Source organism: Hydra viridissima, unplaced genomic scaffold, assembly GCF_058129835.1.
Source record: "Hydra viridissima isolate aposymbiotic clone 2 unplaced genomic scaffold, HvirCarnegie_v1 scaffold_4, whole genome shotgun sequence".
Lineage (NCBI taxonomy): Eukaryota > Metazoa > Cnidaria > Hydrozoa > Anthoathecata > Hydridae > Hydra > Hydra viridissima.
Genome location: NW_028324303.1, coordinates 705,847 through 831,180, shown reverse-complemented (window position 1 = coordinate 831,180; position 125,334 = coordinate 705,847). Strand labels below are relative to the sequence as shown.

Sequence of the window (125,334 nt, the reverse complement as noted above, 5' to 3'; positions counted from 1 at the left end):
AAAATATTGAAAAAACGTTTAGGAGCTAAAAAATATAGTCGTAGAAATTATATTTTCTCTATAGAATAAAGATAAACATTTTTATAGTTAGGGTGGCATTGACATCAATATAAACACAAATAATTTTACGGAAGGACTGATGATAAATTGACTAACAAAAGCGATTAAAAAATTGGAGGCAACATAAAAAACTATACATATATATTTTATTATTATTATTATTATTATTATTATTATTATTATTATTATTATTATTATTATTATTATTATTATTATTATTATTATTATTATTATTATTATTATTATTATTATTATTATTATTATTATTATTATTATTATTATTATTATTATTATTATTATTATTATTGTTGTTGTTGTTGTTGTTGTTATTATTATTATCATTATCCGAAACTAACGTGGTTATTCGAAAAAACCCCGTAAAGTAAAAGATATAAGAAATTATAAAAAAACACGAAATGTGAATGTTTGTTATACTAGGTCTACATTAAACTAAAGGCGACATATTCAAGCACATTTTTTCAGACCAACTTTTTTTTTACTGATGTTTTTTTCACAACCCATTGTATTTAAAATCCGTTTATTTAAAGATAGAGATTAGGTCGACACAAAGCTTTTAAACTTTTTACAACGTGTTGACTTAAACTGCATATTTACTTTCGAGTAAGTTGCAGGTAAGTTCACACTTACATGAATAAAATTTTAAATCTATGTTTGTTTTTTTTCCCTTAAACTGCATATATAGTTTTGAATGTTTAAAATTGCATGTAAAGTTTTCAAACCACAAATTTGTTAGCTGACTTTAAATACGATGTAAAAAAAATAAACCAAACTTAAAGAACCAAACCAAACAAATCTAAATGTAAAGTGTAATTCAGTATGGTATAGGAAAGTGCATAAAGTGCAAAAAAACTTGCATAGGTTTCAGTTGAACAGTATAATATTAAGTAGGCACTACATAATCATTATCTTAAAGTCGATAGCGAGAGGGATAGTCTCGAATAATGTTCCATTGTTTACAGCCATTAGATAATCGGTAACGAATCTCAGTTCTCGTCTGGTATCAATACAATACCTTACAGTTTCGAAAAAAAAATCTTCTTTTAGAAATCGAGTTTTAAAAACATCTTTAATCTGGGACTTGAACAAAAGTAACGGTAAGTAAAGGTTAAGTTAACTAAACCCAGTGTTTTTACGACTTTGAAATTATTCGACTTTCGACTAAATTGATTAATATATCTTTCAAAGTCGAACAAAATTGACAAATACATTTTTAAAATTAACTAAGTCGACTAAAAGTCAATTTAGCCGAAATATTTAAAAAAAATTTTATTATAATTATATACTTTAAAGTTACTTGGCAATTTATTTTTTAAATGCTATAACACGAATAGAACTTTAAGAGATAAAACAAAAATCCTAGGTGGTATGTAATACTGTTACAATAACACATGCTGTTGTTATATCAAGAGCATTTTCTTTGTTCAATTTTAATTCATCTTAATCTCCTGGATGAATTAAAATTGAATAAACAAACAAACTGAAACATTAATTACAGTCACATTTTAAATCATTTTTCACAACCTTTAAAACAAAAAATGAACAAAAAATTTACTTAACAAAAAACAGTGGCATGATAGGTGGGAGCAGATGATAGGTGGGAGCAGATGAGGCTGAATCTCTTTTGGGATGTCAGATTTATAAAACATTTTCGCATCTTTAATTGAGTGCAATAACATTTTACTTAACATTTTGTTTTTAAAAGCATCAACTGGTTATTATGATGAGAAAAAGGAAACATTAATGAAATGGTACTACATACAGTAAGCTAAGAATTAAGTTTATGTGATACTGCAAATTAGGCTCAACTTTCAGATATGTTGTTTGAATTAAAAAAACTTCTATGAATTTTAATCTCACGCATGACTCAATATCTATAAATAATTTATCTTTACAAAATAAACTACTTATTAGGATATCTCTTTACTAATTGGTCAGCATCATAACAATATTAAAGATTGTTAAAGATAAATCAAGTGAAAAAATAGAAATAAGGATATTAGGATAATTATTCGACTTATACCCCATTCACACCAAAAATAAAACTTGTTTTAATCGTGGTTATTTAAACTACTCAGCGTAGTTAAGGCGAGTCAGTATAATTTTATCCGAGAATTCCAACAAAATTACTAACTTTGACAACCTATAACTTAAGTTTTGAATGAGATGAAATAAATTTGAATTCAATATTTTTTATGAAAACTATATCTGTTTATGTTTAAAAAAAAAAAAAAAAAAAAAAAAAAAAAAAGAATGTGTGACAGTATTTTGGGTTTTTGCAAAGTGTATATTTGAGGTATTTTGCAATTTTGCTCTGTCGGTTTGCATCAAATTGACTTAAATGAAATTACAAAATATCCTTAATTTGAACATGATTATAGATCAAAAGAACTAGAACATTTGTAAAGTGTTTAAAGCTGATAATTTTATAAAAAACATGTTATTTTTACTCAAAATTACTATGTTACCCACTTATTAAGTAAAAGTACTCAAAAAAATGAGATGCTAGGAGTTGTAGCTCTTTTTCTTCTATTTCCTAAATGAATTTTCTATTGTTTAAATGTCTTTGCAATAATTAAGATATTTCCAGCACCAAGCAAGGTTTAAATTAAAAAATAGAGTCCAAGAACATGAGATTTCACAGGTCTGGAAATTATAGCTATGCGCAAATAAACGTGTTTTTGCAATAAAATTAGGCACCGTCGATTCGATTCGTAAAATCCGCAAAAAGCCAATCCGACTTATTTTGCGGATTAAAACAGTCAGTTCGTAAAAATTTTTCGGATTAATAATCCGAAAACTAATTTACGAACCACTAGCAAATTTTTTTTTTGCGGATTCACTTTGTTGTTCGGATTAATAATCCGAAAAATTTTTACGAATCAATTTAACTTTAATTCGCTTAGCGAATTATACGAATCACAATTTGTTCGCGTCACCATTAAATGGTGTGGTCCAAACAAATTTCATTTTTATTATGTGCGCGTCCTATAAATAGTGGATTTCTTTTTTATTTTCAATCAGTCCTATTTGGAAATCTTAACCTACAACAATTCGTTCAACAGATCAAGTCTACTATTCTTCACTTACATTTATTACGGAAAGCCATTATTATATTATTTTTATTTAAAAGTTAAGAATATTTCAAACTGAATTTTTGCGGTTTTTTTGTTTTTTTTTTGGATCGAATTCCTTTGCGAATTATTTCGCTTTGCGGATTGCTTCAATTAGTGGATTGGCCCGATAAAATTTAAATTGTTATATTTCTTTTACTTAAATATTAACAGAAATAAAAATAGAAATAGAGATAAAAACTAGTTTGAAAAGTTGTTACGTTCATTTCAACAATTAAGGCAAATAACCTTTAAATAATTATTTCTTTTATTGAAAGCTTTATGCATGCCTCAAAATTATCACTTTTTGTTAAGACAAATATAAAGGAAAAACTCAAATAATCTGATTTATTCCATTTTTATGTTATTTCATTTTTTTTCTTCTTTTCAGATGCCTAAGCTATCTAATATTTGAGAACTCTTCAACAAGGTGAAGGAAAACAAGGCAAAATGTAAGGCCTGTGTCAAGCCAAAAACCGAGGTGTCATTAGAGCTTGCTCACTAATTCAATGAAGATCTTAACAAAAGATTCAAAGGGGAGCTGATGAATATTGAATTTTTTATAGCTCTTTTTTTAAATCCTAACAGGAAGGGCATGTGCTTTGTGGGTGAGGGGAGAAAATTTAAAGCAGTCAAAACTGCAGTAAAGAAAGCGATGGAAGAACTGTCAAAAAAAGAAATTTTGGCTAGCCAAAGCCCTTCAATGTTGGATGATGAAGATGATGAATACTTTGATTTCACTGAACAACTGAGGAAGAATGTGTCTGGTGCAGGTTAAGCAACTCAGTAAAATTCAAGACATTGTGTGGCCAGGAAATGAATTTGGAAAATGATTAACTTTCAGTGTGATTTTGACTTTTTTTATTTCTTAACAAGGAAATCATTTCGTTTCATTGTATATTTGAATATTATAAATAAATAAAAATGAATCTTATTTCAAAAGCATTTTTTATTCTGAATCCGTATAAATCCGTAAAAATAATATCGATTCGATACTTTTGGATCGGATTGCAATTCGAAAAATATTTTTCGAATTGCAATCCTATCCGAAAGTATCGAATCGGATTGCAATCCGAAAAAATAATCCGAAAAAATTATAACGAATTTTTCTCCGATACATTTTTTTCGGATCAAATCAATCCGTAAGTAATTTGAACCGTTTAGCAAAGATAATTCGGTGCATAATCCGCAAACCGATAAACAGTAACGGATCGGCGGTCTCTAAATAAAATATCTAATGGTTTATTGCAGACCAGATATTGACCGGAAATATCTCGATTGTTCAAACTAATAATCGACTGACGGTAGTTTTTTGAAAAGCACCTTAACTACGCTGAGTAATGACGCATTTTTCCGTTCACATTAGGCCGGGTGAATAAAAATGAGCAATTGCTTTTACTCAGTAATTGGCCAGCTTTACGCGAATAAAAACTGGAACTTTTCTTAAGTTTTTATTCACGTAAAATTGAGCAAATACTAAGTAAATTGCTTACCTTTACGTGAATAAAAATAAGAGGAAAACTGCTGAAGTTTTTATTCACGTAAAGTTGACCAATTACTGAGTAAAAGCAATTGCTCATTTTTATTCACCCGGCCTATAGCTTTTTAAAACCTTATTTCAAGTTGATGAGTTTAAAAAACGGTAGCTAAATAAGACAAAATCGCAAGGTTGTTTTATTTGAAAACGTATTGTTTGGAGGACGAGAGGTTTTATAAATCTCCGTGAAAAAAAAGTTGTAAAGAAAAATTGAGAATAATTAATAAATCATTTCTATACGTAATAAATTAACATCCTCTCTTTTTATCTCTCTTAAGTCATACATGATACATTTAAGCATATATTTATGTGTACTATTAGTATGATTTGTGTTTAAATAACAGCTTTTTCGTCGATATCTTCAATAATCGATATCTCTTCATTTCGTAAATTTTCCATTTTCTTTTTGTTTTTAAAAAATACTTCGATGCAGACGTGACCGAAGTATTATATAAAAGAATATTTACTTGAGTTTTCAAGTTTAAATTTTATTCGGTTTCGTAAAATTAAACCTGATCTATTCTGGTGTTACAAGGATAATAATTAAAAAATATTTAAACTGAACACCTTTTTAAAAGCGAGTGTTATAAAAACTCGGTTTTGTTAGTGTAAATGGAGTGTAAGTCAACTTTTAGTCGATTAGCAGGAAACCCAATGTTGATTAAATTGACTATTCGATTTTTCAAAGTTGACTAATTTTGACAGTCGACTTTTGGTCGATTTAATGGAAGTTGATAACAACACAAAGTGGTATTAGCAATACGCTGATAATTTAAATATATAAGAAATTTTACAATTATTTTGTAAATATGTTTACGGGATTTATTTACTTGTATAACTATTCAATTAAATTCTGAAATTTTTTAAACTGCCGAACATTTTATAAAGTAGTTGATAAGTTAGATAGCAAGCAATAAGAGTAAATGTCCTTGTTAATGCAAAGCTCGCAGTAAGGTAACTTAATTATCTTAATTATGATAATTATGATAAGATTTCAACAAAAAAAAAATTCATACGAAAGAAACGAAATTATTTTGTTGTTGTTGTATTGAAATTCTTGTGATGATTAGTTACGGTAAGATATTTATTTTCCTGTATTCTTAATTAATCTGTACTTTGTTAACAAAGCTCTTGCTTTTTTTTTTTTAAGTAGTATTGTAATCTGGGCATTGATCTTACGACGGATGACTAAGAAAAAGCAGTTTTGTAAACAAAAAAATAAACGTCATTTCGATGAATTCTATGAAAAATCAATTAAGTTGAAATTGGCATCTTTTTTTATAAATAACAGTCGTTTGCAAATAGAACTTCATTAAAATTGGCTCAAGCATGCGCAGAAAGTGTTTTTAAATTCCGAAAACTGAAAATCTATAAGGAAGCAAAATCCAAACATGGCTGATTTCAAACGAAAAAATCTCTGCAATACAAGTTTAAAAATCTATAATTTTTACAAGCCTGAAATACTATCTCTTATGAAATAACTTCTGAAGATAAATTTACTGTATTTCACAGGATTACGGAAACTCTCCGTCAAATACTATGGTAAAAATAAAAGCACCGACACTACGCAGACTTTAAGCCAGCGAAAAACTCTTAACTTATGCTATCCTGTTTCAATTATGATTTTTTTTAATTTAAAGTAAAAAAATTAGTTTTTCTTCCTGCTCCAGTTGTTTTTGCTTGGATTTAATCCGAAACAGAATGAGAAAAATCTCGCGCATTCTCAATGAATTTTGTATAAAAATGATTTTTTTTCTCTATGAATAAAACAACACTTCGGGATTGTCATCCTTCATTAACTTTAAACATCCATTTTTCTTGCCCATCATAACAGGAGCACCGTCTGCAGTACAAGATATAATATTTTTAATTTGTATTTGTGCTTCAAATAAATAATTTTTCAGTGAGTTTTATATATCAACGGCAGAAGTAGCAGTTTCCAATGATTCACAGGACAAAGTGTCTTCAGTGAATCATTGGAAATTTGCCTGACTGTCTCTTACAGTTGACTCATCCATCTGTATTGAGAATTTTTCAACAAAATGGGTTTCAACATTTTTAGCCATCTCATCTATTCTTCTACTAACAGTGTTAATGCTAAGTGGCATTGCTTTAACATCTTGGTCATCTTTGCCCAGAATTGTTTTTAGAAAACATGATGTTGCTGGTTTGATTAACTCCTCCTCGATGCTAGGATTTTTTCCTCATTTTGATAGTTATATAGAAATTTCATAGCTAGCTTCAAGAGTACGAGTTTGAATAGCGGTTACATAATTGATCCAAACTATAACTTACATAATTGGCCCAAACTATAACTTACATAAGGTTTAATTTGCAATATCGGTTTTTGTTTGCAATTTTATAATTGCCCCCTCAAAATTATTATTCCCAATGTGGGGCGCACGCCCCACGTTGGGAATTACTGCTTTAATGTAAGAACCCTTAGTAAAGACTAAAGTTCTTTTTTTCCCTATTTTTAGTTAAAATTTTTTCAAGACATCAAGTTTTTTTTGGAGTACTTCTTTGATCTTGGTCTTTTATAAGTTCTTAGTTCCTTACTTTCTCTTTTATGAATTCTATATAGATTCAGATAAATTGTGTGTTTAAATGAACGAAGCCAGAAATCACTTTTTTTTTTTTATCAAAAAGCTTTTTGTATATTTTAGTTTTACATCACGCAATAAATAAAAAAAAGTTTATTTTTTTTTTGTGGCTGGGTTAGTTTCAAAGAATACTTTCATACGTTAAGTATGATAAGCTATGCTAAATCTTTCTCTATATCTCCATCAGACTTGATTACAGCGGCGCACAGTGAGTCAGAAAGGTGAAAAAACGGTAAAAATTAAAACCATTAAATGTAAACATATGATGCATCAATAGTAGTATTTCTAGTTCAGAAAATTTAAAATTGTAATTAGAAATAAAATTTAATTGTACTTAAGACGCGTATTGCAAGCGCGTACGAGTCTTAGTGTCATTTACGCGAGTAAATAATTTAATTAAAAAATTTGGATTCCTCAATCCCAAATACCATATAGTACCATGTATGCTCTATATACTACGTGTTTTACAAATAAAACTTAAGTATATCTAAGGCGCGTGCTACTCACGCGTATGCTTTTCAGAGTCTTTTACGCGCGCAAAGATTAACTTAAGTTAAAAAATTTCTTAAACCAAAACGCACACAAAATCTTTTTTAAAAAAAAGATTTTGATTCAAAAAACCGAAATACTGTATTATCTTATCTTACTATTCTATGACCAAAACAAAAAAATGAAAAAACTACTAGCAAAAAAGCTTTATTTTGTTATAACACCATTAAATAAGACAAAAGATCAGGGAGAAGTGATTTCCCATTTTCAGACTTGTGGTTTTTATAACAAATCCCGTTAATGAAAATAATATTTTCATGGATTGCTCGATTCATTTCAGCTTTAAGATGTTCATCTTCATTTCTGATCAACTCCTTCGTTTCGTTTAAATATTAGAGATGTAGGGGTCAACAATAATGTGTGCTAGAGGGGTTCTTATTCAACCATACTGTTTCCTTCATGATGATTTAGGTGAAACAATAAATTTCTGAAAAAGACTTTGCTTGTTGACTTGGTCCTCGCCAATACTTGCAACAGTATACTTTTATTTACAGACACTTTGGAGACACCATCAAAAACCCCGTCTAAAGTGAAGTACAGCAAATATTCTTATAGTGTCTTGACATTCAGTAAAAGTTAGTATCCTTGTCAGAGTATGATTAAACATATTCATAAACATAGGAGTTGAAGCAGATATTTCTGTCAGAATTACACTCAGGATAACGTTTCTTTCTTTCATTCTTAATATCATGATGTAAAGGATAAATATCTGCATTCAGGCGCGGATCCACCTGTACGCTAATGAAGCTGAAACTTCAGGGCCCCGGCAAAAAGAAGGCCCGAACACTTTCAATTTTATATCAAGTATAATTCTAAAAAATTTAAAAAAAATTAAAGAAATTGAAAATAAGAAAAAAAAAAGTTTTTTTATTTATTTTCTGATGTACAAGATTTTTTTATTCCCTTCGTGCGATTTGACACGGAGATTTTTCGAGAGTTATTGAAATTATAGATTTCTATAAGAATTAATTTTCTCATTAGAATTATTTGTAAAAAAAATGCGTAAAAATTTAGAAGAAAAAATGAACGAGTTCGAAAAAAAAGCTAAAAATTTGAGTGAAGATATTACAGGAAATGATGATGATTTAAACAAGCGGCGAAAGACACACATTTTTAATGGCAAGGACAAGTTTCGGGAAGAGGAGGTGTAAAATGTCCTTTTTGATTGTTTAGCAAACGAATTATCGAAAAGAGAAAGAGTATACAAAGAAATAAATAAGAAATATAAATTTCTTTTGAATATAGGAAAAAAAGGTCATTCTTATATAGAAATGGAAAGCATTTATTTTGTCATTTCATTCTACAATAATGACATAGATGCTGGACTAATAAATGAATGTACACAATTTAGGGAATATCTTCAAATTACAAATAAAGAAAAATAAACAAAATGTTCCAGTATGCTTAAATTAATATACGAGAGAAATTTGATAGGCGTTTTTCCAAATTTATATACCGCATTAAAGATATTTCTAACTTTACCAATAACCAGTTGTGAGGCCGAAAAAGCATTTTCAAAAGTAACATTTATTAAAAATAAATATCGCACCACAATACTGGAAGTCAGACTTAATTATCTTTCAATTTTATCAATTGAAAATGACTTAACAAAATCAGTATCTTATGATGAGGTAATGAGAGAATTTGAAAATAAAAAATGCCGCAAACAAAAAATTTAAATTTTATTATGTTTATTGTTATTTTTATGAATTAAAATGAATTTATATTTTTTCCAAAGTTTATTTGTGTTTCATTACGTTTTACTTATATTTTGGTAATAAGCTTTTGGGGTCCAAAAATTCACTTAGCTTCAGGCCCCACAAATGGTCAATCCGCGTCTGTCTGCATTCTCTATTATGGATAAATTTCTCATGATTTGATACTGTTAATCAGAAAGATCACACTGAATTTAAAGTTCAAGGTATTTTCAATCTTCATTTTTATTTGAAAACTAACCATTCATGCTTTTAACTTTGTCAGGATTGGCTGCATTTTTTATGATGAAATTAAAGTCTTTCTTCGTAGGATCTCCAGAGGCTTTTCTTATTGAAGCTAATGCCAATGCTTCAGCAGGATTCAGCCTACTCGGTAACCTTAAACAAGATAAAGTTTAGTATTTAACTGAGTAAACTACTTTTTGAGGTCCGAATAAAATTTATTTATTACTACCTTTGATCTTATGCTTCTCTTAGTTAGACCTTCGCTGTCCTTGTTCATTCTACCTACATCTGCCGCAGTCTTTTCTGTTGACTTTAAAAAAGTAAATGTGGAACACTTTTTTAAGATCTTAGGAATAACAATCTAAAATCAAACGTCAAGTTCAAAAATATTGTTTATAGTTACCAAATATCTTAAACATGCGCCTTAAAATCAAAATTGGAACTATATTTATCCGTATCAACCTTAAAAGAGTGACACTAAAACGAGTATTTTGTGTACGAGTTTGGCTATAAAAATAAATAAAATAACGTCTCAGGAAAAGGTGTAAAAATTGGTGAATCCTTAAAAATTAACCAAAAAGGAAATAATTCCAGTTTTCTGGTGGTATAAGTTACATTTACTTCTTTATTTAATTATAACTTAATTTATTAGTTCCAAGCAATTTTTTTTTTGTTATGGGTATTTCGCCAGTTTTTTTCAATTTTGACTAACTGTGCGGCACCCCCACATTAAAATTCTGATTTATAAATTTCCTTACGTATCTTTTTAATTTTTTAAAAAATTTCAACTGGTTTGAAAAAGTTTATGAAAAGTTATGCTTTGTAAACTGCAAAAATTTTTAAAGAAATGTTCACTTACGGAGGTAATTTATGTATAGAGAAAGCTAACTTTCAATTCCAGGATAATACCTGCTTATGTATAGACATCTATGCCTAAACATGACACGCTCCAACTTCTATGAGTATACTGCTAAATTAAACTTGCCATTTCGTCCCATTTCCCAGTGGTTTTTCCTGCGGGTATCCGTAGTTGTAAGACAATCAAAACATGAAAGTGTAAATGATCTGACGAATGAAAAAAATAATGTTCACACGAGAAAAAAAAAAATTTTCTTGCAGAAACATTTCCGTTATAAATAAATTTAATTAAAATTTATCATCACATTGTCGAGTACATTGAATGAAGATTGGGGGAAACAACAACTATCAAGAAAGTATTATTTATGAATGTCTACTTAAATAAATTTTATTTTTCGAAAAGGTTTCGAGAGAAAAAAAATATTTTAAGAAGATAATTAGTAAAATTACTGCTTAAGTTTTAAGATACAAAAATCATAAGCTTCATACAAAACTTCATTTTTAAAAAAAAAAATCCGAATTTTCAATATTTCTAACTACTGAAAAAATTAAACATAAGAGGATTTGCCATTTATTTAACAAAAGTCGTTGGTAAATTTAAACGTACAAAAATTATATGATGGTTTAGTATAAGTTATCATATAATTAAATTAAAAAGTTACAAAAGTTATCATATAGTAAAATTATCATAAAACTCCTCAGAGTCCCATCAAAAATTTTACCATTTTTAAGTCTCTAATAAGCTTTAAGGCTTCTTGAAGAACTGTCAATTAAGAGTCACAATTCATATGATAAGTCACAAGCCTGATAACATCATTGGAGTAGCACAACATTCCTTCCTAAAGAAATGCGAGAGAAAGTTGCTGGTATAGTTTTCTTTTGCTTGTTAATTGTACGCTTTCATCAAACAAATCCCCCCTCCTTCAGCCTTAAAATGAATAGTTCAGTTAAACAAAGATCTTTGATGAGGTTATTGAGTTCTTCCTGGTTTGGATAGTGAGCATTTCTGCCGGCTACCAATTCATCATAATCATAGTCTTCTTCACTGCCTTATGTAACTTTTAAACAGCTGCTTTTTCCTTCTTTCTTCTAGGTTCATTCCTACAACTCCATTGCTGAAGTTGTAGGTACAGGAAGATCTACACTATTTTGTACTGGTGCAATAGAAGGTGGAATGTCTGTAAAGAAAATAGATACTGATAATATATTTCTTCCGATTCTGCATTTGGAAAGGTTCCTCCAAAAAAAAAGTAGTTGAAGATTGGTTCTCTCCAAATCCTAGGAGCAGCAAACTTTATGGATCTCTTTTCCCCTCTACGCTCTCTTCCAGGATGAGAAGAACAAATTTATTCGTTTCTAATAAGTTTTTTTTTTATGATGTACCTATTTTAGATTATTCTGTTAAAACAATATAAACTTGTTTTTAACTTCTAAGGATTTCCTGAAGTTCTCATAAAAAAAGTGAGGTGTCCAGGTCTTGTGTTGGTTTCCTACTAGTATTCCAATATATGCTTTGTAAGCTTCAAAAATTTTTTTAGATATTGTCACTGAGTACCCCTTTGCTCTTGTCTTGATGAGCTGACCATATAAGTAGCAGAATGTATCTGGAGAACGATTTCAGCCTCTTGATGCTATCTCACTTCTTTCGATCAAATAATTTCTGATAAATTTATATTGCTATTTTCTATTGTTTTCACTTATTTTCTCTTATTTTTTAAAAGATATTTTTGTCATGAAATCTTTCTTAAGATTCTTAGCTTACCTGAAAATCAGCAGTGCCTTGTGTTGCCTCAGGAAAAAGCCAAATTTTTAAGTTGTTCATCCTGACCACAAAAGCGAAGTTTGGGGACCGAAACTGTTTTCATTCGTGTTCTTTAATTAAAATTAGCTTGGAAATTATCGTTTTAAGCCAAGAACAAAAAAAAAGTAAAATTTTGTTAACAGCGAGGACTTAATTGACCAAGACGAAAATGACAAAATCGCAATCAAAAAATAAAGATTTTCTTACTCTCAAGTTTTTTGAAGCATATCCTTTTACTTTAATGTTTTTCTTACAACTAGCTTTTAAAATTATAAAATAGTCAAATGTATGTTGGCATTTGCTCTTTTTCTTTCCTAAGAGCTGGAAAGCCACGCTGAACAAACATAGCCTACAGAATTCTTATAGCTTCGAAGAGCTTATATGAACAAGTCTGGATCAAATCTGTTTTTATTAGAAAATAAAAACAATAAGGGTGTGCGTTTGCTTCAAACGATTACAAATTTAACGAGAATAGCAAACGAGCAATTACGATAAAATCGTTTAAAATGCGTCTGCCAAGTTTTGGACTTTAATCGCGATTGTTCGAATCAAACGATCAAAAATTTGTTAAGTTTTTATAATTCGAGTTTTAGCAAACGAGGATTTTTAAGGAACTTTACCGAACTTGACAAACTTATGTGATTTTTCCAAAGTTATAGCGAAGTTTAGCGAGCAACAACGGAACTTTCCGAATTTTAACGAACTTTTTTGCTTTTATTCCTGTGAAACTTTCATAACTTGTTTTTATTTTTTTCTTAAACCTGATTTCAATAAACCTTTTCCAGAACCGTGAGTGTCAATCAGTTATTACTAAGGCTACAAATACCTTTAGTTATAACTATAACCATTATTTAATTGCTGTTAACTTTGTAACTAGTAAAAACTAGTAATTAACTGGTAAAAACTGGTAATTGTAACAAAGTTAGCAGTTTGATAATTTAAACTGCTATGTAATTAATTTTTATGATTTTTTCCAAAAAGAGTTTTGAGTTTTAACAACTTTTGAAAAAATGAAAAGCTAAGCTCCAGTCAAAAATGTTTAGTTTACAAATTTAAGTTGGAAAAACTTTTTTGATGACTGCTAAACATACCATGCCTCTAGTGTAACTTTTATATGAAGTTTGAAGACAATTTTAATGTTGCTCAGATGAAGCTACAACTCAACTGCCAATAATAGGTCCAGCTGTAAATCCTCGTCCGGTTGATTCTGGAACTCAACCTAGACCAACTGGCCCAACTGGCCCAACTGGCCCAACTGGCCCAACTGGCCCAACTGGCCCAACTGGCCTAACTGGCTCGGCTCTACGCCAATCTTTGGTGAAGTTAAAAAACACTTCACGTCGCCACCATTCAAGTAAATTCTTATGAGAACTTAAAGCTTTCTACTGAATTAAATCTTCTTCATGATGCCAAGCTTTCTAATTTAAAGTTATTGAATAATAAATTGACAAAAAGTAAATATATTTCATTTGAAACATTATCAATTTTAGTTAAATAAAATTTAGATTGCTACTGCTCGTTAAAGTTCAAAATTTTTTTTATTAGTTTGTTTAATAATCCGTTAAAGCTCGTTTGCGATCGAAATCGTTCGAAAAAGATTTTGACGTCAAAAGTATCCGTTCGCGATCGTTTGGAATGAAATTTCTGAAACGAAAAATATGATCGGAAGAATTTGAAAAAAAAAACGTAGCAAACGCAGACTCTTAAAAAACAACAGTTGCTAGTTGTCGATCAGCTTGAAATTAATCGTCGGTCTTTTCGTTCACTCAAGAAAAAAGCTCGATGGAATTACAATCTACCGACAAAATCGATCAAACAACGGCAAGCGAAAGCAGTAAGACCACGGCAACTGACAAAAGAATAATGGTAGTAACAGCGTGATTAATGTTGATAGGAACACGATTTTTATACATTTTCAAAATTAAGAATTAGAGCTTTGCCAAAACCAAAATTTTGACCAATACCGATACTGACAGTTATTTTCCGATACTGACACTGATACTTTAACCGGTTCTCTCAAAGAAAAAACATGGAATATTTTTTTATTTTAAAATTTCTATATTTAAAAAATAGGTTGAAGAGACAAAATCTAATATTTTTGATTTCTCATATTATAGTTCAGAAACATTAACATTTCACCATGAGCTCCTGTTAAGCTATTTCTCTTTGCAGTGTATACATTTCCACCAATACTAAAAAGTCTTTCACTCTCCACAGAAGACGGTGGGCAGCTTAAATACTTTAAAGCAAGGTTTGCTAATAGAGGCATTTTGGTTTTCTGCGATTTCCACCACAACAAAGAATTACTTTCTTTGTAAATAAGGTCTTCATTTGAATAGAGTTGAAATTTGGGTAAAGCTACAGTTAAGCGGCCTGATAAATTTACATTTTCGCTTTTTGCGCTCTCGTTCGCGGAGATTAAAATCATTGAATAGTAGATAAAACCAAAGTAGATAAATTTCAAAGTAGTTTTTTTAGTTTTTTTTTTTTTTTTGAATTTGGAACTGTGTAATTTTTATATAACATTTTCTATTGTTATTATGTGATTTTTGTGATATTGTTTTTACTTTGTTACTTTAATATGTTATGCGTAGATTTATTTTTGATTATTTATTTACTAAAGTTATTTGTAATAGTTAAAGAATATAAGTTTAAATGATAATTGTTCATGCTGATGTGTTTTTAAGAGACATGTGGCTATGAAAATAGCCGTATTATAATAGCAAGTGTTTACCTGACAATTTTTTAGGTTTTATAGAAATTTAAGATATAGTAATTTAAAATCAAGCGCGCTGTACTATTTTTATTCCACTTCTTCTAAACTTTATTTAATTCCACTTCTAAAATTTATTTCTTTTTTGAAATCACTCATGCGTGCATACTATTGTTCTAATTAAATGCATTCAAACTCTCCACCGTATTTTTAAAAGCGAAAATTTAAATTTATTTTAGGCCGCTTAACTGTAGCTTTACCGAAATTTGTTTAACAAAGTTTCATTTGAAATTGAAGTTTGTGGTTGACCGATTTGTTTAGAATTAAATCCTAGAAGTTCTTCAAAGCAATTGTCAAAATCCATTTCTACTATATCTTTGTATTCATTTAGTACTGTACCATTATTTGCATAAGGTAAGTATGGGTATTAAGGCCCACCTTTGTCGAATGCGCGGTAAAGAAATGCTGATTTTTTTTTGCTGCCAGTGATAAAACCAGATAACTCTAATATTTTAATGTCGAAAAAAAGTTTCACTATTTATTTTTTCCCTAACTTTGGATTAGTGGGCCTTATTACCCGCCGGCCCTTAATACCCATACTTACCTTATTCTGAGTCAATAATTTCAATGTCACAAGCTGTAGACTGTGATCATTTTCTGTAACTTTGATGATTTTTATGTTTTCATGGGTTTTAATAAGTTGAATGGTTATGTTCTCAATACTTGTTTTAGCAGCTGAGAAGCTGTTTTCATTTTTGAACATTTTTAATTTGAATCTGGGATCAACAAATGTTGACAAGATGATGTTATAGTTATTAGTATATTGTTTGAATCTATTCTCCATTGAATTAGATCAGTTAGTGAACTCTCCAGGTTAATTAACTTGTCATCAATTGAAGCTTTATTAATGAAATTTTTCAAAAACTGTATCTGTGACAATAGAATTTCTTTCACTCAAGTGAACTGCTGTTTTGTGGAAATCTTTTAGCAAAACACAAAATTGTCCAACAATCATCCACTTGTTTGCATTTAATGAAGGAAGCTTACCATTTTCAAGTGCATATATGGTTAGAGGTTTCCTTTGTTCATAAATTCGTTCTAACATATGATAGGTACTATTCCACCTTTTGGAACATTTTGAATAAGTTTGTGCTTAGGGACGTTGTTTGCTTCTAGAAGAGCTTTAAGTTTATGGCAGGCTTGAGGAGGATGGCTGAAATCCCCAACAATTGAATGGGAGTTTGCAATGACATTCTTGACTACTGTTTATTCAAAAATACACTCATTAGTTACTAGTTGCAGTGTGTTTAAAAAACAAGGCATACTATCATATGGGCTATCTTTAATAGCCTTAAAAATATTTACACCATTATCTCTAGATATTAAATGAATTTTTGAAGGTAATATTTTAAATTCAGCCATAATATCTTCAATCAATTCAGCAATATTTGCTGCTGTATGCCTCTTAGGAAATGGAGCTACGCTAAGTACATCAGTTTTCCGATTAAATGTGTTGTCTAAACGGTGACCTGTCAGGCTCATGAAGCTTTCATTTGAACTACGGTCCATATATCAGAAGTAACGCTTATGAACTCAGGATTGTGTAATGTAAATTTCACCTTATCCATTACTGTTGAGTGAATTGATGGTTATACTGTATCGGTAAAATATTTACGGCTGGGAATAACAGAATTTGTTTTTAATTTTTTCATCAAACTGTTGAAACCTAAATCTTCAACTATGGATAATAGCTGATTAGCCGATGCAATCATCTCTGCAATTAAGTTTTGAATCTCTTGTGATGCAGTTCTGTTTATATCCCAAATTTTCTTCAAATCTAAAGTGTCTTGCAATGTTTTCTGAGTTAATTGTACTTCACATATATCTGTAAACAAAAATGCAAAAAATGTTAGTATGATGTTCATACTATAAACACAGGAAAACATAGACACTCATTAACAAGTATTCACCTGTAATAGAACTTGTTGAAGCGTTGCCACATATTTTAATTTTCTTGCTTGATAAGTGAGAAAAAAAGAAACCAAAAACAGAATTTCTCTTTTCTCTCTGTGATTCTTTTTTTAATTTCCTCTTTGAGCTGTTATTCTAACTTTTCTTTAAGGTGTTTAATCATGTTGGTGATGTTCCCTTCTCCAGCTTTCCCTCCTCTAGAAATCATCTTATCATATAGCTTGCATTTAACTTTTGATAAGCCACATGAATTTTTTAAGAAAAACTTCCGTACTTTTATTCATCAATGAGGTTATTAATTTGATAATTAATATTTATCGAATAGCTGAAAGTGAAAATAAAATGATAAAATTAAAAATACATCTTAAAAAATTGTAACAAAACAAAATTCATAATAAATTTGAATTCAGCAAAAAACTTTGAAATAAATTAGTTAAACAAAGGAATTTGAAAATTTACTTTTAGTTATTTTTATTGTGTTTAATAACAACAATTTAAAATAATTGTTTGATTTTAAATTAATGAAAATTTATAATAAAAGTTATTATGAAAAATTTATTGAAAAAGAGTTTTTTATTTATTAAATTATACAAAACTGTTTTTCAAGAGTTGATCCCTCATTGGTGTAATGATTGATGCAAAATGCATTTATAAAAAATAAGTTAAACAAGTCAGAAATTTAACAGGAAATGGGCATTTTATTAGAATAATAAAAAGTGCATTTTTCATTACAATCCAGAAGTAAGGAATTAACGCCTTATAAATAGTTTGGGTTGTGATTTTTTTATTGTATAACTATATTATCAGTTTTTGTTTCCTTTCAAAGGATATATTTGACAATAAAAAGGACTCCTTTGTATTATCAAATGTAAATTATAATTTTTTTCTCGCATTTTCAATATACATGTTAAAAAAAGATAAATAAATAACTGATTGATTATTGAATATGGATATCATGTAATGAAATTAAAAATTTAAAAAAATGTTAACAATATGTTGCTTCAATATTTCATTTTAACAAAAGTTTATATATTGTCTTCTTGGAAATGTACGTAATTATTTAATTTGATGTTACATTTTTATAGAATCGGTTTTATTTCGCCGATACCATGGCGCTACTTATTACAGGCCTTCCCGTCGCGAATCCGTATTTTTAACTGGGGGCGGACCACTGATCTCAAAATATAACTGGATCAATGATATATTAAAAATAACTAGATGTCTAACTTTCGCGTATTTTTTGAAGCAAAAATCGGCCATTATGGGGGGCAAATTTAACAAATCAAAAGCTTCGTATTTGTTTTGTTTTGATAAATAGCGTAAAGATTTTGCCCCCCATAATGGCCGATTTTTGCTTCACTTTTTCTTATACCGATTTACGGCAGTTAGACATCTAGTTATTCTTAATATATCATTGAACTGGATAACGTATTCAATTGCCTTTTTCAAAAAAAATGGAAGCCTAAATTGGCCTCCCAAGATGGCGGCGATCGGAGCTCATAGCGGTGATCGATGTACATTTTATAAGGCTTTTTACAGAAATATTAAAGAAAATAAATAGAGTTTTGAAAGAAAAACTAGCCTATGAAGTAAAGTTTTAATGACTTTAAAGAAATGAAATGATTTCTAAAAAAATCAGACAACTAAAGTAATTATTTTGATACTAAGGTACAAAATATTCGATATACCTTTTAAGTGCAATTTACGATTAAACAATATTTATGCATAATCTATGTACTTAGTTCTTATTTACCCAATGCAGTGTGCTAGAAGGTTGATAACATGACTGTATGGTAAGCGGCAGTGGTGTCTACTTACAATTTTGACAAATTTTATATTTTCAATTTTTGTAGCAAGATACCAGATATGTACATGCTGCATGAACTATTAGCTGAGTGCTGTGAGTACACACAACTCAGGGGTTCCTTCTAGGATTATTTAATACATATATGTAATTAATGGATATAGTATTTAATAAAAATATTAAGTACAAAATATTATTTTTTAATATATGTTATTTTACTTATATATTATTCTTTGTAATATTTCAGCTCTCAATAATTGAGTCAATTGTTTTTAACTTGTTATTCAAAACAAATCATTAAGGGAATGTTTTGATAACATACAAAATGTATGTTATCAAACATTATCAACATTATGTATCTTATCAAAAAATTTATGATACGTAAATTTACAATAAACCATCTGCATTAAATGTTGGAATGCATTAGTACTTTCTTATCATTTCGAACAAACCAGTTTTTTAAAATTCAAAGACAGGTTTAATTAAACCAACTAAAAGTGTTGCTATCATATGCAAAGAAACTGAAAGATGTTTCCAAAGGTTGCTTGCCTCAATAAATGGCAACCTTCCAAATGAAATAGGAATTCAAAATGCCATTTCTAGAGCTGTTTTGAGATCAGTTGATTACTCAAAAATATTTAATGAACAAACTTCTCATATGTTTGACTCTATAGCTATAACTGATAACCATTAATTTGCACTGATTAAACTTATTTCAGAAAACTATGCAAAAATATATCTTTATCACCTGGGTAAAAAACAAACTGCCAAAATAACTGGAAAAAAGCTTAGGAAGCAATAAACAAAACTTATCCTATTCAAAAACCAATCAAAAATATTTTTATGATATATGATATGATATGATATGATACATATATATATATATATATATATATATATATATATATATATATATATATATATATATATATATATATAAACTCTATATATATATATAAACTCTAGAAGGAACCTCTGAGTTGTGTGTAATCACAGTGCTCAGCTAATAGTTCATGCAGCATTTATAATTTTTTAGTGCCTATCTGATGAACTAATGCCTAAAAAACTATTTATCTGAAAAATAAAATCAGCTGCCTACCATGCTGTTGTGTTATTAACCTTCTAGCACACAGCATTGGGTAGTTAAGAACTAAAAGGTACATAAATTATATAACAAATGCTAACCGTTTGAAACTTGAGATTTCTACACAAGCATACAAATACTTTTTCTTTACTTTTATTAAACAAACTAAATTTAAGCAAATTAAAATTAAAATTTGTACTTAGTTTTACTCAGAATTTTTATTTTATTATATTTTTTCTAAAAAACGAAAAACAGAAAGTTAATATAGAGCAACTTATTGTAAGAATGTGTTTTCTTAAGTAATGTTTGAAATTTATGTGAATATGTAATATTCCGTTATTTTTATGAAAAAAATCTTATGTTAAACAAAAAAACTAGATTTTTACTAGAAAACTATATATTTATCAATATTTGAGCTCAAGATATAAAACTTGATTATTATCAGTTTCTTAATTTTCATATCACCATTCCTTAATTCCGCCGCCATCTTGCGAGGCCAAAACTGGCTTCTAAAATTTTTTTGGTATACGCTATCCAGTTATAATTTGAGATCAGTGGGGCGGACAATCTTACAGAAAATATAAAAAAATGGCTGAAAAAATATGCGACCTACATTATTTTCAGTTAATTTATTAAATTTAAAAGGAACTGTTCCAATGTTTATTAAATATCATAAAATTTTAATAAACAAAAAAAAATAATGAAAAACAATATTTTTCAGAATAATGAATGAATTTTATTTAAAAACGAAATCACAAAAGAAAAATAAACAACCTTTTAAATAATGCAAAAAAAGCTATTAAAATAATCATCAAATATTAGAAACTGTTATAAAAAATGTACATAGTAAAATTTTTTGATGCTTTACAGATAATTTTAAATCCTTTAAGGTGGCTACCCACTATTTAAAAAAAATATTGATAGAATCGCTTTTTTACCTCACACTTAAACATTTTAGTAGCATTGGAATCAAAACAGATAAAAAAAATACAAATTTTTCATATTTTCAACATTACGTCATTAATTATGTGCATAATTAACTTAAAACAGCGTATTTTTCAACAAGGATAACTGCCAAATTTTTCAAATTAAGTCAAACTTTTCAAAAACATTGTTTGTTCTATGAACTATGTGCTGAGTCAAAAAAAAAATTATATATTTTTTTTAACGCTCTGGAATTTGCAATTTAGTGTAATGCTTAAATTAAATACCAAAATAGCCCAAGTTACCCAAATTTTTATTTGAATAGTATACCAAAGTGTTAATATTTTTAACTCAGCACATTTACCTAACTACATTTTATCTCTGTAAAAAATTTCAAAGAAAAATATTAAACCAAACTAAAGATATCTTTGTTAGAAGATAGAAAATTTTAAACTGTCGCTAAGGCTGTTGCTATGGAATTTTTTAAAATTTTAGAAGTTTGCCCCTTTTTAAAAAACAAAATTAGGGTAAGTTATAAAACTTTTATACCATTGTTGTACGTTATTTATTGTTTATAGAGGTTAAAACTTCCACAAATAAGAAAAAAAAAAATTTCACTTTTTTTTTATTTTTTCAGATTTTAATAGTGGGTAGCCACCTTAATGCAGGTTCCTTAGAGGACTTATGTGAAATAAACAAATAATAGTTTTTAAGAAATATGTTTGACCTTATAACACCACGTTTCTTTAGCATTTTCAAGTTATAAATATCTGATATCATCATAAATATATTGCACAACAACTTTCTGCTTGTCTTTTTTTTCTCAACTTCAAAAATAATGTAACAAAAAAAACCCCACTGAACACAGCAATCCAGAGGTACCCTCAATCCACCTCTGTCCATAGTTTTTATGTAGTCTCCATACAACTGAAAATAAAATGCAGTGTCAGTCAACAATTCATTTTCACTGACATCATCTTTTCTTGTAACATAGCCTGCAATATAAAACAGAGCCATTTTTGTACTCAGTGGCAAAGATGCTTCTAGTTCAGGCAATTGATTAATTATATTACAAGATTCTTCACTTCTAAAATAGCCACATTTTTGACAAATGCTCAATATCAGTAGTGTAATCTGAAACATCAACTTTTAATTCCAATAACAGTTTAGCTTTTTCAATATTTAATTTTTCAACAACATTTTGAACAGTTATAAAATATGTTCCGCCTGAATCTTGTCTAAACTTACTGAATGCTTTTTCATTATAATCTGTTTAGAACTCTCCTAACATAACATAAATGAAATTGCTTTTTAATAAATGTTTACACATCTCTACTAACCCATAACAAGTATGCCAAATTGAAGTACCTGTATCTCTAGTTAGGGATTTTATTATACGCCCTTGTTTACCACTCATATCTCCGAAATCAAGTAAACATAGCAAATTTATGTCTACTTCCGAAATAACTCTTTTACGAGAATCTAAAAATCGATTATCATGGCAGAGAAGAAGAGACTTTACATAAACCTCATCTACCAATATTATACAATTCCTCTGATTCTCCTCTATATTTGAAAATACAGTGCTGATAAAATTAATATCTGAAACATTCTTCGTCCTAGATGTAATTTTTGTCAGTGTTTTTACACTTGGAAGTTTAAAATCTTTTCTTAACTGATTGTGTAGACATTGATATGTTGAAAAATAAGAATACAATCTGATGATTGTTTCTATATTATAAATTTTATTACCTACTCCTGATGCTTTCATAGATGCAATATGATCTTGTAATATCAATCTTTGATGATCAACTTCAATGTTGTTCAAATAGAGAATTGTTTCTTCCACTTTTGGCGCCACTCAACTTTCTCACTCTCTGTAAAATTTAGAAAATATAACCTTCAAACCGTTTTTTTTAATAAAAAAAACCAGCGTACGATACAATAATAATTATTCATCAATTTATCTACATTCTCACATTCTACGTTCAACCTTTATTTGAAATCTTCCATTAATTTCATTTCGTTATGACACTTTAGTTATAATACTTTAAAATAATAATTAAAAGGCTGATGGAAACCAGGTCTGTTTATTGCGCAATGTAACGGTAATTAATTTTCGCTAAAAATGAAACACTGATCTCTATAATAACTGGATAGCGCATCTCTAATATCAAAATTGACACCAAAATCGCCATATTGGAAAGCCCCAGAACGCTGAAAACTGATACTGTGTATTTAAAGCGATTAGTCGAAAAACAGTACTTAAAGCTTACGGGATTTAAATTTTTGGGGCTTTCCATTATGGCGATTTTGGCGTCAAAAATTTGAAGTTTTGCTCGGAGTTAAGCTATCCAGTTATTATAGAGATCAGTGAAATGAAAGCGTTTTGAAAAAAAAAAAGGCGAATATTAGGGTTTTTAGTGGGATTTTTTGCAACTTTGACTTCGAATTAGAGCACTTTCCGTTAATTTTCAGGTCCATGTTTTTATATTTTTCTGAATCAGCATAAAATTCTCTATCATAATCAATCATAAAATTTGGGGGGGGGGGGGGGAGAAAGTCGAGTAGCGCCCCACTTTTGACCAACAATCAAGAGTGGTAATAAAGAACTAAAGCAATGAACAACAGCATGAAAACTTTCAAATTTAAAATTGCTTGAGATAAGAACAGCAAACATAGGTATGTAGTTAACATAAAAGGAATTTGATTGGATGTGCAAAACTTCATTTATAACAAAGTTGTTACAGGACAAACAAGTTTATGATTTTTAATATCTTCACATAAAGAAATGAACGTAAACAAATCACTTTTTAAATATTGTGACAACTCATCACACTTTTCATTTCTGATAGAAGACATCACTTTAGTAGTGGACCTTGGTTTTAAAGGTTGAGTTAGTATAACACTTGATGGAATATTAAGAAAAATTGAAGGAAGTTCGATTGGTCTATCTTTCCCATGGACAAGAGCTTTTAAAAAAATTTTCTGGAAAATGTCTTTCATAGACAACAGTATCTGGCTTATTTGGAAAATTAGTTCTTGGAATTGATTTTATCCAACGATTTCGTTCTTCTTCATTCGAGGAAAGCCTATAAACTCGTACTTTATTTTTAGTGTCATAGTTTCCTCTACATCCAGGAATACAGCACCTTTTAACCATTTTGAGACTACCAACTGCGCTCAAATCGAAATTATAAGACTAAACTTTCCGTTACATTGTCCACCCCTAGTCAAAAATACGGATTCGCGACGGGAAGGCCTGTAATAAGTATCGCCTTGGACGATACCGAATCTGATACCCATCAAAAACAGTGAAACTGCCGGTACTTGATTCGATACGATAATTCGGCACAGCTCTATTAAAAAAACTAAAAAAAAATTTTTTTCAAAGATATGTCACTAGCTGCCATTTGCAATTGAACGAAATCAGGAAGAAAAAGGCATTTTGAAGGTCAAACTAAGTTTCATTGAAAAGCGAACTAAAAAAGTACTAAGAAAATTCATTTGTGTCAAAAGTTTGTGCCCAGATTTTCTGACTGTCATTTTTAAACTTCCAAATTAAAAAAAAAACTGGTATTAGAAACAACTAGTAGGCGATTTTCATCGATCTACCTTTTGCAGCAACTCCTATGTAGTAATGAAAAGATTTGTTAGCATGTTCATCTGGCGCAAGTGACTTCACAAGATGTTATTTTTATCATAATAGTATTTGTGATGCAATATCTTCATCTTATAATAATATTTAAACAAATTTTTCTGGAGCAGTTGCATATTTGAATGTGTGACGTTGACATTAGAGTCTGTGACATCACGAGATTTTGAAAATATCACTAAAAACATTACATTGATTTTTCAAGATTTATTTTTTCAAACTTTTACAAATTTACAGTGCCAATGTATTTAATGCCGTATTTTATGACATAAAATGTAGTGAGGCTTATGTAACAAAAAAAACATTTTGCCACCCTAATACATTGCTATTACTGCTTTATATTATATACATATATTTTTAATACAATTTATTTTCGTTACAAATATGGTTTAAATAAGTTAACTTCTTAAATACTTCAATATGCATGTTAAAGACGGAGTTGCTTAAAGGGTCGCATGACTGAAAACGGGTTTAACTGGAGGTATCGCAGGAAGTATGTTTCTTCTGTCTGTTCCAAATATCTTCTTTCATGCTTTTCTTCAATATGTGCAGCTGTTTGAGTATGACAAACATGCTTTTGTGATGACCGTATTTTTTAGTCAAAGTGTCATAGCCTTGAATATAGTCGTCACGAGTCTTCTCAAGAGCTTCGCATGTGCACTCGGAAAATTTCTAGAAAAACAAAACGATGCAATTCCTTTTATTTCAACGCAAGTCAAAAAATGAAACGAAAAATGTGCTCAAGCGCGTACCTGTACAACACTTTTAACTTGATTGACGAGACCTTTGACATTATGGTATATATTTAACAGAGTCGATTGAACGATAATGTCTGACTCAGAGTTCCTTACAAGGTGTATTTCGTCAACAAACTTATCCAACAAATCTCGATATTGTTGAAGGGCCAAAAAATCCTGTGTGAATAAAAAGAAAGAAAAATCATTTATCCGACGAAGCATGGTTCGTATCGTGGTTCTTAAAAACAACAAGATTTTTCCATAATGGACTCCTCATTTGGAATCGTCATTTATTTGTTGTTAGCTAGTATGTTCTTATGATGACGCAATAAATCACTTACTAAATAAATATGGTTTTTTGCAAGAAACTCAAACTTACCGACTTAGGGTCAATCTTCGGGCTTTTAACAAAACTTTCAGAAATGTCGTAAGAACAAGCCGATTCGTTTATGGACAGTTTCTGTTCAGATAATGATATGTTTTTTTCCTATAATGATTTAAGATATAATGATTTAAGAGCTTTAACGTTTAAAAAAGTTGTTTTCTTTCAAGAAACGAAAATAAAAATCTTTACAGAACTTACCAACAAGCACTTCAGATTTTGCATTAGCGACCATTGGTATCTATCCACGGGTAGGTTATCTGTTAAACTGTAAAACTCCTTAAAAGCCTCAATGCAAGCTTTTGGTCGTTTCAGTAGGTTTGTAAAAAGCTTATCCGAAGATTCTGATGGAAAGAAACCATCTTTACTATTCTCCAACATGACCGTGTTCTTTCCAATCAAAATCATAAGAGTGACTTAAATAAAAATCACCAATGTATTTGTAGTCAACTAAAGCAAAGTGCATTATGAAATTACTTTTCAGCCAAATAACTAAAAACTCATTAATGAACTTTCTTACCGAAAAACATCTTCGCCAGATTCAGCACTTTTAGATCTGTGTTTGTGTTGCAAACTGTATAACTGTAGTTTTTTTCTTACGCTCATTTTTATAAGCTTCTCGACGGTTATTACCTCGTAGATCTTCCCGATGGAATTTTTTTTTTCTGAGGGGTATTTCACGAAGAAACTAATTTTTGATTTCGGTACGCTTGCGCTTTCGAACGCTGTTTCAAACAACCAATTAACAAATTCGTTGAACCAAATCTATCATAAATTTAATAATTAACAATAGCTGGTTTCTACTGCGGCAAATAAAGTTCTTTTAAAAATCGATTTATTTTGAGCATCATTTAAATGTTAAGAAAAAAACCATTCATAATTCTTAGAAGTCGATGAAAAACGTTTTCTAAGAATTTTGTAAACTACTCGCGAGGTTAGAATTATTTTGTTCTATCTCCCATTTTAAATGTTGGGAGAAAGTGAATTATTAATTTTAGTAAACAATGATTACTTTAAAAATAGATTTTAATTTTTTAAATTTTTTTTAAAAATTTTGTTTAAACATAGATTATTTTAAGCATAAGTTATAACTTTTTTAAAAATTAAAGCTATAATTTCAAATAAATTTTACTTTTAAAAAAAAAATCAAAAATTTTCTCCCAACGTTTAAACTTGGAGAAAGAACAAAATAATTCTAACCTCGCGTAATGTAAATTTAATGTGAAACATAACAACTTTATTTTGATGGGGAATGCTGAACGGATACTTTCGGTTTCGGGATAGATTTCTGCCGAAGTTTCGGCCAAACCGAAACCGAAATTTCTCTTTCGGCAACATTGAACTTGTTCGGTTTCGGCCGAAATTTCGGTTCAAGGTGTTGAACCGTAATAAACCAAGATTTTGATTAAGAGAATTTTTTAAATTTCGACAACTTGTTTTTAGTGAGAGATCGTGATGACTGTTTTTAGTGAGAGATCGTGATTCTAATTAAACTGATCTTTTAGTGTTTTTGGAACATGATCAGTTTTTGATTAAAACAGCTGCAGTAATTTTAATTAAATCCACATTACATAATTGATTCAAGTTTTGCTCTCAAATCATTTTTTAAGTGAACTTCAAATATTCAAATGCCTTCATATGTTCTACTTTTTATTCAACTACGTTATAAATTGATCGTTTAGGTACCATGAGTCCGTTAGGTCACTACAAAAACAAATCCATTTCACTTTCCCAATATTTCCTTAATCGAACAAATTTGAATTATAAACAAACGTCACAGGAATGGGGGTTTGTGAATACCCCTATTCCTATGACGTTTGTTTTTCAATATGACTGCCATCTCTTACTGAGCAACGCCTAATATTCGAGCCTTTAGATTTTCAAGCGTTAAAAATGGTCCGGGCGCATACAGCAACAGCTTTTGATTGCTCTAGAACCAAAAAATTGCAAATCAGTAAATCTGGTAAACGCGGCGGACAGAACTGTAGGAAAAAACGGCTATTTAGCACAATCGTTTGTAACGGTCGCTGTTAGAAGTTGTTGCACATTTCCCTTTATGTTCTGTGGAGTGCCATCATGTTTGTATATTATTGATGCGCGTTTTCGATGGGCCTACAAGTTTGGAACCACATGGTGCTCTAACATAGAAGGTAGCTGTCACCATAAATAACTCCGCTTTCGATGAGAAATGGTGATATATAAGGAAAAGCGGGTTCTGGCGCATTGACCCATTCCCTATACTTAAGGATGCATAAAAAAATGGCGAACACTTCATATCATGACAAAACCAATACAGTCGTCTTTAAAAATCAAGAAGAAGTATAAAAATAATCATGTTATTTGTATACCAGTTCTTCAAGATGTTAATTCCTTGTTTTGTAGTGACCGATGGCAAGGGTGTGAATTCCATCATCTAAGATAATTCTTTTGTCGTCGTTAGCGCTGAGTGCGACTTTGTTAATTTCTTCGGTGTAGATATTGTGAAGATGAGATCTGAAAACGTTCATGGTTGCAAGCTTTTCTTGTTTACCCTGCAAGCAGTCATAGTAGTCTTGATGAGTAATCTTATTTTTGACAACGTTCTTTTTGACCCCTTTGCATTTTTTCTGCTCTTTATCTTCATCTTCTTTTTCTTCAGGGATGTAGTAAGAGTAGAGTTTCGGTCGAAGTCCAACAAATTCAACAATGATCTTACCACCAGCTTCATCTTTAAACATTCCAAGAACCTTACCGTTTTCTCCAATGTAGAATCCAAAAAATTCAACGGCTTTATGATTTTTAGGAAAGTTGCTCGTGTCAAATTTAGCTTTAACATCGTTATTAATGTCTTGATAAAAATCTTCTGTTTCTATTTCATAAAAGAGCGAGTCAGTATCAGTCATGAGTAATTTCAGCTTATCCCCGAATTTAGGTTTCATGTAGTCATAGTGATGTTCATACATGAGGGTTTTGCTGATGTCTAGGATGCTCATTCCTAAGTAAACTGGTTTATCGTAAGTGACTTGTGTTTTCTTCATGTGAATGGCAGTGAGGTTTTCATCAAAAATGTTGTACCGATCATAACGAGGATTTTTGGATAATTTTAAGACTTCTTTTCTTGTGGTAACCAGTTTAATATCAACGTGCTTTAGAATGTTTTCCATGGTTTTTCCAAAGACGGAGTTGTTCATGAGTTTAAAGAATTCTTTTTCAAACTCGTTTTTAGCTTTTGTTCTTTTAGTGGTGTTGCCATCGATGTATGGTTTCATGAAAGGTTCTTCTTCAAAGGTGATTCCTCGATGAATTTTAGTGATGACTAAACCCAATCGTTCATAGAGTTTTAGGCTTTCATGGTGGACTACGTATTTTTCTTTATTGTTTAAATTTGGAACGAGCTTGGGTACTTTTCCAATGGTTAATCTTTCAGGAGCCAAAGGGTAGTCGTTGTGTAAATCGTGAAGACTTTCAGGATAGCTCAAGTCAACTTCAAGTATGCATGGCATGCTACGCCAATTTTGAAGATCATTCATCCATCTGAATCCTCTAACAGGGAGAGGTTTGCTCATGGCCCATCCATAAAGATTGTTGGCGTCTAAATACTGGATGAATTTCGATGGTTGTGAAGGATCATAGTCTGGCATGTATTTGTTGTTGGCATTTCCAAGTCGATTCGAGATCATGCAGATTCCACCGCGTATTCCTTTTTGGATCATGTTGAGCATGTCAATATCGGTGATCAAGTCCAGCTCAATTTTAGTTTCCTTTAACATAGCGTCCCAAGCCAAACCAGGAGAGGTGTAATACCAAAGAGGGTCGAGACCGTAATATTCCATGCAAGTGTCTCTAAAATTTTCAAAGACATCGGCAAGATTCAACACGTCAGACTCGTTGTATAGCTCGTGGTAATCTTTAAAGGTTTCACATCCAAATACTTTCCAAACGTTTTGTGCATGCGCGTAGTCTTCATCGCTGATGTGTTTATCATCTAGTCTAGAATAAAAAGCTTCTTTGGATGGCAATTGCGTTTCGGAAAACTTTTCAATCGAGTCCACCCATTCGTAAGGGTAAACGCCTTTTCTTAGCAGCAAATTTCTTTGTTCTCCGCTGTATAATGAATTGAGATGTTTGCACATGATGTCTCCTTTTTTAAATCTTCTATGAGCGCAGTCTTTACAATTGTCTTTGCACTTGCATTTTTTACCTTTCTTATCAAGGCAGTCCTTTTTGCATGTCTTAGGGTCTAATTTTGAGCACTCCTCACACAAATCTTTAACAAGGTTGTCAGTTAAATCTTTTAAAGGGCTTGGCATGAACCTGTAGCTGTCAACGAACCTTAAATCTCTATACACTTTTGTTGGGTTACCTTTCTTATCAATCGAATCTCTCACTTTGATGCTTTTTGAGAAGCTGATGTATTTTTCTTCGCTGTTGGGTATGCAATTGAGTTTTCCGTTTTTTCCGCCTAATCTCTTGATGAACAAATGACTGTCATAGGCAGACAAGTTGTGGAAAATGACTGGTATGAATTTTGGAATTCGATATTTTTTATTGCAAGCATCATGAGCAGCACCGCGGTATTTTCCAGTCAAATGACAGTGATCCCACACTTTATCACCGTTAAGATCCTTTTTGCAAATGTGACATTCGGTTGCAGCTTCATACTTCTTCTTGTCCTCATCCGTCTTTATTGGCTTATTCTTCCATTGTTGTTTAAGTGAATAACTATCACAGCAAATCTTTATAAAGTCAGCTTCAAGACTGGTAACAAACTTTTTACCTACGTCATCCTTATCGCTTTCGGCTGTATACTCAAAAGATTTAATTTTTAAACCATCAGGTCCTATGATGTAATAGCAGAAGGAGCTTGGAACATGCTTTTGGTATTTTTTGGTGTATGACTGTTTTAAGTCAGGGGTGCAAGTGTTATCATCGATGGGTTTGATGAAACTTTCAAAGTCGGCATAGACGCAGTACGGAACTCTCATACTATTGTTGTAGTTTTTAAACTCAAGGGTCGACCCTTCTTTTGGAAGATCGATTCTCATAGGCGCGTTCTCATAACAGTATCCTTTGTGAATTTGAAGCTTTTCTTCTTGGTCATAACCATGCATGCAATTTCTGCAAAAATGAAGTTTTCTTTTTCCTTTTGTTGTTGAGGAGCCGGCAAACCGACTGAAATTGTTAATAAGGCAATAATGGCTGTTGTCTTTGTTTGAAATATACAACAAATCAACACAGTGCTTTCGATCATGAAATTTGGATATAAGCATAGGTTGAGGCTTATTCATTTCGTAGTGAAAGACGTTCACGCTGATGTCAGGATTATTCACTTCAAACTTTTTGATTTGAGTTGTCTTTACAAGAAATTCCATTCCTTCCCAATTCAACTCTTCTGATTTTAAAATAAGATCATTGTCAATTCTTTCATTGTCTCTATTTTTAAGATTCAACGCTCTGGTGACGCACCACTTGAAGCATTCATTGTCGTTGTTTACCATGTTGATGATAGCCTTTTTGTTTTTCAACTTGAGAGGCAGCTCCATGTAGGAAGAGCCCTTGAAAGGTTCATAATCAACAAAGCTTATATCCATCCTCAAAATCTTGGACAAGACGCAATTGGATCCCATCTTGTTGTAATTAGCGCTACGTTCCAAGATTTTTTCTTCCATTTCAGTCATGAGCGCTCTCACATCATCACCCTCCAATAATCTTTGCGCATTAGATGAAAAGTTAGCCGTCTGAGTAGTTTCCTCACCTGTTAAGATGCTTACGCGAGTCATTTCACAGACTAAAACAATTCTTACCTTTGTGTTTCTTTCTCCTTCCATGGTTTGAATAGCAGACTCCCTTACCAAGTTTAAAAAAGGAACAATGTCTTGGTATCGAGAAGACGGCTCGTAAGAAAACAGTCTGGTGGAGCGCTCTGCTGAATGCTTAGTCATATTAAACTTTACTATAATTGGTTTTGACACGGGCTGTTTGTACACTGTTTTTAATACAAGTGATTTGATAGACTGTATCTTTTCATCGATTTGTTTCACTGATTCGCTTACATTCTTCTTGACTACTTCAGGAACGTAGGGATCTATCCATTCTTTAATATCATTAAACTTAGTTTTAACATAGGACGCCACACTTTTTGAAACTGCCGTCAGACTTGAAAATAAAGGTCTTGGAGCAGGAACCGGTCTAGGTGTAATAACGTTTGTTGAATCGATAACTGGTGTGTTAAGAATAGAGGGTTCATCTCTTATCATCCTATTTTGCAAGAGAGCAGAAGGTTCGAATGAAATCAAGTCGTCAGACCTTGGTCTTGGAGCAGGCACAGGTCTTTCAGAACCAACAGCAAACCTTACTTTTGTCGGCTTTATTGAAACTTTTGTCGGTTTTACAGAAACTTTTACAGCTGGTCGAACAAACCTTACTTTTGTCGGTTTTACAGAAACTTTTACAGCTGGTCGAACAAACCTAACCACGGTAGCATTAACAGGCAAAGGTCTCGCCTCAGTCGTGCGTCTACGAGCTACAGGTTGAGGAGCAGGGCCACTTCCAATGATGGTAATATTTAAAGCTGCAATGAGATCAGCTTTTTTCATTTTATAGATACCTTTGATATCATCACGACCTTTAGCCATCTCTCTTAATTCTTTTACAGTCATTTTATTTCGATCTTTTCGATCATTAACAGACTTTTGGCCAATGACAGGTTTTGTTGTTCTTATTGCTTCAACAAGCTCTTCCCTAGTCATTCTGGTATAGTCTTTTATAGCTCTTTCTTTAGCATCTCTTCTTAATGATGCCATTGATACTTTTCGATCTTTAACAGTTTTACTTTCCATTTTTATTACGGAAAGATTTTTCTTTATGTCACTTTCAATTTTTCGCTCTTTGGCGAAAGTTTTTGCTTTTTGCTTTTTAACATCAGTTTTATCACCCATTTTATTAAGGGAAAGAAATTTTTTTTCGATGCATTCAAGTTTTCGCTCTTTAGCAATTAATTCTGGTTTTGAAGAATAGATACTCATTTTTATTATACTAAGATTTTCTTTAAGTCAATTCAATTTTTTTTAAATCTTGGCACACTTTCAGCATATTTTCTTCTTCGAAAAGTTTTTACCGTTTTTTTTTTAATTCTCCCGTGAAAAGAATTAAAAAATTATTTGGAAAGACGTGAATACATATTTTTAATCTCTCTAATATGTTCAGTGATTTTACGACAATTATTACGTTCGCTAGCATTTAGTTTCCAATTTGTTCCTATCAGGAATTTATTACGCAGATCAATGTCTTCTTTTATATTTCTTTGAAAATGATTCGATGTTCCTTTGGAAGTTTTCTTACGTTTTTTAGAAATTTAAGCAAACTTTTTGATTTAGCCGTATCAGAAGTTGACACAAAGCTATCATCAAGGGCATTTAAAAGATCATCCTTTTGCATGCTTTCCATCTTTTTATTTATGCCAAGAATTTTATTTAAGTCAATTTTTTAACATGTTAAAAGTTAAAAAATCAATTTTGCTGCTTTTTACGTTTTTCAAGCTTTTCAGAATTTAAAAATTCAATCTTGATTCCATTATCAACCTTTCCATCTCGACGCTCTAAATATCTCCATCCACGTCCAGTTCCTGCCATCGCTTTGTAAAGAGACTTGTATTCAGTCACCTCACCCGTTTCAATGTTGGTTATTCTCACAGTGATGGGTTTTTTCTTAACAAAACTAAGCCATTCCCATTTCGGATCAACAGGTTTTTTTTCTTTTGGAGGAGGCTTTACTTTTTTTTCTTTTGCTCTTTCTAAAATCTCATCTTTACTGATCAAATTATTTTCAACCGCAAGCATCATCAACGTTATTAAATCATCTGCTGTTTTACTAACGCCGTTTTCATTCAACAAATTTTTCAAATACGATGTTGTATATCTCATTTTATTATACCAAGATTTTTTTTTTTAAGTCAATTCAATTTTTCCTGAAAAGACATCTCAATAAACTTAATAAACAGCAGTCATGTTGATTCCATCTGAAACAAATTTAAGCAGTTTGTCAGAGATCACCACTGCAAAAATAACGGTATTTGCAATAGTTGAAGTTCGAAATTTAAGGTTTACCACTAATTCAGCTGTTTCTGACGCCACTCTTTCTTTTTGCTTGCTGATATCCACAAAGAACAACGGATATAATTTTATATATTCAAGCAAGCTTAACCCAGATTGACAAACAAGTTCATTTGTGCCGTAATATTTTTCATCAAAAGAGAACGCATCTGAATAAGCCATAACCACTCTCTTTTCTCCAAAATTCAAGTCGTAATTGTAATTTGGATACTTTATTCCATTAACAGTCACGTAAAAATTGCTAACATCACAATGATCGAATAGTGACGGATTAACTGTTTGACTGGAATTTCTGTTTGTCTGAAGTCCGAACAAGATAAATCTTGGAATGCTTTTGTCACTGACTCTTCCAAGCGACCAGGTAAATTCTGTTTGACCGGCTGGAATAAGCTGTCACATTTGTTTGATTTATAAGCCACTTGAATAGGAATTTTTTGAGCTATTAAATTCATGAAATCAGTCTTTTTCGAAATATCCAATTCAACGCGAGGCATATAAAGTCTGAATTTTTTAAGGTTGATCATTCCTGCACTAACGCTCTCCGCTCTATAAATCGCATCATCACATTCTTTCTTTGTAAAGGTGATGGTATGCCTAAACCCATAAACAACTTTGTCATAGGTTTCGCAAAACCCAAAAATGTGCTTCAACGGAATTTTAAACGAAAAAGCTCCAACGGATGTAGTGTCTGCAAACAAGTGGTCTCGTCTAACATTGAATCCTGAATTTCCAACAAGATTTGACGTATCCATATACCACATCTCTTTTAATCCATCAGCAAACTGAAATCCATAAGGATATTTCATCAATCCAAGTATGGTGGTGGCTGGACCTGGATACATCACTCGTTCCACTTGCTCTCCCGACAAGTCATAAGTCACATCATTAAACAAATACATCAAAGCATTGTTCACCAGTGCAATGTTGTCTTTAGCATCGTAAAAGGTTCCATCGCTCTTTTTCAACACTCCTTCAATAAGAATGTAAGCCTCTGATGGTACTGTTTGAATCGATTGACAGTCAATCTCAAAAGTAATCGTGCCTGAAGAATTTAAATCGAGATTGGTTGGAAGATACTCAAAAAAATCAACTTTTTCAATACCAATATCATACTCTGGGTTCTCAGTAACTCTTAATCGCTCAGTACTTATCATTTTTTTATATAATAAAAAATTATTTAATTCATTTAAATGTCTCTTATCGCAAGACATTGCAAGTTTATAACAAGTCATCGCAACAGAATGCTATCTTCATACTATTTTCGTGCCCTGCCCTATTTTCACCAGGTCTTGAATTCGAATCGCGTTCTTTTTAGACATTTTCTTACTTTGAATAGATGAACCAGTCTTTAATTTCTCAATGGTCTTTTTACCTTTGTCAATAGCCACATCTCTAGCAGTGGAAATGGCTGAAAGGGCTAACTCTGTCCCAGCAGATTTTGCAGCTGTAATCGCTTCTTGTCCAATTTTGCTTGTTGCAGCATTTTTAAGCAAATTCACTGTTGCTTTTGTAACACTTGACGCAGCTGCTCTTTTTATGAAATTTTTAATCATGTCTACAATACCACCTCCACCAACAACGTTCTTTTTCACATATCTTCTTTTGTTCACAATGAGCATTTTTTTAAATAAAACAATCTTTTTAAATAATTTTATCAATAGTCCTCATTAACGATTTATATTCCTCTTTATTAATCTCCCCTTGTCTCAACAGCTCATCGCAAATAGCAACAGCCATATTTCTTGACTCTTTATTCCCAGCATGCCATGCAGCAATACTCAATTCAAGCTTTTCCACCAACGCATTAGGATCGCTCGGAAGAATAATAACACCACGACCTTTTATACCCTTTTCAATACGCATCATTTTTTCCCAAATAGGAGCAATAAGTTGTTGATAATTTGGTCTTCTTGATGATTTCGGTTTATGCGGTTGCGAATCAGATCTTATAGCATCACTATCCATTAAAATTTTTTCATAATTTTGCAAATCTTCATCGGTATAGCTCTTTGGTATTGTTAATTCAGTCATCAGTTCCCAAAGACCTTTTGTTCCATTATACTTTTCTTCACCGACAATGATATCATTTCCATCTATTTCAACCTCCATTTTTCCAATGTACATTTTATCTCCAACTTTGTTCACTTCGAAAGGTCTTTTCTTTTTTTGATCGACTGACAGGCTTTTGATCATCTTTTCATTGCTCTCGATGATGGGTTTAAATAGCTTGCTCACATCAGCTTGAAAATTCGTATCTGAAATGTTGTCATTCACGCTGTTCTGATAAATCCTCTTTCGTCTGTCATTAATTTCTTTCACAATTTCATCCCTTTTATTCAGGTCTTGTATTTTAAAGAAAAACATCTTTTTAAAATACGTGGAAAAATACATAAATTGGTTTTTACGACTACGTTGATCCTTTCTTAAAATACGTGGAAAAATACATAAATTGGTTTTTACGACTACGTTGATCCTTTCTTAAACAAATTGTTAAACGTTTGAATCGCGTCTTCTCGTCCTTTTTGGATTAAGTTTTCTTTAGTAACTTCATCTATTCCCTTTTTGGTTTTGGTTCGTATTTCCTCCATCAAGGATTTAAATTTTTGAAGCTCATCAAGAATCAATTGAAACTCTGAATCGTTTATTTTTCCATCCATCAACGCTTTGGAAATGTGCTCGCTAATCGTATTCAATTTCGACTCTGCCAACACTTTGATCTTTTCATGCTTCTCCGCTTTTAATGCTAGTTTTTTGTTGACTTGTCCTCCTACAATGGATAAAAACCCCATTCCAATAGCTACACCTTCACACGCAATTGCAACAGGGGCAGCAGCGATGGTACTCAAAGTTCCAATTCCAACAACCCCAAGCGCAACGCCACCTGCTTGCAACGTATTGTCTACAAAAGAAATGATTCTGAAAGCGCGATGATACTTTTTGCTTAGATGAACTCTTTTTGCTTTTTCACTCTCTATCTCTTTTTGTATCTCGCTTATTTTCTGAAGCCGGTAACTATGTCCTTCATCTGCAGGAGCTGTTGGAAGAACTGGATAAAGTTTAGATTTAGCATCGTGATTGTATTCCATTTTTTATTAATAAAAGTTATTTTAAATCAATGTAATTAATCTTACAAAGTTTTTCTCCTTTTTTAACAATCACGTCCTGTTTGCTGTTACTATTCACATCCATAATAACATCATCTACAGACTCTGAAATAATAACTTCGTTTTTTCTATAATTCAATTGATCAGTAATTTTATTCATTAATGTTATCACTGCAACACCTTTCTCCAAATTCAACCCAATGGATAAAGCTATCATTGTATGTGAGAGAGCAGCAAATTTAATGTCTTTCTGAGCAAAAATCTCATATTGTTCGTTAACGTTGAAATAAGGTGGATGATCTAACGTTTTCGTAGACACAATAATGTTGTTTGGTCTTCTTTCCTCCAACTCTCTAACTCTCTCTTTCAAAATTTTTAATTGCAAATCCAAAGTGTGAACTTCTGCTGAGGCAACATTTCTAAAAAACTTGTGAGGAGCATGCATTTTACATATTAAAAATAAATTTTTAGATCATTTTTGCAAACTTAACAATTCATTATTATCTACCCATGAATTAAACGAGTCTGGATATCCCAACCATTTGACTAACGACTTGCTCTTGGTTTTGCGAATGATTTTTTCAATTCTGAATATGTCTTGATGCGTCTTTTGCATCTCCTGCTCGTAAAAAGTGCCTTGAATTTCTTCACCGTTAGCATCAGCGATTTTATACGTGGGTGGATTCGTATGCTGAACATTTGACACGGTAAAAACCTCTTCAGTCCATCTCGGCGTATACCCTTTTTCAAAATGAGACTTCTTTTTTACGATCCTCACTTGATCACCTATGGAAAATTTTGGTTTTGCTGGTAATGTTTGATCCTTTCCATACAGATTCCACCATACCCTACCTTTATTCTTTTCATCGCTAGCTTCAACTGGTGTCATTTTGATAGAAGAGTGCTTTGTGTTGTTGTAATTTTTCACCATCTCATCTAATACGTCAATATATTTATTGGTATTGTTGGCTGAAAAATATTTAAACATTCTCTCTTTCATCGTTCTATTCCATCGTTCAACAACAGAACTTTTTTCTTCATTTTCAGTGGAGTATAATTTCACACCTAGAGCTTGTACATGCTTGTTGTAAAACTCTTTTCCTTTATCTACCCACAATTTGACGCATTTTCTTTCACCAAAAATCTTTTTCAACGATTCTGCCACTTCAAGACCCGTTTTGCTTTTTAACGGAACGATCCATCCATACTTTGAAAACACGTCAATCACCATGAGCAAATAATTTACACCCTTGTTGAATTTTGAAAACGATTGCATGTCCACCAAATCTGCGGCCCATATTTCATCAATGTCGTTTACAATCACCCTTCTTCTTTTAAAATGATGAATCACCGGTTTATGAAGCTCCTCTGCAAGCTGGTCTGTCCATTTCAAATCACTTACACCCAATCCGAATTTAGCTTTGGCTTTGATGATGGGAGCGATGATTTTTCGCTCGCTTATTTCTTTTTGAGTAGGATTTTGTATAGAATCCATTTCTTCAAGCATCATTCGATCTGCTAAATTTCTGTTTTGTTTGTCGTTAAAATACTTGTAAGCTAAATCGTGGTGATATGCTCCATTGTCTACTCTATCCACCGGTTTGCTCCACTCTTGATACATGTCTGTGGAAGTGAGTCTTTTGTCCAAATTGGTGCCAGGTCCTGCAAAGTTCATACCTGGAACGTGCATTTCTCCTGGAAACTTTGCCCATGGAAGCTTTATTTTTTTTGAAAAATTGTTGATCGATTCCACCAAGTCTCCTCCGCTAAGCGCATGCGCAGAAATAAATTTGTTCTTTTTTATCCCACAAGAGTTGCAAGTCCCTTTCAACATAGGTCTGTTGTTTTTTGTGATCTCGTTTTTCAAGTGAATGGTTTCAGTCTCTCTTCTACACTTAACGCAGTACATTTTAACATATATAAAAACTTTTTAAATATAAAAAATGGAAGTGATGAAATTGTCGTGTAAAATTGGGAAAACCAAAAGAAACAACAGCAAGCTTTTACCGAGAAGCACTCGAGGAATCATCGTTGGAAAGTCTGGATATGGAAAAACAACGTTGCTGCTCAATCTACTTCTCAGACCGGGATGGCTAGATTACAACCAATTGTATGTCTTTGGAAAATCCCTTTTTCAACCTGAATACAAAATACTCAAAAGATCCTTCGAAAATAAACTTCCTAAAAAGGATATAGTTGATTTGTTAACGGATGATGTACAAGACGAAATGGAAAAATTGAATTTAAACCCTGAAGATGTTATTAACAACCTTTCAAAAAAATATTCCAACAATGATGATATGGAGTGTCAATTTTTTGAAACAGCGGACGATGTGCCTGAACCTGAATCCTTAGACTCAACCAAAAACAATTTGATGATCTTTGACGATTTGCAATTAACTAATCAAAACAAGTGCGAAAAATATTACATCCGAGGAAGACACTCTAACGTCGACTGCTTTTACCTCGCTCAAAACTATTTCGAGATTCCAAGACATACCATCAGATAAAATGCTAACTTTATTTGTCTCTTTAAACAAGATCAAAAAAGCGTTAATCACATTTATCAAGATCACGTTTCCTGCGATATGAAAATAGAAGAGTTTAAAGCCTTTTGCAATCATTGCTGGAATGAACCTCACGGATTTGCCGTCATTGATCTCTCTTCTAAAAAGAACGAGGGAAAGTATCGAAGTGGGTTTGATGATTTTTTATTTTTCTAAAACAATTTAAAAAATAATTTTTATTTAAAAAATGTCAGGTATAATCATCGATGTAGATGGAAAATCAAGTGTTATCACCACTGAATTTTTAGATAAAATCGTTTTTAACGAAGGAAAAAGTTATGAAATGGCTTTTCTCGGTCTTGAGACTTACAACAGCATTCCAAATGTAAACAGTAAAAACAATTCTTTCAAATACAGCATGAACAATGGAGCTAATTGGGAGAACATTATCATTCCATCAGGAAGCTATGACATTAAAGACATCAATGAGTATTTGCAAAAGTCTATTTTTAACACAATAAAAACAGCTCAACGTGGAAGTTATATTATTGCAAATAAAATTAATTACTCTCCAAACAACCTTCAAATTGGAATCAATCTTAATACTTTAAAATCAACCATTAAACTTGGTTTGAATTATTTGATTGACTTTAACGTGGAGAACAGCATCTCTTCAGTTTTAGGGTTTACTAAAAGAAAATTAAATTCCAATTCCGAATACGAGTAGGATCATATCGTTAGAATTTCAAGCATTAACACCATCAGAATCGTTAACAACGTGATCGGATCATCCTATATTAATGGAACCCAACTCAATTGCATTTACTCGTTTTATCCAAATGTTAGTCCAGGCTATAAAATCATCGAGAGACCAATGCATTTGATTTATCTTCCTGTTAAACTGTTTGAAATTTCAACAATGGTTACTCGCATCATTGATCAGAATGGAGATTTGGTTGATTTTTGTGGAGAGGATATTACAATACGATATCATATTCGAGAAGTGAAATAAATAATTTTTAATACATAAAAAATGAGCAATTATCAAAATATCAAAATTAACATCTCGCAGAGCCAATCTGATAAAATTAAAAGAGCTATGCATGATAAAACCGATACTAGCATTAAGCTTTCTCATCAAGACTTGAACGGTAAACATGTTCTCGCTATCACTAATTCACAATTGAACAAAATTAGAAAAGCGTATGAAGCTGGTAAAGGAGTCACTCTTAAATTGAGCAAAAGACAAATTGCATACAACTCGAAAATAGAAGGAGGTTTCATCGGAGCTCTTTTACCGTTACTAGGTATGATAGGCAGCACTCTTGCCACAAAGGTTGTTCCTGCTCTCGCCACTGGATTGTTAGCAGGTGTAGGTTCTTCTGCCGGCTCTGCTATGGTTGATAAAATTGCAGGAAGAGGTCTTTTTTACATGAGCAAAAATGGAAAAGGAATGAAGATAAAAACTTTAGGTGGAGAAGGATTGTTTATCTCCCCATGGACTAAAAATGTTCAGGTGATGGACTCTTCATTAAAACTGGAAAAGGTTATCAATCTGTTGGAGCTGGTTTATTACTCGGACCTAACTCACCCTTTAATAGTATACCCTTTTTAGGTGCTATTCTATGAAAATCGCTTGTTAAAAAATTCGGATAAACTTTTTAAGAAATTAAAAAAATGATCGACTTTCAATGGATTGACGTAGAAGGAATTGTTTTACCTAATGAAGCTTTAACTAACTTTCAATTGATAAAGGCTGCTAAACAGTTAAAATTAAAAAACTTTCGAGGCGTGTTTGTCAGGGATGAGTTACCAAAAAAGCCAAGAAAAAAAGAATGTGGTATTGTGAATACAGGAGATTCAAGCACTGGTGGGTTTCATTGGGTGTGCTGGTATAAAGACGGTGACAAAAAATACAGCTTCGACTCTTATGCTCAGCCTCCTCTTGTTGAGCTCATTGATTATTTAAAAAGCCCAGTCTTTTACAACAGCGAGAGAGTACAGTTTGGTAATACGTCTTATTGCGGTCACTTGTGTCTTTACGTCTTGAAAAAATTACAGGAAGGGGATGACTTTCAAGAAGTTATCAATACCTTGTGGTGACTGCTTAATAAATAACAAAGAAAAGCTCGCCACCATGAACGTTTTCAGATCTCATCTTCACGACGTTTACACTGAAGAAATTAACAAGGTCGCACTCAGCGCTAATGACGACAAGAGGATACGAACGAATGATGGCACTCACAGAACATTTGCCATCGGACACTACAAAACAAGGCAATAAACAAGAACAGGTATCTTGAAGAACTGGTATATAAATAAAATGATTATTTTTATACTTCTTCTTGATTTTTAAAGACGACTGTATTGGTTTTGTCATGATATGAAGTGTTCGCCATTTTTTTATGCATCCTTAAGTATAGGGAATGGGTCAATGCGCCAGAACCCGCTTTTCCTTATATATATGGTGGATCGGTAATATTGCAGGAAAAATCCATTCACACGCATAATTTGTGAACTTAGTGACTTTTCGGCATAACATGAGGACTTGTGTCACTCCAAATGAAAGCGTTCTTGTTGCAAACAGTTCTTTCTAGACGGAAGTGCGCCATATTTTTCCACAGAACTTTATTTAGATTATCCAACTGCTTCTCCAAAATCATGTTGCAAATTTTTTCCGTTTTGCATAATCGTCTGTTTCCAATTGATGAAGTACTGATTCGCAATATTTAGTAGTTTACATGAAAACCCTTAATAATAATAATTCTATTTCTAAAATCGTTTTACTTCAAAGTAGAGCAATACGAGTAATTCATATCTTCCTCAAGATCAGTCACTAATAACAATTTAACTATCCCACTAACAGACAACTAAACATTCAATTACATATTATTATCAAAATATTTATTTGAATGTTTTAGAGACGGATTAAGATCATTGATAGAGATAATAAAGAGGGTATTCACAAACCCCCATTCCTGTGACGTTTGTTTATAATTCAAATTTGTTCGATTAAGGAAATATTGGGAAAGTGAAATGGATTTGTTTTTGTAGTGACCTAACGGACTCATGGTACCTAAACGATCAATTTATAACGTAGTTGAATAAAAAGTAGAACATATGAAGGCATTTGAATATTTGAAGTTCACTTAAAAAATGATTTGAGAGCAAAACTTGAATCAATTATGTAATGTGGATTTAATTAAAATTACTGCAGCTGTTTTAATCAAAAACTGATCATGTTCCAAAAACACTAAAAGATCAGTTTAATTAGAATCACGATCTCTCACTAAAAACAGTCATCACGATCTCTCACTAAAAACAAGTTGTCGAAATTTAAAAAATTCTCTTAATCAAAATCTTGGTTTATTACGGTTCAACACCTTGAACCGAAATTTCGGCCGAAACCGAACAAGTTCAATGTTGCCGAAAGAGAAATTTCGGTTTCGGTTTGGCCGAAACTTCGGCAGAAATCTATCCCGAAACCGAAAGTATCCGTTCAGCATTCCCCATCAAAATAAAGTTGTTATGTTTCACATTAAATTTACATTACGCGAGGTTAGAATTATTTTGTTCTTTCTCCAAGTTTAAACGTTGGGAGAAAATTTTTGATTTTTTTTTTAAAAGTAAAATTTATTTGAAATTATAGCTTTAATTTTTAAAAAAGTTATAACTTATGCTTAAAATAATCTATGTTTAAACAAAATTTTTAAAAAAAATTTAAAAAATTAAAATCTATTTTTAAAGTAATCATTGTTTACTAAAATTAATAATTCACTTTCTCCCAACATTTAAAATGGGAGATAGAACAAAATAATTCTAACCTCGCGAGTAGTTTACAAAATTCTTAGAAAACGTTTTTCATCGACTTCTAAGAATTATGAATGGTTTTTTTCTTAACATTTAAATGATGCTCAAAATAAATCGATTTTTAAAAGAACTTTATTTGCCGCAGTAGAAACCAGCTATTGTTAATTATTAAATTTATGATAGATTTGGTTCAACGAATTTGTTAATTGGTTGTTTGAAACAGCGTTCGAAAGCGCAAGCGTACCGAAATCAAAAATTAGTTTCTTCGTGAAATACCCCTCAGAAAAAAAAAATTCCATCGGGAAGATCTACGAGGTAATAACCGTCGAGAAGCTTATAAAAATGAGCGTAAGAAAAAAACTACAGTTATACAGTTTGCAACACAAACACAGATCTAAAAGTGCTGAATCTGGCGAAGATGTTTTTCGGTAAGAAAGTTCATTAATGAGTTTTTAGTTATTTGGCTGAAAAGTAATTTCATAATGCACTTTGCTTTAGTTGACTACAAATACATTGGTGATTTTTATTTAAGTCACTCTTATGATTTTGATTGGAAAGAACACGGTCATGTTGGAGAATAGTAAAGATGGTTTCTTTCCATCAGAATCTTCGGATAAGCTTTTTACAAACCTACTGAAACGACCAAAAGCTTGCATTGAGGCTTTTAAGGAGTTTTACAGTTTAACAGATAACCTACCCGTGGATAGATACCAATGGTCGCTAATGCAAAATCTGAAGTGCTTGTTGGTAAGTTCTGTAAAGATTTTTATTTTCGTTTCTTGAAAGAAAACAACTTTTTTAAACGTTAAAGCTCTTAAATCATTATATCTTAAATCATTATAGGAAAAAAACATATCATTATCTGAACAGAAACTGTCCATAAACGAATCGGCTTGTTCTTACGACATTTCTGAAAGTTTTGTTAAAAGCCCGAAGATTGACCCTAAGTCGGTAAGTTTGAGTTTCTTGCAAAAAACCATATTTATTTAGTAAGTGATTTATTGCGTCATCATAAGAACATACTAGCTAACAACAAATAAATGACGATTCCAAATGAGGAGTCCATTATGGAAAAATCTTGTTGTTTTTAAGAACCACGATACGAACCATGCTTCGTCGGATAAATGATTTTTCTTTCTTTTTATTCACACAGGATTTTTTGGCCCTTCAACAATATCGAGATTTGTTGGATAAGTTTGTTGACGAAATACACCTTGTAAGGAACTCTGAGTCAGACATTATCGTTCAATCGACTCTGTTAAATATATACCATAATGTCAAAGGTCTCGTCAATCAAGTTAAAAGTGTTGTACAGGTACGCGCTTGAGCACATTTTTCGTTTCATTTTTTGACTTGCGTTGAAATAAAAGGAATTGCATCGTTTTGTTTTTCTAGAAATTTTCCGAGTGCACATGCGAAGCTCTTGAGAAGACTCGTGACGACTATATTCAAGGCTATGACACTTTGACTAAAAAATACGGTCATCACAAAAGCATGTTTGTCATACTCAAACAGCTGCACATATTGAAGAAAAGCATGAAAGAAGATATTTGGAACAGACAGAAGAAACATACTTCCTGCGATACCTCCAGTTAAACCCGTTTTCAGTCATGCGACCCTTTAAGCAACTCCGTCTTTAACATGCATATTGAAGTATTTAAGAAGTTAACTTATTTAAACCATATTTGTAACGAAAATAAATTGTATTAAAAATATATGTATATAATATAAAGCAGTAATAGCAATGTATTAGGGTGGCAAAATGTTTTTTTTGTTACATAAGCCTCACTACATTTTATGTCATAAAATACGGCATTAAATACATTGGCACTGTAAATTTGTAAAAGTTTGAAAAAATAAATCTTGAAAAATCAATGTAATGTTTTTAGTGATATTTTCAAAATCTCGTGATGTCACAGACTCTAATGTCAACGTCACACATTCAAATATGCAACTGCTCCAGAAAAATTTGTTTAAATATTATTATAAGATGAAGATATTGCATCACAAATACTATTATGATAAAAATAACATCTTGTGAATTCACTTGCGCCAGATTAAGATATTAATAAAATCAAAGTTACAACTACAAAACATAGTAGCGTAAAATACTTGAAACGCAATATTTTTATCTTGTGTAAGTGACTTTATTAGAAGTTATTTTGATCATAAAATTATTTCAGATGAAACGTCTTCATCCTGTCGATATAAATTCACAAGATTTTACTTTTACCTTTGTGTTATTTGTGAGGAAACATTTTCATCTTTAATAAACTTTGCAGCATATTACTAATTTGGGCTTTTCACTTTTAAAAACTTAATAAATTAAGTAATGGGAACTTGTTTTACCTCTGACCACATTTGTTTATGGTCATTTTTTGTCATATGTATCAATTTAAACCATTCGAAGTTTATATTATTCTCCCATATTTTGCACAAAAATTATACTTTTGACTTTTTTCTTATTCAACCAAGAAGTATCATTTTTGAGCATTCTCAAAATTATTGCTAAATGGTCAATGGTACAACATGGACGTTGTACGTTTAGCCAAGGAATGTTGTTCTTATGACCATTATGTTATAACTAAAAAATCATGGTTTGTTTGGATTTATTTAATATATTATAGATTGCAATGTATTATAAAGAATTTTCTGGCCAACTTCATGTCAATAAAAGCTAATAAAACCATTTTGCAACCAATCAAAGTTGTCTAAAATAAATCTAAAAATGAATTGTTGCAATCTTGGGAGGAATTATGCACGAAGGGTCTTTTTGCATATAAGGCCACCCACTTTATTTTCAAAATATCAGTTTTTAAGTTATGCAACTCGGTCAGCAAATTGGTGATATCAATTTCCTTTTCTTTAATCCTGTTCTAAAGTCTAGGAGTACGTTTCCGCAGCAAGTTTTAACCAAAAAAGTAATTTTTGATGGTTTGAAATAAACTTTTGTTTCTTATCTCTTTCATAGTTTTACAATAATAAAAGTAAAATATTTTTTTTGTATTTCAACTCATGTTTTTTTTGTACAATAACTTCAAATTGCGACATGAGGTCTTCTCTCAGCTTGGATTTTGTAATAGATCTTGTTTTGTATGAGGTTATCTTGTCTTGTACAAAGGTCCATTTATTGTTCTTGTTACTAGGATAGTGTCTTAAAGTGTATCTATGGTTATAATCTTTACGACTTTTCTTTATTTAAATATTTCTTGAAATAAATTAATGAAAATGACATCAATTATCAGTTTTATTTTGGTTCTGTCACATTTTTTTTAGTTGGATGCTCCTTGCATGAGATGGTTAGGGTTGAGGTTTGAAAATGTGATTGAATTGTAGAAAATTTGTTTTCGTACAGTTTTTATAATCATTTCAGATTTAAGAGCAAAAATATAACTCTTTAATATGGTATACTAGTTGGTGACCAAGTTTCAATTAGTTCATTTCTAATTGTACCTAGGGTTACTGACTTAAAAATCCTTAAAAATCCACTTGACAGAGTTTTATATTTTAAGTAATTATATTCTTATCAATAGGAAGTAAGGGTATGATCTGATCATACTAAAAATCTGGCTCAAGGTACATAAATCTCCCCTAAATAGGTTTGTAACATAAAAACCTCTTAAAACCCAACCACAGCCACAATCTTTACCTGCCATATTCATTTCAATATGATCGTAATGCTTAAGTAAAATATTTTAATGCAGGCGATGAAAAACACAAAGTTAAAAGAATATAGTATATTAAATATTATTGTACAGTAAAAGATGTCAAATCAAAATCAAACATAAGATAATCATGTCTAGTTGAACCGTGACCAACAAATGGTAGTAAAACTTTCATTTCATTATCTTCAATTCCAAATCAGAAATATTTTTCATCTCATGTAATTTTATTGTCTGCTGACTTCCTAAAATATTTAATTTTTTAAATTAAACCAACAACTTCAATAACTTCTGCCACATAATGTCAAGATTATTTCTTTCCACTTTCAAATTAGAGCAGTAAAGCAGTTTCACATTTCCTGTTTGCTATATTTAGTTGATTGTTAAGTATATTTACTCCAAAATCAATTTAATCATAACTTTCACCGTTTAAAGTTATGTAAGACTGAAGCTTAAAAATGATCTGTTTTTGGTATTGGTTTTATTTGTATTGGAGAGAATTTTTCGACATTTTTATTGTCAGATTTTGAATATAAAATAACTTTCATTTTATTTGTATCAGTTAAAATACGTGATTTTTCCTCACACCTTTTTGTAATAGTTGTCTTTTCTAATTTGGCTTTTCGGTAAGTTGTATTATTCTAGATGAAACAATTGATGTTGATGGTAAATTCTTAGGAGTGGTTTAACTTTAAGAATATCATTAAAAAAATAAGCTTCAATATCCACTATTAACTTATAGCAACATTTGCAGCTAAGAAATCAATTTCAGTAAAGCTACTTTCATTAAAGGGAAAAAACCTAGTACATTTAAAACTGTGAATCATACTATTTGGTACAAAAGGTATGAGAATAAGCTTGACCAACAAGATAAGATATATCATATATTGTATCTGTTTAACAGCATTTCCTAGAGATATCATCCAATTATTCATGGGATTGTTATAAAACATTTTTAAATAGGGGTTGCATTGTGTGGGTTTGGTGTGGATGAAATGTTACAAAAATTATGCCAGAACTTTTAGCTAACTCAATAATAGATATGTTCACATGAACTTCATGATTATCCATTAATAAAAGAACTGGTTATTCAATCAAAGGTCGTACATTAGGGGGGGGCACCAATCAGTATGTATTCCTTAAATTTAGCTCATGGAAATACAAGTAATGGTGAAATGTTATTTCCAGTAGTATTAATGGCTGTAATCATTGTTGCATTGTTGCTTCATTCTGCACTAGTCATACTTCCTATTTGTTTTTTGTCTTTTGAAGCTGTGATTTTAGGTGGTAAGTGAACTGTGGAAAATCCTGTTATATCACAGTTTTAAAAGTTTGATGGTTCAAAATGATAACATATTGAAACATTTTTATAGCTTTTATATAACTCATATGGTTTCTTTATTGTATGCAGAAGATCTACCAAGACACGTTGGCTGTGATTTACGTAGAAATAACTCATTACATCTCCTTGAGAAAAACACCAACCTTGCTCCTTCACTTTTTAAACAAAAGCATACTTACAGAAATGATTATAGATATTTCTGCTCTTACTTCTTTATGGCTCTATAGAAATTAAGAAAAGCCTAGAAATTAAGTAAAGCTATATAATCAGGCTGATTATCATATTAGATGGTCAATTATACATAAGTAGATGAATCTTGTAATAGTTTTCATAAAACTTATCCCTTAAAGTTCGCAAAATATCAAAGCTCAACATGGACCAGTCAAAGGTACAACGTCCCACCCTGGTTAAAGGTACACGAGATGGATTTCTTTAACAATTATTATCTCAATCCCCATTTAGGCTAAGAAATTGTATCTAAACTTTTCCATAACAAAAAAGAGTTGTTGGTTAATGCCAATAATATCATACATTAACCAAAGAACAAATTATGACAGTTTTATTATCAAAATGATCTTATTTTGATCTCATCAAACACAAATATTTACATTTTAAGAGCCATAAATTATAATTTCTCATGGATCAACACAACATATCCCAACCATGCTATTTTACGCTGAAAGGAGTCGTTATAGACAAGTATTTCAAATAACACTTCATGTTTTTTCAAAACAATATTAGTGGGCCAACAGGACGAAGTGACTAAAGAGAAAACGCGGTCAATTGTGCAACAGGTTCCCCTAAACATTTAAAAATTCAGCTTTTGGAACACTTAAAAGTCTGCTTTGAGTGTTTTATCCTCAACGTATTTTCTGCGAAGATCATTCGAGCTGATTGAACTGATTCGATCGATTCGAGTCGATAAATCAATTAGGATGCTTTGAGCGGGGTAATTATACCTTTACGACATTTGAAGAAGTGTTTTTTATTTTAGACTCTTTTACTTTCGGTTTAAAAAAAATGGTCAGGTCAGGTTTTCGTAGGCTTTATGTAAAAGTCACTCTAAACACACAGTTTAATACTTCTGCCATTTTTATTTCCATTGTAATATCCACTGAAGAACTAAACAAAAAGCCTCAAAACCAGGCTTATTGCAAAAAATTATCAAATATTAAAAGCCAAAAATCTCCCGAGTCGCTACACTTTAGAATCTGGGACGTTACGAATCTTTGAAAAGAATACTAATTAGTAAGAGTGCATTATCTTTTAAAAACATTTTTTTTTAAACTTACCAATACATTTCATGCTATAGTTTATGGAATAAATGATAGTGAGGTTTATGTAACAAAAATACATTTTGCCACCTTAATACATTGCTATCCTGCTCTTTATCATCTATATAATATATATATATATATATATATATATATATATATATATATATATATATATATATATATATATATATATATTATATAGATTTTTTTTTTTTTTGTTATAAACATGATTTAAATATATTAACTTCTTAAATACTTTAGTGTGCATATTAAATATGGAGTTATAAAAAGCCGCATCACTGAAAATGGGTTTAATTGGAGGTATGGCAGGAAATATGTTTCTTCTGTCTGTTCCAAATATCATCTGTCATGTTTTTCTTCAATATGTACAGCTGTTTGAGTATGACGAACGTGCTTTTGTGGTGATCGTGTTTTCTTGTCAAGGTGGCATAGCCTTGAATATAGTCGTCACGAGTCTCCTCAAGAGCTTCGCATGTGCACTCAGAAAACTTCTAGAAAAATAAAACGATACAAGTCTTTTTGTTTCAACAAAAGTGTCGGAAAGTAAAACGAGCGACGTATTCAAACGCGTACCTGTACAACACTTTTAATTCGGCTGACGAGACCTTTGACATTATCGTATATATTTAACAGCATCGATTGAACACAAGTGTCTGACTCAGATTCTATCGCAAAGTAAATTTCTTTAACAAACTTGTCCAACAGATCTCGATATTGTTGAAGAGCCAAGTAATCCTGTGAGAATAAAAGGAAAGAAAAATCATTTATCACATGCAGCACGAGTCGCATCGTCGTTCTTAAAAACAACGTGATTATTCCAGAATTGATTCCTTATTTGGAGTGGTCTCATTTACATGTTGTATTTGTTACTACGTGGATAGCTACTGTATTCTTTTGACGACCAAATAATTCACCTTAAAGATGATTTTCTACAAAAAACATAAATCTTACCGAGCTAGAGTCAATCTTTGGGCTTTTAACAAAACTTTCAGAAATGTCATAAGAACAAACCAATTTGTTTACGGACATTTTCTGTTCAGCTGTTATTTTTTTACCCTAAAAGAACAAATTTTTAGTAACTTTTACATTTAAAAAAGTGATTTCCTTTCATAGAACAAAAATATGACTTTTACAATACTTACCAACAAGCATTTCATATTTTGCACTAGCGACAATCGGTATCTACCCATGGAAAGGTAGTCTGTTAAACTGTAGAACTCCTTAAAAGCCTCAATACAAGTTTTTGGTCGCTTCAGTAGGTTTGTAAAAAGCTTATCCGAAGATTCTGATGGAAAGAAGCCATCTTCACTATTCTCCAACATGATCGTGTTCTTTCCAATCAAAATCATAAGAGTGACTGAAATAAAAACCATCCATATATTTGTAGTCAACTAAAGCAAAGTGCATTATGAAATTACTTTTCAGCCAAATAACTAAAAACTCATTAATGAACTTTCTTACCGAAAAACATCTTCGCCAGATTCAGCATTTTTAGATCTGTGCTTGTGTTGCAAACTGTATAACTGTAGTTTTTTTCTTACGCTCATTTTTATAAGCTTCTTGACTGACGGTTATTACCTTGTTCCAACGGAAATTTTTTTTCTAACGGTTCTAATTAATTAATTGAAGAAACTAATTTTTAATTGGGGTAAATTTTTGTTCGTTGCGTTATCGAAACTTTATTTGAAACAATCTTAAAAAAGCTCATTACTAAATCAATCAGTCATAAATTTAATAATGAATGATAGCTGGTTTCTATTTTGGCAATTAAGGTATTTTTTGTAAAACTGACATATTATATCATTTTAGTGGAGTATCATTTTAGTGAAAGGAACAAACCATCCAAATTTCTTAGAAGTCGTTTAAAACGATTTTTATGATCTTGTATACGGCTGAAAAAATTAACTTTATTTAATGGGAAATTAGGGGGGAGAGTGTGAAAAAGAGAACTTAAACATTCGGCTTCGGATTAAATTTTTCGTTTCGGTCGAAATTTCGCCCAAAACCGAAACCGAAACTTCAGTTTCGTCAACATTCCACTTGTTCGGTTTCGGTAGAAACTTCGGTTCTATGTATAACCATAATGAATTGAATTTTTGATTAGGGGAATGTTTTAGTAAAATTAAATTGTTTTTAGTGAGAGATCATGATATTCTATTTAAATCATAAATCATTCAAATCATAAAAATCGTTTTAAACGACTTCTAAGAAATTTGGATGGTTTGTTCCTTTCACTAAAATGATACTCCACTAAAATGATATAATATGTCAGTTTTACAAAAAATACCTTAATTGCCAAAATAGAAACCAGCTATCATTCATTATTAAATTTATGACTGATTGATTTAGTAATGAGCTTTTTTAAGATTGTTTCAAATAAAGTTTCGATAACGCAACGAACAAAAATTTACCCCAATTAAAAATTAGTTTCTTCAATTAATTAATTAGAACCGTTAGAAAAAAAATTTCCGTTGGAACAAGGTAATAACCGTCAGTCAAGAAGCTTATAAAAATGAGCGTAAGAAAAAAACTACAGTTATACAGTTTGCAACACAAGCACAGATCTAAAAATGCTGAATCTGGCGAAGATGTTTTTCGGTAAGAAAGTTCATTAATGAGTTTTTAGTTATTTGGCTGAAAAGTAATTTCATAATGCACTTTGCTTTAGTTGACTACAAATATATGGATGGTTTTTATTTCAGTCACTCTTATGATTTTGATTGGAAAGAACACGATCATGTTGGAGAATAGTGAAGATGGCTTCTTTCCATCAGAATCTTCGGATAAGCTTTTTACAAACCTACTGAAGCGACCAAAAACTTGTATTGAGGCTTTTAAGGAGTTCTACAGTTTAACAGACTACCTTTCCATGGGTAGATACCGATTGTCGCTAGTGCAAAATATGAAATGCTTGTTGGTAAGTATTGTAAAAGTCATATTTTTGTTCTATGAAAGGAAATCACTTTTTTAAATGTAAAAGTTACTAAAAATTTGTTCTTTTAGGGTAAAAAAATAACAGCTGAACAGAAAATGTCCGTAAACAAATTGGTTTGTTCTTATGACATTTCTGAAAGTTTTGTTAAAAGCCCAAAGATTGACTCTAGCTCGGTAAGATTTATGTTTTTTGTAGAAAATCATCTTTAAGGTGAATTATTTGGTCGTCAAAAGAATACAGTAGCTATCCACGTAGTAACAAATACAACATGTAAATGAGACCACTCCAAATAAGGAATCAATTCTGGAATAATCACGTTGTTTTTAAGAACGACGATGCGACTCGTGCTGCATGTGATAAATGATTTTTCTTTCCTTTTATTCTCACAGGATTACTTGGCTCTTCAACAATATCGAGATCTGTTGGACAAGTTTGTTAAAGAAATTTACTTTGCGATAGAATCTGAGTCAGACACTTGTGTTCAATCGATGCTGTTAAATATATACGATAATGTCAAAGGTCTCGTCAGCCGAATTAAAAGTGTTGTACAGGTACGCGTTTGAATACGTCGCTCGTTTTACTTTCCGACACTTTTGTTGAAACAAAAAGACTTGTATCGTTTTATTTTTCTAGAAGTTTTCTGAGTGCACATGCGAAGCTCTTGAGGAGACTCGTGACGACTATATTCAAGGCTATGCCACCTTGACAAGAAAACACGATCACCACAAAAGCACGTTCGTCATACTCAAACAGCTGTACATATTGAAGAAAAACATGACAGATGATATTTGGAACAGACAGAAGAAACATATTTCCTGCCATACCTCCAATTAAACCCATTTTCAGTGATGCGGCTTTTTATAACTCCATATTTAATATGCACACTAAAGTATTTAAGAAGTTAATATATTTAAATCATGTTTATAACAAAAAAAAAAAAAATCTATATATATATATATATATATATATATATATATATATATATATATATATATATATATATATATATATATATATATATATTATATAGATGATAAAGAGCAGGATAGCAATGTATTAAGGTGGCAAAATGTATTTTTGTTACATAAACCTCACTATCATTTATTCCATAAACTATAGCATGAAATGTATTGGTAAGTTTAAAAAAAAATGTTTTTAAAAGATAATGCACTCTTACTAATTAGTATTCTTTTCAAAGATTCGTAACGTCCCAGATTCTAAAGTGTAGTGACTCGGGAGATTTTTGGCTTTTAATATTTGATAATTTTTTGCAATAAGCCTGGTTTTGAGGCTTTTTGTTTAGTTCTTCAGTGGATATTACAATGGAAATAAAAATGGCTGAAGTATTAAACTGTGTGTTTAGAGTGACTTTTACATAAAGCCTACGAAAACCTGACCTGACCATTTTTTTTAAACCAAAAGTAAAAGAGTCTAAAATAAAAAACACTTCTTCAAATGTCGTAAAGGTAAAATTACCTTTTTCAATGTTTGTGAATTGTTTAATGCGCTCGAATTTTCTTCGTAGAATTTACGTTGAGGGTAAAACATTCACAACACAAGTAAAAATGTTCCAAAAAGATAATCTTTTAAAAAATGTGTTCAAACTTTTAAGTATTTAAAGTTGAAAAATCCATAATAGTTTATTGTGCAATGTTTTTCAAGATGATGATGTTTCGTCATAAATACTTCTCTGATGAAAGTAGCATCTTGAGAATTCACTAAAGGGAATATCTGCGAAGAAGTGGGAGTAAAAATTAAAGTTTTTCACCCCCTCAGATTTCGAAAGAAAATTTAATCAGTGCTACATAGTAATGAAACATGAAAAAAATGCAAAGTTTGAGGTCCCAACTGAAATTTAGCTTAAACCCCCATACCTTTTGTCCACCTCAGCTGTTAGGGTTTTTATAGCACCACCTTTTTTTTGAATAATTCAAATTCTAGTGAACTGCTGAAATTTTGTACCTAACCATTTTTGAGGGTGCTGAATCCAAATATGTAGATAAAAAAACTATATAAAATATTTTTAGAGTCATTCTTTGATTCTAAAAAGGCGAAGACAAGTTTTCTGTTTTGTTTTTTTACCATGTGTAACACATTCATTTATCCCTGGAGTTGCCCAACTATCATGGGGTTTGAACCTTTTTCTCATAAAGGAAGAGATATTAAACCATTTTAATATTAAGAACGGTTTTTGCATTTTGAATCATTATAAAGGTTTGCTATTTTTAACTTTAGGCTGAAAATGCCATTTTTTGAGCCCACGTTCTCTATTGTGGATATTTTAGTGCTATTTTTTTATAAGTAATAGTGGCAGATATATTGGTGAATATTCACAACCTTGAATTCGAATTCAACGATAAAGAGATAAAAACCCAACTTATGATAATAGAGAGATATTAATGTTGAGGACTGGGCAATAATCAATGTCAAATCAACAACTTGACATTGATTATTGATATGTCAATAAATTGCATGACAAAATATATTAAACTTTGATGTCAAGTGAAAAATGAGATTATTGCGATTAAAGGGATTATATTCCTCTCGTTTATTTTTTAAAAAATATCAATTTTAATAGATTATTAATTATTCATATATTAAATATAATAGAAATACTGATTATTTTCGAACAAAATGGACAAATCGTAACCCTAAGATCTGTTGTACTCACTTAAGGCGGAACTAAATCCTGCTATAAGGGTTCAACGTAAGTTAATTACAATGCAACCAAGAAGTAAAATGGTGCAGTATGCAATACATTTTTTTGCACTTTAAGTTTCCCCTTTATTTGCAAGACTTAATTAAGATAAAGAGCAATTTTTTCATCTTTTGAATATCAATTTATGCAGAAAACAGCCACAAATTACCCGACAACAGACTGTTCGAGTATTACTTTTTTAACAGATATTCGGTTTCGGGTACCGATAAGATCAATAACTTTCTGGTACCGATAATTGAATTACTCGAAAGATTGAGTCGGGTCGGGTATTAAAAAATTCAGCTAATCAATCTTATAAGCGTTATCGGGTAATTGTCGTTCGGGTAATCGGGGTCTGGTAAAATATTTTTTGGCTCTTAAAGGATACCTTTCGGGTCGAGTCTCGTTCGGTGCCTATTGAGCCCCGGATAATCCCTAGATTACAATGCTATTAAAAGTTAAATTGAACTCTGTTGATGAAATACAGATTAAGAATATAAGTAAATAAATATCTTACTGGAATTAATTATCACAAGTATTTGAATGAAGCTTTAAAAAATAACTTCGTTTCTTCTGTATAAAGTTTTTTTGTTGAAATCTTATAACCATTCAATTATCTTGCTGCATGCTTTGTAACAACAAGGATATTCATTCTTATTACCTAAAACCTTTTACTTCGCTGAATTTTTAATTTTGTTTTTAGCTTCGTTTGTTGATATGCGTGATTCTTTAAATTTACATTGTGTTTTTTTTTTACTTCTTATTTAAAGTGCGCTGAGAAATAAGTGGTTTCGAATATCACAATAAAACATAAATTAGTTTTGTGTATCTCTTAAGTGCAATTTGAAACATTCACAACTGTATATGCAGTTTAAGGCGACAAATTTAAAACTTTATTCATGCTGTGTAGCCTAATCTGCAATTTTTAGCAGTCGAAAGTAAATATGCAGTTTAATGACAACACAGGGTAAAAGTTTATAAGTTTCGTCTTGGCTTCTCCAATTTTAAATACTCGAAAGTATCTTTGTAGTTTAAGACGACACGCTTTAAAATGCTATTATTTTTCTGTAGCTCTAATCTCCAGTATAAAGTACTCGAATATATACACTATTTAAGGCGGCACACTGTAAAATGTATATTTATATTCATTTAATCTTATACAACATATATGTTATAAATTTATTTGTATATGGTATCTTTATGATATTCATTCTACATTTATAATTTTATTTATTATTTTATTATAAACAAAAAATGTTAAATGGAATTTGTAAAAAAAAACCAAAGTAAAAATATCAGCTAAGAGAAATTGCTCAGGAAAAATATGCTTGATTTAAGGCACGAAATATGTCGCCCTTAGTTGAATCTAGACCTAACATAGCATAAAATCATATTTTTTGTAGACCTATATATATATATATATATATATATATATATATATATATATATATATATATAACAAAAGTTGCCGATTGATTATAGCAATGTTTTTCCAGATAATTTTCAGCTATATTAAAGAAAAATAAACTTGTTCTGTAAAAAAAACTTTAGTCATATGGCTATATTAATATTATTGGACTGTTGGAGGTTGGGTAAGAATTGGAAGGACAAAAAAAAAAATGGAGGAATTACTAAAAAGTATCAACAGGGCAATCGGAGTTTCCATTTGTTCTTAAACGCGTCAGGCTTACACATTTTTGCAGACATCAAATAACTTTGACCCAAAGAAACTCTATTGATTTTTTTTTTCTTATCTCCTTTTCTTGGGTATAAGAATTCCTTTACCTAAAAAGAGTACGGTAAGCGAATAAAAGACGCTTTTATAACTTTCTGAATGATGAAAGTTAAAAAAACGTTTTTTATTCACCTACTCCCCCCCCCCCCCCAGGAAAAAAAGTTCTATAGAACTTCTATAAACTTTTGAAACATATGGTCAATAGAAATTCTATAAGATTCTATAAAATTTCTATTAAATCTCTTCTAACTTCTATAGAAATTCCTATAGAACTTTTTTTTTTTTACATATATTAATATTAAAAAAAAGTTTTATAGCAAGTTCTATAGAAATTAATAGACATTCTATAGAAGTTCTACAGAATTTCTATAGAATTTCTATAGGTCATATGTTTCAAAAGTTCTATAGATTTTCTATAGATTTTCTATAAAACTTTTTAATTTCTATAGAAGTTCTATAAAAATAATTGAGTTCTATAAAATTCCTATAGACAATTTCTTGAAGTCTATAGAAAATTCTATAGATTCAAAATATATTTTGAATTTCTATAGACTTCAAGAAATTGTCTATAGAAATTTTATAGAACTCAATTATTTTTATAGAACTCCTATAGAAATGAAATGGTTTTTATAGAAAATTTATAGAATTTTTTGTCCTGGGGGTTCTAGAAACTTTGTCTATAGAATTGATCTAATATTAGATCATAGAGATATTCTACAAAAGAACATGTGTCTTGAGAAAATAACGTCTATTGAATTTTATATTGTGGATTTTATATTGTGAAATTGTTGTAACATAATGTTACCATGTTTTATAATAATCATATATATATATATATATATATATGATTATAGGAGCTTTTGCTGTTGACTTTAAGTAGTATATGATTATAGGAGCTTTTGCTGTTGACTTTAAGTAGTTCATTTCTTTACTTAAATATGAGGGGAACATTCCCCAAGGCCACTACTTATAAATAATATGTGTGTGTCCGCAAGTCAAACCACCTATATTACATTTATTATTATACAACCTACCAGTTACATAAGTTAAATCTAAGTCAAAACCATCTTTGACATAAAGTCTTTTATTTTTATAAATGTAATTGCAAATTATAGTATACACATATATGTGTATATATATATATATATATATATATATATATATATATATATATATATATATATATATATATATATATATATATATATATACTATAATTTGCAATTACATTTTGTTTGTTTTTTTATTTGTTTAATTTAGATAATAAATGATTGAGCATCTAAATTGTTAAGTGCAAGCAATAATTCAAAAATGTCAAAACTAAATTCATGTAAATATTAATAAACATGATATATTTGTTGAGGGTGAACTAAAGATTTAAAATTGTTTAAAATAATCTTTTAAATAAAGAAACTTTTATTTTCAAAATTAATAATAATAAAAATCAAACAGTATTGATTAGTAATAGTAAAAATATTTCTTATTACTAATCATTTGTTTTGTTGCAGCACTTTATTTCTATTTTATTTCTTTTTTGGCTGGTATAAACAGAAAATTCATTTAATTTTCCTATTTCTCTGTGGCAAGCTCTATATTTATCAGTATTTTAATATTTTTGTTACTTCAACAGAAAGTCAAAGTGTCTGAATTCCTTATTTTTGACTTGTATATATTAAATGTTAAGAAATTTAAAAAAGAACAACTACAGAGGACAATAATAATTAAAGGATTATTGGAAAAAGAAAATTATTTTATTTTATAATTTTGTTAATATCGTTTATTGTTTTTTAAGTTTTTTTTTACTTTTTGAAATAGAAAACAAAAGACTTAAATTAAAATGAGTTTTGAATCATTTTAACTTTAATAAATTTAATATAGCTGTATTGTATTTAAGGAGATTTTAAAGGAAAGGAATGCAATTAAAATAGTAAGTAAAGCTTTGAAATGCATTTAAAAATAATTTATGCATCGTTAAAATATTTTAAATGGTTATTTAATTAGGAATTGCTCAGCTTCTCACTACAATGGAGACATCAATGAAAGAGTATTCTGAATATGAAAAAAGTGAATGATGTTTTGTTTCCTATATGCTTTTATTGTTTCTTTAATGAATTGCATTTAATAATATTAATTTTAGTTGTTTTAACTTATTTGCTTTAATGACTTTTTTAGGGATTATTTGTGTATTAAGTTCATTAGAAAAATCAACCCAGGAATTATCCAATGCAGTTTTGCAGTTAAACAAGCCCCGTGAACTATCTTCTTTAACGCATCATATACCAAAATTGACAAAAAGTATTACTTCTTATTCAAATCAATATTCAGATTTATTAAATGATTCTGTTGAATTAGAAAATGCACGTGACTTCAGCGTAACTCAAAGTTTTCATTCAACTTTTCAAAAGTGGAAGGCACCCAGCAATTCATTTGGGTCTAGTAGAGGAACCTCTCACACTCTCAACTCTTCTGATATGTCTGATCAACTTAATCATTCATTTAGAATAAATAGTAATGCCTTTAATGACAGTCTTGTTTCTAAATCAAATCTTACTGAAACTCTTGTTTGTATATCCATTCCAATCTGGAAAGAACCTAACTACCCAGACGGATCTAGTAGAGTAAGAATTCTCATTTCATATATATTTCAGAAATTTATCTATTTTTTATTTATATATTTAATTATATAAATTATATTCATAGTACTTTTACTTTGTAATTTAACAGCAATCAAAATGAAATTAAATATTGCGTTGAAAGTTAAGAAGAGTAAAAATATGAAAGATGTTATAAGAATCTACATACTGTATTTCTGTCTTCTTTTTAATTATATATAGTCAATTGTTTTAAAAGTTTATAAATGCACTTTTTCTTCTTTTTACTCCCAATAGCAAATATTCCTCATATTTAATATACAGATGGTTTATAGGATATCATAAAAAGTCTATGAAATTGCTATAGGTAGCAATTTTATTGTCTATAATATATGTAGTATATAATATAGGCTATAATCGATGGAATATATTCCATCGATTCTATAGACCATCTAAATGATAATAGAAAATATTTTCTATACACTCTCGAAAAGTAAGATCTATAGAAATTTCTATAGGCTTTCTGTCGTTAAATTTCTATAGACCATGTTTCAAAAGCCTATAGAAAATAGTATTGATCTTTTTTATAGAAACTTCTATAGACTTTCAATTGCATAGTCTATAGACTTTTAGTAGTTGAATTTCTAAAGGCAATATGTTCCAATAGTCTATAGAAAAAAGGATTGATTTTTTTAAAGAAAATCTATACACATTTTGTCCTGGGCTGCAATGAAACGTCTTGTATGCATGATTAAGTATATCGTAAATGTTTCATATAAAATTGTAAACTTCTTGGAAATGGCTTTAAATCTCTTTTACTGACGAGTTTTTTGAGACAAAAAAAAAGGATAATACTTTCCCTTAGATTGGACGACAACGAAGCAGCTCTAAAACCTTTGATTGATTAGCCCAAATTAATTTTTAGCAACTAAAGATTCCGAGACGTTTGTTGTAACAGAAGGTAGGAAATAAAACATTCATAAATTAAGTGAAAGAATCACAGTTTAGATTTCGTGACACAAGTGAAACTGTATAAAATACAACAGCATTAACTGGAAATGCCCTAAGTAGTGTTGTACTTAACCCACGTGTGAACGCAAGAACTCCACCTTGAATGTAAACAACTTTTGCGCAATCAAGTATACTTTTATACTTACCATGCGGCAAATACCCTTCTGCTTGTATGAGTGTTTTTAAGACATCAATAGGATAACAAAAACCCCACGAAGCCATTCCAGCTAAACCACCTGCAATAAGTAATGAGACATGACCTAAACTGTCTTCAGCTTTTTTGTCTCTTTTAAATAATTCGCAAAAATAATAGTTAGTTGCAAAATAGACACCGTAGCTAGGACAGTCACGAATTAATGTGATAGTAAACCCGCGAAAACACCCACTAAAACCGTTTTTCTTATAGAAGTAGTACAGCACGTCAAATGGACCTTGAACTTTTTTATGATATGTAGCTGTTCTTTCTCCTACTGCCTGGAGCTGCAGCTGAATTTTAACGAAATCGATTGGAGAAGATAGGACAGTTTGTAAGGCCCCAGTTATACAACCTGATAAAAACTCATTGTAAAGATTTCTGTCTAAATTGTTTAATATTCCGTAGTGGATTCCGAACAAGAGCGCATTTTGACCTGACACTCCCACTAATGGTGGCGTCAATCCTTTGTATAAACCGAGAAACTAAATGATAATCAAAAAACAAATTAATAAAAAAAATAAGTTAATAATCACTAAATGTATAAACTTGGAGTAGCTGGATAGAAAGAAGTTATTAACGTACACCTTCGGATTGAACAAGATGTTTTACGCAATGTAGAACGCCTTTGTAACTTCTCAGTCCAGCTTGCGTTTGAATTCTAACCTAAGTTCCAGAGAAAAGACATATCGTCACCATCACAGAATTATTATCATCAACATATCATCACGCACAATCAGGTTTATAATATTAAACCATTAGACAAGAATGAAAACAGAAACACAAAACTCAAAGAAGAAATCTCAAATCTGCGTTTAGATCTTCATTGATGTTTTTAGCAAGAAAGCAAATTATTTGTGCAAGAAATTATAAGGAATTGTAGTAAACGTAAAAAGAAATATACAAAAACTATTATCAAAATATATCATTAAAAAAACATATTTTACAAAATTTTTGTACATTACAAACAAAGGTGCAAGAAACTAATCTTTGCAATCAAAGCGACACTAAAAATATACAAAGTAAAAATATTTTGGGAAATATCAAAAATAAAACAGATCTTCAATTTAAGTTGTTTGATTGTCAGAACAAATTGATTTTCAATACTTAAAATTTATCAGTTTGGCATGAGGAGGTTCTGTTTAATGAGAATATTAGTTTATCATGAGGAGGCTCCTGTTTAATGAGAACAGAAAGAAGATCCTTTAAAAACTTCAAATAGGTTTTAAATCTATTAGACGTCATCACCGATCAAAGTAATTTATTTTCCAATTACAGACCAATTACTTGCTAATTTTGTTAACACGATTTTTTTTAAAGCAATTTACTACTTATTTGTCACTGGAAAAGGAACATTGACCACATTTACCACTTAAAAAGTGTCAACGGTCTAAAAACTAAGCAAAAAATACCTTCACGGTGTCCAAAGGATGCCCCACAAGAATTCCAGCGCAGCCTGATGGAAAGAAAAAAGCAGATTTAATAGTCAGCATTTTAAAACAATTATAAAAGCTCCTTTTGACGTTGCTTTAGAAGAACTCACCAAGTTGGCAGTTAAAACAGCAAATGCATATATAGCAAAGTTGGTGTAAACTTAGCAAATCAGAAGTACAAATTCTCGGTAACTTTCTTCAACTTTTCTCCATGCCTTACACTGATGTATACTCGACACAAATCTAAGCAAACGAAAAGCTGAACAATGCCAATAAGCCGGAAAAGATGAACGAGTTTGTTACTTGAGATTTTAAAGAGAGTGATCTGACGTCAAAATACTTCCTTGTGAGAAACAAGTTCCAACAGACGATAATGAATATATCATTCATACCAAGTTTATAATTCTGCAGAATCCAAATATTGAACTTGTGTCGTATTTATATTCCAGTTGGTAATGATTCATTAGAACATTGTACAAGATGACTGGGTATTCTTCGTACTGGTATTGTATTTTAGGCTTAATCTCGGGTATCAAGAAATGTGTCCACTAAAAAATAATTTTCATCGAAACTAAAAAATAGTTTTTTATTTATGGCTTATGAAGTTGCTCCCCGAGTTTCTATAGCAACATTCGTTGTTTAAAGATAAAAACTTATTGCATAACTGAAAATATTTCTGGAACGAAATTCATTGGCTTTTAATTTTACATTTTTTTGCCGTATTTTTTATCAAATCTTGAAATATTTATGTAAATATAATATATACATGAAATATTTACAAAAATAGTTTTACAGAAATAATTAAGAAAATAAATGCAACATCTTTTGTTAAGGGTCAGTATAAACTTAAAAATTCAAAAAAAAACTTTTCTTTACTTATTTTTAGAAGTAGAACGGAGGTAAATTTGGATGATAACGGAGGTAAAATGCGCTTAATATCGGTAGGAAATTTTCTGTCCGTAAAAGATGCAATCAATCAAACAATTTCATGAGATGCAGAGCATCTGCCACGAGACTTAATAGTAATATAGTTATATTACTTGAGCTTAACCATATAAGCCTAAGTATGAAACACAGCCATAAAAAATGTAACCATTGAAACTAAGCAACTGTATTGGGACTACAGCGCGAGAGGATCAAAATGCAATTTAAGACATTTAAATTATAATACAAAAGATTAGCGTTTTTATCTTTTCTTAAACTTTGAAAATGTTTACGTAAATATAAAGAGCACTCATAAACTTTAAAAATACATCAGCATTTTTTACTTTACATAAAAAGGGTTTTAAAAATGCAGTTTTAATGGTTGCAGAGAAAGTTACGGTATTGAAATTAAAGTCCAACTTCACAGATTTCCATCCAATGATGATAAGAGAAATCGTTGGATGAAGTAAATTTCCAAATAAACTGGACGCTGTTGTCTGTGAAAGCCATAATTTTGACTCATTAAATATTTATGTTTTTGGAGATAATTAGCACGGAAATGCCAAATGTTGCACTTGGGAGGTCATTAAAAAGAAAAAAACCTCAAATTTCCTTAATCGTCAAAAAATGTAAATAATTTGTATTTTCCAAGAAATGAAATTGAGACCCCGGTATAAAGTCCTTAAATTTAATTAAATTGAAAAGATCAAAAATTTAATAAATCAACAATTGTAAAACAGTTTTTTAAAACAGGTCCGTGGAAATGTGAACTCGACACTTGAACTTAACACGAGTTCACATTCCCATGGATTGTAGCAACGGTTGTGAATATATGCATTATTTCAAATAAAGATAAAAATGCTCCACCACCTCAATATGATGAAAATGCAAGTTATTTTTTTAAGATTTAAATATTTTAACAAAAATCTTGTTTTCCCTGTTTATTGCTTTGAAATTTCATTTATAGCTGAAAGCTTATCGCCACCAATTTCCATGGACCAAGTAAAATTCTCCACTCATACCACCTTCGCATTTTGAACTTGTTACTCCCAGTGACAGAGAAGCCATGAATGAAAGCCATGGGTCGAACCACGAGTATGAACATTAATTTAACTACCTGGCCAGCTTGAATCCAATTGAAACCTGTTCTGGTTTGTATTGACAAAAATGAGTCGATGCCAATGTAACATCACATTTTATTTTTATCGCAATTTACGCAATTTTTTCGTTTTCTTCTACAAAAGTTTGCAATATAAATATTTGTTTTAATATTTGTTTTAACACGTGATTTAGAACTTGTAACAAATATTGTAATACGAAAAAGAAGAAGTGAAAGCATCAGGCTTTCACGAATGGAAATATTATAGTTTTCCTTTTCGTGGTTTCACGAAAAGGAAAACTATAAAGTAAAAATAAACATCGAAAAAACGTAAAGTTAAACGTAAAGAGACGAATTGATCAGTTTAACGAGTTTGACGTAAGAAAGCTTCACGTATTTTAACCTTTCTTTCCAGGCATCATGGCAGCCAACTGAAAGTAAAGCTAAACTGTAGACTATGCAATCACAACACTTACCATTGTTTTAAAATGTGAATGGTAAAAGATTGAAAAAGAAAAAAAGTTAAACACGAAAAAAATGATTGCATGTGATCAAACTAAGATAGTGTTCATATTATTAAACTCTTACCGCCAATGCATCCTGCAAAAAATCCTTCCGCACTCATCGTCGTGATAAACGCAAAACAAAACAATGCAGCAGTTTCTATAAACCGCCCGCGAGGCCGTTTGCTTCTCAAAAAAACACTAAGAATTGTACGAAACGAGACCTTTCTGTGTTTTCCAAAGATTTCTTGTGAATAAGTTGAACAAATAAACACAGTGGACGTGTTTCATTGAATTGTTAAAAGAATTAAAAAAAGAAAAAAACTTTTTTGCGTTGATTAAAAATATAGTAACGCGAATAATAATCTATATCGCACATTTTAATAATTAAAGCATATCGAGTTATTTTATTAATTAATCATAAACGAATTTATAATTCGAATTACGTAGTTTTTATCTTGCAAGCTACAAAAAACAACTCGTTTAAACGAAAAAAATAAAGACTTGGCAAAAGACCAACGTAAATTTAGAAGATGAATGCTGTTTCAATTAAGTTTTCCTCACCTGAAAGAACGCCACAATACTTATTTCCAAACATCGCTTGAAGAAGATTGTCAGCTGCTCGTCAATAATTATATATTCGAGAAGAATTCCTAAACTTGTAAAAAATACCGAAAATAATAATAATAATAATAATAATAATAATAATAATAATAATAATAATAATAATAATAATAATAATAATAATAATAATAATAATAATAATAATAATAATAATAATGCTTTGATAGTTTAAATTCTATTTATCTTGGAAGATATCAAATTCACAATTGCAAATATGTCACTGTTGCATTTCACAAATGAGTTAAGTACAAAAAGTATGTACCCAAGCAAATCAATTTTGATGTATATACCTCTTAATGAAATCAACGACAATAAATCCAAAATGGTTTTCTTAGAAGCATAGTCTCATTATTATCATCTACATTTTCAACTCAATATCACATTCGTTTACTACGCCATTTGTTAAAGGTGACACTTATAATTTAATTATTGTTAATGATTTAGTTATTGGCGCGTTGCTCTCCACAGACTCCTTTTTTATTAATATATTCTGTTAGTAGAACAGCGTGCTCTCTTCTTCTTTCGAACCAGTAAAATATAAAGTTTTACCAAAACAAATAGATTTTCTTCAGTTCTTGAGATTTTACACCGTTGATATGAGAATTTATTTTGATAAAAAGTAGCTACTTAATGATAAAATGACTGATATTACTGAAAGAATCTATTAAAAATAAATAACTGTCTAAGTTTTTCATCAAAGCTGTTGTACTACTCATTTGCAGTAGTCTTATTTACTGTCGTTTAGCAGCTTCAACAAATTAAAAAAAAGGTGGAATCGATCGGTTAAACTCAACCAAACTGTTATTACTCAAAAAAGAGAAAAAAAAAATTGATAAAGATATGGAAACGTTGATGGATGAGTTTAGCAGAGAGAATACCACATGACGGAAGAATAATAGGTATAATCAAGGCATTTTATAAAAAGATGAAAGTAAAAAAATAATTCAACCTTGCGGTAAGATATCATCAGTGAAATAGAAAAATGGCTACTTCACAAGTTAATAAAAAAAAAACTATGAAATAAGTGTGACCTACGCTTAAGACAATGTTTTTTTTTTAAAACTATTATATACTAAAGAACTCTGTGATGATATCGAAATCCCAAAAGCCATTTCCTTTTGATTTTTTGACTTTTGGAGTGTTACAAGTATTTAACTCATTCAATGATTGAGAACTGCGAAAACTTTTTAGACGATATGTTCAAAATATGAAGCCTCCTACAATTAAAGGTAGCATCCTTACTTTTTTGACTGTCTTTATTATCTTTTTTATATATTGAGAACTGCTTTCCCAAATAACGATTTATTCCAAAATAAAGATCAGTGTTTTTTAACTAAGCATCTGAAAACCAAACCCATTTTATTTTATAAAGTCTCGCCAAAATATGCGGTGCCAAATTCTTATCTGCTTTAAGAAGCTTAAAATATCTGAACGCATAAAAGCAGTTTAAAACTGTTGAATTTTTAAAAAAACATTGTTAAAAGAATCTCAAGAACTCGGAGGAAAACAGAAGAAATTTATCTTAATTCCTGTCTCCATATATTCGATAATGGTCTGCAGCTGATTTCTGCATAAAATTATTCGATGGTGGTCGGCAGCTAATTTCTGCATAAGTTAAAGACTGCAATTAAGATATTTATTAATGCAATTATAAGTACTACAGTTTTTTAAGAGTGTGCGGCGAAAAAAAATAGAATGAAAGAATTCAATACCGCAAATGAAAAGTATTTCTAGTTGCATTTGAATCTTGAAAAGTGGAAAGCCACAATATCAGACTTACATGGAGGTTTCATCTTACCATCTGGTCTTACCAATTGTATTGCAAAGGCGTTTGCAATCTTAGATATTGCTGTTTTGCTGCTAAGTCACCTCTCTGTCAATTGCGTGCCACAAAACATGTACTTGAGTACATATAATTGGTTCGCACTGATTCATTTAGCTTTTTACTGCAAGGAAAGCCTTCATACTTAGAACTCTCAGCGTAACTCACACGAACGCTATACTTTAAAGAAATTATCTTCTGATGGACAAATAATGCTTATTTACAAACTGTCGTTCACTATAAGAATAAAAAATATAAGTACAAACAATAAATAACAGTATAATCAAATATTTCCTACATATACAAAAAAGAAGATAGTAAACAATATACAAGCAAAATTAGGAATTTCTTCCTTATTATAAATATTTTAATCTTTAAGAAATCAAGACTTCACATTTGCTGCCTCTATACTGCTGTAGTCAAAATCCGACGCATCAAAGAAGGTACAGTAAATCTTTTTCGCTTGAGTCGCGACAAACATGGAAATTTTCAAGTTAGTAGTTAAACCGTTCTCCGCGTTTAATATGGAGCACGCGATTCCTGGCTTACGATGAGACCACGGCCACTTTTCATCAGAAGGAAAATTCCAGTTCACTTTTAGCTTAGAGTTTTCTTGAACACCTGCCATCTGAAACTTGTTTTTATGCACCAAATATTGCATGAAGAGTTTATCAGAGTAATAAAGCAGTATGACGCGACAGTTAGGAGGTTGCTGCGGTGAAATAAGTTGGTTGAAAGCGCACGGGCGACAAAGTTTTTGTGGAATGCATCTTAACAATTTAAAGTCAATTAAACTCCAAACACAGACACCGTGTTCAGACGAACACGCAACTACCTCTCCGTGAATACGAATAAAAGGTTGAAAGCTATTCACAACAGAATTCGGGAGAACTAAATCAGCCAAGAAAAAAAGAATTCCTGACCTCAAGGACCTCCATACCTAAAAAACAATTTTAAGGTTAGTGACTTTAGTTTTACAGGTAACCAGACAAAAGAAGTTTTAATAAAGTTTTCAATATTATCATTAGATTGCATTTTAGTAAATGTTGATTGAAAAAACTTTTTAATTATTTAGGTTCTTTATAGTAAGTTTAAAAAAAAGTATTTTTACAAACGCTATTCTTATTCAGACACTGACCTTCAGTTGTCTATTAGAACGCGTGATCAGGATATAATCTTCGTAGTAATTCCGAAGAATATTATTTAGAGAGGGGTTCAAAACTTTCACTTCTTGTATGTGACCACTTTCAAAACAAAGTGTTTTGACAAGCATCGAGAATGTTTGCAAATTCCATGTGATAATATGTCTTCCATCAGAAGAAAATAAAATGTTATCTACGATATCGATGCTATACACTGGAAATAAAAAAAGCTAATCGAATCAAATTTTCTTGGACGAAATTCAGGAAAGCCTTTTGCTCATTAAAAACGTAAATATAAGAAAACATGAAATAAATAAAAAGAAAAGAAATTCGATACCTGGCTTTATGGATCCTTCAAGAGATGCAACCATATTTCCGTTCCTCCAACCCCATATCTTAATCGTACGGTCATAGCCAGCAGTAATTAGAAAGTCGCCGTGAATTTTAATATCTACACATTGGTGAGCTTCAAATATACTGATCTTTTTGTGTGGAAAGTTGCTGTATTTCACAACTACATGACGGTCTTCACGAGCTAAGAAAAAAATTCTGTATATATCAATTTTAATTCATTATACTTGTTTTTTTTTTTCATTTTATTTAATCAACCACTATCATCAAATATTATATGCCAGGCACATGGGTAAAGATCATGAACATGTGTACTTCTCAATCTGCCATTTTAAACTACATTGAATAGGAGAAGTAAGAGCTGACACAACCAAAAAACAGATTCATTAGTGTTGGTGTTTCATTGATGTTAGTGTTTAACTGATTGGTGGTGTTTGTTGCTTTGAAAACAAGGCTCAGAATTTTAATTTTTTAAACAAATTTGTATTTAATGCTGTTCTAATTTAAGCGCAAAGGGTAATGTTAGAGAGGTTAAGTTGAACAATTTAAAAAAGGGACAAATAATCAAAACAAAAAAAAAACTTATTTTAAAAACAAAATATTACCATAAGCCACTATCTGCGAATCCATCGCCATAGATACATTACTCCCACGAGAGTCATGGTCAATGATTAGCTGAAAGCATGCTTGATTCTTTAAATTAACCAAGAGCTTGCGCCCCATTATATATGTGTAAGCCTTGCTGTCAAAAGAATTGCAAAAACTTTGATTAAAGGGTCTCTTAGATAAACTAAAAAGACGCTCTCCAATCACTTGCATATTTCCAGACTCAGGTTTAGGCAAACTATGAAAGACTTTTGATGGCATAAAGAAACCATTTGGATTGATTGAGTACATTTTTAAAAAATTCATCCAAGCTTCGTTACATTTGTGAACTTTATTTGCCCATACGCTACACACTTGTCGGCAGTTCAACAGAGAATTTAAGTCTATTAATAACAAAATCTTATCAACAATTTCTTGTGGAAGATCACTAATTATATCATATTTAGTTATTTCTTGAATTCGACCTTGGAATCTATATTTGACTTCAGGTTTGCTAACTCTAAGTAAACTCTCAATTAATAGAAGCTGTTCCTCTGGAGGAAGATGCACGTATTTTGAAATATCACAAATGGAATCCATCTTGAATCAACTTAACACCAACAAAAAAAGAATACTACCAGCCATCAGAATTTTTTTTTCTCAGTGAAAAGTTTTTAAAAACTTTAGTAAAATATCAACATCTCAGTACCATTTTAAAAGATACTAAATGATAAAATATTCAATTATTTGAGAAAGTTTACAACTCCTATAAAATAAAGCCCTGAATTAAAATATGATCAAAAGATCATTTTAAAATTAGATGTGAAAATATATGTAAGTAGCAAGTACTTTAAAACTAATTATGCAAAATATAGTAAAGCAACATGAACATTTATGCAAAAAAAAAAAACAACACCATAATGAACCCACCATTTAAAATAATTCAAAATACTAAAGAATTCAACATAACAGAATTTTTTTAAAGCAGAAGAATTCATTTAGGTAATATTTCAGGTAACTTATGAACACAAAAAGAAATTTTATAAAACTTTAATTCCTGAAATCAAATATTACAAATCACTTTTTTGAATTAAAACTAAAACCAAGTTTCATTAGAAAAAAATACTGTCTTCAGAGATCAGATTCAATAATATTAAATTTTCTGACCATAATTGCAATTGATTAAAATGAATTCAAATGCTGAATTTTAAAAGAAAGATTTTCATTAAAAGAAAACAAGATTTAAACAAGAAACAAGCTTCAATAAGTTTTTGTAGTGGTTTTCCATAATTCATCATTGTTATCAAAATGCTGAGTCAAACGTTTAATTCACAAAAAAAGAAAATAAAAAAAGATATTCTCATTTTAAAAAACAAAATTTGAAAACATGATTGTTGGAGAAATTTAAAGCTTGTTTGAAATCAACAAAATTGTTAAGGTCATTAAAATTTTTTTGATAAACTTAGCTATGTTCTATTTAAGACATGTTTGATAAATTTTCTAGATTTCACTCTCTGGAAATAAACTTTCGCTCCATCTACTTTAGAAAACTGAAGAATATTACAACTTTTGGACTCATACAAATTGATCTGTTATTCTTACTGAAAAGAAAAAAAGATGCACGACAGTACAACAGTGGTTTGTAAATTTAAATTTCTGAATGTGTTTTTGTACCATTCCAGAGTGTCAAAAAGAAACAACTTCAGTTAGGATAATTTTAATAAACAGAGTTGACTGTAAAATCCATCAAACAGTAAAATATATGATAAAGATAGAAATGAGTTTTTTAAAATATTTGAAATACTTATTACTTTTCTTTTGATTTTTGGACTTTGCTGTAAAGAATTAAAGCTAAAATAAAAGCTAACCACGAACTCTGAAAACTAACTAACCGTAAAAGGTAAAAAACCGTAAAAAGATTTCAAGTTGAAGCGTGAAATAATTCATTAATCTGAAAATGTAATTTCCCAAATATAGAATGTCAAAAGTTCGGCTCTTAACATTTAAAAAACACAGTTCTAAGAAAACAATTAAAACTTTTGAAAAAGGTTTTACTTGATGAAAACTCTTGACTTAAGTCTTTGTAATGGGTATCAGTTGTGGAATCAGATGAGATAGAGCCAGCTTTTAAAATTTTCGAACAGAATGGAAACAAATCAAAATACTTATCAATCCTCACTTTTTGAATCTGGGAAAATGTTATGACATATTCAGACAGATTTTTAGGTAAAATTCAATTACGTAGAGAAAAAAGTGTCTCACAAACATTGTGTTGATCTGAACATGGCCATTATGTCAATCAAAACAGATAATTGTATTAGTAGCATGAAATTAGCTGACTGAGAATTGCAAGAGAGTTTGTCTAATGGTACCTGAAGCACCAAAAATGTAAAAATATTCTTTAGCCTGAAGAAAATTTAAACTATGCTGTACGAGGGTACCTATCATAATGAAGACACGTTTAAGTGATGGAACCACAACCCTAAAAAAAGGCTAATTAAACTGGTGGTGAAGAGTGCAAAGGAGTAGGAAGAAAGTAAATTTATAGCAAGAAATTTCCAATTCTAAAAATTTTAAGAGAAATTATGTTTAATTTGAATGATATTGTTCAACTTTTTTATATTCTGTTTTTGATTTGTGATTGGCTATATTCTCTGGATTGTTGAGAAATTCCTGTGGTATTAGCTTTCTAAGTATTGTATTTTGTTTACTTTTTAATTGACTGTAAAGCAAGTGAGAAACTCAAAAGCACTATTGATAAAATATTATCTTTTTGTTGATAAAATTTACAAGAAAAAATGGAGAATCTTGCTATAATTAGGTATTCTTTATATTAGGCAGTTTCATTTTTTGCTGTAAAGGCCAACTAATCAAAATAATTCAAGATGAATGTTTTGAGTTATAAAAACATTTCTCATTTTACAAAGTCAAACTGAAAAAAAAAAACTCAGCCTTTTGAATGACACCTGGAATTAGACATATAATCCTTCTCTATATAGTGTTTTGTAATTTTTATTTTTACTTAAAGTGTATTAGAAAGCAAAAAGAAAAAATCAAAAGTTTTTAAAAAAAGCAAAAAAAAAAAAAAACAAACAAAAAAACAAAAAAAGCAACAAAAGAAATAAATAAAAATAAGAACTTGCTAATAAAGCACAATAAATTTTAAAATCATTCCTATCAATAAATTCAGACTCAACATCCACTTAAAATTATATGTACCAAAAATAAAGATAGAGTCCAACAAAATCTTTTAAAGCTGTGCTTTGTTAATAATATTGGTTGAAATTAATACTGAAGACTATATTTAGATTCTAACTTCATTTCTGCCATCGCGCAATACCTAAGCCAAAGAAACCTGATTAAAAAAAAATCAACTTTTAACTAACAAATAAACATGGTAAGAATACAGAATTTAATAAGGTTAGAAATTAAGTAACCAAACTAAAGACTAAGCGATGAAGATTTCTAAGTATTATTCTAAGTAATTTCTAAGTCCAATTTATAAAGTAATTACCTTCTCCCCCACCACTAAATTTGAATTAGAATTTGTTTAAACAGAAGTTCGCATAAAATTGTATTGAAGCACAGAAAAACTTTATTAATGAAGATAGAAACTTTATTTGTGATAGCTGTAACTATGTAAATTAACTATGATTTTTTTTCTACTTTTCTTGAATCTTGTAAGTAGTATTTTTTAGCATTTAAATTACAAAATAAATTATAAAATGATAGTAATGAGTGAATATAATTACACAAAATAAATTGTATTAAACAAATACTTACCACCTGCAGCTAATCCACAACCAAGTTTAGCATAAAATGACTTTAGAGATCTTGTTTGGTAAAGAATGTATATAGCTGAAACAAAACCAGCACCTGAACCAATTAACTTGCAGGCAAAACAGTCATGCTTCACTTCAACTGACTTCATGTAAATAATGATAGCAAATCATTTCAGGCTTATAAATAGTACCTTATAATAATTATTATATTAAGCGCTGCTAATCCAACATTCAGTTTATAGTAATCACTGGGCAGCAATACTGAGAATTTTAGTAAATATTTCAGTTTAACATAAATTGTGCATTATGAGAAATGTATAACATATAAAGCATTTTAGCCCCTTAAAGTCTCAACAAAAAATACAGTGTAAAAAGATGCGCTAACATAAAAGAAGAAAAATATTTAAAATTAACATTTGAAATTTTTGTTTAAATCGTTGCAGCGCCTCAACTTTTTTTATATTGTTTTTAATGTATTTATACTACAGCCGTATATGTTGTAAACATCGAAATAGAGCCTCAAACATTTCTTAGTTACGAACATAGGTGAGGATTATTAAAAGATGTGTTATAGATGTAATTATCCAAATTCTGACCTGTGTCATCTTTACCACTCAAGAGGCTGCAAAGTTCCGTATGTAAGTAAAAACCGCTATCCAAATACCTATCCTATAAAATTTGGCATTGTCCGGGGTGCCATAGAGTTTGGGTATAAAAAATAACACTTTACAGCAAAATTACACTATAAGACAAAAGCAAGTTCTTACAGTTTGAAATCAAAAATAAGTAAATAATAAAAAAAGCTCTGAAAAATGTCCACTGTTTATTTTGAAGTTATATTAAATTTTTACAATTAATTTTGCATTAATCATGTTAATGTATGTTGTTTCTAGAAACAAGATTGTCAGTCTAAGATTTTTTTTTTTTTTTTAATTGCAATATTCTAACCTGAAAGTAGTAAAATATTGTAAGGTTTGCCGATCATGACATCACCGGACTAATCATGTGTTAATAAAATTATAAAAAAATTATCCAAAAAATAAAATTATAATAAAATTATCCAAAAAAAAACTTAAAGAAACTAAAATAAGAAGAAAACTTAAAGAAACTGGTCGTAATAATAAAAAGAAAGAATACCGTCAGCGTATATAAGTAAAGGATTTAATAGTAAAGGATTAAACAGAGAAAAGTAAGTTTTAAATTGTTACTTTTTATTGGCTGCTAACAAAAACTCATACTATTTCTTTTATGCCAACCATTTTCTTCAAAATATTTTGATAATAAATATTTTTGAGATAAATAAATATTTGTGAGGTAAGATAAAAAGAGAAAAGCTAAAGGAGAATTTTCTCACACATTCATATTCAAATTTTTTTTGCGAAGCGTTTCTGAGTTGCATCGTTTCTTTCTTTCATTATTAACTCTTATTCGAATAGTTTTGTAAATGGCACAAGCACCTGAAACAACTCTAGATAAAAACATCCTTTTTACATCTTGTTTAGTATAAAATTTAGCTTACTCTTAAAAGTATAGTAGTTATAAAAATACGACTTTATATTGTTTTAATTAGCAGAAACTTCAATACATGTTATTTTTCTTTTACTACCTCTGAGATCAAGAAGAATATAAAATGTAAAAGTTAAATTAGCATAGTATGGAAAAATGATTGTTACAGCTCCCATGTGAAGTATTTCACTATAACCAGTTATCGTTGGACAATACGAACACCAGATGGGTAAAAATACTTTTTAAAAAAACCTCTAATTCATTGATTTTAAGACTTAATAACGTTTACAACGAATATTAACGTTTACAACGAATAATAATGTTTAAAACGAATAACAACTAATAAAAGTATCACCTTTTTTTTTATCAGTCTTTGAAGATAAATCAAATTTTTAGGAAGTTATAAAGTTTTAACTTTTTCTGCATTTAAAACAGCAAATAATTTTGCTGTGGCGAGTTTATTCATACAAAATTTATCATTTTTGAAAAAATAAGGTGAACAGATTTTATCGAACAGCGATTCTGCGCCGTCTGGAAGGGTTGAAACAAAATAATATCTCGTATACGAGGTTTCTCAAACATTTTTTTGGAATTTTATAGCTTTGTAAGCCTAAATATGTAAATTATTTTAAATTGATATTTTTCAGATGAATGATACAGGTGTTAATACTCTATTATTGTACAATCCATCGATAATCCAAAGAGAAAAAAGACCGATGCTTAATCTAGAGAGAAGCTTTTATAAAGTGTTTCCCGAACAAATTTATGTTTGCGTCTTTTTCAAAGATTTACAGTTAATGTAAATGGTTGCCTCGGTGATTTTTTAGGTCCTAATGCCAAAAGTTTCATTGCAAAAAAAGACAGATTCGCACTTATACTTAATAGAATATGCTGAGCAATATGATTACCTCCTTGATTTAACAAGGAAAAACAATCTCATGTTAGCCCACTTGGTACATTTTGTGAAGAGGATCAATGTGCCCTAGCAATATTTGTCTAACACAGTAGGGAAGCAATCAATTTAAAAATGTAAGCCTAAATCTGAATGGGGTAAGGGAGCTTTAAGTGATGTTGAAGATGGAAAGAAGTTGCTATTATTGTAGCAGATTTTTCATCCAGAAGCAAATGGCTATTTTTAAACTATAATCCTCAAGCTAAATAAATGTTTTTCCCGTTATACATTAGATTTGTCTCATATATATATAATTTCTTATTACGTATGTACCCTGGAAAGCAGCAGTTCAGTTCTGGTAAAGATAAAAGAATTTGGTGTGAAGATTGGACTGACCTCAATGAACCGAATTTCAGTTGTCGCGGAAATCTTTTTTATTACGAGAAAAACAGGAAAATGTAAAGTGAACGGCGGAAAATCCATTCAACAATGTTTTAAAATCCATTTAAAAATATTTTTAAATCCTTCCTGCCAAAAAATACTTTTTACCTATTATGAGAAAATATATCTGGAAACTGCATCAGCAGCACGACCTTATACAAAGTTTCAACCAAGAGTAGTGAAATATTGTCGTTGCTTGTCGGATGTCAACGTAACGTAAAAAGATTGAAAGCACGCTAAAACTCGACTCTTTATGATGAAGATAAACTAAACTTTAATAGTCTCGTAATTCTTCGATTAAGGTTTTCATTCATTTTGATTTTTAACCCTTTCATGCACCAATTATTTTCCCATAACTAACATAACCCATAAAAAATCATCTACAAAAATGACAGTGGTGCTATGAAATGTTAAAGTAGACTCTTTCTACAGCCTTTTTCAACTCTCCTTTATAAAATAATATTGTTTTCAATCGGTTAAAATGCACCATTTGAGTTGGGGAAGCTTAGTTTAATTTGTTGTTATACAACAACCCAGCGCATGAAAGGGTTAAGTATTCAATTTTAGCGAAATCGGAAGGGTCACTACTTTTTTAAATCAATTCTTTTAAGTTTTTTTAAATCAATTCTTTCTGGAGCATGAACATAATAACAGCTTTTATGCTTTAAACTAAAGCAACTGAAATCTATCAACTAAACACGATAGTGTTTAGTTGATAGATTTCAGTTGTTTGAAATATTTTTCTGTTAACTTTTCTTTTTTACAATTTTTTTTCAAATAATTATATTTTATATAAAAAACTATATCTTCCACATGCATCGGTAGAGTGGCCGAGCGGTCTAAGGCGCTGGTTTAAGGCACCAGTCACTTCGGTGGCGCGAGTTCGAATCTCGTCTCTATCACATACTTTTTCGAACAAATTTTCTGTTTTTTTTTTTTTTTAAGCATTATAGTCAAGTTTACATGATTTACCTATTGACAATCTATTCGACAAACTATTCATTACTATAATTTTTCAAAAAATAGATTAATTTTAAATAAAAGCTACGTAAAATTTGAGCACTTTTTAACGATAAATTTTTTAAGATAAAACATGTCTGAAATTTCGGTTTTTGTCTTAAATTAAAGCTATGTGTCTTAGCTATTTAAAAAATAAAGTGTTGTAAAAAAAATTTTTTTATACTTTTTAAAATGGCCGTTCTAAACAAGAAAAAGCTCGCGAAAAAGTTCTGCTCAAATTTATTTCGGTTCCAAGCGATTCACACTCTTCAATCGCAAAGACAACCACAAAGTATCTCGATCAACATTCCAACGTGTGATTTCTAGATTCCGGAAGTCTGGACCTATTCAACTGAGGAAAGTTTCAGGAAGAAAACGAGGATTCCACGACAAGAAATTAGTTGAGAACTTAAAGCGATCATTCAAGCAAAATCGCAGCCTATCAAACAGAATTCGAGCTCAACGATACGGAGCTTCAAGACCATTCGTGATAGAAGCGCGTAAATTCTGTAATTTGATGTCTCTTAAAGTCATAAAAGTACCTAACCGCAATGAGAAACAAAATTTGGCTACCAAAAAGCGAGCTAGAAAATTAGTTGATTCGGTGATGACAATTCGAGATGGCTGTCACATCATCGACGATGAAACTTACGTCGAAATTGGCTTAAAACAGATCCCAGATCGCCAATTTTACGTTTCAAACAAGCAATTTGGTGTTCATGATATGGTAAGCGATATGCAGTTGTGGCCGTTAGTCAAAGGTGTTTGTCACACGACTAATTGGTTTTCTTCCCGAATGATCTGAATCCCCCAAACTGCCATCAATGGCGACCGATCAAGAATTTCTGGGCGATTATCAAGGGATGCATGTCTAAGAAGTCACAGGTAGTGCCGACGCTGAGCTGAAGTCACGGGAGAAAGAGTGTGAAAAGTTCCAGAATCTGTTGTGCGCAAGATGATGAACAGTATAAAGACAAAGATTCGTGCTTACCTCCGAGGAAACCTAAAATTGTAATTTTTTGTTGTGCAGTTAATGAGATACAACTTTAAAAATTTTACGTAGCCGGTCTTTAAGTTTTTTCAAAAAACGAAAAAATGTCAAAATGGTTTCATATCTGATGTTTGTTTTTTTGTTTTCTTCATTACCCAAAAGAAAATTTTAGCTATAACAAATACAACAGGAGGAGTGCCAATTGGAAAGCTTCCCCCTTCCCTATCAGCTGTCCGTAGGTTTGAGAGGTCCACCGGAGAAAGTTGTTCATCCAGGGCCTCATTCATTCACTCGCTAACATCCTGGATTACAGTATTCTAATAATATATCAGTACACACTTAGAAAGTATATAAAAATAACAATAATAAAATAATAGTATATACAAGCTTATAAGTTTAGAAAGTAAAAAGTAAAAAAAATTTCACTTAAACACGCACAAACATTGAAAAAATTTACATGTTTAGTTTTTACATTGTCTTTCCTCTTCAGTTACATCATCACCATTAAACGTCTCGCATAAATTCAGCCATTGGGCGTCGTTATGCATAAATAATCCAATTTATAGCATTGGATGCATATATGAATAACGAAAATTTAGGTAACCATAAAAAAATTCAGCATAATGAAGCTGATTTGTGCAAAAATGGCTCGACGTAGTTCGTACAAAAAGTAATCCTAAAGTTAACCAGCCAATTAAAAAACAGCCATTCTGATATATTGTTTAATTATTCAAGTTTACAGATTCCATAAGATCACAGATAAAAATTATGAAAGCAAAAGCTTCTTCAGTATGGCTCTCAATTTGCAGAATTAATAACTCCAATTACTGATTTATTCTGAAAATCTCTAGAATCCTTAAACAAGAAGAAAAGGAATCAAGGTTGTATCATTTTTCCAAAACTATCATCATTATTCAACTATCAAAACTATCATTATCAAAAATAACACAAAGAACTTTGCTCTCAATGGAGTGAGTTATTTTTAGCGACATTTTAAAAAAAACTGTTTTTTTTGTTTGTGAATATTTTTAGGGAAAACATTTCATGTTCACAGCCAGCAAAATCGTTTATCAATTTTTTTTCCCAGATAAAATTTTAATGAATGTCCATAGTTTTTGGATATTTGTTTGAATTTCGTGCAGTATTTCCGATGATCTATCATACGAAACACTCAATATTGCTATTTGTTATAAGTGTATTAAAAATGGAGTGCATTTAACTAAAAAAACATTTGAAGAAGCCACATTATAACTCCAGTTCTTTTTTGTACCATGAAAAAATGATATTGAATCACATCTTGTTTGTTTATAATTTTTCAAATTAAAGTTTTTAAAAAAGTGGCAAAAAATTGAAATTTTTGACATTAAGACAACTTTTGTTTGGAAGTTAGGCTCATTTTTAAATTTTACTTGAAACCTTGAGGAGTAAAAAGTTTTTTTTAAAAAAAATTTTCGTAATACCCAGAGGTTAATTGGGAAGAGCGTGATAGTGTTAGGGGTGGAGAACGCTCCTCAGAGCTCTCTTTTGACTTGCTAAAACCTTGGAATTAAAAATCGGTCAAAAGTCTTTACCCCCCGTGTTTACCCCATGTTTACTCCCGTGTTTCTTAGAGCAAAACAAAAGATCACATCAACAGACTTTTTTACTTTAGTGGGATTAAGCTCTACAATTACAAACGTCTGATGTTACGCAACGATCAAAGATCACTCAATAATCGAGTATTAGAATTATTCATTTTGAAATGGCTTTATTTTGACCAGGAGTTTTATCAGCCTAATAATTCCTCTCCAGGGGAAATAATTATCTACTTGAGAGAGCACATATTAACTAGCCTTAAAAAATCGGGGGAGTAACTTTTAAGTAGTAAATAAATGATTATTTTCTTCCAAGTCCGAGGAGTCAAAAAAAAAAAAAATCAATTAAAAAAAAATCTAGTTAGACAAAAAAAAAACCATAACAATAGAAAGTTAAATTTGTTTAGGGATTGCTAACTAAATTAGCGAAAAAACATGTTTTACCCTATAATTTAAGGTTACATTCATAAATACACAATAAACACCCGTAACATCAATACAATAGATACTGAAATTGTAAAAAGAGAACGGAAAATATTTACTTTTAGTAAAATTTGAGTCCGAGGAACTGAAAACGCATAGGAGTGAATTAAGATTTACATTGAAAAGCTATTATTATAAGCAGTACGAGTAAAATGCACCATATTACGAGCTATACACCCTCACGAATTTATCTGCAAGGTCACCAGAATAGCAAAAATAGCCTAATTTTATTTTTTTTCGTTTTCAAAATCTCATTACTAAAACAGAGTAAATTTACTTTTAGTTGTCGATAAGTTTTTTTGCGATAAAAAATCTTCGCAAATAAAAGATTTGCCATATTGCGAGGCCAATTAAACACAACATAGAAAAGATGCTGAAATACAACACACGATCGCTAGTAGATTCTAAAAGAAAAAAGTGTTTTTTTACTTTTCTGAACCATGTCAAATAAAAAATTACTAAATAAAGGAAGAAAAAGAAGGGCGAGGGGACAGTTGAGGGACAAGGGGATAGATAAAAAAAAAACAAGGAAGCAGAATTTTTAAAAAAGGATATAAAACAAAAGTTCTTAAAAATGAAGCTTAAATTAAAAAAAAATTGCATTCACCATTTGTATCTCTCATTTGCTCTTCTCTTGATCTCATGTAAGCAAAGTCATTAACAATAGCTTCTGAAAGATCTTCTAATTTCTTTAATTCTAACTCCATTGGCTTTAGTTTTTCAGTCTTTTGTAACTGTAAATAAAGATAAATATTTTGTTACTATATATTTACAACATCTTTGATACTAAGTACCAAAATAAAAAAAGTCACCAAAAATTTAATCGTGTTTCAAATACTTTAAAACATAAATATCTTTTAAAACTTTTTGTCTTAGTTTAGATACAACTACTTAATTGTAATCAGTTTATTTGATACTATTCGCACATTGATACTTTACATACAATAGTACTGACAATGCACGAATTAAAACTTAATGCTGTAGGTTTTAATGCCATAAGGGTTTTAGGAGAAGATTATCCTAAAAAGGGGCACATAAAAAAATTTCTTTTTTATAAAGAAATGAATGCAACTTACATCATCATAATTTTTTGCCTCTACTCCTGTTTTAACATCAAGAAATATTTCTCTATCTATGCCTTGGCCATGTGTTCCTAAGAAGAAGGAAAAATTACTTAAATAGACTGAAAATTTAGAATAAAATATACAGAAAATTTATGTAACCACAGAGTCTTTAATCTACATAACATTTAACTTTAAAATTCTAAGCCATTCTTATGAATTTCCAACAAACCTTCACTCTGGAAGCAAACTTCAAACATGTCGTAGTCATCTGAAGTAAATGCAAACTTTCCTTTTTGCGCATCTTCTTTCTTGTATAAAACATGGCCGTTTGTATCAATAACCTAAAATTATGAATCATAAAAATTTATTTACAGAATAAATTCAAAAAAGCAAAACAATTACGTCTATAAAATGGCTTTTTTTTAGCATAAATCAGTAAAATCAGCAAGTTAACTCACAAATGAGAACTATAAAAATATAGCGAACACAGCCAGGTGTTAATTTTTTATACATGCAACTTTCATATGCCAAATTTATCAGCATACAGGATAAAGTTGTAAATATTCATTATAATATATGTGTCTAGATTTTTATATATGGAGGGTTACATGACTTATAACTATGGTATGAATTTTATTTCCCACTTTCATTATAAAATTTTCAAAATAAATTTTTTAAACTGCAGATTAGACAATAATGCTTTCAAAATGCAGTCTGAACAATAATGCTTTCAAAATGTTGAATTGATTTTTGTTTATATTTAAAAGTCAATATGAAATGTGTAATGGGTAGAATCAGGAATACTCTCCTTAAGTTATAGAAATGAAAAATTGGTTAAATAAGAATGCTTATATGAAAATATTGGTATTTAAGAGTGATTAAACAAGTTTTAGCATTTCTATTTCAAGAAATACTTACTGATGGCCATAATGAAAGGTAAAAAATAATCTTAATTATTCAAATGAATCCTTAAACATTGTTGATATATAAGAATTCGTTTGAATAAAAATTATTTGATAATATTTGCTTAATCAACAGCAAATAAATTTTTCGTTGGTCACAACAATTCTTTAATGTATCATTTATCAACTTTATTATACACAGATTTTGCCAGACAATAGATTTTTATATATCAACAGGCAATATATGTTATTAAGGATAAATAGAAACGGTAAATGTCTTTCCATATTAGTTGCAATATTGCTAAATTTATTAAAAAAAACCCCAGAGATTTTTTAACTTCTTGCATGGAATTCTGTCAAGTAACTCTATAATATTAAAACAGATAGTGTAATAATTTTCTCTATTTTCTAATGTATTCATTAATAACCTTACAATTCTTTCCTTTTTTTTTTTTTTAAAAAAACAGTATCATAAACAAAATTCCAACTTTTTAAAAACTCTTTAGTATAATACGGATTCTATAACTATTTTTCAAGACAAGGACAAAGAATGACCAACAAATCTTTTTAAAATGTAACAAATATTAAAAAATGTTTGTACGTTTTACTAATACTATTCAATATTAAAAAATATTTGTTACATTTTAAAAAGTCAATTCTGTGATTATTTCGTTAAATTGGACCCTTTCACCGAGATTTCTTTGAGCCTTTGGACAATTTTTGTTGTAATCTATCAGGCTGAGCACAAAAATGACAAAGACAATCAACAGAGAGGCTGGCAAGTACTGGATTTGGCGACAAAACCCTGTTTTTTAACAAAATGATTTATTTCATCAAAAATATTTACCACTGTTTCTATTAATTTAATATAGCTGTTTATTAAAAAGTAAATTGTTTATATTTCTCTTGAATTTTTAAAAATAACACTAATTAGTATTTTTGAAATCCTGATGAGATTTTCTGCAAAGAATTTTGTGAAAGGGAGAAAAATTATTACAATATTTCGATTGAGAGTATCACTAGCCACATTTCATATATGCCTGCAGTTTAGTTAGAAAGTTGATCATATGCAAAATATAAAACTTTTAAAAAGCCTTTAGGAAAACACATCAATGTTAAATTTCAATCGTAAAAGCCATTGTAGCACAAAGTTTCACATGTTGACTTAATAATAGTAAGGGCTAATTGATTGTGATCAAAACAACTCAGCAATAAATGCCAATTATTAAGTCACTAAAAGCAGAAAACTTAGTTTAAATTGAATTTAAAATATGTTAAGAATTTCAAAATTAAGGGATCAGAGGTTATTTAGAAGTTACCTTGATATATATATATATATATATATATATATATATATATATATATATATATATATATATATATATATATATATATATATATTGTTATTTCTGCACAAATTGTAAACAGTTCTTGTATCATAGGATGCACAGTTCCACTAAAAATACCCCTATATATATATATATATATATATATATATATATATATATATATATATATATATATATATATATATATATATATATATATATATATATATATATATATATATATATAAAGGTATTTTTAGTGGAACTGTGCATCCTATGATACAAGAACTGTTTACAATTTGTGAAGAAATAACAAAATTTTAAAAATTAAAAATGTATTTATTGTGAAAAAAAATCAAAAATTGATCTGTGCTCATACTTATTTGATACCATAAAAACAAAACATGATAGTAAGCTTACTGTTGGCAACCATAATAGAAAGTTCAATTAAATGCAAGCCATAAAATGACATATTATACTCTTTGTAAAGAAAATTTAAAAAATTAACACATTTATCAAGCGCATAATTCCTGAATTCAAATTTCGTGATGGCAGTGGACAAAAAGTGTAGCAAAATGTTTTAGGTTTATTCTATACTGTTATAGCTACTAGTGTGAGATTTGATATAAATAACTTTAAGAACGAAGAGTATTTGACGAACTAAAAAACTTTTACCGTTAAATGTGTTTTAATAGGAGCTTCAGATAAGCGATATTCACCAGTAACAAGAACATCTTTATGGACTTCTTCTCTTAAACATTTTTTATTCCTAGCTGATAGAGTAAAAGATAAGCTCTCGGCCTGAAAAACTAGATTTAATAAAATTAAGATTGTAATCCTTGTCGCCATATTTGTGTTCTTTACAGTCAGAACTTGATAACTTCGGCGTTAACGTGGCGGTTGGGAGAACGAATCAACCGCTAAAGATGAGTTTCCACTTTAGAAAATTTATTCTTGCTAATAATACATTTTAGCAATATTTAAAAGAAACGAAGCAGATGACGACTGTAGGGGAAGACCCACAGTTGTCCAATTTTTCTACTTAGGAAAAAAATGAAATTTTGGGTCTTATATGTTTAATATTTTTAGAAACGTCGATAATGTCAGGTTAAGCATGGTTAAAATACACTTTAATACAAAAGGTAACCCATGTTTCTACCACATACCAAGTATAAATTAAAAAGCTTTGGCGATTCGAATAGGACAATGAATAGGGTGCTTAAAAATTAACACATATATAGATATTTTGAGATATTTTTGAAGAAAGCTTTGAAAATACTCTGAAATTCCAAATTAGAAAAAATGCATTTGCGAATACAAACTCACCAAATGTCGCTACGTATCGCCGATTATCTCAAAAAGAAGGTAAGTTTCTTTCAATTTTTATAACCATATCTTGATTCGTTCATTAAGTTTTTTGTGAAGTTAGAAAAAGAAAGAGGGTGTTGGAAAGATGGTCGATAGCTTTCGAGATGAAAATTAGGTTTATTAAAGTTTAATTACTTTTATTTTATTCATTTTGATAATGAATTCAGAAGGGTTTAAAGTTTGGTAAGGGTTGAAATTTAAGGGTTTAAACATTCGTTCACTTTTAGTTTAGAGAACTTGTTGAAAGTAATGGAGCATTTTATTATTCGCGTTTTATTCCGTTGTCATTTAACTTTCTGTTTTTTAGATGGAATAGAGGTTCACAAAAGGAAAAGTTTAGATTTTCAAAAGCTCTGTTTCATTTTCAATTTTTGTTTTGTTTTTATTCTACAACTTTGTGTTAGAAAGCATTGTCAACCTCCACGCGAACAAGTTTTTCAGTGTGCATTACAAACTAAAAAAAAAGGTCTGTAACACACGCTTAATATAAGAATTTATATTAATATAAGAATTTATATTAATATAAGAATTTATATTAATATAAGAATTTATATTAATATAAGAATTTATAATAATATAAGAATTTACTCATTTTCAATCAAAATGAAATAATAAATATTCATTCGAAGGTTGAAAACTTTTCAATCTTTCGCTTTTTTATCAAACTACCACTTTGTGTTTAAAATAGGGATCGCTAGTGTACGGTATACTAAAAATTTAGCGTACAGTTTACCGTATAGTATACCGTAATGTATACTGTAAACTATAGCGTAAACAAAACTTTTTACTTATTGATTTTTTTTATTACTATCATTACTATTTATTTCATATCAGAGAAATCTGTAGAACAATCTTAAATCTTAAAACGGTGAAGAGCAGCAAAAACAGCCTGCTATAAAAATATAACAATTTAACAAACTAAAGTTTTTATTAAGTTAATCTAAAAAACAAAAATTGAATTAAAAAAAAACAACACTTTAATCATGATTAGTCAAATAATAGACATGGTCCAGTAATTTAATTCATTGAGAAAATATAATTATTAATTATCAAGCCAGTCGAAATTATTTCGCAAATAAAAGTAAATAGGTATACTAATCTGTATACTAACTTTTAGTATACCAAGTATACCGTAAAGTATACCGTAAAGTTAGTATACCGTATACTGTAACCGGTGATCCCTAGTTTAAAACCACTATCAATTTTGTAACCAGGCCTTTAAAAAGGTCTGTAATGCACTGTATACTGCTGAATATGAATACCGACAAATATTGAGGAACTGTAAACCGTATCTTTTGAACTGCTAAAAAAAAAAAGTAAAATTTAAAGCCATTTTCAAAAAAATTTGCGAAAGTTTTCCATAAGGCCGATGGTTTCAAGATACAACCAAATGAAATCAGAGTAAAGAAAAAGTAATTCTCAATTTTACTAATAACTAAACACAATAGGAAAATCTTTTATTAAATAATAATTTTTTGAAATAGGGAAATGATTAACAAGGAGAAATGGAGTGTACAATATCATTATAAGACGGAGGGGGCACATAATCATGCACTAAAAAGTCTAAACTCAGATTGTCTGCATAAACCATTTGTGAAACTGGTATTAAAAAACTCGGCGTTTGAGTTCCAATAGAAATTCGGCTAAGTGTGCCACTGTTTGGTTTCTGAGAATTTGTTCTATTATATATGTTTCTTGATGAATATGTGGAAGATCTTCCGCTGGATTGCGTTGCCGGCGACACATATTCAATGACATCATCGTGCGGCTATATAAAAAAAAGCATTAATTAAGCACGAAACAACAGAAATTGTGTTTACATATATAAAATTGTGTGCGTATGTGTGCGTATGTGTGAATATACTTTCTCAAATTCTTTGTAGTAAAACAAAACTACATTTACTTCTTGTTTGAAAAGCAAACAAAACGACGACACTCCAGAGGTAATTGAAATAATACAGCCTACTCCAAACAAAACACAAACACCATACACAAGATTACGAAGATCCTTTTTAACGGATTGGCAGTCTTCAGAAAAGCGGAACAACTGCTTGTCTTGACTTTTAGTTATGTAACAGGAACAGATGTTATTACTGTAATTAAAACTACAATCTTCAAGCTTGCTGAGATTTTTGTCAACTTCAGCAATCAAATAAACAAGACTAAGTGTGCAGAAAATCGTGCAAACACAGGAAAGACATAGCACAATTGTGACCTAAAAATTAAAACTGATGGAAAAATAAAAAACTTCAAGCATGATTAAAATACACGTCAATACAAAAGGTGACCCATGTTTCAATCATGTTACGACACTATTGTTATTGTTATTATTGTTATTACTATTACTATCAATATTATTATTACATTTATTATTAATATTATTATTATTTTTATTATTATTATTATCATTATTATCATTATTATTGTTATTATTATTATTATTATCATTATTATTATTATTACTATTAATTAATTAATTTATTTTTTAAATAAGTAAAAGTTTTAGTTGAAATATATATTAAAAGTTTTAAATAAATTTAAATAAAATTTTTTCTTTTATTATTCAAAATTTAAACCGACGATGCAGGGGAATCGTTTTTTGAAAATTTTCTTCTCCACTATAAAATTCTCCTCTTTTCAAATTCTCTTGAAATAAAAACATAAAAACATTTGGCCTGAACACGTAATAGGATATGGGTCGAACACATAATAAGATTTGGGCCGAACATATAATAAGATTGTCTCAGACAAATGTTTTTAACTCAGTTTTAAAATTCGAGCAACCCAAACCGCTGGTTAAAGCAGCAATTTTTTTTTTTTCTTTTTCATATTTTACGGCTTTTGAGGAGCAATCATTATGTAATATATCTGTCACAAATACAAAAGTATCGACAGAAAAAAGTTGCCAGAGTTTGATGAGTAAAACCTTTTTGTTGACTCCTCGTTTCTGATATGACGGCAGAAATTAATAATAAATGCGTAACGTGATAACAATATTATAACTTAAAAGGATGTTTTTCGAAATTTCCGTTATCCAATTTTGTTGCTTTTAATTTAATTTTTTAAACAAATTTACTAATAAAGAAGCGTAAAAGTCAAAACGCATCTAAGAGTAGCCCGACATAGGGAGATTTGCGGAGATTTTACCTTAGGCCTAACTTTGAAATGGGCCACCAGTTTGAGTGGTGCGGAAAAAACCTTATTCAAGCAATTTTTTTCACAAGAATTTTTAATGAAAGTGAGTAAATATATGACTTCTTCTAAAAAAAAGGAAATCAGTGTAATGCTTTCCTATATGACGCTCATGACGCTGTTTCTTTTATAAACTTTTACTAAACCACACGCAAAATCACCAAAGAATTAAGCCCGTAAATTATTCTGCATTACGGTGGCAACCAGATACTCCCACCCACACCCACCCACCCTTCTTGCAATAGTCCCTGGATTCTAGAGGCCCCTCAGAGTAAGTTTTCCTGGGCCTGACTGAAAGATAAATTAGATTTGAATAAGACGTGAATTTTCTGTAAATATTTTTACTGAATATAAGTTTGAATTAAAATATAGCAAAATTAAAAAATCAAAAATTATTGAACAATAAGTGATAAAGTTCATGGTGACGAACTTGCATACAGAATTTAAGTTGGGTTTGCATGTGGGTTTAAGTTGTGCTAAGTGAAAAAAAAAAAACAATTACCGAGAGTTACTCTAAGAAAACTGTCCATCTAAAACGACGGATACTAAAATGATGCGAAAATAAGCAAACACAATCAAAAAAGCACGATCAAGGAGTTCATATGGTCCTTAAACTATTTGCAACAATTTTTTTTATGCAAGTTTTTTCCTGTCAAGCGTATATATCGGTATTTAAGCAATACATTTCAGATTTTTTAACTGAATTATTTTAATAAGGTATTGGTGATTAAGCAGGCTATCGATAAATATCCCCCTTTACTTTATCTAGACTAGGGTTAAACAACCAAGTAACTTTATCTAAGTTAGAACTTTAAAGCACTTAAATCAAGTAATGAAAATAAAACTTAATTCGTTTTCATTAAAAACATAAAAAGATAGAAATATAAAAAAATAGCAACAAAACTTGTTATTCTTTTTAATGTCGTTTTAGCTGAAAAATGAGACTCAATTACGTTAATTTAAACTTAAAAAAATAATAACAATATAATTGAGCTAATAAAATCTTTATAGTTTTCTAATTTATAAGAACTTTAAAGAATAGTTAACGCTCGTTCTACAACTTAAATGTTTAAACCGTTTAGGTTTAAAACCTGCTAAACCAGTTTAACTCATTTATGAACTCAACAATCTAGAATCGTATGTTTAAAGTATTGGTATACACTGGTCTGTTAAATGCAAAATGTAAAGATATAATGATCAAGGTTACTTACAAGTCGTTTATTATACTTTTGTGACGTTTGCATACACCGAAAACTCATCTAAAACAAAAATGAAGAAGCATTTAAGTATCTTCTTACCCTTAAAAAAGTGAATTTGGGAAAGAAGAACGGTGTTTTGATTGGCTGATTCATATTCTTCATGATTACTAGATTAATTAGCACACATGAATTAATCCATATTTGTGTTTTGAGTAAATTTTAATAACGTGAACAATCTAAATAATTAAACACGAAAATGAGTTTGGTAAAACCTTTCCACAATTTTGCGTCTGTTGTTCTTTTTTTTAACGTCTTTATTTCTTTACACTGAACATTTCTTTAGATTCAGAGCAAAAGGAAAAAATAGAATAAATAACTATGTTTGTTCTTCGTATTTAATGAAGTCTCAAGATGCCTTCTTTAAAGTTTAATCATGCTTTCGGATAATAGTTTTCAAAAAGACAATGAAGTTATTCTTCGAGTCGCATGGCGGTCAGATCAAGACTATTCTAAATAGGCCAAAAGGTTGTAGATCTCAGAAAGCTGCTTTATGTATTCTAATCGGGAGAGTGCAAATTGTAGTAGGTCATAGTCATAACATTCTGTAATATTGAGATGGAGCCTTCAATAAATTTAACTAGTTGAGCACATGCACAAGGTATAAATCTTTGCTGATGATGAAGCATAAGGTGAGAAAACTCGACGTAAAGTTACAATGAGAGAAAAATCGATGTGACGATGCAACGTAAAAAAAAAAATATGGTGTGAGATTTTACTTATAAAGTTCTTCATTGAAGTGAAAAAAAGCAGCTAAATGAATTTTTAATTACAAATCTGACGACATTTTTGGAAGCTTTGTTTTGTAATATTTATTATAAACTAAAATCTTTTATATTTTCAATTTCATGATAAATGTCTGTTTCACCAAAAGTTTATCAAGTATTAAAAAAGACCATTTGCAAATTTTATACTTCAATTCCCAACGTGGGATTATATTTACACTTTTCTTCATCTATATCATTCTTTATAAATGAATAACGACCTGGGCATTAAATGCACGATGAGTATCTTAGTTGAGTTTTTTTTTGTATTCCAAGTGAAAAAAATACTTTAATAAATTTTCCGTCATTCATAAACTTTTCTTTAACTTATTTTTCGATGCACTTTTAAATACAGAGAAGACTTCTGGTCATACTTAAGATATACTCACATTTTGAGTTTCTAGCAGTAAAATTATCTGATTTTTAACAAACTTCTGTCTTGTTTTAAAGTTTTCATGTCAATATTTTTACGCTAAATTAAAAGCAAATGATGTGAAGTTTAATAATGAGACTTTCTTGTAACCAAAGCAAAGAGAGACAAAAAAAAAAAAAAAAAAAAAAAAAAAAAAGACCGCTTAAATGTGTGCGTTGCTAATGGAAAATCATTAACTTCTTCCGTTGTTAGTAAAGAGAGAAAATTTTAAGTAAGTGAAACAACCGTAAAAGGTTTTTAAATCAAGGAAAAAAAAAATTCACCTTGAGTCTTTCTTCAAAATGGTGCAAGTTATTTTTGACATTTTAAAATGTTAATCTAGAAAAAAAATTTCGTTCTCGTATAAGGAAGCACATTTATTCACGAAAACATTTCTTCGCTTGTTTGCTTCGTTCTTTTGTAAACAAAATAGCTTATGACAGATGTTCCGGACTAATCTAACGAAAACAATCGGCTAATTCTATAGTGGTAAAATAGATACGAGTTCTTTTATAGTAAAAGTTGAGCCTCTTTTTCGCACAAAACAAGTATATACCTCATCAAACTGTAAAAAAAAACGAGAAAGTGAAGGAAGTTTTATGAGCTGTATTCTTTAAAATTAAACACCGTGTAGACAATATTTGCTCACGGGAAACGACACTTTTAAGATATTTGAATCGGGCTAACCAATTAGTTCAGCCATCTGTTTTGCTGTTAAGAAAAGTCTGGGTTTTTTTAAATCAACACAAACTAAGTACGGAAAGGTTTGTTTACTTTACGAATCTGTGGCTGGAAATGTGTACAATCAATTGGCTGCATTTAGAGATTTTTTGCGAGCACAGATAACAAATGTGTCACAGATAACAAAAGGCGTAAATTTGCCAAATTGAAAAAAACTTTTGTAACATCTGTTTTTTTAAATGCTTATCCTGAACAACTTTTTCGTTGAATTTTCGTTTTTTATATCAACAATCATTTTGCAATCTAACTTACAAGATAACAAAATGATGCCATGTCTCTGAAAAACAAGATCACAATTCTTGTTTTATCATAATTTAAATTCTAAATTTATTCATATATTTACATTTTATATATTTACATTTATCGTGTTTTATTCACATGAAAACTCCTCAAAAAAAAAAAAACTAAAAATATAAACTGAAAGTTTGACAAGAAAGATTCCTCGAATAAAGAAGTCGAATTGATAAATCGATGAAGTGACACAATCAGTCATATTTTTATATTACTTTTATTTTGAGGTTTTCAACAGAAACTATTTTTTCTTCTTATAAGAAACTTCTTCTTCTATGATATGCCTCTTTAGATTTTTATCGAAATTGTCATTTTTAACGTTTGCTTTGACAGAAACTTCAAAATTTTCTGTTGTTGTAATGACAGAAACTTTGTGATTCTCTGTTGTTGCACTTGCATTGACACAAACTTCGCTATTCTCTGTTGTTGTATTTGCTTTGACACAAATTTCATGACTTTCTGCTGTTATACCGGCCGACGGTAAGAAGAAATCATTAGAAGAAGCTTTAGAGCTTTCAACGCGATTATCGGCGTCTTCAATAGAATTTTCTACAGTGGATAAGACTTTATCTCTCATTTTTGCAACTGGCATCATGGCCTGGACATGAGATGTTGAGTTTTGGTCATCTTTTTCACAACAAGAATCACTAATAGGAACGTTTTGATCTATTAAATCAAATGTATTTACGAAATTCATTTGAAGAATGGTTTCACCTGATTGTTTAGTATTCAAAGAGGAGCCAGAGAAGTCTACAGGTTCGTCAATTTTGAGATGCTCTGTTTTAGGAGTTGATAACTTAACTTCATAAATCAAATCATTAGATGAGCTAGAAATACTCGGTAAATCGTCAGTTGCATCATTGAAATCAATTATTCTGCTTTCCTAAAACAAGGTAAAACAGTTTGATATATATATATATACATACACATATACACATATATATATATATATATATATATATATATATATTAGGGTGGTTCAAAAATAGGTCATGTAAAAAATTTGAAAAGAGCCCTAGCTTATGATCTGCCTTGACCCCAAAATAGTACTTAAAATTTTTTACAAAAATTTTTTTGATCATTGGAAAGGTTCCCACAGACGGCAAAAGGGTCAATTTTTGCCCCGTTTTAAGGAAAACTTTACCCTGCTTGTGGGACCCTTAAACTTCAACCATTAAAAAAAAAAACTATCCAATAACATGGTAATGAGTTATAAAACTTATGTTAAAGGGGCTCTTTTCAAAAATAAACATTCAAAGAGTTTTATTTTTTCAGCAAAAAGCGGGTTTTTAGTGGGTATTTTCAAAATATCTTACATTTCAATTTTTTTGTATAATTTAATATTTGAAAACATAACTTTTTTTGCTGAACAATTTTTGTTTTGAATAAAGAATAAAAAAGATTTTAAATAAAATAAAAAATAAATATTTCATTTTCAAAATTAAAATATAATCTTATTATTTCATCTAACATACTTATATGTAAACATTTAAATTTAGACTAACATAAAATATTAATAATCTATATGATGCCACCCAAAAAGAAAATTGAAAGAGTTGATGATACTTTTTTAGTGGGAAAAATAAATTGTACTATTCTTAACATCAAATTTGCTACTACACAAGAAATTCTTCAATACTACAACTTTCTGAGAAAATCTAAACCTGAAGTTAAACTGAGTTTTATTGTAGGATGTCCAAACAAAAGTGGATCATTCTCACCAAATTGTCCTACCAGTCAGTTACATTGCTGCATAATATCTAAACTTGTAGTTCCATGGACACGTGGTGGATTTGAAGTAATTACAACTCAGAAGCTAAGGTAATGATAGATCAAACTGTATAACCTTATCAAAATAAATTTTTAAGTTTTTATAAGCATTTAATAATAATAATTTCATTTTATAGTATCAAGGTCACAAAAATGGTGCAAGACTGGATGAAGCTGAAAAGCCTAAGCAAAAGAAACAACGCTGCTGAAGTTAAAAAAAGAAAGAACTTTAAAGAAAATATGAAAAAGGTTTTCTGGATCGGAGAAAACCCACTAAATATGATTGAAAAAATAAGAAAAGATAGGTTGAGAAACCAAAATGACAAAGAGGAAGACATAGCTTTTCTTAAAGACCAATTAGAGGAAAGGAAAGGAAAGTTAGGGGATTGGATAAGAGATTTCAATATTCATTAAAAAGAAAGTATAAATCTAGCTAGAAAGTATAAATGTAGTTATAATAAATTAAACAATGTATCAGATACTGATTCTGAAAATTCATTAAGTTCTTTTAATACCAATAAAAGCAATTCAAATGATAGTGAATTTGAAATTGAGTCATATATTGATCCTACAAATTCTGTCAACCTACCAAAGGATATCTTGCACCGTACTGCTCACACAGCAGTTGGAGAGGGTTTAACTCCACATCAACATACAGCAATTCTTAGCAGTATTATTGTCAATTCTGGAGGATGCATGTCTGAGTTTGTATGCTCTAAATCTTCATCATACAGAGCAGCAGAGAAGGCTGTGGCAATAGGTGCAAATGAAATCAGAGACATATAAAAAGCATTTCTAAACCTTCAAATTCTCTGATAACAATTCATTTTGATGGAAAAATTGTGAAAGAACTTACTGAAGGAAAACAGTTTTCAAAAGATAGGTTAGCTGTTCTTGCTAGGATTAAAGGACAAACCGAGTTACTTGGAATTCCAGTAATCGACTCAGGTTCTGGAGAACACCAAAAAGGAAGCTACAGAAGAACTTATTTCTAACTTTGGATTAGAGGATAAAGTTCAGTGTCTTTGCTTTGATACCACTAGCGCCAACACAGGTAAAGCAAAAGGAACTTGTAGCAGAATCATTGTGCACTTACAGCGCCCTATGTTATTAACTGCATGTCGACACCATATTTTTGAGCGTCATGTTACCCATTTTTGGGAGCTTTATCCAAGTAGTCATACTTCAGGACCAAAAAATAAATTATTTAAACTTCTTAAGAACCATTGAAATGATCTAGATACTGAAAATCAAGATTTAAAAAAATTATCAACTCCTGTTGATTCCTGGATTAATGAACAAAGGCTGAGTGCTATTCAATTTTGCAGATATATAGTTAGCACTTAAGTTTTTAAGAAGGTGAGTAATAATAGCTTTATAAATTAATTTAAAATCTAATTATCTCTTCTTATTTCCAAAAAATAGTATAGTAAAGAAGTACTTCACATATAATTTTCCAGTTTTACAAATTTGTAGTAAGTAGTTTAAGTTATTATAACTTAGGAAAAAAAATTTGTTTAGGATGGAAAGTTTTGTAAAGATTATCAAGAATTGGCTGAACTTATATTGATGGTACTGTCACACACTGACAGGTTTAAACTTCACAATCCTGGAGCTGTTCATCATGCCAGATTCATGGGTAAAAGTTTATTTTACCTAAAACTGTTTCTACTTATGGAAAAAATCCCTGAAATCAATGAAGAGAGCAAGGATGAAATCACTGAAATGACAAAGTTTCTTTCCATTTTTTACACTGAATAGTTTCTTAGAGCGGAGCTAAGTTCAGCTGCTCCAACGCAGGTACACGGTCTGAATAACTGTTTTAAAATAAAGATATAATTTTGAATAAATACAAAAAGTAGGTATATTATTTATTTTTAAATTAAACATTGAAAAATCTAACCCTTAACTATTAGGATATGAAAGCATACTGGCAGATGAAAAGGTTTGAGGAATTCAATAAAGCTGGAGCTCAAGCTGTTTCTGAATCCATTATGCAACATACTTGGTACCTTGACCCATATTTAGTCATTATAGCAATTGCAGATCAGAAATGTAAAGAATGTAGCAAAATGGCTAAGAGACTATTTGGTCTAAAACGACCCTCTATAGAGGAGTATTCCTTAGAAAGACAGGTGTTGGATAAAGACATTCTGAAGAACTTAAACTTTTCACAGGATGAGCCTCCCAGTTTAGTTCCACTAGTTACAGAGAAGTCCTGGCTTATATTTGACATGCTTGGTTATGGAAAAGCTGAGGTTCAATGGATGAAGCTTCCTGCAGAGTATTGGATTTTAAATGATTTCTATCAAGAATTTGAAACAGCCATCATGAATCTTGATGTTGTGAATGATTGTTCAGAAAGAACAGTCAAATTAGTTCAACAACTTGTTAATAAAGCACATTCAGAAGAGAAAAGGCAAGATACGTTTCTTTTTACTCATGTGTACAAGCAAAATCGAAATGGTAGAAAAAAGTTGGATCATGCCAAAGCTGCACTCAATAGTATTATTTATTATCTACTTTTTGATCCATTTTGTTTTTGAAACACTTGTAAATGTTTGGCTTTTGTTTTGTAGTGGTAAAGTTTTTTTTTTATTGTATTCAAACAAATACTTTTTTTTTTAAAAAAAACATTTTATGTTTTGATGATTTTCAATGTTTTATCATTCTACTGAAAGTTACTTAAAAAAGTATTTATGAAAAGAGCCCCTTAAACTTAAGTTGTATAACTAATTACCATGTTATTGGATAATCTTTTTTTAAAATTGGTTAAAATTTAAGGGTGCCACAAGCGGGGTAAAGTTTTCCTTAAAACGGGGCAAAAATTTACCCTTTTGCTGTCTGTGGGAACCTTTCCAATGATCAAAAAAATTTTTGTAAAAAAGTTTAAGTACTATTTTGGGGTCAAGGCAGATCATAAGCTAGGGCTCTTTTCAAATTTTTGACATGACCTATTTTTGAACCACCCTAATATATATATAACAAAAATACACTAGCGTTTGATTTTAAGACCACTGCATCATTGGAAAGACAATTGGTGCAACAATCAAAACAAAAAATTGAAGAGAAAAATATTATTTTTTGAATAATTTCACTATGTTCTTGAACTTATTTTGTTTTTACAGAAAAAATTTTTTACTTTTTCTGGGTTAGGTACTCTATTATTTGAAACATTTTCACAGTTTTTTGAATTGTGAAAATGTTTCAAATAATGGAGTGCTTAACCCAAAAGTTTTGATAACAAGAAATCCTCTGGAGGGTTCATAGTACATACCTAGAGAATTAAAAAAATCATTTCCCCAAAATCAGGTATTGACATCCGAGCTAGAAAAATGCATCTGAAGATTAAGCTAACATTTTTGATAAATGCAAACCTTAAAATTGCTCAATTTAGTTATAAAAAGTGGACTTTAGATTTCAAGTTACATATTTTGACAAATATCATGTTAAATATGCATAAAATAATAAGAAAATAAAAATAAATTACAACTTTTACAAAGTAAACATTTTTCTTTATTCTAAAAAGATGAAAAAAACACAAATAGTAGATAATCTTTTGATCTTCACATGTGTTTGTTGTTAGGGTTCCACAAGGCAGTTGATCAGGTTCACTTTGTATTGAGGATGAACAAAAGAACATTTAAATCTTTGCCAGTGATGCTTGAATTCATGGTGACGAGCCTCTGTTGATTGTTCACTGAAGATTCCTAGAGAGAACTTTTGCTGGTTGATTAAATATCTAATGTTGTGGAAAACTGCATGGACTTTGGGTGTAATTGAAACTGCTCTAAGAGCAACATATGACTTTTGGAAACTTTGAATTTTTTCTGAGTAGTTGTGCTCCAAATGCTTGCCAAAACAAGACTCAACAACAGCATTGAACTTTCGGGAAGTATCAACATAGCCAAACACTCTAAATGCAGATTCAATTTCTGCAAGTTGTTTGAGAAAATCAATGTTTTTCAGTAACTTTCTGGATTCTGGTCCTGCCAATTGACCCCCATGGTACGGTCTGGTCTGGATGTTAAGTCCAACTAACCACTTGTCAGCACTTGGCCATGGCTATTTGAGTGATTTTAGGAAATGATTTACTACCCCTAACACAATAGATGTAGTTCCATGGTGTGTGTGTGTGTGTATGTGTGTATTAGATCTATTATTAGAGTCTCATATTTTTCAACGTTACAAATAATTTTAAGCGTATTGCATTGTATCATAATCTTTTCGTCATTTGTTTTAAGTGTGTCATAAGATTTCAACTCTATGAGTTGATTATTTTTGATGTCTGTGATTCTAATAGGCGGACAAAACAACAAGGTTTTTTATCTTGCAATAACAATAACAATTTATAAATTGGAAAGGTAATCATGAGAATTTCTAAGTCTTAAAATGATTTTATTTTTCATTAAAATATAACATAATATAAACCAATTATACTTTTACCTTGAATCTCAAATGGCAAAGAATAAACTTTGCTTTATTAGTATTATCTTCTGTTAAAAAAAGTTAGAGGACGCCACTTACCTTCTAATACTTAATCAAAACAAAAAAACATATATATATTGCACAGGCGCCATATACCATTACAACAAAAATTTGAACTAACGCTCTACTTTTGGTCGTGCAGTTTTGAGCGTGATTAAAGATGCTTCCAGCGTAAGTTTTGCCAAAAAAGTTTTATGAAATCAATTTTTTTGTTTTTATGCTAGAAACAAATCAGTAAATCACGTAGCTTAACACATTTATTAAATTGACTGCTGGTGAGCCAATAAGTGGTGTTGTTAAAGTTCTTTGCTAATTTGCCCCCTCCACCAGATGAGATGAAACCTTAAAAGTCTTTCCTGATTGACCCAAGGTTTCTGGGAGATCCACAGTTTACCATGTCCTTGGCTTCAGCATCACACCAGGTGCATGCGTGCAAACCCTAACTTGAGTGTGATTGAATCCCACAAATGATGTTAGCAAGTTTTAAGTCACAGAACAAGAAGTGTATATCATTTACTTTTATCAAGTCAAAGATCAGATTGACATTATCATATGTTTCTTCACACACAGCAAGTAGCAGTTGTCATTTCACACTGGAATCTTTTGAGTTTTGTTCAGTTGAAAACCTTCTTTAGGGCAGTTGAGGAAGGTTCTCCAGGTCTATAATACCCAAACTGACTTTGAGAAAACCACCTCCTCTGTCACTCCCCAGCTTTACAAGATGGCTTTGTGAAATACCTCTCTTTAAGATGCTTTGCTCAATGAGGGATTTGACATATATGCAATGAGTAACAACCCTAAACAAAACAGACCCTTTTCCAAAACATAGTTGAATGTCAGTGGATGTAAACTCTTCAGAAAGTTGTTTTCCAAAGACTGGAAATTTGCTGCAAAATTTTTCTCAACCATGCGAGTTTATGACACACCATTTAAAGTAGTTGCTAATTTGTTTATTTCCACATTAGAAAGGCCTGTGTTCATTTGAATTTTAGCAAAATCCTCAGCATTCTTTTTCTGTGAAGAGACTTCTGGATTTAGCTGAACCTGATATTGGATTCAGAAAAATATCAGCTATCATTAACTTGTAGTACTTTTTTGTTTCCAATTGATGGAAATTAACATTATATCTTTATTAAAAGATCAGAATGAGCCCAAATAGCATAGAAACTAACAAAAGCCAATAAAATTACTATACAATTAGACTTGTACAGTGATACCTTTTACCTGGAAATGAAGGAAATGGAGAGCCTCCTTGAGCTTGCTTAAGTCTGACAATTCCTTTAGGAGAAACAGCAGATGAAAATATAACTGAGACTACAACATTCTCAGCTGTAACTCTCTTTTTTGTTAAGACTTCTGACAAGTTCTTGTGCAGACTGGATTTTGTGCAGACATGAGAAATACCTTGTCCAACAACAGAGAAGCACTTCACACATCTTTTCTCTGTAATATTTTGTGACTTGGGTGGTTTATATGGTCTGGAGGTAAAATGTTCCTGTAGGTCAAGTTTTGCGTTTTCTGATAGTAATGTAATAGAGCAAATTTTGCATTCACAGGATGTTGGTCTTTGTAAGTGTTTTGACACTGATTGAGTTGAAACCAAATAATTAGGGAAGTGTGGCTTTTTGACCCTCTTCATGTATTCTAAGGGTAGAATGACACGCCTAACAAATTCCACATGGCACTCTCAAATCCTGAAAGTCAATTTGTTTCTGTAGAATATTTTTGACCCTTCCCATCATATCATTTGAGAGTGCCATTGATGCCCCATTGAGGCAAAGAAAATAAACTGATCTTATATTTTCTTCATGGTTTTTTTGCCTTATTAGGCAAAATTTTTGTTGAGTTTTGAGAATTATTCTTCTAATTAATTAGGGCTGTCAGTGCGTAGCGCAGATACATACAAGAAACTTTTATTGACAATAAATAGATGATAAGCTTTAGAAACATTAGACATGCTTTTTCCCAGATTCTTCTGCTAGACAAATTGAAACGGTTAAATACTCATAAAATTGGTGGCACAAAATTTTAGGGTGTTGTTATACAGCATGAAACTTTAGGATGTTGCTATGCATTTATTAATCAACAATGTGCAATACACAAAACAAAAAAACATTTTGTAGTCTAATAGACAAGTATGACTTACACTAAACAAGGCAAAATTATGATCCTTTTAGAATAAAAAAAATAGAAATTTGGGTTAAAGATATAATTTGTAAATTAAAATATATTTTCAAAAATGTCATATTGATTGATTTTAAGAGGGGTCTAAATGTACATTTTATGCTGAATCTTTAAATGCATTTTCCTTTCTCGGACGCTAATACCTGATTTTCGGGAAATGATTTTTTTAATCCTCTAAGTAAATACTATCTCCTCTTTAGAGGTTTTATCTGAGTCAGGGTTGTAAGGTTGGGTGGAAGGTTATTTTTTTGAACAGTGTTTCATAAAAAATGGCTAAAGTTCAATACTTGTAATTTATATCCAGCCAGTGAAAACCCTAAAGTAAAATAAATATTTAGCAACAAAATTGATGTTAATAAATATGAATAAATGCTATTTCTAAAAAAATGTGAATTGTTAAATCTTGATACAACTTTCTTCCTCCAGACTCTTTTTTTAAATGATCTATCAAATGATTAGGTGAATATCAAACTTATATATTCTATAAATAATCTATAAAATCTTATTACTGCTCCCAATAAGTAAAATTTTGTAAAAAATTTTACAGAACTTTATTTCTTCATAATTAAGGAGTTAAATAGACTTGAAGAAGAGTTCTTTGATAAGTCTTCACTTGTGTCTTCATTAAGACCTTGCAATACTTAATATAATCCAACAAAGGCATGTTTTTACTGATGGATCTAAATTCAAATTTAAAACATTTTTTTCATCAATAAGTAAATATTAAATTCATAAAACTTAAAATACTTTTGATGGGAATTTCAGTCTTTTTTCAATTGGATCCCAATATTTTTCAATGAGATGCTCAGCTTCAAGAAAGTTTTTGGAAGACTCAATTGTAGTAGATGCCCATTGCACTTTGTAATAACGTTTGCCATCCTAAAGAAATAAAAATACATACAAACTTAAAAAGCATAAATTATTGATCCAAAGGAATTTAAATACTTTTAAAAATCAATTTTTAAAGTATCCACTAATAGGTTAGTTTGACATTTCTTTTACTGATACTTTAAAAATCAAATTTGAAAGTATCCACAACAGTTTTGCAACTCTGTTTATACATATCTTAATATGCAAAAAACTTAATTTGATTTTTAATAGCAAGATAAAGCATCTGAATTAAATAGTGAATATAAAAACTAGAAAGATCAGGAAAAAATATCTTGACCAGGGATGAAAAGTCCCAGTTTTTTAATATAGATGTCTATTTTCAAGTAATTTTAGAAAAATACACTTTTAGATGTTTAGCCAAAAACTTATCTGCCACAAAATTTCTTTAATAAAATCTAAACACCTTTTTAGCTAAAAGAAAACATTTTAAGGTAAAATAAACATAATCAATATATTTAGTAGTTAACTACAATAACAACCTCTTTCATTTTCAGACTATATTATTTTCCTTAAAAGATAAGAATTATATTCAGATGTCCCTTCATGACGTTTTGTTTTTTAAGTGCATATTTTCTTAAGTGTGCTAAAACTTTACAAAATTTCACTTCTTTGTCCAAAAATTTGTCAATTAGATATTTCACTCTGTGTTATTCAATCTGAGGTCATTATATAATTCAGGATATTTCTAAACTCCTTGTATTATTGACAAATTTTATTTTTGTTGGTCAGGTTGACAGCTTGATAGTAAATATCTGAGAATATAAGAATCCTGATATTTATGGAAGTCAAGTTAAAATGATTGATAAGTCTTAATTCCATATTTTATCCACTTACCTCACCTATCATTGTGTCAACAATCTTCTCTGGAATCATATCTCCGTACAACTCAAACCACAATCTTCTTCTTTGTTCCTCTTCATCCATTTAAAGAATAGTTTCGTACTGCAACAAAAAATGGTGATACTGCAGTTCCCCCCTCCCTCGTTTTTCTGATAATAATAAGGCATCTGCGTATCGAAACTTTTTTTGTTATGATACGATAAATGCGTGTCATCAGTTTATATATATATGTATATTGTGTATATTATATTATATTTGTGTTAATATACATGCATATTGTGTATATCATTATGTTTATTACGATAATATCGCATCCAAAAAAATGCAAACGATAAAGTTTCGACATTTACCGAAAAATTACAATATTTATCCTTCAGTTACGAGAAATATCGTAACTCATATCGTAAGTACAATAACGAACTTATCGATACATAACGATATTTTTTACTTTTTTCGACTAAAAAATTAATTTTTTAAAAACCTAATTAACTGTTATAAAATTACTGACAAATGCACAATTTAATTTTAAAAAGAAATAAACAAAACTTTATTTTTAATTTTGATTTTTTAATTTATTCAAGATTTAAGACTTAGCAAAAAAGCTGAAGCAAAAAAACAGCAAAAAAAAAAAAATAAATAATAAAATAAAATAATGTTTTGATAAATTGTTGACTTGCCATGTTAAACATGCTAAAGTTTTTGATTGTGATTTAATTAAAGAAAAATATGAAAATTTGATCTCAAAGATCAGGTATATCAATAAATCACCATATGGCAAATTTTATAAACTCTAATCTGTGAAGTATACAAATGACGCCACTAAGGCAATGAGCAAATTTAAATTAGTCATCCATTTCAACTGCTGGTGTAAGAGTCGAAGTTGTAGATCCCTAACCTGAAGCAGTTAAGAATATATATATAAAATAATAACGGTTGGTTTTTAAAAAACCGGACTGACTTTCATTATATATAGATAGATAGATAATATATTTGATAATAATAACAATAATATTAAAAAACCCCATTCCTCAGACATTTATTTATCATTCAAATTTGTTTGAATAAACAAATATTTGAAAAAATAAAATAGATTTATTTTTGTACTGACTTATGGGATATAAGGCAATTAAACGATCAGTATGTATCATGGCTTAATAAAAAGTAGAACATTTGAAAAAAATTTAATATTTGAAGTTCACCTAAAGAATGATTTGAGAATAGTAACCTGAATCAGTTATGTCACACGATTTCAATTAAAATTACTACAATTGTTGTCACACAAATAAAAAATAAGTTTTCTAAAAAAAAAACCTTATAATAGTTAACTTAAACTTAAAAAAACACCTTCTTTTAAAAGTTTTGGTTCATTACGGTACAAAAATGATATCGTTAATATCGAAACCCAAACGATATCTTATTGAAATCATATCGAACGTATCGAATTTTATCAAATCATATCGAATCACACTATCGAAACAAATATCGGTTAGTTTCGATATTTTTATAACGATACGCAGATGCATAAAAATTCAATTAAACGTACTTTAACGAAATGACGTACTTTAAAATGTATATATACATAATTTTTGATAAAAACAGTTTTAGCTGTTTTATATATTATATATAATATATAAAACAGCTAAAACTGTTTTTATCAAAAAAATGTTAGACATCTAGATATATTATATATACGAGATGTCTAACTTCGATCCGAAAAGTGTAGCCGTGGAAGCCATTTCTAATTCGGGCAAAAACATGCATTTCTAACTTTTATTTCGCACGTCGGATAAAGCTTTTGCCCTTATTACAAATGGCGGATTCAATTTGTAAACGAAAAAGCGGCTTCACTTTTCGTCCAATAAAATCCCGCAAGTTAGACATTTAGTATATATAATATATCATTGGTTTTAAAGTTCATTAAGTCTATAATCAATAAAAGAGATTTTCAACTTATTCCATAAAAATTTAAATGATATTTTAGACAACTAAAGAATAATCCAGCTAAAAAAAACTGGCGTGATGATAGTTAAACGCGATGATATCCCATAATTAGTGAACGGAAACTTTCGGCTTCAGCCGAACCGAAATCTTTGCTTCAACAATTTTTTATTTTTCCGGTTTCGGCCGAAATTTCGGTTCAAACCACTACCGGAATGAACCGAAACATTTACAAGATTTTTTTTTAAGTTTTTGGGGGATCATGACGACTTCCTCATTGTAATCGTTTTTTAGTAAATAAATTTTTAATTAAAATAATTGTAGAAATTTTAATTGAAATCACGTTACGTCATTGATTCAAGTAACTTATTCTGAAATCATTCTCTGAGTGAATTAACATCTAAGCGAAGCCAAAATCAATAATTTCATCAAAAGTTTCTCGGCGCTAAATGGAAAATAATCAGAAGAAAAGTTATTTGTGGAAAAGCTTTACCGCAACACTCAGTGATTCCAAATACGCAACTTGCAGTATCTGAAATGTGAAAATACCTCGTGGATCGCACAACCCTAAACACCAATCACTTAGCGGACTTTCATCATGTATATCTATTCAGAATATTTTTCTAATAAAAGACCTTATGAAGTGTTGCCCAGTCTCAAATACTGCATTAATGAATATTCCAATACCATAAAAAAGAAGCAATTTTACGAATAACTGAGTTTCCCAGAATAAAAATAGGTTTTTTTTTGTTGCGTTTTTGCAAAATTTATGTTTAACCAAATTCAATAAACAGCAATCAAATACCGAGTTCCAAGTCATAGCAGAATGGCGTGAGACAGAGACTCGGCGAGAGTTTAAAAGGAAAATTTGAAATCTGATAACTTTATTTTTGACATGGTCAATCTTAGCGCAAAGTCTAATGTTAATAACTCTTGTAAGATTGTTTATCTAGAACAGCCATTTACAGACAACCTGGAGTTTGATGACATACCTGTATTCAGGGTAAAAGATTTTAACTCTAGCCAGGACAAGTTTATCATAAATCCAGAGGGCATTGTCCGTCTGAGAGGAATTTCATTTGAAGGGCTTAAGAAACCTGTTGGCAGAAAATCAATGACTGGTTCCCTTTTCAAATGATTACCTTCCAGAAAGTGCACCTTTCTACTTTACACCTTACACCTGTACCCATGGCCGCCGAGAGGGGGGGTTTGGATGGGGAAGATTCCCGGGGCCCTGTGTGTGTACAAATAATTTTTTAAAGTAATTTTTAAAAGATTTAAATAGTTTTGAATTTTAAAAGATTTAATAAACTTTTATTTTTAATTTTCAATAACCAGAGCAAGCTTCTTTTACTTCCTGGGAATATAATTGATTATAATAAGGGCTCCTTAAGAAAACTTCACCGGGGCCCGAAATTTCTCTCGGCTGCTATGCCTGTACCTGTGTCTATAAAAGAGGATGAGCCAGTGAATGAATATCAGTGGAACATTAAATTAAAAAAAAAGCATCAAGGCTGTAAAATAATATATATTGCATTAATTTTGTTCCAATTTTTGTTAACCCTGTGTATAGCAATAATTTTAATTTCTCTTATTTTTTAGTTATAAGGTTTTATTATTTTTCATTTTTACTTCAAATAAAAAAAACAAAAACACGTTGATATTAGCATAAAAGTTTGCGTTTATTGTCAAAAGATAATAGCTATTTGTCGTTAGAGATCTTTTGTTAGTCTTTTTCTAAAAAGATTTTTCTCTAAGTATTATGCCAGTTCAGAAGACAAATATAACTGGTATCTGTAGTTTGTTGCATGATATACAGCCTGTAGTGATAGATACAAATTCATATAAATATACAATTTTTAAGAATAACTTGCTTATCATATGGAGACAAAGCAAGGATTTCCTTCCTTTGAGCTTCTTGATCTAGTATAAATTCTTTTTTTAAAAATATAAGTAGTAAGAGATAAAATATGTAAACACCAGTTACTGCAGTTTTGGTATCTGAATTAGAAGTTAAAGATATTTTATATGAGATTGCTGTGGTAGGTGTAATAGAAGCAGCTACGGTGTTAGAAATTATAATCATAGAGGTTATTAGGTGTTGTTGACTGATGCAAGCAAGAGTGCTGTTGATGGCTCATTCGTTGCTGATGGCTCCAAATCCATTGGATTATTGGTTGTCAAACTTGGTAAATAACCAAGGTCAGAAAGAATGCTTCAATCTAATAGAAATATACCTGTGCATTTAAATCCATTTTCAGCTATTTCCAATTATGCAGCTTTTGTATATGCACTGGACACTAGAAAGCAATATTTTAGTAAGTTATTTTGGCTCCAGCGTTCATTTGCGTCCATTTAATTAATGGTTCATTAAAAGCAGCCTTGAAGGGCTTTATAAAAGATCTGTCAAGTGGTTGTAATTTGTGGGTAGCGTGGGGAGGACAACTCAACATAGAAATATAATGGTTTCCAGCATATTAAACAACTGATAACTCTTTATCTAATGCATGCCTATCCAAATTCAATAGAGCAGGATTATTTTGAGATGCTTGAACATGTTTTTGAAATTGCTCCACCCACTTGAGAAAAATGTCTCAATTCATCCAGCTGCTGCTACATGGTATTGCAATACTATCTATGGGTGCCCCTACCATCAGACTATCTAAGTCTATTAAATGTTCTACCAGTTTGATTTCAAACTCATTGTTGATAGTATTTGTTAAAATGTCTAAAAATTTGTTAAAATTTATCACATAACTTCAGAATGAGAGATTTTAAACATGTCTTGAAGTGTACTTTGTGGTGCCTGATATTTTTCAGACGCAACCCTAATTGACAATTTTTCTTCTGTTATTACCTTTATTGCTTTCTTCAAACTTTATTCACTCTTAAAGTCTTAGAGGCGGATAATTTATCCCCCTCTAAGACTTTTTTACTTGTTTGTTTTTTTGGGATTGCTAAACAGCAAAGAGTAAAATATCAAAAAAATATCAGTTTGTAACTTTACAACTATATTACATACCACTTTCTACCTTATAATATATAGGAAAAGGTAATACACAATATAATTACAGTAAGAATAGATACAATCCTATGTATATTATAAAAGAAAATTGTAATGAAAAATAAAAAACTGTTTCACATTTTTCTCCTGTTTTTTCCCTCTTTTAAAATATTTACGTCACCAAATGAAAAATCTTTTTTTGTGCATGGCACTTGTAAAACAGTTATGAAAGGATCTAAAGAGCACAAGATCTTTGTTTTTTTGAAAATCAAAATTATTCTTATGTGAAAGATCCGAGAAACATCTCAAAATTTTGTTCTTTGCTTCCTGCGCCTCTTTATCGTCCATCAACTTGTCAAATTTAAACACGGCTAAAAATTATGCTGGTTAAATTGACCTCAACTGGCGGTGGACTAATATCGTGCAGAAGTTGTTGATAAGTTACAAAGATTAGTTAAAATGCTATGATGTGATTTATTGTATTCATGAAACAAATTTAAAAAGCAGGTAAACACAGAGGAGACCGAGGCTAGTTGGCTACAGGAGTAAGTTGACACACTGCGTTTAACTTTGGAACTTTCCACCAGAAATTTCCAAAATTCACATGGAACCTTCCCACTTAAGTAATTCATCTTTGTGTATAGTATCAGGGCTAAAAGTGCATGCGCCTAGAAGTTATAGCGATTTTTGTGTTTTTTTACTAAGTTTGTAACTTTTATAACTATATTACTTTATCCATTTGAAAAAGCAATAGCATTAGCTACAAGTAAATTCGAATAGATCTAGGTGTTGTATGGTTCACTCTAACCAGTCACATTTTGTGTTTCTCAATATTTTGCGTTTTTGGGGATTATAAGCCATTTTGTGGACAAAAAGCTTTTGGGGTTAGTTGGCAACATGTGCCAACTTACAACTTTTCGCATTAGTCGTAAATTCACTTAAGTTTTATGTAATTTTAAAAATGTTACAAAAAATACTGTTGATGCTATTTTTATAGAAGAAAAGTCGATCGACTTAAGGGCAATAAAAGTAAATATTGTTTGATAAAAATTATCAAGAAAAATTTCATAAAAAAGACGCGCTTAAAATAGATGTTTAATATTTAAACATCTAATAATAATAATTAATAGATGGGCTGGGGTAAAATGGCACATACTTTTGGGCCACCAACTATTATTTTTTTTTTAATATTTGACACTTGAACATACTTGCCAAATTCATATTCTGTTGAACTGCCATAAATATATTTTATGAGAGTTTCTGTCTTAAATATATTCTAATTATGAGCGAATAAATTATATCGTCATTATGATGAACAAACAATCGTAAATTTAAAAAATAAATAGCTGATAAACAGATCTGCTATGTCTACAGAAAGTAATTATTTGTCGAAGATTCCCAATTAAAAAGATGCTTCAATAAAAATGTTCTCATAAACAACAAAGATCCATATCTTCTTAATAATGTTGATAAATACCCAAATATGATCTAACTCTTATTTAAAATCAACTAAAACTAGGCTTTTGATTTTTAACAAATAATGTCTCAGGATGGGTAAAGATGTGGGGGGTGGGGGTGGGGTAGGGGTGAAAGTATTGAGAAATATGTTTTTGTTCATGGTAGATCATTCCAGTTTAAAATTTAAAAGATTTTTTATAAAAACTTTTATTTTTTTAGTTTTTTTAATGTTTTAGGTGTATTCACAAATAAACGATTGATATACCCTTGCATCCGTGGATTATTTCAAAAAAAGGATTGCATAAATTTGTTTTTCACATATTTATTTAGATAAAATTTGAACAATTTCGTCCTGTTAAAGAACTTCCTTTGGAAAACGAAAGAAAGATTTACTTATATCACATCAGATTGATTTGACTATCCAAATATTGCATAGTAGGTTGAAATTATTTCTGAAACAATAATTTGCGTACTTAAAATATTTAATCACATTAGATTACGCTCTACAATTCAAAATGTAACCTGAAATAAAATGGTTTCTTGAAACCAAAAAGAGTAAAAATTTAGAATTAGCTTTGAGTTTCGCATCGACCCTTTTTCATTACCGTGTTTTTTTCTTTGTTAAACAAAAACTGACAAAAAATGAAGAGAGAAGAAAGTTTTTGTTAATTCGTTAATTATGATTTAAATTTTGTCAATTTCAACTTTTGAAATAACTCAAGCGAACTTTAAAAAATCACAAAGAACAAACGCCGATTTATCGGTTAATCATAAAGAAATTAATAGAATAATAATTAAGCAATAATAAGCAATTAAGCCTGGTCCAATTTGAAACAAAAACACGTTGAAAAAAATGCAACAAAGTTGCAGATTACAAAGAACATATAAAATGTAAAATAAAAAAAAAAAACGTGAAACTACTTTTTAAAAAACCTCTTGAATTTTAACAAAATTTAATAAAATCTCTACTTTACTTAATCAGATGAATCGACGAGCAAAACTTAAAAATTAAACTCAGTTTAAACTGCTACATTATTAGAGTATATTTATGAGATGTTTTTACCTACTCAGTGTGGTATGTTATTGTTGGAAGAACATTGTTTTACGAATTTTTCTCGCTTTCCGGTCCACTGTTTAAATGGTGAAAATTCATAAGAACTTCAGAAAGGCCACACCTTTTTTATTAAAAAGAGAATAGACGGCGTTCATTAGCTGCAATGTACTACATATAGTAGCCGAGACTAGAATGCTTTCAAGGCTTAGCAGTTTATCAGCATTTTCGATCAATATTTAAAATGTATTGACTTCAAATATTTCCTACCATCCAAAGCGACTTAAAAAAAGCAATTTCTCTTTGAATTTTGTTTGTAAGTATACAAAAACGGCTTGGGCCGTTTTGGCTGTTGTTGGCTGTTGCTTCGCCTGTTTTTGGCAGTTGTTTTGGACGTTTTGTATGTTTTGATATTGGTGTTGGTAACCTGTTTACAGTAAATAAAAGCCATAACGATAAGTTGCCGTCATCCTGTTCTTGCAGTATAGAAAGGGATATTTACAGAAATCCATGTTCACCTTTAGCCATGGTTTTAACCTACTTTATGACCGGACCACTTTTTTTCAGCATTTCTTGACAGTGAAATTTTCTTAGGTTTTTTTTCATTTTTTTCAGGAGCATTTTCTATTAGTTTAACAATATTCAGGTGGTACCCTATGCATTGACAAAAACTGCATTTTCAAAGTTTTCTTGGAGTACTGTGATCTTTACGTAACTTCACTACCATCAATCCTAAAAGTTGAATAAAATAAAAAAATTTAGAGGCTCCAAGTTTTTTCTTTTTTCATTTCACCCTGTAACTTAGTGCCTCCTTTTCTAATTGTTTTTCATAAGTTTTCTTGCTTCTATTTTTTACTATTTTTTAAAATTACACAATACCATTTCTGATTTTTTAAAGATATGTTTCCAGATTTACCAACTTCATTTCAGTTTGAGTTTTTACCTGAGTAGTTTAGAAGAATAATATTTCGTTAAGCATTTAACGATTTGATAAATGTTTTTAAGTTTGTAAAATTGCAATTCATTTAAAAAATGACAAAAAGAATTTTGTGAAAAAAAGTGAAGATTTCTCAAACGTTCTAAGTACACAACCCTCCTCAAGCCGCTTCGGTTAACATTTAGTTACGAGACTGCGAGCAGAATCGAAAAATCGAAAAATTCCATTCTGTCAACTATTACCAAACATAAAATTAGGAACAAAGAAACAAAGTTAAACAAGCGTTATGCGTGCATAAACGATTACTGAATACTTTATTAATGGAATGTTTTTACTTTCTATTAACAAATACGCTCCCATTACTTTTGCAAGGCGTTTATGCCAAAAAAATGGAGTGGGCGAATTTTTAGTTATAATGAAGAAGTTATTTCCTGAACGAAACCAATTTTTTAAAATTATCTTAGAGAACAATAAGTAATCGTAAATAAGAAACAGTAAAAGATTAACTTCACAGCTTTTCGGGGAGGGTGGTTCCCGCCTCGGCTCTTTTAGCGTTCGTTTTCAGATTGCGGTTACCCAACTCGGATAAATATTTTTAAAACCTATAAAAACTTTAACTCGTTCTTCTCCTTTAATGCTGTACAAAAAATGAAAATATTAATAAACAAAAGAAATTTATGAAAAAAAATATTTAAGTTATCATACCCTGGAATTATTTAGCTTAGTTAATAATCTTACGTCACAGATTTTTTTTTTTTAATCTGCATGCAAACGTTTCATTAGCTTCAATCAATGCAGCATTCAAAATTTAATTTTATGTAAACATTTTTTTTGATTTCGGTGCATATGGAAGCATGCCAAGGGCGCCGAATCTCCGTCCTACAGTCAACTTTTCTCTCATAAAAATAATAAACTTCTTATTGCGTTATAAAGGAGATAAGTTTACGATTTTTATTACGTAATTATGAATGTTGTTAGACTTTACGAAAGTAAGAACTAAGCTTAAACTACGCCCTCTTTTTTGTTTTCTAAAAATTTTACGCGTATTATTTATTTTTTGAAGACAAATATTTATCTTATTAGTTACCTTATTTTAATCTTAGATTTCAAAAAAAAATTTTTTTACTGTAATTTTTTGATGGCATCAATGCGATGAAAAAAGTTTTAAGAGACTAGTAGCTCTTATTTTATTTTCATGATAAACGAAATCATGATGGTTTTATTCAAAATAATGAGATTATCGAAGGGGTGATTATATGAACGGATAAGAATATGGCACCCTTAGATATTCCCATGAGAAAATCATCTAATAATAATGTATAAAAAACCGAGCGTCTAAAAAACCAAGCGTGAGAACAAAGCGCGTTTCACTTTTTATTGTCATTTTTTTCCAGGAACAGTCAAGAGAGCGGTAAAATAATAAACGGCTTTAAATGAAATTGAAACCAAGTAAAAATAACTGTGATTTTTTAAATTAAAATTCGATGAACAGGTTTTTTTTACTTTGATTGCTTTGTTTCGCTTTTATTTATTTTGAATTAGTGAGAAAATGTTGTTTTAACCCAGTTGTTGTGTTGGGTTTTTCAACTTGCTGATTTATTAAATCATTTTGTCGGATTATTTTAAAGACGATTTTTGTTTTTTTAACGTCATCAAAAGCAAACTGAGTCATTATAATGATTAAATAGGAAACTACGAAAAAATCCAAAAACCCCCGTCTATATTATTTTAATTTATATTTGTTTTAAAGCAAAACTTTCTGTTTTGTATTACTTTAGTGATAATTTTAAAGAGAATATTTCGTTAGGTATGAAGAAAACGCTAACCGATGGCTTGTAATAACGCTTCATGCATTAAAAAGGTACCCTTTAAACTGCCCTTTGATGTGAAATGCGTTTTTGGTGTAGATCTTTTTGTGATTGTTGTTGCTCTGCTGCTTAACATCCTTGGCATATTAATGCTTCTACGTCGAAAGCTGAAGAACATATCCCCACAGAACATCTTAATAATACACATGAGTTTTGTGTCCATCATAAACATATTCACTAATGCTACAGCTGCGTATTGGAAGTATCACGGTTCCCGATTTACTAAAGCTTTCATTGTGGTATATTACTTTGCGCACATGGCTTACATTTTAAATCTCTGTCTTCTCTCATTGGACAGGTTCATGTTTGTCGCCTTCCCATTTCGATATCGAACAAAAATGACTAAAGTTATTGTTTATTCCTGCCTTAATGTTTTATGGTTAATGTCAATAGCCTTAGGACTGTTAATCTACTATGGTGATATCGCAAACGAGTGGTTTCGCAGAAATGCCTCCTATGTATACAACGGATTTGTTATTGGGTTTTCGATATGCATATACACATTTATAGTAGTCAGAACATATCATTCGTCGTTAGTAAATGGTAACCATTTGTTAATTAAAAAGATGAAGAAATTATTTATTATGCCATTCTTAATCGTTTTCACATTTTTCTTATTTGTGTTTCTGCCACACCTGATCGCCTACAATGTGCAAATTAAATCAAAGAACTCAAAAAAACTTTTGTTGCTTGCTTTGATTGGAATCAACGTGTTAAACAATGTCTCAGACCCAATCATTTACATGTATCTTCAGCCTGCCGCACGTAAAAGACTTTTAAAGATTTTTAGGAAGTTTAATGCATTTTTAACTTGTCGCAAATTATACCTCTTCCCTTCCAAATTAGGTATTTATTACCACCGCAAAAACAAAGCTGAGAGTTTTACAAGCTGCACCGCGACTTTAGAAGTAAATTTCGAAATAATGGCGCCTGGTTTTGGTAATCAAACGCTGAGCATTAAAACCTCTGAAGCACAAGACGCAGTAATATCTTAAGATTGTAAGAAAGAAAAAACGAATTCAAAATTTCTAACTGTTTTTCTTTGCAAGAAAGTTGAGGCAAAGGAGAAAAAATACTTCAACTTATTTAACCAAATGCAGTGGCGACGCAAAAGCTTTAGTAAATCTTTTTACCAAAAGTTTTAAAATGTTTACAAAGCGACACTCATATTTTAAATATTTTTGCACTGATGCGTAATAAGTTCAATAAATCCAAATAAACTCAAAATCTGTACAAGCAAGTGAGAAGAACTTTGGTTAACAAATAGCATCTTTACATTTCATTAACACGATCGGTTTTTGATATCAACTGTTATTTTTTTAAACAGATCTTTAAATGATTTATTGAAACATTTTTTAAATAAAATTTAGGTTTCGCAAAAACCGCATTTACAAAATTTTCGAAATATTTGCTCAACAACATAAGTTTGCTCCTTTTTCTGTTTTACAAAAATTTTTTAAAGAAGTTTTTTAGGATTGCTTCAAAGAAGAGTTAGAGTTAGGCTTGATGGGCTTAGAAAAAAGTAAAATCAACTTCGACAAAACCGATTAAAAGTCGACAAGTCGAAAGTCAAAATAAGTCGACTTTGAAAAATCGAATGGTCGATTTAATCGACTATGGATCTCCTACTAATCCAATAAAAGTCGATTTAGTCGGGTAATCATCCTAATATCCTTATTTCAATTTTTTCACTTGATTTAGTTTTATCAATCTTTAATATTGTTATGATGCTGACCAATTAACAAAGAGGTATCTTTATAAGTAGTTTATCTTGTACAAATAAATCATTTATAAAGATTGTAGCATGCGTAAAAATATCATTCATAGCTGTTTTTTTAATTCAACCAAAATATCTGAACATTGAACCTAATTTGCTGATCACATAAACTTAATTCTTAGCTTACTGTTCGTAACACAATTTCATTAATGTTTCTTTTTTCTCATTATAGTAACCAGTTGATGCTTTTTAAACCAAAACGTTAAGTAATGTGTTATGGTAGTCAAGGATGCGAAAATGTTTTATAAATCTGCCACCCCAAAAAAAGTTTAGCCGCCCCATCTGCCCACACCTATCTACGCCACCGTTTTTTTTTTTTTGATTAAATTTTCTGTTAATTTTTTGCTTTTATTGTAGTGAAAAATGATATAAAATGCCCATCTGTATTTTTTTCTTTACTTTGATTTCCTTTTTAATTTGTTTATTCGATTTTAATTCATCTAATAGATAAGATGAATTAAAATTGAACGAAAAAAATGCTCTTGATATAACAACAGCATGTGTTATTGTAACAGTATTACATACCACCTTGGATTTTTGTCTTCTCTCTTAAAGTTCTATTTGTTTCATACCTTCTAAAAATTAAATTGTCAAGCAACACTTCCCCTTTCGAGGCGATTTTTTTTTTAAAAGTACGAATATGATTTTTTTGTGTTTTTATGATTTTGTTAGTCAATAGTACCAAATCTATTGGAAAAGTGCAAACGAAACATCAACGGGTTGGCGGGGGTGGTGGTAGAAATATGTACCAGCAGTGCTCTGTAGTGGTTCATTTATTCTATGTATGATAGGCTGCATTTTTCAGTCGCAGTTTTTTCATAGATGGTCTCCCTCTCCACAATGAACGTTGTACAGCTCCAGTTTTTCGTCCCTCATTTATCATTTCCTTTGCCAGGGGAACCAAAAATTGCTTCTAAGGAATTTTAATCTTTATGGCCTCCTTACGTTTTATCCAAGCATTTACAAGAGACATCATAAGTAAGCGATAAAAAACTTTCTTCCACCATTTATTCGATTTACGATCCAGTTCATTTAGTCCTATCTTTTGATCCTCTAAATCCACCCCTACTGTAATTTCGCGATGAAACGCAATTATCTCTGGGCTTGAAACACTACATTTAAAGCCGTCTTTCAAAGTTTTTGTCACTTCTGTAACATCAGCTTTATAAAAATTACACAACATTAGGACTTCTTTTGTCTCTTGCCATTTTAAAAATAGCAGTCCATCTTTACTGCACTGAAACACATATTTGCCTCTATTAAGCATTTTAGGTAAATATTTTCTTTTTTTGTTGCACGTTCTTAAAGCGTCATCAACAAGTAAAAATATATGCAATTCAAGCGAATTTTACTCACAAAAGGTGTCTAGATCAGTTATGTAACTAAGAGTTACATATATGTACTGGGAGTCTCGAAAGGGTTAAGGTTATGTTTTTGTTTAAAAGGTTAAGATTATGATAAAACTTTTATTTAAATATTTCAACTAAATCGACTTTTAGTTGAACTTTAGTCAATTTTAAAAATGTACCAGTCGATTTTCGTTGACTTTGAAAAATACGTTAATCGATTTAGTCGACAATCGAATAATTTCAAAGTCGTAACAACGCTAATAAAATAATAACTTTAGACGAGTATCTGAAAGCCTTTAAGAAGCAGGTAGCTTCGTCAAGTCAGCAAGATGCCTCACTCCCCGATCAATCCAACCAAGACCATTCACATCCAAATTGGCCCCAACACCAAGACCACCCATACCCAAAAGGACAAAACCACAAAGACAACCTGCACCCAGAGCAGGAAATGCCGATTCTGGCGCATTGATACTTTTTTGCATAATAATGTCTATTTTAATATATAATGTTGATATTCCGTCAGATTGATATTTTTTTAATAATATGTTGACATTATGAAAAAAGGTGTTTGTCTTATTGTTTGTGCATGTAGTTGTTTTGGTTCTTCTTCAAGTATGGAAAAAGGTGTTTATAATTTTCTCTTCGCGTTTCTCTAATTCTTTGATCATGTTCTTTTTGTTACTTACCTTTAGCACTTACCTTTTAGTTTGTAGTGTCCAATAGTCAAGGTGTGAATACCGTCTTCTAAGATGAATCTTTTGTCGTCGTTAGCGCTGAGTGCTACTTTGTTGATTTCTTCAGTATAAACGTTGTGAAGATGGGAACGGATAACGTTCATGGTGGTGAGCTTTTCTTTCTTAACCATTAAGCAGTCTTTATAATCTTGGTGAGTGATGCGATTTTCAACCACACTTTTCTGGACTCCTTTGCATTTTTTGTGATCTTTTATTTCATTAAAGATCTCATAGGAGTAGAGTTTAGGTCGAAGTCCAACAAACTCTTTAATTTGTTTGCCAGCAGTCTCGTCCTTGAACATTCCGATAACTTTTTTGTTTAAACCAACCTTAAACCCAACGTTTTGAATGGCAGGATGATCTTTTGGAAATTCGCTCGTGTCAAATTTTTCAAGTACATCATCAGCAATGTCTTGATAAAAATCTTCCGTTTCTATTTCGTAAAAGAGCGAGTCAGTGTCGGTCATGAGTAATTTAGCGCGATCTCCGTATTTAGGCTTTATGTAGTAGTAGTGCTGCTGAAACATGAGAGTTTTGCTGATGTCTACGATGCTCATTCCCAAGAAAACAGGCTTGTCGTAAAAGACACTTGTTCTTTTCATATGAACCGCGATTAGGTTTTCATCAAAAATGGTGTCTCGATCATATCTAGGACTTTTAGATAATTTTAGAGCATCTTTTTTCGTAGTAACGAGTCTAACATCAACTCGTTTTAGAATATTTTCCATGGTCTTCCCAAAGACGGAGTTGTTCATCAGCTTGAAAAATTCCTTGTCAGATTCATTTTCAGCTTTTGCTCTTAATCCAGTGTTGAGGTCAATATACTTTTTCATAAAAGGTTCTTCTTCAAAGGTGATGCCACGATTAATTTTTGTGATGACTAATCCCATCCGTTCATAGAGTTTTAGATTTTCATGATGAACGACGTATTTTTCTTTGTTGTTTAAGTTGGGAACAAGCTTATCTACTTTTTCAACGGTCATTCTTTCAGGAGCTAAAGGATAGTCATTATGTAAATCGTGAAGACTTTCAGGATAATCCAAGTCCACTTCGAGAATGCAAGGTATGGATTTCCAATTTAAAAGTTCATCTTCAGTCATCCATCTAAATCCTCTAACAGGAAGAGGTTTGCACATAGCCCATCCATACAAATTGTTTGCATCCAAGTATTGGATGAATTTTGAAGGTTTTGAAGGATCGTAGGAATCGTCCATGTATTTGTTATTAGCAGTTCCATATCGATTGGAGATCATACTGATTCCACCACGTACACTTTTTCGGATCATGTTGAGCATATTATTATCGGTTAGAAGTTCTAATCGAATTTTAGTTTCCTTTAACATGGCGTCCCAAGCCAAACCAGGAGAGGTGTAATACCAAAGAGGGTCTAGACCGTAATGTTTCAAGCAAGTGTCTCTGAAATCTTCAAAAATGTCTGCAAGTATCAGCACGTCGGACACGTTGTACAGTTCATGATAGTTTTTAAAGGTTTTACAGCAAAATACATCCCAAACGTTTTTCGCATGCGCATAGTCTTCATCTTTTGCTGATTCATCTTTCAGTTTTGAATGAAATGCTTCAATAGGAGGTAATTGCGTCTCTGAAAACTTATCAATCGAGTCCACCCAGTCATAAGGGTAAATGCCTTTTTTCCTTACCAAATCAAACTGTTTCTTTTCGGGGAAATATTCAGCTACGTTTTTACACTGATTATCGGTGAGATTTTTAGATAGTTTTTCTAAACCGAAGGGTAAGAATCTGATGCTGTCAATAAACCTTATCTCTTTCTTTACTTCACGACGTTTACCTTTCTTATCAGTGAATTCTCTCACTTTGATTTGCTTAGAGAAGCTGATATATTTTTCTTCATTGGTGGGTATGCAATTGAGTTTCCCACCTAATTTTTTAATAAACAAATGAGCGTTGTAACCAGACAAATTGTGAAAAACGACAGGTATGAAATTTGGAAGTTTATAATTCAAGTTGCATTTGTTATGAGCAGCTCCTTGATACTTTCCAGTCAAATGGCAATGGTCTAAGACTTTATCACCGTTAAGATCTTTATTTCAAATATGACATAGAGTTGCAGCCTCAAAATTCTTTTTATCCTTAACAGACATCACTCTCTTTTTTATTAAATCAATCTTGTCGAAAATCTTTATAAGGTCTGCTTCAAGCATATTTATGAACTTTTGGGCTACGTCGTCATCATCACTTTCAGCTGTGTACATGACTGGTTTTTCTTTGTATAGGTTGTCGTTAAAGCGTTTGATGTAATAGCAGAAGGAGCTCGGAACATGCTTTTGATATTGTTTAGTGTATGACTCTTTCGAAACTTTCAAAGTCAGCATATACGACGTATGGAACTTTCATACCCTTTTGGTAGTTTTTAAATTCAAGGATATTTTTCCCTTCTTCAGGAAGATCGATTCTCATTGGCGCATTATCATAACAGTCTTCTCGATGTTTTTGGAGCTTTTCTTCTTCATCATAATCTTAAAGACATCTTCTGCAAAAATATCTTTTGTGTTGATGTTTCGATGCTGAGGAACCAGCAAACCGACTGAAACTTTTAATGAGACAGTAATGTTCTGTGTCTTCGTTTGTAATATACAACAAATCAACACAGTGTTTTCGATCAACAAATTCAGATATTCGCAAAGGGTAAGGTTTTTTATTTTCATACTCAAAGACGTTAATGCTAATAGTTGGATTATTCTTTTCAAACGTGTCGATTTTATGGTAATTCACAGGAAATTCAATTCCATCCCAATCGAGCTCTTCAGATTTTAGAACCAAGTCTTCATCAATTCTTTCGTTGTCTTTATTTTTAAGATTTAGAGCTCTAATGACACACCACTTGAAACATTCATTGTCGATGTTTTTTACATTGATGATTGCCTTTTTGTTTTTCAAGTCGGTAGGTAGCTCGATGTATGAGGAACCGCTGAGAGGTATGTAATCGATAAAGTTAATGTCCATTTTTAAAATCTTTGACATGGTACAATTAGATCCCAACTTATTGTATTTGACACTATTCTCCAAGATTTTTTCTTCCATTTCGCTCATTAACGTTCTTACATCCGTAGCCGCTAGTATAATTTCCGAGTTGGATGGAAAATTTGCTTCCCGAGTCACTTCTTCACCAGTGGTGATGCTCACAGATTTCATTTCACACGTTAAAATAATTCTTACTTTGGTGTTTCTTTCTCCTTCCATGGTTTGAATGGCAGACTCTCTTACCAAATTAAAAAAAGGAAGCAATGTCTTGATAACGAGAAGAAGGTGTGTAAGAAAATTGTCTCACAGAACGCTCCGCTGAATGTTTAGTCATATTAAACTTTACTGTAAAAGGTTTTGATACGGGATGTTTATACACTGTTCTTAATACAAGTGATTTGATAGACTTTATCTTTTCATCGATTTGTTCCACTGATTCGCTTACCTTCTTCTTGACTACTTCAGGAACGTAGGGATCTATCCATTCTTTAATATCATTAAACTTATTTGCAACATATGACGTCACACTTTTTGCAGCTGCTGTCAGACTTGAAAAAAATGAAGGTCTTGGTGAAACGACTGGTTATTCTTCGATTTCTTCTTCTCTCTCATCTTCGGTTTCTTCTTCTTCGCTATCTTCTTCGCTATCTTCTTCATCGCTATCGTAACGATTATACCTATATCTATAATTACTATATCTATAATCATTTAAATCTTCAAACATTTCAAGTATATCATCAGTTAATTCACCTCTTCTTTGTAATTCTAACACATCATTTTCAAGACTATCCAGATCTTCAGAAGTTACGTTTTCATCCATTGCATTCATTCGCTCTATTATCGCACGCTGACTGTAACTCATTTCTTCGTCGCTTTCTTCTTCGCTTTCATATCCATTCCACAAATACCTTATACTCTCATACGTTTCATCATCGCTTTCATCATCGCTTTCTTCTTCCTCTTCCTCATCGCTTGAGCTTAGGTTAGGATAAGATCTTTCTTTAACTCTTAGGGTATCAAAATATCTATTTTCAACTCTTATGTAAATTTTAACTATATCAGAAGTTAATTCATCTCTTTTTTCCAATTAAAACTCGTCATCTAAAAGAATACTCATTTCTTCACGCGTTGGAGGCTCTGCCCTTTCATCTATTGCAGTCAGTCGTTCTATTATCATACGATGTCTGTAGTCATCTTCGCTTTCACACATTATTTCAGTCTGTTCCATATTCATTTTAATAATACAAGATTTTTATTTATATCATTATTCAATTTTTAAATTCAATATATAAAAGAAATTAAAAACTTATCGCGCTAAAAAATCTCATACTTGTATCCATTATCTACTTTTCCATTTCGACTTTCAAAGTACTGCCAGCTACGTCCCGTCTTTTTTTTCGATTCATAAGTACACTTGTATTCTACCACCTCACCAGTATCAACATTAGTTATTCTCAAACCTAAAGGATTATTTCTAATTAAACCAAGTCTCGCATATTTAGGATCAAGAGGTTTCTTTTCTTTTTTCTCATATTTTCTAGGTCTTCCTACAGGTCTCACATCTTTCGAGTTTTCCAAAATCGCATCTTTACTAATCAGATTGTTTTCAACCGCAAGCATCATGAGCGTAATTACATTGTCGGACGTTTTGGAAACACCATTTTCTTTTAGCAAATTTTTCAAAACTTTTCTTGTGTACAGCATCTTTTTATTTTGCAAAGATTTTATTTAAATCAAATTCGATTTTTTTTCATTTCTGAGATCTGAAGAATCTTAAAAATTCAAAGAATTTTCATGGATACAAAGTATTTTAAAGTTTTCATACACAATGTCTTTTGAACCGAGTGAATGATTTAAAATTGCGCTTTTTAATTCTCCAGAAATCTTTTTTTTCTCCTCGAAATCGCAATCCAAAACAAGCACATACTTGTCAATCATTCTTAGCCTTTCTTCTTTAGACAAGCCTTTCCAAGTACTTAGATGCTCTTTGATTTTCTTTTCCATTCGTGAATATTCTGTCTCACCACTCCATACAAGTCTGTAAAGCTTGTCTCTCTCTTCATCACTGTACTCTTTTGGAATATTAAAATCTCCGTTTTCAGTGACGTAAACAGATTCGCGAAAAACACCTGTTTTTCCAAAAGCAAGAAGCTCAAGATGTCTTTTTTTATTTGTGTCAGTCTCTTTGATACTACATTCTAGAAAAAACGGAAAAAACTTCATTTTATTCTTCTTGTAACTGATTTAATCCATTTTTAAGATCCTTTTTCGGTCTACCCACAGGTCGCTCTTCCTTCACGTCTTTAATCCATTCGTTTTTATCAATCAAGTTGTTTTCAACCTCAAGCATCATTAACGACATTTTATTGTTTGACGTTTTAGAAATTCCGTTTTCTTTCAGTAATTTTTTCAAATCCTTTTTCGTATATCTCATTTTTTATTAAAAAAATATTATTTTGAAGAACATCAATAAACAATATTCATTCTGCTTCCATCTGATTTAAGCCTAAGCAATTTATCGGAAATGAGGACAGCAAAGGCTTGAGTGTTTGCAGGAACGTTTGCGCTAAATGTAGCTTTTATTTGCACATCTATCACTGAAGTTTTTAACCTCTCGGCCTGCTTGCTTACATCAAAAACAAAAAGAGGACAAATGTATCTATAATTTAAGGCAGACAAATTGGGCTGAGCTATGTCCCATAAATTTCGCTTGTCCCATAAAGTCAATTGTCAAACTTAGATGCGTCTCTATAAGCTCTTGAGTATTTGTTGTTATTAAAGTCTAAATTGTAATCAACAGCAGGATACCTTTCACTGTTTAAGGTGACATACATGTTTTTCAAGTCGCAGTGATCAAAGACTGAAGGATTTAATTCTTGATTTCCAGATTTATTGGTTTGGAATCCAACAATGACATACCTAGGTCTTTCACTAGCAGATCTTGCGCTTAACCTCCAACTAAAGTTGTTTGATACAGGAACAGCGATGGTATCACATTGTCTAGATCTGAACGAAAATGGTACATCTACTTTTGATTCAATGATTTTGTAAAGATTGTTGCTAGTTACGACAGAGAGTGTGACATGAGGCATAAACAAAGACAATTTAGTCAAATCCACTTTTCCTGCAGCTGTTGCAGCTGTTCTAAAAATAGCATCACTATCGCTCTTTCTCACAAGAGCAAGTGTATGCTTAAATCCATATAGCACTTTATCGTAATCGTCGCAAAATCCAAAAATGTGCTTTAAAGGAATGCAGAACGAAAACGTTCCTCTTTCTTCAGTCTGAACAATGATGTAATTTTGTCTTTGCTTAAAGCCAGTGTTGTTGACAAGATCTGCTAAAGCTGTTATGTCTCTCTGCCACAGCTGGTTCAAACCCTCTGAAATTTGGAACTCTACTGGATATTTTAGGTATCCAATCATGGTGGTAGCTTGTCCAGGTTCGTAAATGGTCTCCACCTCTTGATTCGACAACTGATAAGAAATCTGACTGAACATGTGCATGATACCGTTGTTAACCAAAGTAACGACGTCTGTATCAGCGTAGGAAGTTCCATCCGCTTTTAAAAGTCTTCCTTCAACCAAAAGGTAAGCCTCAGATGGAAGCGTGAACAAATCTTGCTGCTCAATATTGATTCTTATTTCTCCATCAACGTTTAGATTCTTATTCACTGGTTCGTATTCATGAAACTCAAATCTCTCAATTTCTTCATCAACAATAATCTCTTCTGTAAAATTTAAAACATCGGAATTTGCCATTTTTATATATCAAAGAAAAAAATTTTTTTGGATCCTCATGCAATCAAAAGCCCATTTCCTTTTTTTACCAGGTCTTGTATTCTGATCGCTTTGTTCTTCGACAATCCTGATCCAAGCATAGAATATTCATCTATAATCGGTGCGCTTTGAGTTGGCTTTCTGTTAACAATGCTTGAAATAATTTCTTTGCTTTTAAGGCTGAGATCATTCTTTGCAGCTTCATGTGGCTTTGGAGTACCAGTCTTAGCATACAATTTCTCAATGGTCTTTTTACCTTTGTCAATAGCCACATCTCTAGCAGTGGAAATAGCTGTAGAAGCTAGCTCTTTTCCTGCAGATTTAGTAGCCATGATTGCTTCTCTCCCCAGTTCGGTTTTTGCAATTTTATTAGCCAAAGTAGATGCTGCTCTTGAAGCGCTTGAAGCTGCTGCTCTTCTCAAGAAATTCTTAAGCGTGTCAATTATCCCACTTCCACCCACAATATGCTTCTTAACATATCTATTTCTATAAACGATCATTTTTATTTCCATAGATTTTTTTTTATTTCGCATCGATATACGCAATCATAGCCTTGTACTCGTCTTTATTAATCCTATTTTGTCTCAACAGCTCATCGCAAATGGAAACAGCCACATTTCTTGACTCTTTATTTCCAGCATGCCATGCAGCTACACTCAAGTTGAGATTTTCCACAAGAGCATTTGGATCGCTCGGAAGAATAATGACGCCATGACCTTTTTTGACTTTAGTTTTTGTGTAATTTTTTTCCCAAATTTTTGAAACAATCGTATTCCACTTTTCGCTTCTATTTGATCTTGGTATGGTTGGTTTCCCTTCCTTCTCCATTGCATGCGTTTCGACCAGTATTTTTTCATAATTTTTAAGGTCGTTATCAGTGTACTTGGTTTTATCAGGTTTCGACCTTGAGATCAGCTCCCAAAGTCCTATTGTTCCATTATACTTTTCTTCACCAACAATGATATCGTTTTCATCAATGAAAACTTGTTCTTCTCCAATGTACATTTTTCCCCCTTCTCCTGCGTGAATTCCAAACACTCTGTCTGCAGCATATCGTTTAGATGCGTATTTTGACAAATATTCCAAAGCAATATTTCCAACATTCATTCTTTTAATTAGCTTTGACGGCTCGCTTTCTGGATAAGTCAAAGCCAGTGGAGTGTTTTCAACCTCTCTGTATGCGATGCTCTTTAGTTCGTTTTGCATCTTTTCATTGCTTTCAATCAGAGGCTTGTAAAGCTTGCTCAGATCAGTCTGAAGATTAGCATCATAAATATTTTCATTCAAACTATCTTGATATATTCTTTTTCTTCTTTCAACAAATTCTCTCACAATTTCATCCCTCTTGTTTGGGTCTAGTATTTTAAAAAAGGACATTTTTTAAAACACAAGAAAAAAAAACGTAAACGCAAACACAAACTTGTCTGTGTTTTTTAAACTAATTTTTCTTTGGATCCATGGAAAAATCTAATTTTTCTTAGATTCTTTAAATCTGTGGAAATCTACGATTTCTTAAACATATTGTTGAACGCTTTTATCGCATCTTCTCTTCCTTTTTGGATCAACGACTCTTTGGTTATCTCATCAATGTTGATTTTTGTTTTAGTTCTTATTTCTTTCATCAAGCTCTTAAACTTTTGAAGCTCGTCTAAAATCAATTCATACTCTGAATCGCTCACAACGTTGTCTACTAAAGCCTTTGAAATGTGACTGTTGATGGTGTTCAATTTCGACTCTGCCAACACTTTGATCTTTTCATGCTTCTCCGCTTTTAATGCTAGTTTTTTGTTTACTTGTCCTCCTACAATAGATAAAAACCCCATTCCAATAGCTATACCTTCACACGCAATCGTAACAGGAACAGCAGCGATGGTGCTCAAAGTTCCAATTCCAACAACTCCAAGTGCAACACCGCCTGCTTACAACGTAGTGTCTACAAAAGAAATGATTCTGAAAGCGCAATGGTACTTTTTGGTCATATGTACTCTCTTTTTCCTCTCGTTGTCCATCTCTTTCTGAATCTCGCTTATTTTCTGAAGACGGTAATTGTGTCCTTCATCTGCAGGAGCTGTTGGAAGAACTGGATAAATTTTAGATTTAGCATCGTAATTGTATTCCATTTTTTATTAGGCGAAAAAAAATATTTTTTTTACTCACTAATGAAATTGACAAAGCATAAACTTTCCCCTTTTTTAATAATGACATCTGACTTGCTGTTATTGTAAATTTCCATGATCACATTATCCACCGACTCTGATATTGTGATGCTGTGATTGAAATAATCCAGTTTTGATTTTATGCTTTCCCTCAAGTTCACTAAAGCTAATCCGCTTTTAAGTTTTATTCCAAACATAAAAGTTATTTTCTGATGGTTTATTTAGTGTGATGTCTTTTTGAGCAAATATTTCATATCTAGTTCCTACTTTTGAGGGAGGGTGCTTCAAATACATATCGAAAAAAAGATATGATTTATTGCACATCTTTCGATCATAATGAAAAAATTTTTTATATACATTACTTTCCATTTTTATTATTACAAAAAAATTATTTTTATACATCATTTTATTCCGTACATGTAAAGAATAAAATGACTATTGCCTGCGTCCATTAATTATCACTGTTGGCTCTCTTTCAAGTATTTCATATCGTTTTTGTTTTTTAAGAGTTAATTTTTCTTCTAATGTAATTTCAACTACAGATGGCCTCCTTATAATAAGTTTAACTTTAATTTTTCCACCAGGTTCAGTTGGTTCTGTTATAATTATTTCAGACGGAGGTCTTTCAATTCTTCGCCGTCGTTCAATGATATCATGCTCTTGGTTTCTTTCTCTCTCATCGCGGATTCTGTTTGCTCTCATTTCATAATTTTCTCGTCGGTTAAAACTAACTACTCTATTTCGTAGGTCGTCCATCATCAATTCATTGTAATATAAATCTTCAGGATCAATATCTTCAGGATCAATATCTTCAGGATCAATATCTTCAGGATCAATATCTTCAGGATCAATATCTTCAGGATCAATATCTTCAGGATCAATATCTTCAGGATCAATATCTTCAGGATCAATATCT

General features: G+C 30.6%; 12 protein-coding genes, 1 long non-coding RNA gene, 1 other non-coding gene and 1 pseudogene across 19 annotated transcripts; 6 read left to right on the top strand and 9 right to left on the bottom strand.

Annotated features, from left to right (window-relative positions):
* Positions 1-24,831: 24,831 nt before the first annotated feature.
* LOC149889313 (uncharacterized) lies at positions 24,832-26,479 on the bottom strand. Of its 2 annotated transcripts, none has more exons than XM_090085754.1 (5): positions 26,270-26,479; positions 25,951-26,199; positions 25,747-25,854; positions 25,383-25,544; positions 24,832-25,302 (listed from the first exon to the last, which is right to left on the bottom strand). In XM_090085754.1, the coding sequence occupies exons 2-5, from the start codon at positions 26,155-26,157 to the stop codon at positions 25,102-25,104; spliced, it is 678 nt and encodes a 225-aa protein (XP_089941880.1). In that variant the 5' UTR covers positions 26,158-26,199; positions 26,270-26,479; the 3' UTR covers positions 24,832-25,101. The 2 variants fall into 2 exon arrangements, with proteins under 2 accessions (XP_089941880.1, XP_089941879.1); XM_090085753.1 differs by having other exon boundaries at positions 25,951-26,165.
* A 16,999-nt stretch (positions 26,480-43,478) lies between these two features.
* LOC149889312 (uncharacterized) lies at positions 43,479-45,135 on the top strand. Of its 2 annotated transcripts, none has more exons than XM_090085646.1 (5): positions 43,479-43,688; positions 43,793-44,007; positions 44,104-44,211; positions 44,414-44,575; positions 44,656-45,135. In XM_090085646.1, the coding sequence occupies exons 1-5, from the start codon at positions 43,679-43,681 to the stop codon at positions 44,854-44,856; spliced, it is 696 nt and encodes a 231-aa protein (XP_089941772.1). In that variant the 5' UTR covers positions 43,479-43,678; the 3' UTR covers positions 44,857-45,135. The 2 variants fall into 2 exon arrangements, with proteins under 2 accessions (XP_089941772.1, XP_089941773.1); XM_090085647.1 differs by having other exon boundaries at positions 43,759-44,007.
* Positions 45,136-49,732: 4,597 nt separating this feature from the next.
* Positions 49,733-51,252, bottom strand: LOC149889311 (uncharacterized). Its single transcript, XM_090085823.1, has 5 exons — positions 51,024-51,252; positions 50,705-50,919; positions 50,514-50,618; positions 50,136-50,297; positions 49,733-50,053 (listed from the first exon to the last, which is right to left on the bottom strand). Exons 1-5 carry the CDS (start codon positions 51,049-51,051, stop codon positions 49,853-49,855), a joined length of 711 nt encoding a protein of 236 aa, XP_089941949.1. The 5' UTR covers positions 51,052-51,252; the 3' UTR covers positions 49,733-49,852.
* A 685-nt stretch (positions 51,253-51,937) lies between these two features.
* LOC149889310 (uncharacterized) lies at positions 51,938-53,428 on the top strand. The gene is made up of 5 exons (XM_090085824.1): positions 51,938-52,160; positions 52,265-52,479; positions 52,566-52,670; positions 52,887-53,048; positions 53,131-53,428. Exons 1-5 carry the CDS (start codon positions 52,133-52,135, stop codon positions 53,329-53,331), a joined length of 711 nt encoding a protein of 236 aa, XP_089941950.1. The 5' UTR covers positions 51,938-52,132; the 3' UTR covers positions 53,332-53,428.
* Positions 53,429-58,648: 5,220 nt separating this feature from the next.
* LOC149889309 (uncharacterized) lies at positions 58,649-64,313 on the top strand. Its single transcript, XM_090084426.1, has 4 exons — positions 58,649-58,857; positions 58,932-58,994; positions 59,103-59,548; positions 64,050-64,313. Exons 2-4 carry the CDS (start codon positions 58,955-58,957, stop codon positions 64,086-64,088), a joined length of 525 nt encoding a protein of 174 aa, XP_089940552.1. The 5' UTR covers positions 58,649-58,857; positions 58,932-58,954; the 3' UTR covers positions 64,089-64,313.
* On the bottom strand, positions 60,195-65,060 carry LOC145183722 (mitochondrial basic amino acids transporter-like). Its single transcript, XM_090084425.1, has 4 exons — positions 64,770-65,060; positions 62,138-62,181; positions 61,311-61,391; positions 60,195-61,210 (listed from the first exon to the last, which is right to left on the bottom strand). Exons 1-4 carry the CDS (start codon positions 64,804-64,806, stop codon positions 60,506-60,508), a joined length of 867 nt encoding a protein of 288 aa, XP_089940551.1. The 5' UTR covers positions 64,807-65,060; the 3' UTR covers positions 60,195-60,505.
* A 2,248-nt stretch (positions 65,061-67,308) lies between these two features.
* Positions 67,309-74,942, bottom strand: LOC145183457 (uncharacterized). 2 transcript variants are annotated; one of them, XM_090084423.1, is made up of 6 exons: positions 74,852-74,942; positions 72,992-73,133; positions 69,229-69,931; positions 68,610-68,807; positions 68,269-68,486; positions 67,309-68,070 (listed from the first exon to the last, which is right to left on the bottom strand). In XM_090084423.1, the coding sequence occupies exons 3-6, from the start codon at positions 69,806-69,808 to the stop codon at positions 67,513-67,515; spliced, it is 1,554 nt and encodes a 517-aa protein (XP_089940549.1). In that variant the 5' UTR covers positions 69,809-69,931; positions 72,992-73,133; positions 74,852-74,942; the 3' UTR covers positions 67,309-67,512. The 2 variants fall into 2 exon arrangements, with proteins under 2 accessions (XP_089940549.1, XP_089940548.1); XM_090084422.1 differs by lacking the exon at positions 74,852-74,942 and adding an exon at positions 73,587-73,696.
* Positions 74,943-76,649: 1,707 nt separating this feature from the next.
* Trnal-aag (transfer RNA leucine (anticodon AAG)) lies at positions 76,650-76,731 on the top strand. The gene has a single exon. It is a non-coding gene; the product is annotated as a tRNA-Leu (tRNA).
* A 3,047-nt stretch (positions 76,732-79,778) lies between these two features.
* Positions 79,779-84,093, bottom strand: LOC145183406 (transmembrane emp24 domain-containing protein 10-like). The gene is made up of 5 exons (XM_090086230.1): positions 83,846-84,093; positions 81,170-81,281; positions 80,953-81,029; positions 80,484-80,610; positions 79,779-80,280 (listed from the first exon to the last, which is right to left on the bottom strand). The coding sequence occupies exons 1-5, from the start codon at positions 84,017-84,019 to the stop codon at positions 80,156-80,158; spliced, it is 615 nt and encodes a 204-aa protein (XP_089942356.1). The 5' UTR covers positions 84,020-84,093; the 3' UTR covers positions 79,779-80,155.
* A 1,240-nt stretch (positions 84,094-85,333) lies between these two features.
* On the bottom strand, positions 85,334-90,592 carry LOC145201937 (uncharacterized). Of its 2 annotated transcripts, XM_080074806.2 has the most exons (4): positions 90,447-90,592; positions 88,942-88,989; positions 86,442-86,753; positions 85,334-86,306 (listed from the first exon to the last, which is right to left on the bottom strand). In XM_080074806.2, exons 2-4 carry the CDS (start codon positions 88,987-88,989, stop codon positions 86,031-86,033), a joined length of 636 nt encoding a protein of 211 aa, XP_079930932.2. In that variant the 5' UTR covers positions 90,447-90,592; the 3' UTR covers positions 85,334-86,030. The 2 variants fall into 2 exon arrangements, with proteins under 2 accessions (XP_079930932.2, XP_079930933.2); XM_080074807.2 differs by lacking the exons at positions 88,942-88,989; positions 90,447-90,592 and adding an exon at positions 89,029-89,177 and having other exon boundaries at positions 85,962-86,306.
* A 641-nt stretch (positions 90,593-91,233) lies between these two features.
* LOC145183325 (uncharacterized) lies at positions 91,234-101,537 on the bottom strand. Its single transcript, XM_090085074.1, has 3 exons — positions 101,362-101,537; positions 100,384-100,515; positions 91,234-92,077 (listed from the first exon to the last, which is right to left on the bottom strand). The coding sequence occupies exons 1-3, from the start codon at positions 101,449-101,451 to the stop codon at positions 91,436-91,438; spliced, it is 864 nt and encodes a 287-aa protein (XP_089941200.1). The 5' UTR covers positions 101,452-101,537; the 3' UTR covers positions 91,234-91,435.
* Positions 92,587-95,235, top strand: LOC149889308 (uncharacterized; annotated as a pseudogene). Its single transcript, XR_016451787.1, has 4 exons — positions 92,587-93,015; positions 93,102-94,323; positions 94,486-94,764; positions 94,881-95,235. The product of XR_016451787.1 is annotated as an uncharacterized LOC149889308 (transcript).
* Positions 101,538-108,561: 7,024 nt separating the features above from the next.
* Positions 108,562-110,650, bottom strand: LOC149889307 (uncharacterized). The gene is made up of 2 exons (XR_016451955.1): positions 110,461-110,650; positions 108,562-109,550 (listed from the first exon to the last, which is right to left on the bottom strand). It is a non-coding gene; the product is annotated as an uncharacterized LOC149889307 (long non-coding RNA).
* Positions 110,651-111,479: 829 nt separating this feature from the next.
* Positions 111,480-113,019, top strand: LOC149889306 (uncharacterized). The gene has a single exon (XM_090085757.1). It carries the CDS (start codon positions 111,584-111,586, stop codon positions 112,616-112,618), a length of 1,035 nt encoding a protein of 344 aa, XP_089941883.1. The 5' UTR covers positions 111,480-111,583; the 3' UTR covers positions 112,619-113,019.
* Positions 113,020-115,045: 2,026 nt separating this feature from the next.
* On the bottom strand, positions 115,046-118,654 carry LOC149889305 (uncharacterized). The gene is made up of 6 exons (XM_090084173.1): positions 118,054-118,654; positions 117,859-117,978; positions 116,739-117,221; positions 116,185-116,531; positions 115,449-115,776; positions 115,046-115,206 (listed from the first exon to the last, which is right to left on the bottom strand). Exons 1-6 carry the CDS (start codon positions 118,652-118,654, stop codon positions 115,046-115,048), a joined length of 2,040 nt encoding a protein of 679 aa, XP_089940299.1.
* Positions 118,655-125,334: the final 6,680 nt, after the last annotated feature.

Excerpts from the sequence above, each read along its gene's own strand:
- LOC149889310 (XM_090085824.1), top strand. The coding sequence starts at position 52,133 with ATGCTGAATCTGGCGAAGATGTTTTTCG. Across the intron at positions 52,161-52,264 it reads TCTGGCGAAGATGTTTTTCG|TCACTCTTATGATTTTGATT; the intron begins GTAAGAAAGTTC and ends TTTTTATTTCAG. Across the intron at positions 52,671-52,886 it reads CAAAGATTGACTCTAGCTCG|GATTACTTGGCTCTTCAACA; the intron begins GTAAGATTTATG and ends TTATTCTCACAG.
- LOC149889311 (XM_090085823.1), bottom strand. The coding sequence starts at position 51,051 with ATGCTGAATCTGGCGAAGATGTTTTTCG. Across the intron at positions 50,920-51,023 it reads TCTGGCGAAGATGTTTTTCG|TCACTCTTATGATTTTGATT; the intron begins GTAAGAAAGTTC and ends TTTTTATTTCAG. Across the intron at positions 50,054-50,135 it reads GAATTAAAAGTGTTGTACAG|AAGTTTTCTGAGTGCACATG; the intron begins GTACGCGTTTGA and ends TTATTTTTCTAG.
- LOC149889313 (XM_090085753.1), bottom strand. Across the intron at positions 25,855-25,950 it reads AAAATCTGAAGTGCTTGTTG|GAAAAAAACATATCATTATC; the intron begins GTAAGTTCTGTA and ends AAATCATTATAG. Across the intron at positions 25,545-25,746 it reads CGAAGATTGACCCTAAGTCG|GATTTTTTGGCCCTTCAACA; the intron begins GTAAGTTTGAGT and ends TTATTCACACAG.
- LOC149889305 (XM_090084173.1), bottom strand. The coding sequence starts at position 118,654 with ATGAAATCTGTGAGCATCACCACTGGTGAAGAAGTGACTCGGGAAGCA. Across the intron at positions 117,222-117,858 it reads ATTTAAAAACTACCAAAAGG|AAAAACTATCTAAAAATCTC; the intron begins GTATGAAAGTTC and ends CCTTCGGTTTAG. Across the intron at positions 116,532-116,738 it reads AAGTGTACGTGGTGGAATCA|TGGACTTGGATTATCCTGAA; the intron begins GTATGATCTCCA and ends GCATTCTCGAAG.
- LOC145201937 (XM_080074807.2), bottom strand. The coding sequence starts at position 89,091 with ATGAAGAATATGAATCAGCCAATCAAAACACCGTTCTTCTTTCCCAAA. Across the intron at positions 86,754-89,028 it reads CCAAATTCACTTTTTTAAGG|GTCACAATTGTGCTATGTCT; the intron begins GTAAGAAGATAC and ends TTTAATTTTTAG. Across the intron at positions 86,307-86,441 it reads GTTTGCTTTTCAAACAAGAA|CCGCACGATGATGTCATTGA; the intron begins GTAAATGTAGTT and ends TTTTTTATATAG.
- LOC149889312 (XM_090085646.1), top strand. Across the intron at positions 44,212-44,413 it reads CGAAGATTGACCCTAAGTCG|GATTTTTTGGCCCTTCAACA; the intron begins GTAAGTTTGAGT and ends TTATTCACACAG. Across the intron at positions 44,576-44,655 it reads AAGTTAAAAGTGTTGTACAG|AAATTTTCCGAGTGCACATG; the intron begins GTACGCGCTTGA and ends TTGTTTTTCTAG.
- LOC145183457 (XM_090084423.1), bottom strand. The coding sequence starts at position 69,808 with ATGGATTCCATTTGTGATATTTCAAAATACGTGCATCTTCCTCCAGAG. Across the intron at positions 68,808-69,228 it reads TTCGCAGATAGTGGCTTATG|CTCGTGAAGACCGTCATGTA; the intron begins GTAATATTTTGT and ends TTTTTTTCTTAG. Across the intron at positions 68,487-68,609 it reads TGAAGGATCCATAAAGCCAG|TGTATAGCATCGATATCGTA; the intron begins GTATCGAATTTC and ends TTTTATTTCCAG.
- LOC145183325 (XM_090085074.1), bottom strand. The coding sequence starts at position 101,451 with ATGGATGAAGAGGAACAAAGAAGAAGATTGTGGTTTGAGTTGTACGGA. Across the intron at positions 100,516-101,361 it reads TTGACACAATGATAGGTGAG|GATGGCAAACGTTATTACAA; the intron begins GTAAGTGGATAA and ends TTATTTCTTTAG. Across the intron at positions 92,078-100,383 it reads GACTGAAATTCCCATCAAAA|GAAAGCAGAATAATTGATTT; the intron begins GTATTTTAAGTT and ends ACCTTGTTTTAG.
- LOC149889309 (XM_090084426.1), top strand. The coding sequence starts at position 58,955 with ATGGAGACATCAATGAAAGAGTATTCTGAATATGAAAAAA. Across the intron at positions 58,995-59,102 it reads GTATTCTGAATATGAAAAAA|GGATTATTTGTGTATTAAGT; the intron begins GTGAATGATGTT and ends TGACTTTTTTAG. Across the intron at positions 59,549-64,049 it reads ACCCAGACGGATCTAGTAGA|CTGAAAGCTTATCGCCACCA; the intron begins GTAAGAATTCTC and ends TTTCATTTATAG.
- LOC145183722 (XM_090084425.1), bottom strand. The coding sequence starts at position 64,806 with ATGAGTGCGGAAGGATTTTTTGCAGGATGCATTGGCG. Across the intron at positions 62,182-64,769 it reads TTTTGCAGGATGCATTGGCG|GCTGCGCTGGAATTCTTGTG; the intron begins GTAAGAGTTTAA and ends TCTTTCCATCAG. Across the intron at positions 61,211-61,310 it reads ATCTTGTTCAATCCGAAGGT|TTTCTCGGTTTATACAAAGG; the intron begins GTACGTTAATAA and ends ATTATCATTTAG.
- LOC145183406 (XM_090086230.1), bottom strand. The coding sequence starts at position 84,019 with ATGGCGACAAGGATTACAATCTTAATTTTATTAAATCTAGTTTTTCAG. Across the intron at positions 81,030-81,169 it reads AGTTTGCTTCCAGAGTGAAG|GAACACATGGCCAAGGCATA; the intron begins GTTTGTTGGAAA and ends CCTTCTTCTTAG. Across the intron at positions 80,281-80,483 it reads GCAAATGAGAGATACAAATG|AATCTACTAGCGATCGTGTG; the intron begins GTGAATGCAATT and ends TTTTTCTTTTAG.
- LOC149889306 (XM_090085757.1), top strand. The coding sequence starts at position 111,584 with ATGGCTTGTAATAACGCTTCATGCATTAAAAAGGTACCCTTTAAACTG.